Below are 144179 nucleotides of genomic sequence, written 5' to 3'. Positions count from 1 at the left end.
CCAGTTAAGTACACGCAAGATATTCCCAAAGAATTTATGCCCTCGTGTCGATGTGCTTCCTGTTTACTATCCTTTCATGCTGCGCTGTTAAATTGCGCTGCAGCGTCATATTCTCATCCATCGGCCGCCAAGGTTTACAATATTGCCTTTTCCGTCGATGCCTAAGTAATATCACTTTGTGACCAATTTGCGTGACTCCTTGGCAGTTCGTCGTTTTTTGGCTCTTAGAGTGTCGTATTTACAGAAATGCTCTACATCAAAGGGCATCGATTCGATCCTACTCGCAAAGTGGAAGTCAGTACTATGATCATGGACCCATTCCTTCACTTCAAGATGGGAGCCGGTATCGACACGCATTCTATGAGGGGCTTCTAATGCAGACATATTTAAAGACGCAGGAAATCAAGTAAAGCTGCATATAGCTACTACAATTCAGTGCACTATATTTGTGGCGATAAAAACGTATAGAATTCTGTTAAGCGTGGGAGCAATCGGAGGGACAACTATGCCAAGGCCTTGCTACACACCGATATCTTACCTGTATACTGCAACGTGGTTTGCTGCGGAGACCTCCGTGATGCGTGGAATCAGTATCGGAAGAAGGGGCTCGTGTTTTACGAAGATGGTAACACGACGCTTTCAACACAGCCCATCTAGAAGACATCTTTTTAGACCACCAAAAGCGTTGTCAGTACTCGACGTGTTGCCTTCAGAGAATCTCCTCCCATGTTGCCCTTCCCCATGATAGAAGAATTTGGCTCTGTAAATTTTCTAGGTTAACTCGATTATGCACGAGGACTGACTAACCTGACCTTCGTCTTCCTCAACGAGTTTTAATTTAACGGCCTCGCTCTCCCTTCCCAACATAGAAAAGGTGGTTCTGTAAAATTGTCCGACACGTATATGTCGCCAAATGTGCAGTCTTTGACTGTTTTAAAATTATAGCAACATTTACATACTAGCCAACTAGGGCATGTCTGGCTGCGTGAAAACGAATCGAAACGCTCATGTAGCAGCAGGATTATACAGCAACTACGTAGCGATCTAAAACCTCGATAAAAAATATAGCCTCGAAGCTCTCTACTGACAAACTTTTGAAATGCATACCACATTTGTCTTTGTCTCACCTGAAATTAGGGACAGCTCCCTAATTAACAGCAATTGTCATGAGAATATGACATGGAATCCCATAAAACGAGTCGTTTTGTGGTTGTTGTTGTTGTTTCCTTCATTTCCAGGAGAGGCGTGGTGCAAACCTCAACGCTAGACTGCCCTGTGCAAGTCTGTTCATATCTTTATAACGACTGCAACCTGCAAATTCACTTGCACTTTCATTACCAAATTATCCTTGAAACCTTAAGAGTTTCATATCGACCAATCCCTTTTTCAGTTACGTTGTGCCTAAATTTCTTCTCACCGCGATTCGATTCAACAACTCTTCATTCGTTGTCCTATCTATCCATCAAATCTTCAACAGCCTCATGAGCACTACATTTTCAATTCTCTTCTTGTCTGTAGTTTTTATCGTCCACATTTAACTTTCATATAAAGTTATACTCCAGACAAATTTGTTCTAAATATATTTTAATCTGCCAGGAAGTTTCATATTTTATTGCACTGAAATTTATGAGACCCTTCGATTCTCACCTTTTCTAGTTTTACCACTATTCATAATTTACTTCTGTGCTACAGACGTAAGTTTATAGAACTTCTGGTATGATTTTTTTTAGTAATTTAATTGAAAGCTTTGTTGCTTTTGTAAAAATAAAATTGGTTCTTTTTGTCGCGACAGAATAAATTACTATTAATCACACCAGATTTGTCGGAGAACAGCAGCAACATGTGTAATTGATCCAGCTTTAAGAAATTCTATTACCTTTTAGCGGAAAATTCGTGCGGTACTCTCCGACGTTAGAAAAGTCGTGGTGTTCCGTTCGGAGCAGGAGGCGGCTGTCCTTTCTCATTCGCGATATCGAAAATTACTAAAAAATGAACAGAATTTTTTTTTCGGAGGAAGATCGCGCGGAGAAAACAGACAGAAGTTACATGAAAGAAACCTAAGGGACCAACTGATTGGATTTGTACGAACATATAAACGGAACTGAAAGAACTTGGAATAAATACTATAACGATGTCGTCACGACAGCCTCCTGTTCCGACAGAACACACGCTGGATCATAAGCTGCATAAATCTTTTAAACAGAAAAGATGATCACAAGTATAATTAATGAAAATAAGGTTGAGAGATTTTCTTTGAAATTAAATAAACTTCAAGGCTTCAAGTATTATATTATGAAACGGAAACTTACATTAACATGGCCACCCAATGTGGCGGTGGAGCGAATTTTCATGATATACATTCTCGCTTGTTTGTGGCTACATATATTTTTTAATCACTTAAACTCTTGAAGTTACAATAAAATGATTATATCAGTATGGAGCACAATACTTTTGCGTCCGACTCGCAACACATTCACAGAACAGCTAGAGAGCGGCGCGGCTCCCTACAGAAGTAAAAAATTGGCAATTGTTATTTTGAAACATAGGTGCATCGTTTTTTTACTGATTGATAGCAGCGTATAACAGTTTATAGCTATCGTGATATTCTGCGCTTTTCAGGAGCGCGGCAAAGATATCTGGTTACAACATTCATTGGTATATGTTAAAAGCTCGCACATACTGACGCGAATACAGAAAAAAAAACTTTTACATGTTAAAAATCGCAGTGATAAAGGCTGTAATGTCACAATGCCTCCCATGTGAGGCATGATGATTCCGGAAGGATCATCAGGACTCACATGTAGTTTCAAGACATTACTGTGTTTTATCATCTGTTTACTTTCGTTCTAACATAAAATTGGAATGAGTTTGTCATCTAGTTATTTTATGCTTCCAGTACAGTTATGAAAACAAATAGTCTTTCAGTGTCTTTTGTGCACTTTGGCACTTCTCTCAGTTCATTGTAAGGTGTCCTTGCACTGTTATCTTAATTGCTGTTACTGTGAAACAAAATATGAGAAAAAACAATCTTAAGTCTAACACACACAAAGATAAATGAATAATACTCTATATAGAAAACAAAACATGTCAGTAGACAAACATACACAGATACATTGAAATAATTACTTAAACAGTCCTCTAAAATTGTCTGTGACCTGTTTGGTCTCGTAATGTTTTTTATCCGTTTCATTAGATTCTTTTAGAATGTCGTTGTTAATCAGGACGTTTCACTTGACACTACACTGTTCACTTTTGTCACGCGCTCACTTATCCGGAGTCTGCAACGTCTATTCTCGTTCGGTAAGCGGCGTCGTCCGAGAGGTCACGACCCTGGGTAGGGTCTTTTTTGTGTTCGCTCGTGTTGCCTCTCTAGTGTCTCGCATCAAGCGTCATGTCGTTTACATGCAAATAAACAGAAAGAAACCTGTGTTAGGTTCGTGCTATAATGTAGACTTACAGGTAAAGGATTTATAGGATTCTGGACAGGATTGATAACCTTCCCTTCCAGTTAACGTTTCAGTGCTCAGTAATGCCTTGTCTTTATTTAACTATCTATCGCAAAACATCCGACGTGACTGATTAAATGGAAATTAATTTGAAGCTAAGACTTCTCTTTTTACAGAATAAATAAAGTTCATAATTAAGTTTCACTGTGATAGCTTTTCTAAGGTCAATGACACGCCTCCACAGCGCGCGCGTCGGTTGTGTTTCAAATGTTAATTGTTGAGTCCAATTGCAAGCAGCTCCGCGCTGTTGCCGGTTACTAGTCCAGTGCAACACGCGCTCGTGTATGCTCGTATGAAGTTTAACGTGTGTCACTCGCGCTCTGCTAAAATGAGAACACGCGGAAAACACACGTCTAGAGTCCTTTCTCCATCGTCGATCGGCGTATCGAAAACTTGGGTAGAAAATACCACCGTCTGTTTCGAGGATTTCACACGACAGTCCCTGCGACCTGCCATGCTGCTTACACACAGGTAAGTGAAGCCAACGTTTTACATATAGTTTGCAAAATGCTTTGCTGTGATCGCTGTCACTACCTGCACTTGCGTGTACACATGTCACTGCACACGTATTTTGTACACTTCATCACTCGCATTTTGTTTAGAACGTCTTAGAGTGTCTGCAAATTCACATCCCCCATCTCACATTGTGATTTCAAAGTTCACAGTTAAAGTTACTCACAGGTAAATACACTCCTGGAAATGGAAAAAAGAACACATTGACACCGGTGTGTCAGACCCACCATACTTGCTCCGGACACTGCGAGAGGGCTGTACAAGCAATGATCACACGCACGGCACAGCGGACACACCAGGAACCGCGGTGTTGGCCGTCGAATGGCGCTAGCTGCGCAGCATTTGTGCACCGCCGCCGTCAGTGTCAGCCAGTTTGCCGTGGCATACGGAGCTCCATCGCAGTCTTTAACACTGGTAGCATGCCGCGACAGCGTGGACGTGAACCGTATGTGCAGTTGACGGACTTTGAGCGAGGGCGTATAGTGGGCATGCGGGAGGCCGGGTGGACGTACCGCCGAATTGCTCAACACGTGGGGCGTGAGGTCTCCACAGTACATCGATGTTGTCGCCAGTGGTCGGCGGAAGGTGCACGTGCCCGTCGACCTGGGACCGGACTGCAGCGACGCACGGATGCACGCCAAGACTGTAGGATCCTACGCAGTGCCGTAGGGGACCGCACCGCCACTTCCCAGCAAATTAGGGACACTGTTGCTCCTGGGGTATCGGCGAGGACCATTCGCAACCGTCTCCATGAAGCTGGGCTACGGTCCCGCACACTGTTAGGCCGTCTTCCGCTCACGCCCCAACATCGTGCAGCCCGCCTCCAGTGGTGTCGCGACAGGCGTGAATGGAGGGACGATTGGAGACGTGTCGTCTTCAGCGATGAGAGTCGCTTCTGCCTTGGTGCCAATGATGGTCGTTTGCGTGTTTGGCGCCATGCAGGTGAGCGCCACAATCAGGACTGCATACGACTGAGGCACACAGGGCCAACACCCGGCATCATGGTGTGGGGAGCGATCTCCTACACTGGCCGTACACCACTGGTGATCGTCGAGGGGACACTGAATAGTGCACGGTACATCCAAACCGTCATTGAACCCATTGTTCTACCATTCCTAGACCGGCAAGGGAACTTGCTGTTCCAACAGGACAATGCACGTCCGCATGTATCCCGTGCCACCCAACGTGCTCTAGAAGGTGTAAGTCAACTACCCTGGCCAGCAAGATCTCCGGATCTGTCCCCCATTGAGCATGTTTGGGACTGGATGAAGTGTCGTCTCACGCGGTCTGCACGTCCAGCACGAACGCTGGTCCAACTGAGGCGCCAGGTGGAAATGGCATGGCAAGCTGTTCCACAGGACTACATCCAGCATCTCTACGATCGTCTCCATGGGAGAATAGCAGCCTGCATTGCTGCGAAAGGTGGATATACACTGTACTAGTGCCGACATTGTGCATGCTCCGTTGCCTGTGTCTATGTGCCTGTGGTTCTGTCAGTGTGATCATGTGATGTATCTGACCCCAGGAATGTGTCAATAAAGTTTCCCCTTCCTGGGACAATGAATTCACGGTGTTCTTATTTCAATTTCCAGGAGTGTACATTACAAGATTAAACAATGTCCATAAATTACATACATACATACATACATTTCTTAAGTTTGCTTACAGTCACAAAATTCTGTTAACCTTTTCAGTCACGCCACGCCGGATTAGCATATTGAATACCACTACTTGTGCATCAAGGCACGATTATTTCGTTTATTCTCTCTCCCTTTTACAAAGGTAAATTTTTTTTAAAAACAAATCTTTCAAGCAGCTTGTTATTTCGTTTCTCTTCAAAATTTTGTGTCACTGTTTATGTAGAGCACAGATTGAACAAATTCTGTCTCTCCTGGTCGAGCATACTCATGCATTTCTCTCCGGAAGATTCATGCTTCATAAAGTTACTGGCTGCTAGTACTACTCGCGGAATGTATTATAATCTCTCAACATTGCTACTCGCGATACGCGATTAGAACAAAACTTTCGCTAACGGATCTCTCCCACAAATTTCGTTTCCACTTCAACCGTCTAAAGAGCACTCAGATGAGCCTGTCAAATTCTAATCCTCACTTTTTTTTAATGGGATAGGATGGGGAAGTGGAAGAGGAGAGGATCAAATATGAACATAAATACACTATAGACATATACAAATTCTAGCACAACTACACTAGGATATTTTTGTGACCTTAGATGCATGACATGCGTCACGTGTGCTTCAAGTGGCTATTCTTTAATCTAATACCAGATCTTAGTTTTATTATTATAGTGTGAGTCATATCTGGTGACAGCTTTCTAGTTTCTCACGCTTCCTTCTGGGCGATTGTCGGGCTTGGCTGTGAAATAGCTAATTACTTTAGTGCATCTTACATGTTTAAAGAAGAAACGTTTACCATCAGGAATACTTCAGACTTGTCAGTACGACGTAGTACGATGTTTCCATGTAGTGGCACTCTCGACTACATGACCTAACAGCTGTTGTAAAACAGAATAAAGGAAATGCTTTGTTGCTTAGCTATTAAATCTTTATGAGGCTTACTGTTCGTAGATGATACTTTGATTCTGAGATTGAATCACCTGAAAACTATCAAATACTACGTGATACTCTCTCTCTCTGTTATTTACTGCTTTTGACAGTTCAAACACTTGGCTACACAAATCTGTTTAATTCTGAAGATCGCGCTAACAAAAGGTATAGTTCATGGCGGTGTTACAATAACGCATAGTTTACACGCAATAGGCTGTACTCTGTACACTTAAAGACTAACATTCCATCTTGAGGGCTGAAAAAGAAATTGCTTAACCTAATATTTCACATACATATATATTCATTGGAGTTGGAAGGTGGCAATCTGCTACTTCCTTCCGTATCTCCTTTCACCAACAACGCCATTTCTCAATGCCAACAGCCAACTTGGACTGCTTACACCTATGACTAACTTAAAACTAACTGAGAATCTGTCCTCTCAAATGGAATGTGCTTTGTTTTTCGTACGCCATAATAAATCAAATCTTCAATTACCTCCATAGTTTTTCGCCAAAGTGTGAGTACTCGTATTGGTGTGTTTGAATACCGAAGTGTTTCACAGGTTAAACCTTAGGCTAATGTTCCTTTGCTTGTTACTTTGCCTCGTTATACTTCTTGAGATCCTGGTGGTGATACAATCCTTTAGTTCTGGCCGGCCGAAGTGGCCGTGCGGTTAAAGGCGCTGCAGTCTGGAACCGCAAGACCGCTACGGTCGCAGGTTCGAATCCTGCCTCGGGCATGGATGTTTGTGATGTCCTTAGGTTAGTTAGGTTTAACTAGTTCTAAGTTCTAGGGGACTAATGACCTCAGCAGTTGAGTCCCATAGTGCTCAGAGCCATTTGAACCTTTAATTCTGCCAGATGCTGGATCCGCTATTAGATAACATCCTGTATGTGGTTTTCTAATTACTACAAATGGTCCGTCGTACAATAGTCTCCATTTCCGATTTCTTTTCAACAACTTCGATGGCTTAAAATGTGTCCGTAAAAGCACCTTTTCATTAATATCATATGTAAGAGCCTTAGATACTTTCTTGTCATAAGACTTCTTGCGTAGATTCGCCTGTACAGCTAAGGATACCAATGCTTGCCTAAGTTTTGCATCTAAATCTAATTCTGGTTCTACAATTTTAGGTATGGGATCTAACCATTCATTTCTTTCCCGATGACTCGTCATTAATTCCGCAGGTGTAAATCCAGTTGAGAAGTGTGGAAGATTGTTGACAATCTGCTCGAATGAAGATACAAAGTCAATCCAACGGGTTTGTCGATTAGGTATGTAGGTTCGAATGAATCTATTGAACTCGTTGAAGATACGTTCGGTGGGATTAGATTGCGGTCTGAAACGAGATATAAGTATTTGTTTGATGCCATGTCTGGCAAGAAAATTGCGCCATTGTCTGCCAGTGAAATTCGATGCATTATCTGATAGAATGGCCTCCGGCTTGCCAAATCGAGGAAAATAGTCTTGTTCGATTCGACGGATGATCGGAAGTGCACGGGATGATTTCACTGCATAAAGTCTCACATGTTTTGTGAAAAGATGCATCAATGCGAATAGGTATTTCACCCCTTCCCTCCCTTGCGGCAGGGGGCCGGCGAGATCAAGGGCCAGAACTTGATTTGGTCTCTCAGTAATAATTGGATTCAGAGGAATTAGGTTCGAATGGTTGAAGGGTTTTGCCTTCTGGCAGATAAGACATGTACTTAACAACTTGTGGATTCGATGGTGCAAGTTTGGTACATAGCAATACGCAGAAATCTTTCGTTTGCATTTTTCAGGTCCATGATGACCCCAGGAAAGATGTGTGTACCAGATAAGGTGTTCAACGTATGCGTGTGGTATACACACACACCATCTACCAGAGAGGAGAGAAGTTCGACGGAATAAAACATCGTTGTGTAGTTTATAAAATTTGGACAAGTGGTGATCGGGTTTTGTTAGAAGAAGTTGTTTGACCTTACGCCATTTGGGATCTGTTTCTTGGAGTATACGCATCTGCTTGCAGAGCTGAAGGAAATACTTTCTATGTAGTGGGTCTTTCATTAGAAGAATTCGGTAGTTAGACATCTGCTCGATAAGTTCACTGGACTCGGGAAGTCCTTGCGGCATGCGTGACAAAGCATCCGCGATAATGTTGTTTTTACCCTTGATGTATACTATTTCGAAATCATACTCTTGCAAGAAGAGACTCCATCGTGTGAGACGAGGATGAAGAAGTTTACACGAGAGCAAGAAACTAAGAGCTTGGTGATCAGAAAAGACCTTAATTTTCCGTCCATGGATGTAGTAATTGAACCTTTTAAAGGACCATACAATGGCCAGAGCCTCCAACTCTGTCACCGAGTATGACCTCTCACATTCTGTGAGAACTTTCACGTCTCTCTGAAAAAAAAACTATTGCTGTTGCTGACTGCCCTTTCGTTAATTGTTGCTTTTATAAAAATTGTTTTTGCTCCTTCTGGTTTATTTAATTATTTTTAATTATTATTAACGTAACAACGCATATATGGAAAGAGTGACGTGAAATTCTTTTAACAATGCTCTGCTTTTAATTGCTTTATCATCGTTACCTTTTTTTTAGCAAAATAAAATGATGGAAGTATTATTGTTCTGAATCTGGCCTACAATTTAAAGAACGATTTTTTAGTAACTGCAACTCATGCTAAGTATCATTATATCTTTCCTACTTCGTAATTATTCAAAGTTGAAATTAATGTCCTATGATCACTGATGTTACAGTTCGTACGATCGTTCACAAATACAAGTCTGCAGTGGATTTTATTTCTTACTAAAATGCTATTTCATACCACGGCTAGCCCAAGAACATGAGACTCTCATTAAAGAAAATTACGTATTCACTATAAAATTTAGCCAGATCAGAACGGAGCACAGCAAGTTTCCTATCAGATTCTTTAGGTACATAAAATTATTTGCACTGAAAATTATATCCTATCAGCAGCCCGCGTCAACCTGCAACACATCATAAAATCTGCTGATCTTCACTGCCAACCTGGGAGCTAAAAGAAATAATATTATTTTTTACTATTATTTTACCGCTTCCTTGCGGTATACTCGACTATATTGTAAGTCGTTTAAATACGCCGCGGCAGCGGCTCTTCTTTCTCCACACAGCTCAGCTCCACAGATAATATTTTTATATGGCTGAAAAATATCTTAACAGGATGGGATAATAGGCAGGCACACTTTAACATTTAAGTAATACAAGTTTTCATTTAAACAACTCTATTTAAACATTTAAATATCTTAATAATTACAGACCTGTGTACATTCACGCGCAATGGCGTCCAATTCACAATCTCGACAAAAGAATGCTACCTTCGCGCTCTCTACGACAACAACAGGAGATCTTTATCTCGCAGCTTTCAGATTAAGAAGACAAAGACATTGCTTTACATCATGCCTTATATACAAATTCATTTGGTGATCTTTGTACAACATTTATCTTCTGTGTCGGTCTTATTACTCGCCGACACAGACGTTCTCAAAAATAAAAAATAAAGAAAATAATACATAATTTTACATAATGACACAATATGACACCTCTAATATTTTAATTATTACATAATATATTGTCTTTGTTTATTACAAGACGTTACACTGCCCCCTGGCAGCATTTGACTAACGATGAAAATGTTCGGCAATATGCTGCCACTAACGTCTGTCTTGTTTATGGTTTATTACTTTGGTTGGAACATTCACTTTACACTACTCAGTTCTTTTACACTGTAGGTTTAATTACACTTCGTATACTGTTCTTACACTTTGCGAGGTGACCGTCAACCTAGTCCCAGGGTCATTACATTTATTTGGCTCCCCCATTCGGGCTACGTGCGATCAGAAAACCTGGGAAAACTGCGCCGGAGCCATGGTCATCTCACGAAAAGTTTAGACTCTATTCAATGTCCACATATAACAAAGGCTATTTGTGATAGCATGCTACACTTTTAGTCTCTTTGTTATCAATATACTACTTGTATTCTGGATTGTTATGAAAGTCACTTATTACACATTTTTACAATAGTATAATGAACCGTCTTTGCACTTACTCGCGACAGTTGGTTTAAAATGTCTAGCATTCGTGCGAGTACCTTTCATTAACATGACGCAAACATATTAGATCGATACATCACTAAATCCATGAATATTGTGAGTTCGTGTTGGATAACAACAAAAAAAATGTTTATCACGTCATTGCGTGTCCATTAAACACCATTCATGTTAGCACATTATACATATAGTTAATAGTTCATTTGAATGACAACAATGTGGTATGGAGCTGGCGGCGCGAAGCAATTGTTGAGTAGCGTCGTCTGGAACGCCGCGTACCGACGGCCGCTGGGTTCGACGACCGGCTCTCAATAACAGTGAGGTCGTGCTAGCGTGGCGCCCAAGCAGTCGCGAACCGCGCTGAACCATTCGCTGTTGTCGGCGAGTGGCAGTGGTTTACCGCAACCGGCTGGATGGCGGCACGGCACTCGTCTCTGCTTCTCCGCATGGCTCCCCGTCGTGGCGCATGAAACAAACATTCCACAACGGTGTACTGTCTTTAAGGACACAGATTACTAGCTGTGGAAGAAGAGGCAATTTGTTAAAAGCGTTTATTGTTCAGTAAGCCGTCGCTTCACTGGTATGCACAGGATGTTTTGGCGTGATAACAGGTTTTTTGTGGCATCGTGACACTGGTATTCAGAGTTCGTCACACGCACATTGTACTACACGTTTTCACTCACTTCCACGGTTGATGCACTGCCAGAGCGTCTTTCAACACGCGAAAATGGTTCGTTACACTCATACTTCATGTCTCCGTTGAGCGATGTTTGTGTAAATCGTCTCCGAACGGATCATTAACTACTGTTTTTATACACTGTCTATTGTTCGTTGAGCGCTGCACTAGGACAGTCTATCACTCAACACTAGATTTATCGACGTATATATTGGTGCAGATACAACAGTCATTTTCTGTCCCTACTACACACAATATTCCGTCCTGTCCTTAAGTGTTTATGCACACAGTTTATTTTTTAACACCTTTTAACTGTTCTTTGCATAGTCACTCTGATTTACATAGCATTTATTTGTTTTCACTTTATCACAACATACTCTTCATATTGTTGCTAGGCGTATTTGGCCCTTTTGTAAATTTTTTTTTTAACGGTGTGTGAATTTTTTTTTTTTTTTTTTTTAATACATATTTTTTTTTTCTTAGTGTAGCTTGCCTGATTATCACCCATCTATCAAACAGATTTTACCATGTGCATGACAGCTTGACTCGGGCATATTGTTCAATAAATACTTCGTTCAGCAATAACATTATTTTTAATGATTTTTCCTATATGACTACAGTGTAGGTTCTGCATTGTCTGACTTAACTCGCGTATCGCGTAATGAATATTCAAGGTCGTGTACCAAGTACACAGGCTTCAATTGAAGCATTGCTACATACAGAACGGAGTTTCCACGGAACGGGCTCGTTTTTAATTAGGTTCTGCTCCAGTGTCGTTCTCAAATCACTACTGGCAGCCAACATCACATTACATCATTGTTGCATATTGCAAAGTCAATGTCTGGCTAGTAAAGACTCTCTCTCTCAGGGTTTCTTATCCTAATACAATTACAGCAATTCCCTTACTCTATAAGATTGCATCATTGATTGCACTTACACACTACACATAGAAAATGGTTCAATAAATTAATCCTTTATACAACAAGAAAATTGTTCATTTTTTTTAATAAGCACATAATATCTTAATGACTAATTGTCTGTAAACAAAATCTGTCCTGTGTAAGCTATTGCTCACTTTCTGATTCCACTTCCTCCCAACTTCATTACACACAAATTTCTTTCTAAATACTAACACACTTATATTCTAAAACACAATTAAAATCTTTTTACACCTATTACTCTTTATATATTATGTGTCACTGAATAAATAACTTCACGTCTTTACGTGGATATAATCCTTTGATCTTCCCCGTATGGGGATGTGCTAACAAATAGCTACTAATTCCCTCCTCGACCAAGGGATGGAGTAGGTTGCGCGACAGTATGTATTATGGGGTATCACCTCTATGTGATAGTGGTACCCTTTGACTATTCCTGGACGGTCGGTAAATACCATAGTATATTCCGATAGCAGCTGCGTCAACTGTTGCTTTTGCGTATCATTTAAACCTTCCGATTCGTGCACTTTAGTCTGAAATGCCTCAACATTTGTTTCGAAATTTTGATCCTCTAAGTTCGGGTAATAGAGGTCTGTTGCATGTGAAAAATCATCGATGTGTAGTACCCAAGGGTTCCTACCTTTGATATCGATTCGATTACAGTACGGCACAAGTACCTCCTTCGATTTCATCATAGATAATTCAATCCTTCTACCCCTATTAATTATGCTTAGTTTCCCCACGGAGAGGTCGATCAATGCGTCCCTCTCACGGAGAAAATCTACTCCCAGAATGCAGGCCACCTTCAATCCTTTAACCACGAGGAACGAGCTCACTATGGCTTCGCCCTCCTTATAAATCTCCACCTGCACCTGGTACTTAACTGATTGGCTCTGTGCACTAATGGCTCCAGACACCTTACAATTATTAACCGGGAAGGTCGGAATACTATGTCCCTTTCCCAGTGCTTTAAATAGCTCCATACTCATCACACTTACTGAGGCACCTGTGTCGATAATTATGTTTACTGCAACATCATTGATTCTAGCTTCAATAATAGCTTGCACATTTTCGTTATTATCCTTCTTACATTCGTGCGGTTCGTTCAGCAGATCTTTATCCATACTGACACCTTCGTTGTATCGCAGCATGCGTATCCCAGGTCTATTACTGTTATTACTCGAGTTGCTCTCACTCCATCCCTCGGCCGTCGATGGAGAGCATATCGAGGCCGATTCTAGTTTGTTGGATTAGTTACTTGGGAGGTACTTGGACGGCTATTGTCCGCGACCTCCACTATATGTACGTTCTGATTTGTAGGCCGCCACGGCTGCGCAATAGGCGCGTTTTGCGGTGGTGGTCTATTGTTGTCATACCGGTCACTAGCCTGTCGCTCTGGGCTTCTACACTGATTCTGTTGCCAATTTCGATTACTATCATTATAATTACTCTGCCACTGACCTCGCGCATTTTTCCAGCGGTTGGTCCCTGATATTCCGGATTCGTATCTGTCGTCAAATCGACGCTTTTTGTTATAATTTGGTTGTCCATACCCGTTTTGGCCTCTACCGTTACTACCATTTTGCGATTGTTCTTGTCGCTTGCTACCACCCCCACCATTTCTATGGTTGTGGTTCTGTGCACTACTGTTTCTGTCGTGATTACATCCCGACCCATTATTCCGCAAATGGTCGCACGCCGATTTTACATCTTCCTGTATCAAATCTATGGAATCTAGGACCGACAGGAAGTTTTCCATGTCGCTTTCTGGTACATGTATTAACTTCTCCTTGATCTGAATTGGTAAATGGGATTTGAGTAGTCTTATTATGTCTCTCGGTGATATAGGCTCGTCCCAGTAGCGTGTTTTGTTTATATATTTTTCAAAGTACCGCCTCAAATTCCCAAGACGGGGTGAGTACGGTTCGGGATTATATACCTCTTTTCTTAGTCGCTCTTGTATACAAGGCGACCAATATTTCGATAAAAATGCCCTTTCAAACTGTTCGTATGTCTTGCAGCTGTCTGCTACTTCTGTAGCCCACAGTGCTGCGTCACCTTGAATGTACGACATTACGTATTGTATTTTCTGTGTTTCGTTCCATACACTGGGTAAAATATTTTTAAAACTTTTTATAAATACCACTGGGTGTACTGATTTCCTTTCAGTAGTAAATGTTTGAAATTGTCTATTTTTAATTAAACTTTCTTCCACTAATATTTTTGAACTACATGGGTTTGCTGCTGGGACATATGCTGTGTGCTCCGTACCGGAGCTACAGCTCTTCGCATTATCGACTACAGATTCCCCATTGTTGTATCGCATATAAGTTTGTGCGTTGCCAAAACCATGGGCTGTTGGCGACAGAGGTTCCTGTTCCACTTGTTTCCTGGTTTGTGCTAAACCCTTCTCCAGATCGGATATCCGTTTGTTAACATTCACTTGCCACTGCGGAATATCCTCACTGAGTATTTGTTTAATGGTTTGCACATCGTTCTGTACCTGACTATTTACGGCGGTACTGAACGATTCTGAATCTCTATTTGCTATTGCTGCTTCTACTTTAGAATTAATATTCGTGTCAATCTCAGTCTCCTTCACTTCTAGCCATGAGTTAAATTCTGTTTCAATTTTATTTGCCTGTTCATTCCACTTCTGCTCTACAAGCTGTGTGGAATCTATTTCTAGCTTTTCTACTCTGTTGGCTAAGACACCTATTTCATCTACCATGTTAGTGTTTGCTACTTGCAGGTGGGTGACCTGTTCAGTCAGCTCCTGCACGGCCTTAGGTATCGACTCGTAATTCTTTTTCATATCTGCTATCTCTTTTTTCATACTTTCTATCGATTGCACAAGTTGCTGGTCTCGCTCAGCTTGCTGGCGATCTCGCTCGGCTTGCTGGCGATCTCGTTCAGCTTGTTGGCGATCTCGCTCAACTTGCTGTTGCGCAAATTTTGCCTGGTAATCTAGCACACGCTCTAATATAGTCTGAATTGAATACCCACCAGGCAGATTACCACTCTCTGGTTCCTGCTTTTCTGGTGGTGGTACAATTTCTTTATCTACATCAACTTGATGACTAGTGGGCGGTGGCACTACTTCCTGTGGCCCTGCCCCCACATTTTCGCCTGTTATATCTTCAAAGAGAGTACTAGTACTACTTGAGGCACCCGGTTCCACATTTCCTTCACTAGCTAATTGTTGTTCTTCAGTATCCATATTGCTTGGACGTTGACTACGCAACTTAACCATATTCCTAAATTGCTTACTAAAATACAAAATCTAACAGTTTTTCCCCTTGCACACAAAATACATCACTTTATATACACTACACTGCACACTAAAAATTACTATCTACATCAACTTTGTCCTGTCACAAATACTAACATCAAACTACATACAGTATGCACACCACTAGCGATATGAGATTACTTCACTGGAGCTCAACTTCTACAAACAGGACAACTACACTGTAGTCTTACCTTTAGTTTCTATTATCTCGGGGTCCGGCTGCCCCCGGATTACGTAGTCGTTAGAGCTTCTCAGTACAATCAGGATCGTCTTCTCAAACTCGCTTGCAGTAGTACGTTTTGTCATGTAAGAGTGTTTGAACATTCATTAATACATAGCATAGATCATGATATACATACATTTAACACTAAATACATATACATATACACCTACATAACAATAGACACTGAAAGAAAATACATAAAATTTTATAATTGTGGCCACTGCAAATTCGGGCCCCGCGTTTTTGGGCGCCAGTTTCACGTCTCTCTGAAAAAAAAACTATTGCTGTTGCTGACTGCCCTTTCGTTAATTGTTGCTTTTATAAAAATTGTTTTTGCTCCTTCTGGTTTATTTAATTATTTTTAATTATTATTAACGTAACAACGCATATATGGAAAGAGTGACGTGAAATTCTTTTAACAATGCTCTGCTTTTAATTGCTTTATCATCGTTACCTTTTTTTTAGCAAAATAAAATGATGGAAGTATTATTGTTCTGAATCTGGCCTACAATTTAAAGAACGATTTTTTAGTAACTGCAACTCATGCTAAGTATCATTATATCTTTCCTACTTCGTAATTATTCAAAGTTGAAATTAATGTCCTATGATCACTGATGTTACAGTTCGTACGATCGTTCACAAATACAAGTCTGCAGTGGATTTTATTTCTTACTAAAATGCTATTTCATACCACGGCTAGCCCAAGAACATGAGACTCTCATTAAAGAAAATTACGTATTCACTATAAAATTTAGCCAGATCAGAACGGAGCACAGCAAGTTTCCTATCAGATTCTTTAGGTACATAAAATTATTTGCACTGAAAATTATATCCTATCAGCAGCCCGCGTCAACCTGCAACACATCATAAAATCTGCTGATCTTCACTGCCAACCTGGGAGCTAAAAGAAATAATATTATTTTTTACTATTATTTTACCGCTTCCTTGCGGTATACTCGACTATATTGTAAGTCGTTTAAATACGCCGCGGCAGCGGCTCTTCTTTCTCCACACAGCTCAGCTCCACAGATAATATTTTTATATGGCTGAAAAATATCTTAACAGGATGGGATAATAGGCAGGCACACTTTAACATTTAAGTAATACAAGTTTTCATTTAAACAACTCTATTTAAACATTTAAATATCTTAATAATTACAGACCTGTGTACATTCACGCGCAATGGCGTCCAATTCACAATCTCGACAAAAGAATGCTACCTTCGCGCTCTCTACGACAACAACAGGAGATCTTTATCTCGCAGCTTTCAGATTAAGAAGACAAAGACATTGCTTTACATCATGCCTTATATACAAATTCATTTGGTGATCTTTGTACAACATTTATCTTCTGTGTCGGTCTTATTACTCGCCGACACAGACGTTCTCAAAAATAAAAAATAAAGAAAATAATACATAATTTTACATAATGACACAATATGACACCTCTAATATTTTAATTATTACATAATATATTGTCTTTGTTTATTACAAGACGTTACAGAACCCTACTTGCAAAGCTGATAACTCTTATCTCTTCTTTTCCATCAATTACTTCTATTTGAAACAAACAAGAACCAAGCCCCTGAAATGAAGCATCTGACGAAATACAGAATTCTTTATCCATGTCTGGATGGAACAAAATATTGCTGTTAAGAAGTGCTTGTTTAATGCGATCAAAATCTGCCTGACACTCTGGCGTCCAATGCCAGTGAGTATTTTTCTTTAGAAGATCATGCAATGCTTGACTGTTCATCGACTGGACCGAAATAAACTTTCTGAAAAAGGAAGTCATTCCGAGGAAGCCTTTCAACTGGCGTTTAGAAGAGGGCACAGGAAAGTTTTTAATAGCTGCTAGTTTGTCTGGATCTGGGGTAATTCCTTGTGATGATACAAAATGTCCTAAAAATTTAATCTCGCTTTTACCAAATTTAGACTTATGTAGATTAGCTGTGACTCCATAGTCAACAAACCTCTGGAAAACTTGGCTTATTATGTCTAAACGTTCTTCCCAAGATTTCGTAGCAATCAGTAAGTCATCAACATACACTGTTACTCGATCCAACAGTTCAGGTCCTAATACATGATCAAGTGCAGCTATGAATACGCCTGAACTCACATTCAAACCAAATGGAACTACTTTGAATTGGTATGATCTACCTGCAAATATAAACGCTGTATATTTTCGAGACTGTGATGTCATCTTGACCTGCCAGTAGCTCGATCTCAAGTCTACCGATGTGAGGAATTTTACTCCATGAAACCTTTGTAATTGTTCATCCATAGCCTCAGGTCGAGTTCTTACTGGAATAATTATTTTATTTATGTTTCTTGCATCCAAAACTATACGTACACTACCATCCTGCTTCAAAACTGGCAATAACGGACTACTGTAAGGTGAGTCTGACGGTTCAATGATCTCCCACTTAAGCATTTTACGTATTTCATTTTTCACAGCCTCGCGCCTTGCATACGGGACAGAGTACGTTGTCTTGCAAAAAGTAGAATGGGGAGCGACCTTTATGTCATATTCGTAGTCACGTATTACTCCAGGTTTCGAAGAAAAGACATGAAGATATCTCATAAGTAAGTGCAGTAAATCTTGCCTTTGTGTGTAATCAAGTTCACTTGATTCGCTTACTTTATTCAAAATCTCTTCTCTAGTCAGAAGTCCGTCATCAGTATCAAAATCCGTCCAACTGTTACCCTGTCTTGTCATGTGTGCTTGGTTCAAAAACATTCGCTGTACCAGTCTGCGTACCTTAACTTTGTGCTCAGTGTTGACTCTTTTGACCTTGCCGCGCAACAATTGCAGCGTTACCTCCTGTTCACCTACTCGGATTGTACAGATACCCTTTTCCATATCAATCACTGCCTTATTCTTCCTCAGGAACTCCATTCCTAATAAGCATGACACTGACAAATTCTTAACTACTAGAAATACACACATGAAAGAAGTAGAATTAATCCTTATCGGTACCTGAGCTTGCAAATTGACTCGCTGTGATAAAGATCCTACCGCTCCTGTTACTGAACAACCTTGTACTGGTAACGTTAAAATTTTCATCCCTGCAGAAACTTTCTTAAACATACATAGTGATAAAGCATTTACGTTTGCACCAGTATCAATAATAGCATCTATTGGTGTATTGGCTATGTAAATTTTAGTCATTGCTTGTACTTCGTCTTCCCACACGTCATTCAAGTCTGTCTCAATATTTTCCTGCAACAAATCGTCTCTCAAGTCAGTGTCGCGATCATAACGTAATACGTTAAGTCGCTCAAGGTCGAGTTTGCCCCCATTATGTCCCGCAGAATCCCCAAGGAGGCGAAAAGGTGCTGCCTTTAGTTTTCCGCTTTCTTGTGATGCGACTGATTTGATTCTTCTGTCACATCACTTGACCATTCTCGCTGGTTTTTTACCCATTGTGTGTGTTGATTTGTATCAAACCCTTGTTGGTACTGCACTTGGTTACCAGGCTGAAAAATCGGTACATTACTTGCCTGCGTAAAATATACCGGTGGATTGTATTGTTTTCTTGGTTTATTGTTATTGTATCTAAAGTCCTGTTGTGGTGGCGTGTACTGTTGTTGTTGCATGAATGGTTGTTGCTGAGGCGTGTATTTCTGTTGTTGCTGGTGTTGTGGCTGCCCATAGGGTTGTGGTGGAGGTAGCTGACCTCCGCAATTTTGATTGTTGCAACGTTTACCCTTGTATTTGTTCCCATTCTGGTAGAAGTTACTACCGTTATTGTTTGATTGATATGGGGCATTCCCGTAATACTGTTGTTGCGTGTTGTATATTGGATTGTACCGTTGGTTGCCGTAATGCTTGTTTTTATGTTTACCATTACGGTAACCATTGTTTCGGCTTCTATTGCGGTTATTGTACTGTTTGTTTCCGTATTGTGTTTCGTGTGAACCATTTCCATTACTACCGTTTCCATTCGAATACGTGCCTGCGTTGTTGTTCTTACGGTTAGCATTCGCACGCGCGTCTTCGTGTATAAGATCGAGCGAATCAAGGACGGATAAAAATGCGTCCTGATCTTCCTCTGACACGTTCACTAATTTTTCGCGTATGGAAATGGATAGTTTTGACTTAAGGATCATAATAACATCTTTTGTTGTTATGGGAGTGTCCCAATATTGTATCTTTCTCAAGTACTTTTCAAAGTTCAAATGGTTCAAATGGCTCTGAGCACTATGGGACTCAACTGCTGAGGTTATTAGTCCCCTAGAACTTAGAACTAGTTAAACCTAACTAACCTAAGGACATCACAAACATCCATGCCCGAGGCAGGATTCGAACCTGCGACCGTAGCGGTCTTGCGGTTCCAGACTGCAGCGCCTTTAACCGCACGGCCACTTCGGCCGGCCTTTTCAAAGTACCGGCGAAGTCCGCCACTGTTCGAATGGAAAGGTTCGGCGTTGTAGACCTCTTTGCGTAGGCGTTGCTGAACACCTGCGCTCCAAAATTTGCTTAAAATGTTCTTCTCAAACTCGCTAAATGTTTTGCACTTATCAACCATCTCGGTTCCCCATATAGCACTTTCTCCTTATCCGGTAATGAATTGTATTCTCTGTTTGTCATTCCAGGCAGCTGGAAAGACTCCTGAAAAGTTCTTTAGGAAAACGACTGGATGAATATTTCGCTTTTCCGGTTGGAATGGTTGAAAAACTCTGTTTTTCAATACACTCTCCTCTTTCATGAGGGTTGTGAGTGTCAATTGTTCAGTGTTGTTGTTGTGTGAATCGTTAAATTCATTTTTCGGTCGCGGAATGTACTGTGGTGTGTTGAGTTGTTGTGTTGTCTGGTATTGATGTTCATCTGGCTCAGAAGGTAGTGAGTGTTACCCGTCACTCTGGTTATCATACTGTAGTGTTTGAATTTGCTGTTTCAGGTCGGATATCTCATCTGTTACTTGCTTCCGCCATCCGGCAAATCCCGGGTAAATACTCGTCTAATTTGGCCTAGTTCAGTACAAACAGTGTCTCCTGAACTGCCGGGTGCAGATAATATGTCTAAGGTTGCGGATTTAACAACATCTTTCAAGTCACGTGTAACCTTCTCCTCAACAAGCTTCTCTTGTACATCAATCCATTCTTTGTAATGTTCGGTAAGTGCTTTAGTGTGCGAAGCAACACTACTGTTAACTCTTTCCTCAATAGTTCGGTCCGAAATGTCATTCGCCATTGCACTTACTTTTGTTTCTACAGTGGCTACCGCTGTCGCTAACTCGTCTACCTGTCGTGCAACTGTTTTATACGCAAGTTTTACCGAATCGGTTTCTTTGCGACACGCTTCGATTTGAGTTGTGAGATTCTGACCAATGTTATCAATTTTGTTATTCAGAGTGCTTATCTGTGTTGTCAAAGTGGATACTTGCGCCGTGACGTCACCCTTAACCGAATCCATCTGTGCTGTGAGAGAGCCTACTTGCGTAGTGAGGGTACCTACTTTCGCATCAATGGTGGTATTTACGTCATTCCTAACTGAGTCAATCTGTGTTGTCATATCCGTTTTCAACTCTGATAAAAACTTGTCTCTGTCTTTCTCACGTTGTTCGCGATCACGTTCGCGCTGTTCCCTCTCCTGTCTGTCTAGTATCAATTCCTGTAACATTTTGACAATATCAATTGATACCGTTATCGGGGAGGTGGGTGTTTCCTGCTGAGTGTCGTCCACGTTAACTACCTCTTGTCTGTCGTCTGTCCTGGCCGTCGTTCCGCGTGAGCGGAGTCGGTAATGCTTGTTAACAGTGCCGTCGCTTTCGTCTGCAGAGTTCGCGCTCGATTGTCCGTCCGCCATAAGGAAATTCAACTATTGCCAACTTAAAATGGGTACTGCCAACTGAAATTCTGATTGTCAATTATTCTTGCCGCGCAAGTTAAAGTCGCGGCGCGTTCGTCAAATGTCTGATGTTGCGTGGGTAATAACTGACACACGTCTGTAGCAAAAAGACAAGATGGAGTCAACGCCGTTGAAACAATTGATTGCCAACGCTGTTACACAGAAAAGACTGAAATGGCATCCATCTTGAACTTACACGAGAATACTAACTACAGTATAAAACAAATAGTCCAAGCAAAAGGTTACAGAAAATGTTCAAATATTTACGTAGAAAAAAAAGTGGTTTTTTACTTTAAGCTACAGAAAGAATAGAGTGAGGTCGAATTTGAAGGTCAAATGAGCTACTCTTTAGACAGAACTATGGCAAACGAAAATTTGGTACTCACTCGGCGTTGTCTTCAACACTGCAAATCTGCGTCTTATTAAATCCCAAGATATTTGTGTAAATACCGCGTCCTTCAATATTGCGTATATTTATTGCTCATCCGTAATTTTATGCAGCATTGGGTTCCAAAGAGCGATACATGAAATAAGACAATCATATATTAGTACCGTGACACTTTCAATATTTTAGTCGAAGCCCCTGTTCGGGCGCCAGATCTGGTATGATTTTTTTTTTTAGTAATTTAATTGAAAGCTTAATTGGTTCTTTTTGTCGTGACAGAATAAATTACTATTAATCACACCAGATTTGTCGGAGAACAGCAGCAACATGTGTAATTGATCCAGCTTTAAGAAATTCTATTACCTTTTAGCGGAAAATTCGTGCGGTACTCTCCGACGTTAGAAAAGTCGTGGTGTTCCGTTCGTAGCAGGAGGCGGCTGTCCTTTCTCATTCGCGATATCGAAAATTACTAAAAAAATGAACAGAATTTTTTTTTTCGGAGGAAGATCGCGCGGAGAAAACAGACAGAAGTTACATGAAAGAAACCTAAGGGACCAACTAATTGGATTTGTACGAACATATAAACGGAACTGAAAGAACTTGGAATAAATACTATAACGATGTCGTCACGACAGCCTCCTGTTCCGGCAGAACACACGCTGGATCATAAGCTGCATAAATCTTTTAAACAGAAAAGATGATCACAAGTATAATTAATGAAAATAAGGTTGAGAGATTTTCTTTGAAATTAAATAAACTTCAAGGCTTCAAGTATTATATTATGAAACGGAAACTTACATTAACATGGCCACCCAATGTGGCGGTGGAGCGAATTTTCATGATATACATTCTCGCTTGTTTGTGGCTACATATATTTTTTAATCACTTAAACTCTTGAACTTACAATAAAATGATTATATCAGTATGGAGCACAATACTTTTGCGTCCGACTCGCAACACATTCACAGAACAGCTAGAGAGCGGCGCGGCTCCCTACAGAAGTAAAAAATTGGCAATTGTTATTTTGAAACATAGGTGCATCGTTTTTTTACTGATCGATAGCAGCGTATAACAGTTTATAGCTATCGTGATATTCTGCGCTTTTCAGGAGCGCGGCAAAGATATCTGGTTACAACATTCATTGGTATATGTTAAAAGCTCGCACATACTGACGCGAATACAGAAAAAAAACTTTTACATGTTAAAAATCGCATTGATAAAGGCTGTAATGTCACAAACTTTTTTCTCACAATCAGTCCTATATTTGACGACAGTACAATTGTTTTCGCAAAGAATGGCATCTTTGTCTGTCTTACCTTTGTCTGCTTCTTATATCCGCTTTTGTAGTGTCCGACGTCTTGGATATTGAGGTGTCTAGTAATGATACAGTAAATTAGAACACTCTGAATAAGTAATATCTTATTAATTATAACAACACTTGTCGTTGTTCGTGATGCTCGGCTGTAGCTATGAAAATGCACACGTAGACTTGCGGTCCGAACAAAATAAATGAGCCACCATTACTGAGTGGCGAAGTGATACAAGTTCACTACAGTCGCTAGAAAGCACAAGTTCGTAGACACTTGTTGACACAGTCCTGATAGCGTTGGCGCGTAGGCACATTTCACAGGAGCGGAAGTCCCTTCACTCCACGACGGTTGATGCAGTCTGTGTCACGACGAGTAGGCAGCACAACGATATTACTCCGACAGGAACTTTCTGGAAGTGGGCAGGATCCGACCTCGAACAGAGGTGCCCTCATCGCCTCTGGCGAAGCTATTTCCGGACAGGGACGCGGCGGTGGCGCCTTGAAACTACGGGAGGCACGGCTCCTTCCCCACATCTCATTGGCGCCTCGTGGTACCACTTTGCAGTACAGTATCGCTGCGGTGGTCGATACTTCTTGTGCCGCTCTCGATACTCGACGATACCGCACATGACTCCCCTCACAGACATCCGCCCCGACGTTGGATATGGAGGTGGAATACGATAGCATGAGGCAGGACGGAACGCCGAAGCAACTGCAGACGTAGGTACCGAAACTTCAGTCGGCGCTAAGCACGCAACTACAACCCGTTATCCGGCCTGTAATATGGCTGGAAACGAGGACTGGGAAACCAACCACAGGGTATTAGGCGCAGAAGTAGCCGATGCGACAGATGGCCCCCTGGAAACGACGTCTGGGCCCTCTGTAGCTTCCGGCCTGGCGACCGGGCGCTACCCTGTTGCTGCCTACGGCGTCGGGTCGACGTCCATGGGCGTTTACTGCTATGGAGAAGATCGTACTGCCGGAGGCGTCGTCTGCTTCTGTGACGGTGGCTGCTGCATACCCTGCCCGTATACTAAATCCCTGAACAAAACGAGGGTGACAGAATCTGCCAAGTGGACTGGTTGAAGTGTCGAGACAACATGTTATTCCGCCTTTTACGCAACGACAAAAACTCAGCACAATAGGCTGTAGGGCGGCAGGACTGGACCAAAGTAACACATCAGGCAGTCACCATCGACAGTTGCACAGAATATTTTATTTGGTGCCTTTAAACAAGAGAAATGACAAATAAAACCATCACATCTTTAAAACTACCACACATCTTTAAAAATTACAATTCAGGTGAAAATAAATTAGTTCAATTTTAAACAATCATAAAACACGGCACATATGACCTATTACACATTTACTGAAATGAGTTACATTTTATATACTCTAAATAGTAGCCGGCCGTTGTGGCCGAGCGGTTCTAGGCGCTTTAGTCCGGAACCGCGCTGCTGATACGGACTGTGAAAGCTGCCTAGCACTACCTATACTCAAACATATCGATTGTACAGGGCCTTGTTTGCCAGACGCAAAACACTAGCCTTTGCAGCACGGGCACTGAAAGCAGAGCACGAAGGACTTCCGTGATTCTGCTCGTTGCGCCATGGTCTGATGATGCGACTAGCTTGCGCATGACCTATGACAACAGGTATTGCAGGTGCTTGAAAATCATTCTCAGTTACGTCGACAATGTTCTGTGACTATATTATTCACAGTACGATACTGAAGAAAGTGTTTGGATGCTGTAGTATCGTAGCTAGAATACAGGAATCAGACACGTGCTGAGTAATCGCACCTCATATCACAATGTCTCTGTAATTAACCCACATGAACACTGAATGTGACATTGTCTAGTAAGGCTACGATGTTCTGTTATCCATTCTTTGTTACTGTCTTAGCTGCTGTGTTAAGTTCTAATGAGCAATCGTTTCATGCCCTTGTCATTTAAAATTATTTGACAGTTAGTCAACAAACTCGTTGTAGGGGACCTCATGAGTTTGATACATTTCAGCCTACGGTGAAGATAAAATGATAAATACGCTGGTTATCTGTTGTACCGTAGGCATTGCAATGCGTCGTCAACCGCGCAACACGATCGGCCCAGTCTTCGCTTTGTCCCTGAGACTCCCTAAATTTAGACGCTTGAATCGTTTGCTGGGTTGTTTCCAATTGAACGGGGTCGGATGGCGGCCATGGTGCTGCTATAGTTCGTTGTAGTGCTTCAAATATTTTTCAGTCATTTGTCCCTGCAATTGTTTAGCTTGCATTAAAGACACTTACAGAAGAGGCATCGTGAACACACTACATAACAACACAACAAACAGAAAAATAGCTCTGCGGCAAGTGAGGGTTATTTACACAACATGCCACAGTGAGCTAACTCCGACCTGCACCCTTGGCGGAAATTTACTTGTTGTGTCCTTCTTCTTGGACACAGAGGTGATTAGTAATAATACAATTAATTATAACACTCCGAAAAATTAATTATTAATTATAACAAAACTTATCGTTGTTCGCCAGGCTCGGCTGTACCTATGAAACTGCATACGTGGACTTGCTGTTCAGGACACACTAAATGAGCCACTGTTACTGAGTGGCGAGTTGGTACAGGTTTGAATAGCTGTATTGTGGCTTCACTACAGACACTAGGGTAGGCCGGGACACGATTCGCAGTCTTCGCCAAAATGCGATGACTTCTCTAGGAGGAACCTGGGACCCACGAAAACTAGCGCAGTCAGGACAGAGGTAGGCTCGCCAAACCTGCCACTTCAACAACCGCATCGTTTTGTATGCTGAATGGCGCTCGCGCCAGAAAATCTTTGCACCAGCAATGCTGGCCAGTTGCTCTCTAAGATGCACATACGGTCCGCCGGACACCGCAACCAACCACCGTCAGACTGGATCACTTCCATCTTACTCCCCTACTCTTTCCTCCTACGACAGAGCCCAAAGACACACTACTCACTGGGCGGCAGCTACCGACATCGCAGGACGGCTCGTCCTCGTCCCCCCCCCCCCCAACAAAACTCATCAATTAGTATTAGCAGGTTCATCTTGAATTATGTGTAACCTTTGCTCATGGTCGGATACCTCGTCCATCACCCGCAGTGTAAATGGAGTGGGGAGCTCAAGAATGTCCCAAGGACCCACAAAACGTGGCACAAACTTACACTATACGCTACCTCCTTTGTGAAGAGCTCCAAGGTTGCGAACGTAGACCATGTCCCTACCTTGAAATTGGTAGGTTGCCGCCCACAGTTGTATGGCGCTGCTTCCCTTCTAAAGGACCATGCAATGTTCCTTCTCACCCCCCCCCCCCCCCCATCAATTATCTCTAAGAAACCTGGGAGTCGCCTGATCAGAAGACTAGCCTGCAATTTCCCCAATTCGGATAGTGGCGAATTTACAGGTAGAGCAACATTAGGACGCCAGTAAAGCTTGATGAGCCTCGTGTCTCACTGTGTTAAAAGAAAATTCAATCATGAGAGGCCACAGTCTCATTCCGACTGCACCACTAAGTAGTAAGTAATAAATGGAGCTTCGAAGTTCTTACTAACCCCCTCTGCGGAAGACAGTTGAGGGTAATTGGGAGTGCTAGTTACATGATGGATCCCATGCCTGAAACAGAACCTACGGAATTCCCGAGACACGAAGTATGGGGCGTTACCGCTGACAAGAGTGACAGGAGGATCAAATAGCGAGATCATTTTATTAATGTTTAGAAGTGATGTCCAAAAGTTATCCCCTCCTCGGCATCAACCATACAAAACATCAGAAGGCGTCCACTGCAGGGTAAATGTAACGGTGGAAGGAAGGTGGCCTAGATAGTCAATGAAAACGCGCTCCATCAGACGTTCGGCAGGGGTGGAATGTAGCATGCCGCTCTTTCCGGCCCGATCTTGGTTTTGCCAACTTATATTCTAGACACTGCCCAACCATCCTCCTTCGATTATTACAGAGCGAGGGTCAGGTCACATGTTGATTGATACTATGTATGGTTTTATAAATGTCTTCGTTTCCACCTAACAGCGACTGATGGTAATTTTTAAAGACGGAGGAAATGAGATTCTACGGTAAACAAACTGTCCACTGACAATATCCCTTGGTTTGTAAACGCCAAATTCCCTTTTTAAGCTGGTACCCGCAGACTTTCCCCACAGATTGAAGGCGCTGTGTAATTTGTGACAACTCCAGATCGGAACCTAATTTCTGACCAAGGTCACCAAACAACTCAGGTACCTCAGCCAAGACTTATTAATAGTGCCTTCCTGAGCGGACACCGGCGGAAGTGAAATTTCCTCATCGTCAGACTTAAACATACCGCTTAGCGCGTCAGGCGACGACGTTTTCGCTGTACCTTTTGTGCTTCACTGAGGACTTGAATACAGAAATGCACAACGCCTATCTCGCAATAAGCCCTGTCTTACGGTGTCACACTAGAACCTATGTGAGAGCCTGGTTGTTAGTTCACGAACTAAACTGACGGTCCTCTAGCTAGAACTGGAACTTTTCAAGCCCGAACAGGACAACGGGGGCCTCAAGCTCGTAGGTCGAATACTTGGCCTCTGCAGACTTTAAAGTGCGTGACGTGGAAACAATATGGCGACGTTCTCTGTCCTGCTCCGGCAGCAACACTGCTGCTATTCCCGAATTTGAAGCATAAATTGGTAAATAGAGGGTGTCAAAATTCGAGACGGGCAATACCATGGAGTTCCTGAGAGAGCTCTTCAGGGAGTGAAAGGCAGCTAGCTAACTTTCGATTAGTCTGAATTCTCACCCTTTCCTACGCAGTAAATTCAATGGAGCCGCGAAACCGGCGTAATTATGTACGAACTTACGAAAACATTTTATTACACTTAAAAACCGAGCTATTCTCTGTTTGGTTCTAGGAGAACAAAAATTGCGAATAATCTGAGTCAGAAAATGACCCCCCCCCCAAGCCGTAACTAAGTGATCCAGAAAGGAGATCTCGGATCGCACTAATTTAAGTTCACAGTTAACCCCACCTCGCCGAACCTTACCAGTACTTGGAGGAGGTGCTCCAGATGTGCGAGAAGAGTCTTTCTGCAAATTACGACGTCATCCAGATAGTTATAAACGAAATGGAACTTGATATCACCTAAAACAGACTCGAGCGAAAGGGAAAGGACTGCCTCTCTAGTGGACAATCAGAAAGGCACACAGTTAAATTCATACAGTTCCAGTCTGTAAGAAACACCGTCACGGCTTTCAGTTTCTCCGTCAGGGGAATTTGATTACAGGCTTGGTTGAGCTCCAGGACGGTAAGATATGTTGCCCTGACAAACCATGTGAAACAATGGAGCAGATCAATCAAGGGAGTAACACCTTCTCATTCAAAACGCGATAATCAGCAGCGGATCTAAACCCTTCTCCATTGGGCTTTTTCGCAACGAAAATGGAGGAAGCTTAGGGTGAAATGGATGGTACGATGACACGTTCGGCCATCATTTCTCTACTTCCGGCGCCAAGCTGTAGGGAGATTGCGTACTGGGAATCGGATCCGTCAGTGTTATCGGATATTCGATCCTATTCGTTATAATTAATTTGTCAATAAGTTCATGAGAGTATTGCCGCAACACCGCCCACACTTGCCGTCCTCCTCGACCGAGAGAGGTCCAAATCTATCTTCCCATACTCGGCCGCCACCAAATAGACCGTTGACTTACAGGCACCGACAAAACGTAAATCTTCTGGAGGGCGAGAACTTAAAATGAAAGTGCCCTTGACCATGATCCTAGACTAGGCCGATCTTACTGATAAAATCACAGCCTAGCAGGAAATCGACAAGAATCGTGCATTGGGCCGAGGACGGCGAGCTGCCGCCCGCTAACCGCGTGACAGCTGGTCAAAACGGGTTGTAATTACTCAAACTTCGCACCTCAATAAGGACTACGAACTACCTAAATGAAGAGGACCATACACGGGTTCATGATTAATACGCGTGCCAGCATAAGAGAGGGGATGAAAAGTAGTGGCGCTTAGGTGGGTACAAGCGCTGGACCTCAGCGTATGTTTCTGGTGTCAGCTGTTTTGCGCCGATTTAGAATTTCGGTAACATCAGCGGGCAACACATAACCCGGCTGCCCACAATAGAAACATTCCCTTACCGCGAGTGACATTATTAGTAACTATAATCCCGTCATCCGAAGTACGTCTGGCTACCCTAACATGCCCATGTGTAGCATCCGCTTGAGCAACCACAATGACGTCAGAAACCAGTCGCTCTAAGTCTTGATTCATGGTAGGCGTTTCAGAAAACAAAACCTGGGAGTGATCCTCTTGAGCGATGCCCTGAACAACGGCAGCCATCACCTCTGTATCTGAAAGTTGCACATCGAACGCAACGGCGACATACGCACTTCCCCATATAATCGATATTGAACTTCCCAAAATTTTGTACACGAAACAAATATCGGTCAATTAACTCGTTCCTGACCGATCAGGCAGTCTTTGCTGAAGGATCACCCTTACGGACCAGGACACTGCTCACCACTTCAGTTAAAGAACCCTTCCTTACAGTTGTGGTTGTGGTCTTCAGTCCTGAGACTGGTTTGATGCAGCCCTCCATTCTACTCTATCCTGTGCAAGCTTATTCATCTCCCAGTACTTACTGCAACCTACATCCTTCCGAATCTGCTTAGTGTATTCATCTCTTGGTCTCCCTCTACGATTTTTACCCTCCACACTGCCCACCAATGCTAAATTTGTGATCCCTTGATGCCTCAGAACATGTCCTACCAACCGGTCCCTTCTTCTTGTCAAGTTGTGCCACATATTCCTCTTCTCCCAAGTTCTATTCAATATCTCCTCATTAGTTATGTGATCTACCGTCTAGAACCACATTTCGAAAGCTTCTATTCTCTTGTTGTCCAAACTATTTATCGTCTATGTTTCAATTCCATACATGGCTACACTCCATGCAAATACTTTCAGAAACGACTTCCTGACACTTAAATCTATACTCGATGTTAACAAACATCTCTTCTTCAGGAACGCTTTCCTTGCCATTGCCAGTCTACATTTTATATCTTCTCTACTTCCATCATCATCAGTTATTTTGCTCCCCAAATAGCAAAACTCCTTTACTACTTTAAGTGTCTTATTTCCTAATCTCATTCCCTCAGCATCAACCGACGTAATTCGACTACTATCCTCGTTTTGCTTTTGTTGATGCTCATCTTATATCCTCCTTTCAAAACACTGTCAATTCTGTTCAACTGCTCTTCCAAGTCCTTTGCTGTCTCTGACAGAATTACAATGTCATCGGTGAACCTCAAAGTGTTTATTTCTTCTCCATGGATTTTAATACCTACTCCGAATTTTTCTTTTGTTTCCTTTACTGCCTGCTCAATATACAGATTGAATAACATCGGGGAGAGACTACAACCCTGTCTCACTAGCTTCCCAACCACTGCTTCTCTTTCATGCCCCTCGACTCTTATAACTGCCATCTGGTTTCTGTACAAATTAAATATAGCCTATCGCTCCCTGTATTTTACCCCTGCCACTTTTAGAATTTGAAAGAGAGCATTCGAGTCAACATTGTCAAAAGCTTTCTTTAAGTCTACAAATGCTAGAAACGTAGGTTTGCCTTTCCTTAATCTTTCTTCTAAAATATGTCGTAAGGTCTGTATTACCTCACGTGTTCCAATATTTCTACAGTATCCAAACTGATCTTCCCCGACGTCGGCTTCAATCAGTTTTTTCCATTGTCTGTAAAGAATTGGCGTTAGTATTTTGTAGCTGTGACTTAATAAACTGATAGTTCGGTAATTTTCACATCTGTCAACACCTGCTTTCTTTGGGATTGGAATTATTATATTCCTCAAGAAGTCTGAGGGTATTTCGCTTGTCTCATACATCTTACTCACCAGTTTTGTCAGGACTGGCTCTCCCAAGGCCGTCAGTAGTTCTAATGGAATGTTGTCTACTCCCGTGGCCTTGTTTCGTGTCAGGTCTTTCAGTGCTTTGTGAAACTCTTCACGCAGTATCGTATCTCCCATTTCATCTTCATCTACATCCTCTTCCATTTCCACAATATTGTCCTCAAGTACATCGCCCTAGTATTGACCCTCTATATACTCCTTCCACCTCTTTGCTTTCCCTTCTTTGCTTAGAACTGGGTTTCCATCTGAGCTCTTGATATTCATGCAAGTGGTTCTCTTTTCTCCAAGGGTCTCTTTAATTTTCCTGTAGGCAGTATCTATCTTACCCCTAGTGAGATATGCCTCTACATCCTTACATTTGTCCTCTAGCCATCTGTGCTTAGCCATTTTGCACTTCCTGTAGATCTCATTTTTTAGACGTTTGTATTCCTTTTTGCCTGCTTCATTTACTGCATTTATTCGAGGTCTCCACTCCAACAAACATGGCAGGAACTTTCATTCCTGCAGAAGATACCTAAAGCAATAATCAAGTGCGAACAGTTTCGAAACAATACAAAATGTTACACAGAAAAGAAATAAGGCAGAAACACAAACGATTTTCAATGAAAGGATGGTTAGATTGGAATGTAATCAAGCTTAGTTACCAGAATGGTACAGGAAACAAGGACGCGTATGTAGTTAGAGGATACTAACAGTCAGGTCCTACAGGAAAGGCTGGGGAAAACCTTGAACACCATCGCCTATAAAATTTTAGTAATTAACAAGATATTAATTAATACTTGTGCTTTTAAAGTGATTAATCATCATTACTTTCAGAGAACATGGTGCTTTTCTATTTAAAAGTAACAAAATACTAAAAATTAGTGCCCCCGGCGACAACAAGGCAAGCGAGACTAACTTCACCGCCACAAGATGTACAGCAAACACTCTATCAAACAATGAAAGAGTAAAACAAAACTAACGCTTTTGGCTCAGCTCTGAAAGATATCATAGAGTGGGTATAAACACGGGAATAACTAGGAATCAAAGACTATTTATACTCTAAATGTAAAATAAGTATTTTGGGTATCATAAAATATTACACCTATTTAGTTAAGGAGTAAGGAAGAAGATACATTGTTGGCTGCAAGCACCACCCCACTTCCACAGGTTAAAGTGGATCCTGTTTTCTTAAGTTCAAAAAAATTGCTCTGAGCACTATGGGACTTAACATCTATGGTCATCAGTCCCCTAGAACTTAGAACTACTTAAACCTAACTAACCTAAGGACAGCACACAACACCCAGCCATCACGAGGCAGAGAAAATCCCTGACCCCGCCGGGAATCGAACCCGGGAACCCGGGCGTGGGAAGCGAGAACGCTACCGCACGACCACGAGATGCGGGCTTTCTTAAGTTCAACACAGTGGCAAGATGAAATCTAAAAGTAAAACTGAGCGCCAGATCGCAAGGTTTTAAAATCAAAATCACAAGAAAATAACAGTTTGAACTTTCATTTAAAATCGGGCACCCAAAATCTTTCAGAAATATTCTCTAAACAGATAAGCTCTTTCGGGAAGGAGACGAGCACATGCCATAGGCCCCTTCAAATAGTGTATAATGCGGGAAAGCAGCACAGCAGATATTCCCGCCATTTGACTGTTAATTGTTCATTTCTTCTACATTCATGATTTCGGCTCTGTAGTCATTCTCAAATGCATGTTGAGCTCAAAATTAATAAAGCATACACGGTGAAATATGTATGACCTGTCTGTGACATGTCATCGTAGAAAATACATATTTCGACGATAAGATGTCACAAACAGACCATATATATTTTAAAACATATGCTTTATTAATATCCAGTTCAGCATGAACTTGAGAGTGACTACAAAGCCGAAATCATGGTTGTTTAAAATAAAAGAACAATTAACAGTGAAATGGCGGAAATTTCTTTCGAAAAATTTCTGTGACAAGAGGTCCTGCACGAAGGAAAGTTATAACGCGCAGACACCTGAAACAAGTTTCTGGCGAATATTTCACATGACGTGGCTCAGTCTTGGACCGGAAAACCAAAAAAGGCGTTGATCCAGTATTCCACGATGAAGGCGTTTCGAGCCACTAGGGCAGCTCCCCGAAACACACTGACTTCTCCAGGAGGAATCCCGAAACCACGCGAACTAGCACAGCCAGGACAAGGGTAGCCTCGATGAACACATAACTTTAACAACCGCATCGTGCCTTATGGTGAACGCCGGCTCACGACCCTCACACCGGAAAATAGGTGCGCCAACAGTACGGGCAACAGCCTCCAAGAAGCACGCAGTCCTCGCCAAACACCGCCAGACTCGCCACCTCCATCTCACTCTTGCCATTCCTTCCTCCTACCACAGAACCGGCAAAAAAAGAGCCCAACTCGCTGGGCTCAGGTGGTGATTAAAATTTCGTGAAAATATATAGCCGCAACAGAAAACTCCTGTGTTTTCATTATTGCCACCCGTCATCACATATCATATTCATAACACTTTCTCCCCTATTTCGGGATAATACAAAATGAGCTGCCCCTCTCTGGATTTTTAAAAATCTGTCATCCAACCTATCTGTTAAGGATCTCAGATTAGACAGCAATACTCTAGCAGGGGAAGGAAAAGCTTAATGTAGACAGTCTTTCTAGTAGAGCTGTTGTATTTTCTAAATGTTTAGCGTTCTGCCAGTAAGAAGACAGTTTTTGGTTTGCGTTCCCCACAACATTGTCTGTGGCATCGTTCCAATTGAAGTTGTCCGTAATCGTAGTCCCGTAAGTAATTAGGTAAATTCACAGCTTCTAGATTTGTATGACTTATCATGTAACAGTTTAACGGATTCCTTGAAGTACTCATTGGATGACCCCACACTTTCACCAATTTAGAACCTATAACAACGTTTCGCATAATACAGTATTCCTTATCGCAGTCATTCTCAATTGGTTTTGATCTTTTAACAACTTTACTAGACTGTAAATGACAGCACCACCCACAAAAAAATCCAAGAGGGCCGCTAAGATTGTCTCCTAAATCGTGTTTATTGATTAGGAACAGCTGAGGGCCTATAATACCAGGTTTTGTAAATATTCACAGAGACTAGCAATGTCATCATGGAATGTTGGTATCCTCTCATCCAACTTCTGAGCTTTTCTCTAATTACTTCAGTGGTTCTTCGGTGTACAGTTTGTACACCAGAGAGACTGCATCTCTGCCTTAGGCTCTTTGTAGTCCGAGCGCGTCTCCCGGAGACTTCTACTCCCACTTTTCCGTCTTTGTACCTTTACACACTGTATATTGCACATCTCTCTCTACAGCGAAGGATTTCCTGCAGCTACGTATTATATGAAAAATAAAGTTTTGAGAACGAGACGTGCTGGTCATTAGTTATTGTTTTGTTTCTTCTGTGTAAGGAAGTTCACGTGTAGGCTTGTGCTGTGAATAGCATGTGTTAACTGTTGGTCCGCATTATTATACTGTTATTTTCTCTTGGAGATAGGCGCACTTCGATATGCCTGTCTCCACATATACTATTTATTTCCGTTTTAATAGTTCTGATATGCAAAAACATATCCCATGATCATGAGACCACTGATATATAGCAATGATTCATGACACTGGCCAGTGGGTTAATCAGAATTCGATGCGCTCGTTTTCAACTGGAAAACTTTTTCTGTTTTGGGTCCGCCGTTCAATTAATAGTCACTATTGTTACCTTTCGGTAAAAGAGACCTATTAAAACATTAAGCGTCGGCTCGTAGGCTTCTAGGTTACTTCAGAAAATTCATTGCTTTTTAGTGTATCTGTGCCCTTCAGGTGCAGTTGAAAAACGCACAGGAGGAGCTAGATAGGATGAGGAGGGAGAAGGGGGTTGGGGAATGGGAGCTGGCTGTTGGCAAGAGATCTGCTAGGAGAAGGAGATTTTCAGATAGTTTTACTATTGGTGTTTGTAATAGATATGACCAACTGTCAGAGTCTAGTGGAGAGGAATCTCTAGTAGCTGTAGATGTAGGAAGTATGCAGCAGACCTCAGCAGTTACGGTGGCTAGGACAGTTGCAAAGTCTAAGAGAAAGAAGAAGGTTCTGCTGTTAGGTAGTTCTCATGGTAGAGGTGTAGGCCAGCAGTTGCAGGAAGTTTTGGGGAGTGAGTACCAGGTCACCAGCATTGTGAAGCCTAATGCAGGATTGGCTCAGGTGACTTTTAACATAGGGGGGTTATGTAGGGATTTTACTAAAGAGGATCAGGTAGTGATTGTGGGTGGGGCTGGTAATAGTATTGATAGGGATGGGGAGTATGACATAGATGGTGACCTGGAAAAGATAGCCACTCAGACTGGCAACACGAATGTGCATTTCGTGGAACTGTTTCAGCGTCACGATCGGCCTCATCTTAATACAGCCATCAGGCGTAATAACATGAGACTTGGGGGTGCGCTGATGACGGAAGGCATGAGTCACATTTCAGTGGTGTCGGTGGAGTCTATCGGCAGGACGGGTTTCACTAGACATGGCCTACACCTCAACAGGTATGGGAAGGGGAGGTTGGCAAAACTTATAGGTGACAGCATAGGTGGGGGTGGTGGGATCACTCATGGGAAAATTCCGGTAGTTGTGGGTGTTAGAGCTGTACCTTTTTTAGATTGAAGTCAGCTGATAGGTATTCCTGCTTAAGGGAAGTCTCTCTAACAAAGAAACCACTTTCTACAACGCTTGGGTATCCGATTAATGAGGGAATTAGTATATTTCATCAAAATATACAAGGTATTAGAGATAAAGTTAGTGAACTGCTTATAGATGTTGACTCTGAAATTATTGGTATATCTGAACACTTCTTAAATAAGGAGATAATTCAGAGGCTTCCTTTACCAGGATACAGGTTGGCTGGCAGCTTTTCTAGGAGCTCTTTGCGGTGTGGGGGAGTAGCCATGTATGTGAAAAACGGTATCCCATTTGAGTCAATTGATGTTTCAAAGTACTGCACTGAAAAGGTGTTTGAATGTTGTGCAGGTGTGGTTAAATTTAGTGGAGCTAAACTTCTTACTGTTGTTATTTATAGATCCCCAGACTCCGATTTCACAACATTTTTGCTAAAGCTAGAGGAGGTTCTTGGTTCACTTTATAGGAAATACAAAAAGTTAGTTATATGTGGTGACTTCAATATTAATTGTATAAGTGATTGTGCAAGGAAAAGGATGCTGGTGGACCTCCTTAATTCATATAATCTTATGCAAACCGTATTCTTTCCAACGAGAGTGCAAGGGAACAGTAGAACAACCATAGACAATATTTTTGTTCATTCGTCATTATTAGAAGGGCATTCTGTTAGCAAAAAGGTGAATGGCCTTTCAGATCATGATGCACAAATTTTAAGTCTAAAAGATTTTTGTGCTGCAACACATGCTAAATATAGTTACCAACTTTTTAGGAAAGCTGATCCTGTTGCTGTACAGAGTTTTTTAAACCTTATCAAGGAACAAGAGTGGCAAGATGTTTATAGTGCTGATACAGTAGACGATAAATATAATGCTTTCCTCAAGACTTTTCTCGTGCTCTTTGAAAGTTGCTTTCCGTTAGAACGTTCAGAACAGGGTACTAGCACAAACAGGCAGCCTGGGTGGCTGACTAAAGGGATAAGAATATCTTGTAGAACAAAGTGGCAATTATATCAAAACGTTAGAAACAGTCACAATCTAAATGCAGCAGCCCATTACAAACAGTATTGTAAGGTGCTTAAAAATGTTATTAGGAAGGCAAAAAGTATGTGGTATGCAGATAGAATAGCTAAGTCTCAGGATAAAATTAAAACCATATGGTCAGTCGTAAAGGAAGTGGCTGGTCTGCAGAGACAGGTCGAGAATATAGAATCAGTGCGTAGTGGGGATGTCCGTGTTACTGATAAGTCGCATATATGTACAGTACTTAATAATCACTTTCTGAATATAGCAGGTGAACTAAATAGAAACCTAGCCCCAACAGGGAATCATATAGCACTCTTAGAAAAAAGTGTTCCGAGACTGTTACCTGAAATGCTCCTCCATGATACTGACAAGAGGGAGATTGAGTTAATAATTAAATCACTAAAGACCAAGAACTCTCATGGATATGACGGGGTATCTAGCAGAATACTGAAGTATTGTTCCACGTATGTTAGCTCAGTACTTAGCCATATCTGTAACTTTTCCTTTAGGAGTGGTCGGTTTCCTGACCGATTAAAGTACTCGGTAGTGAAGCCACTTTATAAAAAGGGAGACAGGGATAATGTTGACAATTATAGACCTATTTCTATGCCATCGGTGTTTGCTAAAGTTATCGAGAAGGTTGTATATACAAGGTTACTGCAGCATTTAAATTCACATAATTTGCTGTCAAATGTACAGTTTGGTTTTAGAAATGGCTTAACAACTGAAAATGCTATAGTCTCTTTTCTCTGTGAGGTTTTGGAAGGATTAAATAAGAGGTTGCGAACGTTAGGTGTTTTCTTTGATTTAACGAAGGCTTTTGACTGTGTTGACCACAAAATATTACTGCAGAAGTTGGAACATTATGGAGTAAGGGGAGTAGCTTACAATTGGTTCGCCTCCTACTTTAAGAACAGAAAGCAGAAGGTAATCCTCCGCAATATTGAGAGTGGTAATGATGTTCAGTCCCAATGGGGCACTGTTAAATGGGGCGTTCCCCAAGGGTCGGTGCTGGGGCCACTGCTGTTTCTTATTTATATAAATGATATGCCTTCTAGTATTACAGGTGATTCAAAAATATTTCTGTTTGCTGATGACACCACCTTGGTAGTGAAGGATCTTGTGTGTAATATTGAAACATTATCAAATAATGTAGTTCATGATATAAGTTCGTGGCTTGTGGAAAATAATTTGATGCTAAATCACAGTAAGACTCAGTTTTTACAGTTTCTAACTCACAATTCAACAAGAACTGAGATTTTAATCAGACAGAATGGGCATGTTATAAGCGAGACGGAACAGTTCAAGTTCCTAGGCGTATGGATAGATAGTAAGCTGTTGTGGAAAGCCCATGTTCAGGATCTTGTTCAGAAACTAAATGCTGCTTTATTTACCATTAGAACAGTATCTGAAATAAGTGACATTTCAAGACGAAAAGTAGTCTACTTCGCATATTTTCATACGCTAATGTCATATGGTATTATTTTTGGGGTAATTCTTGTGATTCAAAAAGGGTATTTTTGGCTCAAAAACGGGCTGTTCGAGCTATGTGTGGTGTAAGTTCGAAAACCTCTTGTCGACCCCTATTCAATAGTCTGGGAATTTTGACATTGCCCTCACAGTATGTATTTTCTTTAATGTCGTTTGTTGTTAGCAATATTAGCTTATTCCCAAGAGTTAGCAGCTTTCACTCAGTTAATACTAGGCAGAAATCAAATCTGCATGTGGAATGCACTTCCTTGACTCTTGTGCAGAAAGGAGTGCAGTATTCTGCTGCATCCATTTTCAATAAGCTACCACAAGAACTCAAAAACCTTAGCAGTAGCCCTAACACTTTTAAGTCTAAACTGAAGAGTTTCCTCATGGCTCACTCCTTCTATTCTGTCGAGGAGCTCCTGGAAGAGCTAAAAAATTAAGCAAATTCCAGTATTACATTCTTGATTTTCTTTCTTTAAACTAACGACTTGTCGCCTGAATATGTTTCTTATATTTAATTTCATTCTGTTTCTACAATCGTGTTATAATTTCATGTATTGACTCGTTCCATGACCATGGAGACTTCTCCTAAATGTGGTCCCACGGAACAATAAATAAATAAATAAATAAATAAATAAATAAATAGCATCCCTCACGGTAATGGAGGAAAGTAACACGAGAGCAGCTTGTGTTGATGACAACGTCATTCCGACCTAAGGGCTGCACACTGCCACGAACCATGACAGTCTATCACTCTGTCCGTTCTTGAAGATCTTGTCGGATACTGGATGGGAAACTTTATACCTCTTCATTCTTAAAGATGACGATCATTCCATCAACTACATTTCTCCAAAGATATGTTGTCACGAACATATTAAGACTACTATGTCCTTGTGATTACAGCAGTTTTCCTCTTCGTTCGTACAATTAGCGCTGGTTGACACCAAATTATCATAGTTCCTGTTGATTTCCGAAAGGGCAGGCTGTCTTTGCATCTGCTCACTGTTCTTACAAACATCGATTCGGTTTGCGATGTACGTTTAATAAGTTAATGGAACACATTTTTTTTTCTGAAAGCTGGTTGGTTTTGTTCCTATACAGCATATTATTCTCCGCTGTTTTGGCTACAAACCTTATTTTTCAAAACAGTCTCCGTTCAATTCTACGGCCTCGCACCACCTTATTGCGAGGGCGTGTATGCCCGAGTTCTACCACTCTACTGGTCGACGTCGGAGTCAGTGTCCTGCTGCATCAATCACCTCCCCGTCATCTACGTACTGCTTACCGCGGAGTGCGTCCTTCATTGGGCCAAGCAGATGCATGTCAGAACGTGCGAGATCCGAGCTCTAGGGTGGAAGAGGAAGAACAGTGAAATGAAATTTTGTGAGCTCTTCTTGGGTGCATTGCGTTGTGTAAAGCCTTGTGTTGTCATGGAGAAGGAGTAGTTCGTTTTTGTGGCAACAAATATGATGAAGTCGTTTCCTCAGTTTCCTGGGGGTAGCACTATGTGCTACATAGTTGATCGTTGCACCAGGAACGAGGATATCAAACAGAACAATCCCTTCAGAGTCGTTTTGAACTTTTTCTTCGAAGGAGAGACGGTGTTGCGACACTCCATGGATTGCTGTTTTGTCTCCTAATAGAAGTGATGAACCAATGCCTGATCATGTGTGAGGATATTAGACAGAAAATTTTTACGGTCAGCCTCTTAACGAGAGCAGTTCCGCACAGGTGGTCCTTCTTTATTCGGTTTCTGATAGACGGCAAGGAACCCAGTGGCCACGCAGCTCTGAATATCCCGAATGGTAGACGAGTGTGTCAGCAGTACCAACAGAGACGCACAGTTGTGCAGCGAGGTGTTTGATAGTGATCCGTCGATCACCTCGGATGAGAGTGTCTGCACGTTCCGACACTGCAGGAGTCACAGCTGCGTGCTGTATGCCGGCACGCGGGAGACCGGACAGGTTCGCCCGACCTCCTTACGATGATGACAGACGCCTCGCCCACCGACTTACCGTGCTTTTGTTCGGTACCAGGTCTCCGTTGACATTCTGCAAGTGCCTATGACTGTCTGCGATGCTCTGTTCTACCGCCAAAAGAAATTCACAGACAACTCCTTGCTTGGAATGCACCTCCGCTACACACGTCATTTTGAAAGCTACGTACAGCGCCGCCACCTATCGAACTTCATGAAACTACAGGGACTGATATAGGAACTTCATGAAACTACAGGGGCTGAAGCAGGAATATTCCACAATTTCCCGCAGCAAATTGAGCTTTTTTCAACCGAAATTGGCCTTAAAAAATAATGTGTTGAATTATTTATTGGACACTCCTCGTAACTTTCATGTAATACTTCCTATCCTTAATGAGTGAGCTGCGGCATTAGCAGCGTCACTGAAGCGTACCGCCAGCAGCGACCTTCTTTTGAACAGGAAACACTCACTTTGGTCAGTTGACTTCAGACGTCCTTCGGCCAGCATCCTACAGCCTTAGTCTCCTTGTGACTAACGGACAGTGACCCTCTACCCCAGGCTGTATCAGTCCTTGGAATATATTGTACACGGAGAAATCGATTCAACATCCGATTTACTTAATTTTATCCATTACTGTCAGTGGTTACGAAAGTTAAAAAGTCGGTCAAGAAGGCTAGGAGAGTATTCTTACTAGAAAGAGCAGATAAGCAGTTGTTAGCATCCCACTTAGTAAATGAATCAACTTCATTTACTTCCGGTACGACGGACGTGGAAGAATTATGGGCAAATTTCAAACATATTCTAAATCACGCATTGGACAAGTATGTGCCGAAAAAGTGGGTTACGGCCGGAAAAGACCCACCGTGGTTTAACAGTGCAATTCGGAGAATGCTCAAGAAGCAGAGACAGTTGCACTCGCGGTACAAGAAAGATCGGGAGAATGAGGACAGGCAAGAGTTAGTAGAGATTCGTGCTGCTGTAAAGAGAGCGATGCGCGAAGCATACAGCCACTACCACTGTCATACATTAGCAAAAGATCTTGCTGAAAACCCAAGGAAATTCTAGTCTTAGGTAAAATCGGTAAGCGAGTGGAAGGCTTTCATCCAGTCACTCACTGATCAGTCTGGCATGGCAACGGAAGACAGCAAAACGAAAGCTGCAATTTTAAATTTAGCACTTGAGAAATCTTTCACGCAGGAGGATCGTACAAACATACCGCCGTTTGAGTCTCGTACAGATTCCCGTATGGAGGACATAGTGATAGACATCCCTGGGGTTGTGAAGCAGCTGAATGGGCTGAAAATAAATAAATCGCCAGGTCCTGATGGGATTCCAATTCGGTTTTACTGAGAGTAATCTACTGCATCGGCTCCTTACTTAGCTTGCGTTTATCGCGAATCTCTTGCCCAACGTAAAGTCCCGAGCGAGTGGAAAAAAGCGCAGGTGACGCCTGTATATAAGAAGGGTAGAAGGACGGATCCTCAAAATTACAGACCAATATGCTTAACATCGGTTTGTTGCATGATTCTCGAACATATTCTCAGTTCGAATATAACGAATTTCCTTGAGACAGAGAAGTTGCTGTCCATGCATCAGCACGGCTTTAGAAAGCATCACTCCTGCGAAACGCAACTGGCCCTTTTTTCACATTATATCTTGCGAACCATGGATGAAGGGTATCAGACGGATGCCATATTCCTCGACTTCCGGAAAGCGTTTGACTCGGTGCCCCACTGCAGACTCCTAAGGTACGAGCATATGGGATTGGTTCCCAAGTATGTGAGTGACTCTAAGACTTCTTAAGTAATAGAACCCAGTACGTTTTCCTCGATGTGAGTGTTCATCGGAGGTGAGGGTATCATATGGAGCGCCCCAGGGAAGTGTGGTAGGTCCGCTGTTGTTTTCTATCTACATAAATGATCTTTTGAATAGGGTGGATAGCAATGTGCGGCTGTTTGCTGATGATGCTGTGGTGTACGGGAAGGTGTCGTCGTTGAGTGACTACAAGATGACTTGGACAGGATTTGTGATTGGTGTAAAGAATGGAAGCTAACTCTAAATATAGATAAATGTAAATTAATGCAGATGAATAGGAAAAAGAAACCTGTAATGTTTGAATACTCCGTTAGTAGTGTAGCGCTTGACACAGTCACGTCGTTTAAATGTTTGGGAATAACATTGCAGAGCGATATGAAGTAGGACAAGAATGTAATGGTAGTTGTGGGGAAGGCGGATAATCGTTTTCTGGTCTTTCGTAGAATTTTGGGAAGATGTGGTTCATCTGTAAAGGAGACCGCTTATAAAACACTAATACGACCTATTCTTGAGTACTGCTCGAGCGTTTGGGATCCTTATCAGGTCGGATTTGGGGAGGACATAGAATCAATTCAGAGGCGGGCTGCTAGATTTGTTACTGGTAGGTTTGATCATCACGCTAGTGTTACGGAAATGCTTCAGGAACTCGGGTGCGAGTCTCGAGAGGAAAGGAGGCGTTCTTTTCATGAATCGCTACTGAGGAAATTTAGAGAACCAGCATTTGAGGCTGACTGCAGTACATTTTTACTGCCGCCAACTTACATTTCGCGGAAAGACCACAAAGATAAGATAAGAGAGATTAAGGTTCGTACAGAGGCATATAGGCAGTCATTTTTCCCTCGTTCTGTTTGGGAGTGGAACAGGGAGAGAAGATGCTAGTTGTGGTACGAGGTACCCTCCGCCAAGCACCGTATGGTGGATTGCGGAGTATGTACGTAGATGTAGATGTAGATGTGCTTCTGTGACTGTATCACTTTAGTAAAATAAAAATGGTTTGCTTTTCTTCATATGATAAATTTCAGGTTACTGTTCATACACACCACAGCACAAACACTGCATTAAGTGAAGTAATGATTACATTACGTATTGCCTCGTTAACGGTGAGCACATGATATTGACCCTAGTAGAATTCAGCACATTGCTTCAACGAAGGCTGAAACTCTCGGAAACTGCAGTGAAGTGATTATAAAGCTACTTGAGAGACACTAATGTGTCCTTCGTTCTGGAAGCAGGATCACCTACACGAGCTATAGTGGTCAGTACTGGGACCACTACTATTATCGTTTATTGTCAATGACACCTCGTCTGTTGTCTCCTCCTGTAAATATCACTTCTGTGTTAGCTTTATTCAAGATCAAGACCTAAAGAAACGAATACGACCATCATGCAGACGCACAAAATGACAGGATTTCAAGTAAATGAGATGAAGAGACTGTTTAGTATCCCATCGACAGAAAAATTACCTCCTATTTGTCTCGATGGAATCAAATTTCCAAGTCAGGAAACAGTGAAGAACTTGGTTGTGTGGGTGAGCACCTCAACCGGTCAGAAAATGCCCTTTCCACATACACGAAGGATTTCACATGCCTCTATGCACCTCGTAAATTCCCGTATGCATTCCCATGATTTTTGACTGTGCATTTTCCCCACCGCTGCGCCATGCTGTCTGAACCAGAGGAGAGAGGAGAGGAGAAAGCTGCAAATGCGTTGAATTTACAAGCCGAGGAAGTTAGTCTGCACGCCATTCGATTTCATATTTCATGTTGCTCAACGACATCCATCACGAACAAAACGAATTCTCAGTATTATTTAATTATTTTCGGCGTGCTGCAGACATAATATAATTTTTAACTGCTTCGAACTGTCGGCGTAGGAAAATACGCAGAAATTTCACAGATTTTCAAACTCAGATCGCCACGTTATTGTGAGTGATTTAAGTTTCATAATCGACAAAGTTCTTTCACATACTTACCCTTAATAAAATATTTTATCACGATTGCAACCTCGTTTTGAAGACGTGGAAACTCCCAAAGGGAAACAATGTAGTGCTCCTGGACAGTTTTAACGTGAAAGAGTTTGCCTTTTAAACTGGAACTGCATTTGAGATCAGTTAGTCTCACTTGCACGAGCATGGCCGCGGTTTCAACTGGAACGCCAAACGGTCTCGGAAAGAGGTCGAACACTATTGAATGATTGTCAGTGTCCACAAAACGCTTAGGAAACTAGCCCTGTAATCCTTTCTAGGTCACCAAGAATTCTTCAAACGCCACATTTTCTTTCATGCCAGTGAGATTTTGAAAATGGACGGTATATTTTCGGCTGATTTCTCTCTTTCACAATGCAATTTTCTTTTTAAATGCTTCTCCGTCAGATCAGAAATACGTTGTCTCTCAGCTTTCAGTCTCTTACTGTGGGCAGTGCTCTGTCAAGGCCACATAAAATGCGAAGTCTGCGGTCCATTCCGGATGTTCTAATTTTCGATCCTCCTCTTCTTCTATCATCATAATTTCCAAAATAGCGCATTTTAAACTGAACAATCTTTCCAGGCATGCCCTTTCAGTTATTCAACTTACTTTGCAGTAATATATAAACTCGCAGTAATATATAAATTCTCCATACTCTTCACTAAATTCCATCGAAAACTGTTGTAACGGGCAGTAGAACAATACGTGCGACTCACGAATCCTACCACCAATTTGATCACGTGCTTCAAACCTGCAGGTCTAGCATAAATACCTTCTTGATGTACAGGACAATGGATCAGATATGTCGCTCGTTGTAATTTTTTGTTCTTTCATCGTCATCTAAGTCTTTAAGATCCTTTTACATCCTGTTGTCATGTCGTTCCATAGCAAATGGCAAATTTGCGCTACCAATCGATTATTTGACTGCATTATCGCATAATAGATACTGAGAACTCTTGGCCTTTTCTTCTGTCATTCGCATTCATTTTCCAAATATTGTGACTATAGACGCTAGACTGCCCCGTCTTGTGCAAACAGCCACTGGACCTACGAGCTTCCTTCGAACAAATAGCGGAAGGTAAACGTGTCTGACACCACCAGACCGTCGAACTGAAGAAAGACGTGGCAACCACAAAATGTCGCACCACCATGCTAACTGTCGCCCTGTACCGCATACTTCCGAGAAAGACCGAGCAAAGCCGAGACAGACTGAGCCTCGACACGCACGCGGCCTGCACATCGCACTCCAGAGCAGTTTGGCATGCCGTGGCCGATCCTATTCTACACGACTCGAGCTGACATAAATTTTAGGTTTCGTTAAATAAGTGACATCCGACCATTTCTCCATGTCAATGTCTCATTGGCATACTTAGTGTATGGGAGCCACTTGTGTGGTCGAAACCAGCCTATGTCTGCTTCCTCTGCTAGTTACCTCACATCAGACATCAAGTACATAACATCTCATCATAATCGCAGCGCAATGTCTCTCTTACATAATATCCTAACTGCGTTCATCCACAAAACAACATTCGCAAACTCCTTTGTTGTTGTTGTGTACCTTTAAAACAAGCTACCCTGTGCACGCTCTATTCAGTGCTCTGCTGCATCTCAGAAAAAGCCGATGCACTTCCTTCTGTCAGTCTCGTAACTAAGCCATAAAAAATTTATGCACATGGTCAATTTTCTCTCTACCATTTACACTTCTTTCATGCCACCTTATTTCCCCTTCTCTTCAAACATTGTGTTTCTACCACATCAATCTTTCTCTACTTCTCCCGCCACATCTCCCACGTCCATTGCCCTCAATTTAAATTTACTTGACTGTAATCTGCCTTCTTTGTTGTGCATTTTATGAACTAACGTACATAATGTCCCAGGAGAAATAGTCAGTATTCAGGGCTGTGACAGGGACCATTATTTCAAGCAAAACGCCGCATGTGGACATATGCCCTGTACCGAATACTTTCCGAGACTGAACATATTTAATGTAGATTGTTATTTGTTTTCCGTATTATTCAGTTCATTTTCAGTTTAGCACATGTACACAAATAAACAGTTAGTAAACATTACAACATGCGTTTTACAAAGTATCAGTTGAAAAATACGTACTTTTAACCCATTCACCTGTAACAATTATCGTACACGTCACATTTCAGCCGTGGCACCGTTCACGATAAATGTTCGAATATCCCGCCGTGCATTTGTGCTTTCGTGGGAGAACATGTTGTGTTGCTTGTTGAGTGCCTAATGAGGGCAGCAACGTCCATAATGGGACCAAACTGTTCTTCTCGCGTATTCACTTTTAGTTTGTATAGGTCTGACTTCATTCAACCCCATTTACAAAAATATACTGGCTTAAGGTTTGGCGGTCTTGGTGACCAGTTAGTTGTGCTACAACACGATCAATTCAGCGATCAGGGCGGGTGCGGCTGAGATTTTACTCACACGTCTGGTTAAATGTGGAGAGATCCCGTCATGCTGGAAGTACATTGCAGTTCGCGTGGCCAAACGAATGTACTCTAGTTGTACAACAGAAGAGGTTTTCAAACAATGCAAGTAATTCTTCTGCGTTATGAGTTGAGTAAGACCCATACTTGTACCATTAGCCCAAAAACAAATGTACATCTAACGTGTTCCATTTCGGAACACATTCGGAACAGGGTATATGTCCCTATGAGGTTTTTTCGTTTCAGTTCATATTTGTGAGTATTGGCCATTCCTCCTAAGACTCCCTGCACACTCTGATTTTTCCTACAATTGCTACTACTTGATTTCCACTATTTATGTTACAATTACTTCTCTTACGTTCCATATTAAATGTAAGTATTTTTGCACCATGTGTGACGGTGACCATACTGTGAAATGTGCTGAACACCTCGTTAGACGAAAGGCGGGTCCAATGGCCCAAATTTTATATGATAGATAAATTTATACTTGAACTAAAATAAGTATTTAATAACGTAGATAGTCTTTTAAGGGAAAGGAGACTGCCGACTTGCTTTCGTAAGGATTTATGTGCTAACTAAACTAAGAATTTGCGTCTCGGCTGGGTAAGCCGTTTAAGCATGTCGTAAGTGTACATATCAGTTATCGGTAACTTAAATGTAAGGAATTCCTTTTCGGAACTATTTTTTGAAGTATTAACTGTTCTAATTGCCAATAACTATTTAATATAGAGCAACGGCACTAATGTGCTCTATATATGGTTGATGAAGTAACTGTAACAGGTTAAAATGAAAATAATATGATGTATACATTGTGATTTTAACGGTGGTGCAAAAAAAAACTATGTACATCAACGGGAACTACACCGCCGTCATAGGAACTTCCCTTCACGCCACTATCCAAATAAGATACTCTCGTTGTGTTTGCTCTCTCGACAAAAAATACACATTCAGAATGTGTCACGGTAGCCCCAACGAATGTATCATGTATTCTTTCATTGCTGTTTGTCAGTGTGCACACCTCGTTAACTATGTTCGTTAAAGAAGAATGAAGTATTGAACTTGGCGAGAAGGTTGCTTTATGAGGATACATTGTTTGCCGCACTCTATTCTTTCTTTACACGAGGTATTGTAAAATTGTACGCATTCCTGGATGTCTAGGGACTTGAGTGCTCCCTCTTTGAAATGTAAATCATTCCCTTCTGCGTAAACGCTAAAAATTCAGACGCCTCAAAAATAACATCAGCGCAATTTGCATACACAAGTTCATTATGCCGACTGGCCCCAGTTCCGCCTGCTGAGCTCTTACATTTCTAACACACATTCATCCTGGAAATTCAGGGACTTTTGTAATACATCCATGCGCCTGCTCAGAAAGCTCTGGTGATATACATGGCACGAGGAAAAAATTCACATTTTCTTGATTTCACATGGCAGCGCGTTGTCACTTACGTCATTCGAAGCGTAGATTCTGAATATCCCGTAGTCCAGGGCATTAAGCCACGATACGAAAATATGAAGGACATGAAAACAAAACTAACCGACTTTTAAAAGATCCCCAACAATTTCCTTGGCATATTATGAACGACGTCTTAAAATGGACCCTAGTGTTGTAAATAGTACTAGAAATTTATTTACTTCACTACAACAAATATACTCGTATACTATCGTTATACACTAACTTCGTCATCAACAGCAACTTGACCTTCACTTCAGAATACAGTCGCCTTGCCTCAGTATCCATTTTTCAGCCACAAGGATTCATGTTGCCCCAGGTGTTTCTCATGTTATCCGCGCCTTTTTCATCCCATTTTCTCACCTCTTCGAAACACCAAGGAACTTCATTAGTGCTCTCATCTTCCACCCCTTTGTCTACACTTTCTTTGGCCTCTATTTCATTTTTAGTAATCAGCACTGCGTATTCCAGTCCAGAACGGCCACTGACCAGTTTATTCCTAATTCTTTTTCTCTTCGCAATTCCCAGCAAGGACCTCTCCGTTGATCGATGAGATATCCCCCACTTATAAATTGTTTTCGCTTTTAAAAATAGAAGTGTCATACCTGGAATACAAGTAGACCCAAATTGACGTGTTAGGTTTGAAATTAAAACATCGGTTGCGTAAACTTAACACTAGCTCTTCTCACATGATTTCCTGAAATCTATAGAACATGCACTACTTTTGCTTTCCAAAAGCGCATTTAGCTCAGTAGTACAGCAGTGCTTATTAATGAAAGTATGATCATATGAGGAACCTCATGACTGGATTGGTTATTTCTGGTAGAGATAATGCACGATGTAACTGTGGGTGGAAAGTCACCGACAGGTGTAGAACTAACTTGCAGAGTATTCCAGAAAAGTGCGCAGGAACCGTTGGTGTCCACGTCGTATACTAAGGACCCGCCAGAAAATATTAACAGCAACTGGAGCATTTACGTGGTCGTGCGGTAGCGTTCTCGCTTTCCGCGCCCGGGTTCCCGGGTTCGATTCCCGGCGGGGTCAGGGATTTTCTCTGCCTGGTGATGACTGGGTGTTGTGTGATGTTCTTAGGTTAGTTAGGTTTAAGTAGTTCTAAGTTCTAGGGGACTGATGACTATAGATATTAAGTCCCATAGTGCTCAGAGCCATTTGAACTCTTTTTTTTTTTTTTTTTTTTTTTTTTTTTTGCATGAACGTGACTTCTCTGCAGTTCACTTTTAGGTGCCTGGCAGAGGGTCATCGAACCACTTTCACATTGTTTCTCTAATGTTCCACTCTCCTACAGCGCGCGGGAAAAACCAACACTTGAATTTTCCATGCGAGCTCTGATTTCTCGTACTGTGTTACAATCATCATTTCTCCGTACGTAGATGGACGTCAAAATATTTTCGCAGTCTGAGAACAACGTTGGAAATTGAAATGTGGTGAAAACATTTCGCCGCAACGAAAAACGCCTTTGTTTTAATGTTTGTCACCCCAGCTCGCCTATCATATACTCGAAACTCTCCCACCTATTTCGCGATAATACAAAACAAGCTGCCCTTCTTTGAACTTTTTCAATATTCTCAATGAATCCGGTGCGTCTCACAGATCGCACAGTAATACTCTAGCAGAGTAACGACAAGCGTAGTCTAGGCAGTCTAGTTAGTAACCCTACTGCATCTTCTGATCTGCCTTCCTCACAACGTTATTTACATGATCGATCCCATTTAAGTTGTTAGTAATTGTAATTCCTTAGTATTTAACTGAATTGAAAGGTTTTTGATCTGCGTCATTTATCGCGTGGATTCCTTTTAAAACCCATGTGGATGACTCCACACTTTTCATTATTAATGGACACTTGCCACACTTCGCCCCATACAGATGTCTGTCTAAATCATTTCGCAATTGGTTGTGATCTTCTTACGACTTTACTTGACGGTAACTGACAGCACCATCTGCAACAGTCCAAGAAGGCTGCTCAGATTGTCTCCTAAATAGTTTACAGAGATGAGAACTAGCAGAAGTGCCTGCAACGTTTCCTTGCGGAGTGCCAGATATCACTTCTGTTTCACTCGATGACTCTCCGTCATTTACTAGAAACTGTGATCAAGGGGGCAGGAAATCACGAATGCAGTCGCGCAACTGAGACGATACTCCACTGGGTCGTAATTTAATTAGAAATCTCGTTTGGGTAAAGGTGTCGGAAGCCATCTGGAAATCTAGAAATATGGAATCAATTTGAGATTCCCTGTCGACAGCATTCGTAACTTCGTGGGAATAAAGAGCTAGTGTGTTTCAAAAGAAGAATCCGTGCTCAATGTGTGTCAACATCGTTTTCCTCGAGGTAACTCACAGTGTTCGATAACAGTACATGTTCCAAAATCCTAGTGGAAATCGACGTCACCGATATGGTTCTGTAACTCATCGTATTACTACTACCTCCTTTCTTGAGTGTCGGTGTCACCTGTGTAAGTTTCTGTAACAGATCTTTCGTCGATCTAGCGGCTATATATGATTTTTAAGTGCGAAGCTGTTGTATCGGCATATTCTGAAAGGAATCTAATTGGTGTAGAATCTGGACCGGAGAACTTGCGTTAATTGTTTTAATTTGCTTCGATACAAGGAGGATATCTACACCTAAGTGACTCGTGTTGGCAGAAGTTCTAGAGTCCAATCCTGGAATATTTACTTCGTCTTGTTTGGAATTTTGCAAAACTCTGTTTAACAAGTCCACTCTACTGACACTGTCATCGGTAACATTGCCTTCATTACTGCACAATGAAGGTATTGATTATGTGTTTCCGATAGTGTACTTCATATACGACCAGGATTTCTTCGAATTTTCTGCTTTTGGAAATGGTTCAGGTACTTTTAATGATGCATTATTTGAAGAAACAGCTGGAAAAATATTCAGTCAGATCTTGATTGGATTTCAAAGTTGTGGAAAAAATGAGAACTAAGTTTAAACGTCCAGAAATGTAAAATTGTACAAATAACACAAAACAGAAAAGGCCTATGACTGAAATAGCAACGAATGACAACTGAAATCAGTCACCTAACACAAATCCCTGGATCTGTCGGTTTGGATTAACAATAGAATTTAACATAGACTGAGTCGCTGGTAAACCGTACTCCAGGATGCAGCAAATGAGATGGCTTATAAAACTTTCGTGCTTATCGTCCTCGAATGTTGTTCAAGTGGTTGGTAATCCATGTCAGACAGGACTAGTATGGGAGCATGAATGGTCGCCTGTTTTAAGGGAGTGCATCGGAGAAACACTGGAAGTCCTCAACTAACAGAGGTTTGAGGATAGAAGCGAATATTAAGTGGATAATCTAGGAATATAAGTACAACAGTCCATATGCATCGATTCCGTTCTGAAGGCGAAGACAAGAACAGACAAATTACACCGTGCAAGGAAGTGCAGTGACGGAAATAAAATTACAACACCTTCAATGACAAAGTCATTTTGTTGCCAATTGAGATGACGGAGAGTACATCGTTGTAAGGGTATACAAAAAGAAACTCAAATTAAATAAAACACACTTGACACAGTAACGGGTCCTCAAACAACCGCGTCAATATACCGTTTACCCCCTCTGCAAACGATCATAAAAGTTTCGAAAGGCATCCTGCGGTAGACTGCCCTAAGAATCTTGCGCTTTTTGTTGCAATTCGACAATGTTTCTTGTTGGTTCTAGAGAATGAGTGAGTTCCCAGTTCGTCATACCCCAGACGCGTACAGTTGGCTATATATGTCGTGATAGTGCTGGCCAGAGCAGTTGTTGTAAGCCATTAAAAACACATTGGGTCACAACAGCCGTATGTGGACGTGCGTTGTCCTGCTGAAAAAGCACATAGCTTCCTGTCGACGAAATGGCAGTAGCACGAGGATAATAACATGTGAAATGTAGCGAGACTGGTTGCTTTCTTCTGCAAAAACACCGGATGTGACAGCTAGTTGTAATTAATGGTCCCCTACACGGTGAAGCCTAGAATGGGACTTGTGTGCCGCAAGTTAGATCGCTCTGGAATAGGCTGCTCACCAGATCTACGCCATACGCGTGTATGTCTATCACTCGCATACAGCCATGTACTCATATCGTACTCTCACCACCGAAGACAACACAGCACTATTCCACCATCACGTCGAATCTTTCACAACCGGTGATGTCGTGGAGTCAGTAGTAGCCGGGCCAGATGGAGACGTGATGTTAATTGTGCTTCAAGCAGACGGTTCCTGATGGTTCCTGAAGACACAGCAGGGGGAACATGTGCCCAGGTGATATTTCGTCGACCATCATAGCTCGCATAATGTGTCTGTACTACAAGGAAGTCCAGAACCTGATCTACGGTTGGAAATGTTGCACAAACTGCTATTTAAAGTAGCGACACGAAGTCGACACACAGTGCCCAACTCGTGCAGCAGTCCGTCGATGCGTCTCCAGCTTCTTGCACACCGGCAATGGGGCACGTTCAGATGGCTGAAGCTGTTCGACAGGAACTGTGGCACAGTTCGGAGGCGTTGCAGCAAATAACAATGCATGAGGTTCGTGTTGTTTGAAGGGCTATTTTAAATTAATTGTGAAAAGTTTTTACTGACCGCGAGAACGCGCTTGACATTGTGACTGTAGCAGTTCTCCTTGGAGAGTGAATTTAGTAACCGGATCATGCAACGATTTTAACTTTCTGTGGTTGGGCAGTCAGCTAGTTCGGAGGCATATAGTAATCAACAGAAATTTTGTTAAATGCATGTGCTATTGTTGGCCAGAATTACGGCTTGTATTTAAAGTTATTTTGTTGTTGTTGTTGTGGTCTTCAGCCCTGAGACTGGTTTGATGCAGCTCTCCATGCTACTCTATCCTGTGCAAGCTTCTTCATCTCCAAGTACCTACTGCAACCTACATCCTTCTGAATCTGCTTAGTGTATTCATCTCTTTGTCTCCCTCTACGATTTTTACCCTCCATGCTGCCCTCCAATACCAAATAGGTGACCCCTTGATGCCTCAGAACATGTCCTACCAACCGATCCCTTCTTCTAGTCAAGTTGTGCCAGAAACTTCTCTTCTCCCCAATCCTATTCCGTACTTCCTCATTAGTTATGTGATCTACCCATCTAATCTTCAGCATTCTTCTGTAGCACCACATTTCAAAAGCTTCTATTCTCTTCTTGTCCAAACTATTTATCGTCCATGTTTCACTTCCATACATGGCTACATTCCATACAAATACTTTCAGAAACGTCTTCCTCACACTGAAATCTATACTCGATGTTAACAAATTTCTCTTCTTCAGAAATGCTTTCCTTGCCATTGCCAGTCTACGTTTTATATCCTCTCTACTTCGACCATCATCAGTTATTTTGCTCCCCAAATGGCAAAACCCCTTTACTACTTTAAGTGTCTCATTTCCTAATCTAATTCCCTCAGCATCACCCGACTTAATTCGACTACATTCCATTATCCTCGATTTGCTTTTGTTGATGTTCATCTTATACCCTCCTTTCAAGACACTGTCCATTCCGTTCAGCTGCTCTTCCAAGTCCTTTGCTGTCTCCGACAGAATTACAATGTCATCGGCGAACCTCAAAGTTTTTATTTCTTCTCCATGGATTTTAATATCTACTCCGAATTTTATTCTTCTTGAAGTCTGAGGGTATTTCGCCAGTCTCATACATCTTGCTTACCAGATAGTAGAATTCTGTCAGGAATGGCTCTCCCAAGGCTGTCAGTAGTTCTAATGGAATGTTGTCTACTCCCAGGGCCTTGTTTCGACTCAGGTCTTTCAGTGCTCTGTCAAACTCTTCACGCAGTATCATATCTCCCATTTTATCTTCATCTACATCCTCTTCCATTTCCATAATATTGTCGTTAAGTACATCGCCCTTGTATAGACCCTCTATATACTCCTTCCACATTTCTGCTTTCCCATCTTTGCTTAGAACTGGGTTTCCATCTGAGCTCTTGATATTCATACAAGTGGTTCTCTTTTCTCCAAGGGTATCTTTAATTTTCCTGTAGGCAGTATCTATCTTACCCCTAGTGAGGTAAGCCTCTATATCCTTACATTTGTCCTCCAGCCATCCCTGCTTAGCCATTTTGCACTTCCTGTCGATCTCATTTTTGAGATGTTTGTATTCCTTTTTGCCTGCTTCATTTACTGCATTTTTATATTTTCTCCTTTCATCAATTAAATTCAATATTTCTTCTGTTACCGAAGGATTTCTACTAGCCCTCGTCTTTTTACCTACTTGATCCTCTGCTGCCTTCACGACTTCATCCCTCAAAGGTACCCATTCTTCTTCTACTGTATTGCTTTCCCCCATTCCTTTCAATTGTTCCCTTATGCTGTCCCTGAAACTCTGTACAACCTCCGGTTCTTTCAATTTATCCAGTTCTCATCTCCTTAAATTGCCACTTTTTTGTAGTTTCTTCAGTTTTAATCTACTGTTCATAACCAACAGATTGTGGTCAGAGTCCACATCTGCCCCTGGAAATGTCTTACAATTTAAAACCTGGTTCCTAAATCTCTATCTTACCATTATATAATCTATCTGAAACCTGTTAGTATATCCAGGCTTCTTCCATGTATACAGCCTTCTTTCATGATTCTTGAACCAAGTGTTAGCTATGATTAAGTTATGCTCTGTGCAAAATTCTACCAGGCGGCTTCCTCTTTCATTTCTTAGACCCATTCCATATTCACCTACTATGTTTCCTTCTCTCCCTTTTCCTACTGACGAATGCCAGTCACCTATCACTGTTAAATTTTCGTCTCCCTTCACTATCTGAATAATTTCTTTTATTTCATCATACATTTCTTCAATTTCTTCGTCATCTGCAGAGCTAGTTGGCATAAAAACTTGTACTACTGTCGTAGGCGTGGGCTTCGTATCTATCTTGGCCACAATAATGAGTTCACTATGCTGTTTGTAGTAGCTTACCCGCATTCCTATATTCGTATTCATTATTAAACCTACTCCTGCATTACCCCTATTTGATTTTGTAATATAACCCTGTAGTCACCTGACCAGAAGTCTTGCTCCTCCTGCCACCGAACTTCACTAATTCCCACTATATCTAACTTCAACCTATCCATTTCCCTTTTCTAACCTACCCGCCCGATTAAGGGATCTGACATTCCACGCTCCGATACGTAGAACGCCAGTTTTCTTTCTCCTGATAAGGGGGACTATTTTACCTCCGGAATATTTTACCCAAGAGGACGCCATCATCATTTAACCCTACAGTAAAGCTGCATGCCCTCGGGAAAAATTACGGCTGTAGTTTCCCCTTGCTTTCAGCCGTTCGCAGTACCAGTACAGCAAGGCCGTTTTGGTTAGTGTTGCAAGGCCAGATCAGTTAATCATCCAGACTGTTGCCCCTGCAACTACTGAAAAGGATGCTGCCCCTCTTCAGGAACCACAAACAAAAGTTATTTATAAGAAACAAATGGTGTCCGATGAATATTATTTCGATTTCTTTTGAGTCTTTGACTTTCAAGAGAACATATATCTGAATTTCGATGGACATAACATTTTTATTCATCCGAAGGTAACTGATTTGAGTTTGTGCATGTTGAGTATTGCCGCAGGATTTTCGGACATTGATTTGTGGATGTATCCGGGCGAACCTCGTATCTCGGCCATTTCATCGGAAGAATTATTAACTTTTTGTTATATTTGTGCGAATCTACGTATGCGGCATGGACATCCATAAGTCAATTGAGTACTGTAATAGCAATTGTATAAGCTCCGAGGATTCTACGTCTGAAAGAAAACTCAAGATCAGCATGTTATTTACTGGAGTTGCAACTGACCGACTGATGAGATCTTTGGTGACCAGCGCTACGACTTGCAGCATTTCTCTGAAATTCTGTGAGCTAACTTGTGTAAGAGGGAGGTAATGCGCGTTTTAAAGGTAGGGATTTTAACCCATCCATTTTGTACACAGTGTTATTTACGTGCCGGATACACCTGGCAACTGCCGCCGGCGCGCACTGTGATAGCGTCTACTACATTCAGGCGTATATGCGGATCGCAATGTTTTGCAGTACTAGTGATTCGTTTGTCGCCGTCATCGGCGATCAGATGGCGCTCAGGAGATCTGCCTTTGCACCCACTGCCTTGACTCTGCAGGCAGTAATTGTGCTAAGGCTAGAGGTGGAGAGTGTCTGCAATTTTCATTCAAGCATATAAAGTGTGTATAGAGTGGCAAGTATTTCTCTTTACAGTAATTAAATTATTATTAAAAAGTTTTACTTAAATGTTTGTATTATTAATTAATTAATTAGATGTTCTTTTTACTTAGTGTATGCTCATTTAATTATTCGATGATACAGAGAGTTCAGAGTATTATGACGAGCTCACAGAATTTCAGTGAATTACTGCAAGTCGTAGCGCTGGTCTCCGAAGATCTCATCAGTCGGTCAGTTGCAACTCCACTAAGTAACATGCTGTCTGTAGTATACACAAATAAAAACTTCAGTATCCACAAACATGTAATAAGGCCAATAGGAAAGTAGCATGTCCAGTCAATAAGAACATCAGCTTATAAAAGTTCTGTTAGAAAAGCGCGATAAAAATTTACACTAGGTCTCCACATAAGATAAAAATTATTTCATGTCTAACTTTTCAGTAAAACCTTAAAGTTATTCTTACTTGATCACTGTTCAAATGGTTCAAATGGCTCTGAGCACTATGGGACTTAACTGCTGTGGTTATCAGTCCCCTAGAACTTATAACTACTTAAACCTAACTAACCTAAGGACATCACACACATCCATGCCAGAGGCAGAATTCGAACCTGCGACCGGAGCGGTCAGGCGGTTCCAGACTGAAGCGCCTAGACCGCACGGCCACACCGGCCGGCGATAACTGTTCTTATTCAGTAGCAGAATCATTACAACACGTGAGATTCAAAACTAAAACAAAAAATTGAAAAATATCTTCTTCAATTAGTGCAAGCTGTCTTGTAGATTAAGTCAATCGGAAACTCACTGATCGGAAAGTATGCACTTCTATTTACGAGGTGCAACAATAAAGTAATGAGACTTATTTTCTTTGCAAGATGTGGCAACCCTGCAGGCTTGTAGGAGCACAATATCTTTGACCTTGGTCTATAAGGTGCTTCTAGTCCGAGCGGCACATCGATCCAACTGCTCCGTCGTGAGTTGTGCTGTAATAAGTTAACAAGTGTTTGTGTCTCTCGTCAAGGAAATGGAACCGCATAATGTTGAACAACGGTATGCAATTTCTTTTTGCGTTAAATTGGGTGAAAACACGACGACAACTTACGGAAAGCTTCAGAAGGCTTTTGGAGAGGAGGTTATGTCAAGAGCTCAAGTTCTTTGTTGGCATAAAATGTTTAGTGAAGGCAGAAAGAACGTTGAAGATGAAGACTGCAGTGGACGACCATCAACCTCATGGATGGATGCGTGAACTCGTAGATTTGATAAAAGATTATCTGTGAAAATGATTCCAGAAGAACTGAACATCAGTCGCGAAACGGTTTGTCTAATAATAACTGAAGATCTTGAAATGAGAAAGATTTGTGCAACAATTGTCCTCAAAAATTTCACACCAAAACAGCGAGAAACACGAAAAAATGTGGCAGCCATCTGTTACAGCAAACGGAAATCAATCCAGAACTGTTGAGCCATGTTATCACTGGTGATGAAAGTTGTTTTTTTTTTTTTTTTTTTTCAATCCAGAGACAAAACGTCAAAGTTCGCAATGGTGCTCAAAGGGATCGCCCAGACCAAATAAAGCTCACATGTCGAAGTCAAAAGTGAAATGCATGCTTGTGTGCTTCTTTGATTCCAAGGGAATTGTTCATAAAGAGTGGGTGCCTCCTGGATAAACAGTTAACCAATATTACTACAAAGAAATTTTAGAAAGACTTCGTAAAAAAGTCCTTCGTGTCCATGCCAACATTTTGATAATTGGATTCTGCATCATGATAATGCGCCATCCTATAATGCTTTGTCAGTACAGCAATTTTAAATCTCAAAACAAATTTCAGTACCACCACAGCCACGTTATTCACCAGATATCGCTGCATGGGACTTTTTTCTATTTCCAAGAGTCAAAACGGTGGTCAAGGGACACGATTTTCAAACAACACAAGATGTCCAAAAAGCTGTGACGAGGGTCTTGGAGGATATTATAGAAGATGAGTTCCAGAAATGTTACCATCAGTGGCAGAAGCACTGAAAGAAGTGTGTGCAATCAGAAGGGAACTACTTTGAAGGAGAAAACACTAAAATTGACTAAAACGGTAAGCAACATTTCTTTCACATCAGCCTCATTACTTTATTGTCGCACCTCGTACATAACATCGAATGTTGTAGAAGATACTTCTATTGAACTAATAAGAAAGTACCGCACCCTACTAGAAAACGCGAAAGTTGGTAAAAAATAATGGAGGTTCACGAGGACACGAACCAGCAACATAGAACCTAATATCTCAACTTTTTAAAGGCACATTTGCATGGTGAGCCTTTACTATGATATTTAATACTCATTACTGTAATTCATTGTATTGTCTCGATCCAGGTACAACCTAGCTAAAATTAAAACTTTTGTAACGCTGTAATTATAAGTAACGAAATAAAGAAATAATTTGAGCCATATATATAGTCCATGGCTGTATAAATATTGTATGCAGCCGCTGGAAACATTTGAAGATTCTTGATCGTCAGATAATTGGTGGAATAAGAGGCACCTTTTGTTTTCTAGGTCTTGTCCAGATCGTACGTATTTTGGCACACCGCCATTAATACTAAGTTATTTTATTAATACATTCACGAGCTGCAACCAAACGGCACTCGTAATAGCATAATGCAAGTCTCAATATAAGTGTCGTAATTTAATTGTGTTTTATATCAGAATATACTGTTATTACTAACCTATTTATGTTTTATTTTGTATCTTTAGTCATTGTAAGATTGTTGGGTGTCTTGGCATTGCAAAAGGTTCCGTACTTCTAAGCAAAAAGACGTCCAGCTCGATAAACTGTCGTCTTCGGGTGCTCTCTTATAACGAAGTCCGATTTTAGTGAAAACACAGAATAAACACAGTTAAAAATACATGAACGGGCCTTTATAAAAAAAGCCATGGTCAAGCGCCAAGAGTTTATGTGATATTTAATATTCATTACTGTAATTCATTGTACTGTCTCGATCCAGGTACGACCAAGCTAAAATTAAAACTTTTGTAACGCTGCTCATTACGCTACATAGACCGTCCATAATGCCTTAACATATTTTGATTTTTATTTTATCGTAGACATGTTATTAACTGGCATTCAGTTATAACAAATTATACCAAGAACAATGTATTTTTTATGGATCCTCAACGTGCCGTTGCCACGAAACTGTTCACTTTCATGATACACAAGCTATAATAATTACTTAACCACCAATATGACGTTTCCTGTCATTTTATTACAAAAAATCATAAAATTAACGACGGGTTTTCCAGAGATCCTCAATTTCCTGGTAGTTGAAAACAGCTTATACACACATGGGCTGCAACTTAAAGCCAATATGGCATCCCGCGACTCTTAAATTAAAGAGAGATGGCGTACAACTTACGGGTCCTAAGAGAAATACGAGCCTCGCAAGAAACCTGTGACGTCACACTAATCGCCTTGTCTGCCACACTTCGCGTACGCTCGGTTCCGTGCAGAGCCCACGGGAAATCAATGTGTAATTTAAAAGGTAATCCACTGAAGGTCTTAACTTAGTCGTGTGCTATAGAGAGCTTGCATGCATTTGGACGCACAGTCAAGAATTATTAAACTCGTCTGGAATAGTTACTCTCTCTTCGCCGCAGGCGCTGCTGGCGCTCGTAACACGTAAAGTGTCACGTACTGTAACGTACGCATCACAACCTGTATTCCGAATGGAGTGCATGTGACGTCGGTGACGTTCTTCCATCTCCTTGGGCTACGTTCAAACGTTCAGAATATCTGACGTGCTAGATATTACTCTGCACATTTGGGAAGACTCTCCAACGTTTCTTTTCTACGCTATGACGTAAAAGGACAACACGCTCAGCTTTTGAGTACTCAGTCCAAGTGCCCATGGCTTAAGCGGTCTGACTCAATGCTATTTCTTCACTTCTTCCAGTCTACAGTGTTTAGCATCGAGAGGCATAATAATTACCTATGTCACAGGAGGCTATCAGTCCTACTTCCAACAAACGGAACAGAACTTAATTTGTCCCTGTAGCACAGAAATGGACATTTAAAAAAATGGTTCAAATGGCTCTAGGCACTATGTGACATAACATATGAGGTCATCAGACTTAGAACTACTTAAACCTAAATAACCTAAGCACATCACACACATCCATGCCCGAGGCAGGATTCGAACCTGCGACCGTAGCAGCATCGCGGTTCAAACCTGAAGCGTCTTGAACCACTCGGCCACAGTAGCCGGCCAAATAGAGATAAATTAGTACTCCACAGTGCAGTTGCCTGCCTCATAACCACTATAAACTATTAAAGTGTGTAATGTGGAATTACGAAAGGTACAATAAATGCTTAAAATTCTTATCTACCAAGTCTGTAGATGACAGTAAACAAAACTGTCTATATTAGCTTCTTAGACCTGCATCATTTTAGTAACGCTCTGAATATCCTTCATATTTTCCTTTTCAAAGTGTAATAAAATCGCATTTACTGTTTCGTTTCAAATTAATATCCTTTTGTGGCAATTCACTGTAGGCCAAAAATGAGACCCGTAGAGTAGATACAGTGTCCTGTCACCCATATCAATCTCTCAATTTGAAAAGCAAATACCGAAAAAGGAATGACAAAGGGTATAAATAATGACATTTGGTTACAATTCTCATTACGCTAGCAACTGTGATTAATGCAGCGCGGAAATCGTAAATTACTCCTAGTTCTTTCATATTGCTGTGTGGAAATAAATCAAGAAGACAGAGTTAATTCAATCAGCACCACCGCTCTCCCGCTGGAACATTCGTTGCGGACAGATAGCGCACACAGAGTACTCCAGCAATACTTTGCAGCTTGTGTCTTGCGTACTGTATAGCTTAATCATCTTGAAAGCGTAATTCTTCTTCATTTACTTTCTTGTATTTAGGAATGGATTTTAGCTTTAAAAGAGCAACCCGTTAGATGAAACGAGGAGCTGCAGCCTAAAACAAAGTAGCGCTGAGCTCTGAGAGCGACACCTCTACTTTGAAAGGTACTTCCGAATGATTGTTACGTATCTACGGGGACGAAAGATACTTTTCTTGGGTTCCTATTTTATAGATCGCTCACATTTCTTGTATTTACTTGGCTCTGTCTCCGCTATGTTCACCGAGTGAGATAACGGACTGAGGTGGTGCACTGACATGCGAGAAGAGAGAGATGTAAATGTTCGTTCAGTCGTCCAGCCTTACATTTGTTCTAAATCACTGAATTCAAATAACAGAATGGTTCTTTTAAAAAAGAAGCAGTCAGTTTCCTTTCTCATCTTTCTCCTATCGGACGTAGTGCTTCATCCATAATGACCACGTGCTCATTTTCATTTACTTTAGGAAAAATGATCTAGAGAGAATTTCTGTATGGTGCGAAAAGTGGCAATTAGCACTAAACAAAGACAAGTGTGAGGTCATCCACATGGGTACTAAAAGAAATTCGATGAATTTTGAGTATGCGATAAATTCATAAATCTAAGGGCTGTCAATTCGACTAAATACCTAGGAATTACAGTTACGAGCAACTTACATTGGAAAGACCACATAGATAATTTTGTGACGAAGGCGAAACAAAGACTGCGCTTTGTTGGCAGAACACTTAGAAGATGCGACAAACCCACTAAAGGGCCAGCCTACATTACACTTGTCCGTCTTCTGCTTGAATACTGCTGCGCGGTATGGGATCCTTACCAGGTAGGATTGACGGAGGACATCGAAAAATTGCAAAGAAGGGCAACTCGTTTCGTGTTATCGCGCAATATTGGTCAGAGTGTCGCTGATATGATACGCGAGTTGGGGTGGCAGTCATTGAAACAAAGGCGGTTTTCTTTGCGGCGAGATCTATTTACGAAATTTCAATCACCAACATTCTCTTCCGAATGAGTAAATACTTTGTTGACACCCACCCACGTAGGGAGAAATGATCATCATAACAAAATAAGATAATTCAGAGCTCCTACGGAATGATTTAGATATTCCTTTTTCCCACGTGCCATTCGAGAGTGGAATGGCAGAGAAGTAGTGTGAAAATGATTCGATGAATCCTCTGCCAGGAACTTAAGTGTGAATTGCAGAGAAACCATGTAGATGTAAATGTAGAACCGGATCAGTTTACTAATGTGATGACTACCTTATAATTTCTCAAAACCCTATAGTCCATCAGTAGACATGTAGTTGTTTCTTTATTACAGATTTGGACGTTCACTATCTTTCTGTACCAGTGCAGCATACTTACGGTGTCAACTGCACATTATTTCATTGAATGCTTTATAAACAACCGATTTCGGATGTCTATTGATTCTGACGTTTCTGTGGTTGGCCTTGGGGAAACTGTTTTTTTTTATTAGTCCGTGGTAAGTCTGTTTCTTTTTTTGGCATCATGTTAAATAGAGCTTATTACACAAGACATTGGATAGAATTTCGTGAAACATTCAGTATAATGACCAGATGAAATAAAATCTACTCTTCCAAATCAATGACTCTACACTTCGATTACATCATCCCACAAAAGTATCTATCATGACCGTTTGACGCTAGCCGTGGTATCTTCGTGAATCCTAAGAGCTGTGATACTTAGGTATCGATTGTAAACAAATAAACTCACAAGACAAAATATTAGTCATCCCCCCTAACGAAGCATAATAGTCTCTTGGCCGGCCGCGGTGACCGGACGGTTCTAGGAGCTTCGGTCCGGAACCGCGTTGCTGCTACGGTCGCAGGTTCGAATACTGCCTCGGGCATGGATGTGTGTCATGTCCTTAGGTTAGTTAGGTTTAAGTAGTTCTAAGTCTAGGGGACTGATGACCTCAGATGTTAAGTTCCATAGTGCTTAGAGCCATTTGAACCATTTGGTCTCATGGCAGTACTTACAACTGGCAGTAGGTAGTCATGTGGGCCTCCAAGTCCAAAGTAAGTAAGTTCAGTCAAGTAGTGTGCACGTGCCAGTTCGTTGTATGCAAGCAGCGTAGTAATTTAGTTGCCGTGGAGACGTGACGGAACTGAGAGAAAGATGGTATCGTCTTTGGATGTGCCCATGACCATGTCTTCAAATGAAGTTTCCCAATTTGTTGCTGTGTCAAGTGATACTGACCAACGTGTCTACAAAGAATGATGTACCACTCGCAGTCATGTAACACACCTTAAGAACACTATTCGAGAAAGATCCCAACCGACAGGATCGGAGGCGTGTGTCACGCTTTGTCAATGATAATCGATTTGAAAAGCGACGGGAATTGCTACTGTCTGTGAGTGCAGGTCCACCTCAATAAATTACGAATAAAAACTGCAAATAGAAATGCGTGTAATGTACTTCGTAAAGGCCATTGCTCATAGCGGTTATCAGTAATTAGATTCGTTGATGACACTGTTGTCCTGAGCGAAGGTGAAGAAGAAATACAAGATTTGTTAAATGGAATGAAAAGTTAATGAACGCTCAAGATGGACTGAAAGCAAATCGAAGAAAGACGAAAGTAACGATGAGAAGCAAAAATAACATGAGTAATAAACTGTTATGCTATCATGGAAGCAAAATAACACTTAGCTGACGAAGTGAGAAGAACATATAAAACAGACCAATGCAAGGTGTTCCTGGCCGCAAAGCAGTTTATCAAACATCGGTCCTAATTTGAGGAAGAAATTTCTGAGGATGTTTTGTTTGAAGCACAGCATCGTATCATCGTATGAAGAGAATCATGGGTTGTGGTAGAGCCAGAAAAGAAGAGAGCAGAAGGGTCTGTGATGTGCTACTATAGAAGGATGTTCAAAATTACTGGAATGATAAAACATGATGTTTGCGTAGATCCTTCAATATCCCTATTCCTATATGTTATAATACATCCAAAGAAGACTAGCTGAAAAGATTTCAAGTATCTGTCGTTGACTGACCGGGTATTAAGGTGAATATAAGGTGAATGTATCATTATATGTCCACAGTCACTAAAATTACAGAGGAACAACGAAAAATTGCACAGTGATCACAGAAATTGTTGTTAACCAACGCAATAGCTCTTAACCAGCTTCGCATATGATCTCATTTCCTTTCATAAGGTCGCATCATCAGATGGTTATCTACCTGTTGTTAGAACGTAATTTGAGATCACTCTCGGATTGAGGGCCAAGAGAATATTTCGGTGTGAGTACAATTTGATGGAACTTACCACATGGAATCGACTTTGCTTCATTGCTGATGGATATGGTAATCAACAAGTCTGAATATGTACAGAATCCCAAAATTGGCTCGATATAGTGTCATCTTCAGAGAATGCAATGGAATGGTGATCTCAAGGGACATTTCGTTTCACCTCCAACACCTGGCAGTCAAAGAGTCGGTTCCCGGGTTCGATTCCCGGCGGGGTCAGGGATTTTCTCTGCCTCGTGATGACTGGGTGTTGTGTGATGTCCTTAGGTTAGTTAGGGTTAAGTAGTTCTAAGTTCTAGGGGACCGATGACCATAGATGTTAAGTCCCATAGTGCTCAGAGCCATTTGAACCATTTGAGTCAAAGAGTCACTATACCTCAGTAATATCGTTCCTGGTACCCCAAGATGAAGACAACAGGCTGTTTGGCACTTAGCGTCAGGCTTCAGAGAGAAGTACTAGTTTATAGATGTTTGTGACATAACAGTGTGGACAGCTAATGACTCGCTCATCGAGAGAATGATTCGTTGTTAAATTAGTTTACCTGTGAGAGGTAGTCACACATCACACGTATGCCCAACGCAATAGTAATTTCTTTCAGATCTGCTTTTAGGATGTTGTTTGTAAATTTTTACACTTGAAATGTTCTGTCTTTCTTGTACAGAATACTGTACGAGAAGTAACCTTGGTATTGCCAATGGCCTTGTCAAAGAGAGTGGATGAGCGGGCAGAGATTCGGGGTATGATCTTGTGTTTGGAGTATGACAGCGCGCATAAAAGTGGAAACTATGTGTCTATAAAGTGACTTAATGAAACGAGCTTAAATTTTTTTACAAAAGTAACAGCTGTACTGACAACAAAATAAACTGATGATAATTCATACTTACTTCAAAGTTTGCTGACAGAATTTGTACTAGGGCCTTACAATTCATAAGCACTCTGATTCCAGTCAGGTCATCCAAATGCTCTCACGGTCTCAGGGAATGCCTCAGCTTCTGGACAAGTCCACTCCAAATCTTCTACACCCCGCAAAGGATCGCTAGCGATGCTCTGATGCTGTATCCTTTCAGAGGAAGGTACTGCAGCATCGAACATAAATTTACCGAAGCCTCACATTGCTATTAACATAATTATTTTTGCATGCACTTAGGTGAAGAATAGAAACTGTAGTCTCAGTCTCAGTTTATCACATACCTAAACGATCCATTTTAATGGCGCAAGTTTAAGAATTCCAACACCCAGTGACGGCTATTGTTGCGATTCTGTCTTTGTATTGAGTACTGGGGGATCGTAACTTTTTCACTAAATTCGAATATCTTTTATATATGCAGACTGAAGCTATACATGAAAATTTGTACCTAGGCCAGGATTTGAAGCCGGGGCTCCTGCTCATTAGGCAGATGCGCTAACCGTAATGCCACCCAGGCACAGTGGCTTTGCACTGCACTCACTATCATAGCACGCCTCCCTCCTCGAGCCAAATTCCCATTCACGCCCCAGCCCCCTTGGTATTCCCATTAAACTCGAACAGCTGCATTGGAATAGCACCTCAACATCGAATCCAACAGTGGCTGCCTGCAGTCCAGGCTTAGGTACCTAAATCAAACGAAACCGTATGGTTCCACAAAACTTTTTAAGCCTCAAATATCTATGATGTATATATGCAGATTGAAGCGACGGATGAATATTTGTACTAACTCTTGGATTCGAACATCGGTCTCCAAATCTGTGGAGTTGTGCAAAGCCACTGTGCCAGGAATGCGTAGTGATTAGCATGTGTCAATATACATGTATGGAACAATGAATGATACATTACTGCAAAGAGACCATCTGATACAGTACGGTACAGTATTGTAGAACACTCAGTATAATGTCGTTTATGGAGAACTTAACTACACTTCTCGGACAATCACTATATACACACAAAGAAAACAAATAACACGCAGATGACTACTCATCAAGAGTGAAGAGTGTCGGTGAGATCCGTCGGAGCTGGTCCTAGCTCGGCGAGAAACCGGCTATACTGCTGCTGCCCTGGCCTTATAAAGCTGGAGTACTCCAACTTCCCTGTGTCTGTGATGCGACGTCTGCAGAAAAAGGTTCGCATTAGTCTCTAGCAAGTTCTGTTTATTTCGAAGAATTGTTTCCCTCTTGGTTGCGCCTGCAAGTGCTTGTGTATGTTTTATGGTACGCAGGGGTGTCTTGAGTGTAGTCTGCTTGGCAGGGGCCGTCTGTGGTACACATAACAGTGTTGTACAGTACTAAAATTAAAAATAAATATGAAGGCTTCACGTCTAGCTGAGGGCTGAGGAAGAGGTCTTTAGAGACGGAGCACGTTTCCGGATTACGAAGGATAGCGAAGGGCGTGGTCCGTACTCATTCGAAGGAATCATCATAGCGTTCACTTATGGAAATCACGGAAAATCTACTTATCGATAGCCGGACGGGATTCGAGCTATCGTCCTTCCGAATGCGAGGGCAGTGCCCTTTATCACTGCCCTAGATTCTTGGTTTGTGCGCAACTTGAATTTCGTCTACAACCGTCTCAGTGTGCCCGTCGAGGGGCATGAGCGCAGTATGAAGAAGGCGTGCGTACAGCGCTTCTGGCGGCGTCAAATCTTCAGTGCATTTTCAAACAGAAAAAAACTTCGTAAATCGGGATACGTATCCATCAGAAAAGCGTCAATTCACCGTCACGGGACACCGCTTATACAAACACAATAAGAGTTTCTCATTCAGTTAGCGCCGCATTTGAAATACCAAAATAGGCAAAATTGCCTTTTCCTGAGAAACAAAAAAATGGTTCAAATGGCTCTGAGCACTATGGGACTCAACTGCTGAGGTCATTAGTCCCCTAGAACTTAGAACTAGTTAAACCTAACTAACCTAAGGACATCACAAACATCCATGCCCGAGGCAGGATTCGAACCTGCGACCGTAGCGGTCTTGCGGTTCCAGACTGCAGCGCCTTTAACCGCACGGCCACTTCGGCCGGCTCCTGAGAAACAAAATTGTTTTATCCAGCTTTCATTTGGTATATATTTCAGCTGTGAAAGCTGCCACAATAGCAAAGCTTTCGAAAGGAGGAAAGCCGTCATGATTTCTAGCTTTCTTTGATGCTATCAACATTTAGAAAACTTAGAATAGGCTGGATTTTGACAAGCCACGACGAAGCCTCCAGTTCGAAGAGAGATAAAGAGTAAAATGTATATGTGCACAATTGCAAGTCACTGTTCCAGTGATACTCGTATGTATATCAGACATTCTGATACCTCCCACCTGTGGAAGCAATAAAATTTAAAAGTGTCCTAGGAGTATTCCGCAGTAGCATGCTTGAATAAAATCTTTTCGGTTTTCCAGCCACGTCACATAGGGCTTTCGGCAGCTCCCTGGCCTTCATCATACTGACATGGCTCGAATACCGAGAAGATTTTATTCAGCAACATTATATTTTTGCAGGAACTACTGTATAAATTAAGAGACGTAGGAATATAGTTTTAATGACCACCTCAGTAAATTACAGTTACGTAATTATTTGCTCGTTTTACAGCTAAAAGTTGCTTTAAACTTTCGTTTAAATCCTATTAAGCAATATTAGGGTAATTAATCCCTGAAGACTGCCTATTATTTTGCTTGAGTAGCTACGCTCCCTGCCACATAGCCATGGACTTTGATACTTCCTGTAGAGTAATGAAGGGAGGAAGCAAGTAATTTACGTGAATTTTGCCGCACTCTCGTCCATTGTGTGTGCGATGTCAACCATTCGGGACAAGTTACGAGCTTCATCAATGCCCTGTATTCTGTAGCAAAACCGTTAGGTCCCTGTGCATGGTTCGACTACAAGGAGACGTAGTGCACGTCACATGAACGCCCTTTAGACAAGAGATCTGATTAAATGTTACTCTGAATCTATAACGACTTTGTTTCTCTTTCTGTTGTCGGAAGAACTATAGGATGTAGGAGTGCATGACAAGGGTTAATATATGGAACGCAGCTCTCATTAAAATGGTGATTTGTTATAGTAATCAATGAAGCACATGAAACACATGAACTGATATTAAACGAATGGTAATATTATACAGTCACGCACTTGCACGATGCTTAAATGAAATTATAATAGGTAACCAGTATGAATGACTTCAGAAGCAGGGATATGAAAACTACGAGATGACACAAAAAGGAGAATAAACCTGAGATTAGAAAAATCGCACCCAGAACAGTGACTAAACAGACAATTCCTTCTACATCACCATTGACCTACACAGGTGAAATAGAAGTGAATAGAAGAATAGAGCCTTCCCACTCAAAATCTTAAACCCCGTAAATATCATTACATTTGAACAACATGCAAATTGGGATTCATTATGTAGAAAACCACTTACTTTACTATCTCCACCAATGTTGTGTAAAAATGTCTACAGCAGCCTCATTCTGCTTTGCTAAAGCCTCAGTGAATGCAATTTACCATCAATCAGAGCTTCGACCATCCGGACACAGTTCCTGACCAATTCACGTTTCCAGCTTGTCGTGTGCTGCAATGCGGCGTCCCTCATCCATTAATCCCCTACTCGCAAATTAATGAATCCGTAGGAGCTTGTAAGATATTAGTGCATCCGCACTCAAAAAACGTCAAGGAATCGTTGCGCTCTTACATAAAAAAATTATTACATTAGAGTGATGTCTGTTTTGTTGGACATGTCTGACAAAACGGACACCACTCAGATATATACAATCCTAAAAGAATTTTATTATTTTCCCTTCTAGGAATCCGTGGCCTAGAGGTAGCGTCTTTGACGAGTAATCAAAATGTTCTCGTTCCCAGGATAGAAACACGCCACAAGATAAATTTTCATTAATAATGAGCTTTGGCGGCCGGAGGCTTCCCGGAATAAGAAGTCACCCTCGTTCCGCCAACGACCTTGTCAATCCGGGCGGAAGAGCGGACAGAGGGTCAGGGCACTCTGCTGTCCTTGGCGTGGGAAACTGCACGCAAAGACGAAAGAACCAACAATGATCAACGGCATAAGAATGCAGAAGGAAATGGAAACCTCTACATTAAAAACACATAACGTGTATCCACAGTACATGTGGCCTGTAATTGAAAAAGTGTCATGATAAACTCTCCATTGGCAAAAGATTACGGAATAGTCCCCCATTCGGATTTTCGGTAGGGGACTGCCAACGGCGAGGTTACCACTGGAAAAAGACTTAATAACCAACGAAAGGATACCGTTTTACGAGTCGGGACATGGAATGTCAGAAGCTTGAACGTGGTAGGGAAGCTAAAATAGTAGGGGTCAGTGAAGTGAAATGGAAAAAAGACAAGGATTTCTGGTCAGATAAGTATAGGCTAATATCAACAGCGGCAAAAAATGGAATAACTGGAGTAGGATTCGTTATGTACAGGAATGTAGGGCAGAGTGTGTGTTACTGTGAACAGTTCAGTTATAGGGTTGTTCGTATCAGAATCGTCAGAAAACCAGCACCCACAACATAGTTCAGGTGTACATGCCGACGTCCCAAGCTGAAAATGAAGATATAGAGAAAGTATATGAAGATATTTAAAGGATAATACAGTACTTAAAGGGAGTTTAAAATCTAATAGTCATGGGGGACCAGAATCCAGCAGTAGGGGAAGGATCAGAAGAAATTGTTACAGGAGAATATGGGCTTGGGACAAGGAACGAGCAAGGACAAAGACTAATCGGGTTCTGTAATAAATTTCAGCTAGTAACAGCGACTGCTCTTTTCAAGAACCACAAAAGGATGGGAAGATTTCAGTTAGATTACATCATCGTAAGACAGAGATTCCGAAATCATATACTGGATTGTATGACGTACCCATGAGTAGATATAGACTCAGATCACAATATACTAGTGATGAAGAGCTATACAGAATATGCAGGAAGTTTAAGAAAATATTCAGGAAGAGTCAAAACGCAAAGAGGTGGGATTCATAACTATTATGGAATGACAAGATACGCTTGAAGGTCTCTAAGGCTATAGGTACAGCAATAAGGAATAATTCTGTAGGCAGTACAATTGAAAAAGAGCTGACGCCTCTAAAAAGGACAATCACAGAAGTTGGAAAGAAAAACATTGGTACAAAGAAAGTAACTGCAAAGAAGCCATGCGCAACATAAGAAATACTTCAGTTGATAGATGAATGAAGGAAGTACAAAAACGTTCAAGAAAATTCAGGAATAAAGAAATAGAAATCACTGAGGAATGACATAAATAGAAAGTGCAGGGAAGCTAAGACGAAATGGCTGCATGAAAAATGTGAAGAAATCGAAGAAGAAATTACTGTCGGAAGGACTGACTCAGCATATAGGAAAGCCAAAACAACCTTCGATGAAATTAAAAACAAGGGTGGTAACATTAAGAGTGCAACAGGAATTCCACTGTGGGTAGGTGGAAACAGTACTATGAAGGCCTTTAAGAGGGTGAAGATTTGTCCGATGTGATACAAGAAGAAACAGGAGTCAATTTAGAAGAGATAGGGGATACAGTATTAGAAACAGAATTTAAAAGAGCTTTGGAGGACTTAAGCTCAAATACGTACAGTACGTAAAGGGACATGAAAATCTAATAATTATGGGTGACCAGAATCGAGCAGTAGGGGAAGGATCAGAAGAAATGATTACAGGAGAATAGGGGCTTGGGACAAGGAATGAGTGAGGAGAAATACTAATCGAGTTCTGTAATAAATTGCAGCTAGTAATAGCGCGTACTCTGTTCAAGAACCACAAGAGGAGAAGGTATACTCGGCAAAAGTTGGGTGATACAGTAAGATTTCAGTTAGTTTATATCAGTACGATATTTAGTTTTACAGTATCTACGTCTTGCCACTACCTTAACGTCTACTTGCCGTAACATCGAAGTGATTCCACACATTTGAGGATGCATTCCATTGCTTAAGCCATCTGTTTTGCTTATGATAGTACAGCATAACGTCACCTGGAGCGTGTAAGCACTGTCTGGCTTAATATAGATCTGTGGGCTGTGACACTACTTCTCTTCTAGGTGTTTACAGATTCATTCCGACTATTCCAGCATGTTAGCCCCTGGTCCATATGCAGTACAAGCTGCTCAGTGGTATAGCAGGTAGCGTAGCCTACTACTGTAACAGAGTTTTTAACATCATGTTTAGCATTTCAATGGTATTAAATCGTATCTTTAAAAGTGTTTCCTACGATTAATCGGAGTCACGTAAATTAAATTTTCTGTTGATATGCCCATTAAAGAAATTGTAGCACGAAATAAGCTAACTTGGTCCAGGTAATATTTTACATTTGTGAAGTCAGATAGCGTTACCAGTTTATTTCATTGGTCTAAACATCATTCGATGCATATCCGGGCTTACTTTAATTTTTAATTCTTTTTCCAAACTTAGCAAGAACCTGAGAGCATATTAAAACTCTGGTAGGAGAAACCAAGGCACTTTGGCCATAGGAGCACAATGACCTGGTGGAACTATGTTGTTAAGCTGCCTTTAGATTGCGCCACCAACCACGGGTACTGGTGTCAACAAAAAAATGGCTCTGAGCACTATGGGACTTAACTTCTTAGGTCATCAGTCCCCTAGAACTTAGAACTACTTGAACCTAACTAACCTAAGGACATCACACACATCAATGCCCGAGGCAGGATTCGAACCTGCGATCGTGGCGGTCTCGCGGTCCAGACTATAGCGCCTAGAACCGCTCAGCCACTCCGGCCGGCTGGTGTCAACAATATCGTCCTCTTTCCGCAAATGTGTCTGTCCAAATAGATTGTCGAGTGAGCAAGGACACAGATTTTTATCTTTTCTTGTTAATGAAAGTAAATTTTGTTTCCTCAGGATATTTAGTAGTACACTCGAAGGCAGCACTCTTACTAAACTAGTAACTGCAATGATTAAAATCCGTAGATTAACAATTATCTTCACACTGCATACAGGGTATAAGGGCAGGTCCGACTACATGACCCACCTTTCCATCTGTTGTCTGTAGGTAAGTATTGTTATTAACTATAATAGGACCAACTGGACCATATACAATGTGATTTTTCCTTCAACAAATTTTATCTAGCATTGATTTTAAACCGGTAACGTCTATACGACGTTTATTCAACTAAACCGATTACAATAAATTTGAAATTATTACTTATTTGACATTGCAGAGCATATAAGAGGGATGTTCAATAACTAATACAACACATCTTTTTCTCGGCCAATATTGAATAAAAATGGGGAATTCTGGGACATTGTGGAATATTCCCGCTTCAGTACCTATTGTTTTGTGAAGCTCCGATACGTGGCTGCGCTGTACGCAGCCTTCAAAATGGCGTCTTTAACAGACATGCCTCTGTCGGCAGTGGTGTCACGCTCGAGAATTATAGATGGGTACACCGAATCACTACTGAAGAAGTAGTGAAGCGAATTCGGGAACAAACAAAGTTTTGGGACTACTTTACTGAAAGAAGAGATCGGCTGTTTGCACACATCAGTGAACAAGAAATTGTCGGTTTCGTCACGGAAGGAAATGTGTGTGAGAGGAGGAGGTGGTTAAAGTTGTAGAGGGAGACCAAAGCTTGAGTACAATTAGCAGGTTTAGATGGATGTACGTTGCAGTAGTCGTGCGAAAATGAAGGGCCTTTCACAGGGCAGGCTAGAGTGGAGAACCGAAGATCACAACAACCTTGTGCTGTTTCATTCCGTGTCCTGCAGATGTGGTCAATTTCTAGAGAGGGACAAGCACTTTCAATCAAGCCAAAAGAACAGCTCTATTTGGGAAATCTGATGAACTAGGTAACTTTAGAGGAACATACAATTGAGCGTAATAGAGAAGTTTGTGCTCATAACTTGGGCCTCTGATAGAGGTCATATCTACATTCACTGACAAATTCCTGTAACAAAAAATGGTTCAAATGGCCCTGAGCACTATGGGACTTAACTACTGTGGTCATTAGTCCCCTAGAACTTAGAACTACTTAAACCGAACTAACCTAAGGACATCACACACATCCATGTCCGAGGCAGGATTCGAACCTGCGACCGTAGCAGTCGCGCGGTTCCGGACTGCGCGCCTAGAACCGCTAGACCACCGCGGCCGGCGATTCCTGTAACAGAAGGCTGTCGTCTGAAATGTGGTACTACGAGCAGAGAAATTAGAAGTACCTAGATTAATGGAAGCAGTACGATTTTAAAATAAAATCATCACAGTCTAAATCATTTCCGAACTGATCGAAGGTGCAATGATAAAGCGTACGAAAACTGTTTCTTACTACTTTTCGGAAAGTTTGCGAACAGTTTTGAAATGGAACAGATAAGAATCTTGCTTCTCCATTTCATACGCTTACCTCAGAGCAGTGGTCGTCACACTGCGGCCCGCAATTACCAGCCGTATTTTGTAACACGGTGCGTCTAGCAACAGCCGATACCAAAAAGGTCAACTAACTTTACGAGTGTCTTAAGAGCGTAGTTTTCCTGCTGTACAAGGAAAAAAATAGTTACAGAGATACTAATATTTTAAGATGGGCTTGATTTTAATCAACCAGGCGAATTCGACTGTGAGCTAAATAAGGTAGGCTGCTTACGTCAGGCGCAGAGAGGTAAGCAGCGCTTCCACTGGAGTGTCAGAGGATGTGAGAGAGGGAATAAATTATTATTAATTCGTCAGGTAGTTACATGTTCCTTAGAGCATCTGAACGTCGCTTTAATGAAACGATGTGGAACGAGTCAGATTACTTGATAGGTATACGTGGTTACTGTTAACGTCAAAAAACATATTTTTTTAGTCCTCCTCTTCCAACTGCAAGAAGAATTAGGTTCTTTTTACTGGTTAACAAGTTTTAAATAAAAATTCGTTAATGTAATAGTTGGAGCAGTCCAAGGGAAATGATTTTAGATTATGCTTAAAATCTGCTTTGCTACCTGTCAGCTATTTTATGATATTGGACACATGTTCAAAAAATTTTTGGCATTGCATATTGAACTCCTCTCCGAGCCACTCACAGCGCTAATAATGGGTAATAAACTTCATTTACTCCTATGGGCTTGAACTTATGGACATCACTATTCTGAATTGTCACGGGTTTACGCAGCAAACATGTGTATCGGTTGTAAGTAATGCGTTACCCCTGAAAATTATTTAAAAAAAGCGGCGCACCACGAAGAATTGATCCGAATTGGACGGAAATCAATGACATATATGTGCAGACGAACAAATGATGAAACTTTGAGAGAAATGGATGATTTATTCAATATAAAGAGCTTAGAAATTTCAAATAGTCATTAATGTATTGGTCCATCCCTGGGCCCTATGGAAAAAAGCTATTTGGCACTGTTTGACAGACTGGATGTCTTCCTGAGGGATATTCTGTAAAATTCTTTCCAGCTGCCGCGTTAAGTCGTCAATATCCCGAGCTGGCGGGAGCGTCTTGCCTATAATGCTCCATTCTCCACAGAAGGGAGATCCGGCGAATTTTCTAGCCAAGTTAGGGTTCGACAAACACGAAGACAAGCAGTAGAGACTCTCGTCGTATGCGGGCGGGCATAATGTTGCTGATATGTAAGCCCAAGGTGGCTTGCCATGAATGGAAACAAAATGGGCGTAAAATATCGTCGACGTACCGCTGTGCTGCAAAGGTGCCGCGGATGACAACCAATGGGATCCTGCTATGAAGTGAAATAGTACTCAGCACATAACTCCTGGTTGTCGGGCGTATGGCGGATGATAGGTTGGTGTCTCACAGCTGTCCAGGGAGTCTACAGGCATGTATTCGCTGGTCATCAGGGCTCAATTTGAAGCGGGACGTATCACTGAAGACAATCCTACCCCAATCAGTAAGATTCCAGGCAGAGGTGTCTGGAGACGCGCCACATAGCCGTGGGATACCAGACTGACTGTCATCTATCATACCGTCCGATGCCAAGGTTCAAATGGTTCAAATGGCTCTGAACACTATGGGACTTAACTGCTGTGGTCAGCAGTCCCCTAGCACTTAGAACTACTTAAATCTAAATAACCTAAGGACATCACACACATCCATGCCCGAGGCAGGATTCGAACCTGCGACCGTAGCGGTCAGGCGGTTTCAGACTGTACCGCCTAGAACCGCACGGCCACTGCGGCCGGCGATAACTGTTCTTATTCAGTAGCAGAATCATTACAACACGTGAGATGCCAAGGAGTAATGGTGTGGGGCGTCTATTCATTTCATACCAGGACACCATTGGTTGTACTCCGCAGCTTCCTTACAGCACAGCGATACGTAGACAATGTTCTACGCTTCGTTTTGTTTCCCTTAATGGCAATCCATCCTCGATTTACATTTCACCAAGATAATGCTCGCCCGAATATTGCGACAGATTTGTCTGCCTGTCTTCGTGTTTGGCAATCTCTAACTTGGCTCGAAAGTTCTCCGGACCTCTCCCCAACTTAGAACGTATTGAGCATTATGGATACAGCCCTTTAACCAGCTCGGGATTTTGACGATCAAAAGTGCCAACTGGATGGAATCTGTCAGGATCTCTCTCTCGCAGGAGGACATCCAGCATCTCTGTCAACCAATGCCAAACCGAATAATTGATTGCTTAAGGGCCAGAGTTGGACCAACGCGATAGTCGCTTGCTCAATTTCTGAAGCTCCTTTTTTCTCATATATCATGAATTTTTTACGAAATTATTGTATTCGTTTGTTTGTCTGTGCCTATATGCACATCTACCGACTTTCGCCGTCCCATTCGGATAGTTCCTTCGTTTGAGAGTATGCAAAATGTGTCAGGAGATTGATTCGTTTGTTTCCAAGACTACCTATTATACGATGAGCAAAAATAGCTGAACTTAGCTGTTTGAGCAGTTGAGTAATATGCTTCGTATATCTTATAGTACTGACAACTCCTGTGCGTGCGCGACTCGTACTGTTCGGCTGATATGGTAAAAATTGTGGTCCAGAAATTATGTGTATTCGTTATCGCGTGTTATATTCACCGTCATCTTCAAATGTAGTACATGTTGTAGCAAGGAATATGAAATGAAATTGTTGTTGTTGTTTTGGTCTTCAGCCCAAAGACTGGTTTGATCAAATGTGGTACGCGCCTGTAGCAAGGAATATGAAATGAAATTGTTGTTGTTGTTTTGGTCTTCAGTCCAAAGACTGGTTTGATACAGCTCTCCATGCTACTCTATCCTGTGCAAGCCGCTTCATTTAAGAGTAAGTACTGCAGCCCATTTCCCTTTGAACTGCTTACTGTATTCGTCTCTTAGTTTCCCTCTATGATTTGCTTCCCCCCTCGCCAACGCTTCCCAACTTTTAAATTGGTGATCCCTTGCTGCCTCAGAATGTGTCCTACAACCTATCTCTTCTTTTAGTCAGGTTGTACCACAAATTTCTCTTCTCCCGAATTCTACACAGTACCTCCACATTAGCCACGTGACCTACCCATCCAATCTTCACCATTCTTCTGTAGCACCACATTTCGAAAGCTTCTATTCTCTTCTTGGCTAAGCCGTTTATCGTACATGTTTCACTTCCATACATGGCTACACTCCATACAAATACTTTCAGAAACTACTTCCTGACACTTAAATCTATAATCGATGTTAACAAATTTCTCTTCTTCAGAATCGCTTTCCTTGCCATTGCCAGTCTACATTTTACATCCTCCCCACTTCGACTACCATTAGTTATTTAGCTCCCCAAATGGCAAAACGCATTTACTACTTTAAGTCTCACGTTTCCTAATCTGATTCCCTCAGCATCATTTGATTTAAGTCGGCTACATTCCATTATCCTCGTTTTGCTTTTGTTAATATTCATCTTATATCATCCTTTCAAGACACTGTCCATTCCGTTCAGCTGCTCTTCCAGGTCTTTTGCTGTATCTGACAGAATTACATATGTTCTCCTCAGACCTAAAGGTTTTTATTTCTTCTCCCTGGATTTTAATTCCTACTCCATATTTTTCTTTGGTTTCCTTCACTGCTTGTTCAATGTAAAGATTGAATAACTTGGGGATAGGTTACAACCCTGCCGCACTCTCTTCTCAACCACTGCTTCCCTTTCGTACCCCTCGACTCATAACTGCCATCTGGTACCTGTACAAACTGTGAATATCCTTTCGCTCCCTGTATTTTACTCTTGTGACCTTTATAGTTTGAAAGAGTATTCCAGTCAACTTTGTCAAAAGCTTTCTCTAAGTCCACAAACGCTATAAAAATTGGTTTGCCTTTCCTTAACATATCTTGTGTGAGAAGTCGTAGGGTCAGTATTGTCTAGCGTGTTCCTACATTCCTCCGGAATCCAAACTGATCTTTCCGGAGGTCGGATTCTACCAGTTTTTCTATACGCCTGTAAAGGATTCGTGTCAGTATTTTACGGCCGATACCTATTAAACTAATAGAGCGGTAAATGTCACACGTGTCAGCACTTGCTTTCTTTGGAATTGAGATTATTATATTCTACTGGAAGTCTGAGAGTTTTGTCATAGCTGTCTTAAGCCTATCAATAACTCTAACGGAATGTTATGTTTTCCCATTGTCTTGTTTCGACTTAGGTCATTTAGTGCTTTGGCAATTTCTCCGCGAAATATCATATCTCTCTTCCCATCTTCCTTTACATCATCTTCGATTTCCATAATATTGCCCTCAAGTCTATCTCCCCTGTATAGACCCTTTATATACATTTCTGCTTTCCCTTCTTTGCTTAGGACTCTTTTCTCCATCAGAGCTCTTGATATTTATACAGATGGTTCTCTTTTCTCCTAAGGTCTCTTATTTTCCTTTAGTTAGTATCCATCTTACACCTAGTGATATACGCTTCTACATCATTACATTTGTCCTGTAGCCATTCCTGCTTTGCGATTTCTACCTGTCGATCTCACATTTTAGACATTTGTATTCCCTTTCACCTGCTGCATTTATAGCATTTATATTTTCTCCTTTCATAGATTAAATTCAATAGCTCTTGGGTCACCCACGGATTTCTACTAGTCCTCATCTTTTTACCTACTTGATCCTCTGCTGCCTCCACTTTTTCATTTCTCAAAGCTTCCCATTCTTCTTCTACTGTATTTCTTTCCCCTGTTCTTGTCAATGGGTCCGTAATGCTCCTTCTGAAACTCTCTATACCCGTTGGTTCTTTCATCCTATTTAGGTCCTATCTCCTTAAATTCCTGCCATTTTGCAGTTTCTTCTGTTTTAATCTGCAGTTCACAACCAATAAATTGTGGTCAGAGTCTCACCTGCCCCTTGCAATGTCTTACAATTTAAAATCTGGTTCCTAAATCTCTGTCTAACCATTACATAGGCCAACGAACTTTTTTAAAGCTATTTTTACTTCAATAGATGATCTTTATAGATTTTTATAAGCTGAATCTAAATCTAGCCTTAGGTTTTTTGTGACACCCGTAGTTTTTGAACAATACTCTTTTTATCATATAATATAAAAATCCTATGGTATTCAGTAAATGCGCAAATTAATGAAACGCTTTGTTACAACATAAGCATCGTTTGTATTTACAGTAAACTACTTAAAACAATGATATGTGTTAATAGAGGTTTCACTTGTCAGCTGGAATTGGTTTGTACTTTCTTTCTCTTTTTTGTTTGAAGCATCTTGTGTAGCTTTTTGTACGATGAGTCGCTTGCTGAACTTCTCGACCAACAGTAGTCCCCATCATGTTGGTGCTCTAACGGCCTTGGTAGCGTTTTTCCATCTCTTTAATGTCCTGGTGAAAACGCTCTCCTAGCTCCTCACTAGCATCTCCCATACATATATTCCGGGAAGTAATCAAGGTGACTGTTCAAAAAGTGAACTTTCAGGCTCATTAAACATCCTAAAGTTTTAAACTTCTTTAACAATGTACCTATAATAGAAATAGAAACATATTCTGTGTCTTTCTCATCTCATAAGAACTTTGTAACGACTTGCTTGAATGATACACATGCTTCTTTCTCATTTAAGGTCATTCTGGATTCAAAGTTAACATCTAATGTCAGGTCCCACAAAGACGCCTTCTTTTAGTTTAGTTTCTGAAAGGTGTGGAAACGTTTGGCAGAGATATTTAAAACATTGTCCATCTTTAGGCAAAGCCTTTACAAACTGTTTCATTAGGCCTAACTCTATATGTAGAGGTGGTAGGAGTACGTTTTCTGGATCTAAAAGGTTTTTGAGTAGAATGTTCTTCTCACCAGGTTTTAAAGACTCTGTCACAGGCCAGTTCTTTCTGGACCAGTGTTGATCCCTAGCCCTACTGTCCCACTCACAGAAGAAACATGAAAATTTGGCAAAGCCACGTGGCTGTTCAAGGAGCATGCATGTTACTTTTACATTACCACATATCATCCAACCATGAGCTGAATAGCCTATTTTATGTAGCACTATCTCTAGGTTTTCATAACTTTCTTTCATATGTACAAGTAGTCCAACAGGTATACATGCATACATGATACCATTGTGTAACAAAACAGCCTTTAAAATAGTTTTGGATGAATCAATAAACAGCCTCTAGCCTTCCTTTTTGTATTCAATACCAAACTCATTCATCAGACTGCGAATGTCTGAACACTACACTAAATCACCTTCTTCTTGAAAAACCTTGGAAAATTGCTGCTCTGTCTTTCTATACATGTTTATGCTAGTTCCAACAGCCAATAAGTTCTTTTCTTTTAATCTAGAGCCAAACAATTCAGCCTTTCCTTTCGTTAAGCCCAGATCCCTAACCAAATCGCTAAGCTCGGTCTCAGTAAACAATTTGGGCTCTAGACTTCCTGTATTACAATGGAATTCATCATCATCTGGTTCATATAAATCAGATTGTACATCAGAAAATACTTCTGTTGGAATAGAATTTATATCATCTCGTTGTTCAGGAACCATCAAATCTGCACCATGCCCTACTGGTCAGATGGCGGACAGAAGGTTAGGGTAGCTTATTACCTTCTTCTTTGTCGAATTATTACTAGTAATAGCAACACTGCAAAAGTAGCAATCATTGGAATAATTTCTTGGCTCCATCCATATCATAGCAACAGCAAATCAAAAGCTTATTTCTCCTTTTTGAATCATTTTCTCAGGTCTTCAACACACACATAACATACCTTTTGGCGCGCGCAACATTTTTCTTGATCAACAAGTTTAGATCCAAAGTATGATAGATAAATATGTTTCACAATGTCTGTAATGTTTCCTTGGTGTTTTACAATCACAACTTCGTCACAAATATAACAAAAACTGTCAGCAGAGTTTCTACAACCACGATTAGACATTGTCTGAGCAGATGTACAGGAAACGGGAAAGTGACGTTAGGTTGACAGTAAACAAAACACCATCTGTTAACACAAAAATAGACTCCACCTTTCTTTGCCAGCAAATGTTTTTCAGCAGTGCTACCAACGTCATCTACATTCATTACATATCCTTTTTAAATTATTTTAACTACATAAAAGCTGATAAATTCTTTAAAAATTCGTTTAATTTAACAAATTTAACTATAAAATGTGAAGAGATAGTGGGAGTTGTTGTTGTTGTGGTCTTCAGTCCTGAGACTAGTTTGATGCAGCTCTCCATGCTACTCTATCCTGTGCAAGCTGCTTCATCTCCCAGTACGTACTGCAGCCTACATCCTTCTGAATCTGCTTAGTGCATTCATCTCTAGGTCTCCCTCTACGACTTTTACCCTCCACGCTGCCCTCCAATACTAAATTGGTGATCCCTTGATGTCTCAGAACATGTCCTACCAACCAATCCCTTCTTCTAGTGAAGTTGTGCCACAAACTCTTCTTCTCCCCGATTCTATTCAATACCTCCTCATTAGTTATGCGATCTACCCATCTAATCTACAGCATTCCTCTGTAGCACCACATTTCGAAAGCTTCTATTCTCTTCTTGTCCAAACTATTTATCGTCCATGTTTCACTTCCATACATGGCTACACTCCATACAAATACTTTCAGAAACGACTTCCTGACACTTAAATCTATACACGATGCTAACAAATTTATCTTCTTCAGAAACGCTTTCCTTGCCATTGCCAGTCTACATTATATATCCTCTCTACTTCGACCATCATCAGTTATTTTGCTCCACAAATAGCGAAACTCCTTTACTACTTTAAGTGTCTCATTTCCTAACATCATTCCCTCAGCATCACCCGATTTAATTTGACTACATTCCATTATCCTCGTTTTGCTTTTGTTGATGTTCATCTTATACACTCCTTTCAAGACACCGTCCATTCCGTTCAACTGCTCTTCCAAGTCCTTTGCTGTCTCTGACAGAATTACAATGTCATCGGCGAACCTCAAAGATTTTATTTATTCTCCATGAATTTTAATACCTACTCCGAATTTTTCTTTTGTTTCCTTCACTGCTTGCTCAATATACTGATTGAATAACATCAGCTGGCCTCAGTGTCCCAGCGGTTCTAGGCGCTACAGTCTGGAACCGCGCGGCCGCTACGGACTCAGGTTTGAATCCTGCCTCGCGCATGGATGTGTGTAATGTCCTTAGGTTAGTTAGGTTTAAATAGTTCTAGGTTCTAGGGGACTGATGACCTCAGCAGTTAAGTCCCATAATGCTCAGACCCATTTTTTTAATAACATCGGGGAGAGGCTACAACTCTGTCTCACTCCCTTCCCAACCAGTGCTTCGCTTTCATGTCCCTCGACTCTTATAACTGCCATCTCGTTTCTCTACAAATTTTAAATAGCCTTTCTCTCCCTGTGTTTTAACGCTGCCGCCTTCAGAATTTGAAAGAGAGGATTCCAGTCAACATTGTCAAATGCTTTCTCTAAGTCTACAAATGCTAGAAACGTAGGTTTGCCTTTTCTTAATCTAGCTTCTAAGATAGGTCGTAGGGTCAGTATTTCCTCACGTGTTCCAATATTTCTACGGAATCCAAACTGATCTTCCCAGAGGTCGGCTTCTACCACTTTTTCCATTCGTCTGTAAAGAATTCGCGTTACTATTTTGCAGCCGTGACTTGTTGTCTACTCCCGGGAATGTTGTCTCCTCCCGGGGCCTTGTTTCGACTTAGGTCTTTCAGTGCTCAGTCAAACTCTTCACGCAGTATCATATCTCCCATGTTATCTTCATCTACATCCTCTTCCATTTCCATAATATTGCCCTAAAGTACATCGCCCTTGTATAGACACTCTATATACACCTTCCACATTTCTGCTTTCCCTTCTTTGCTTAGAACTGGGTTTCCATCTGAGCTCTTGATATTCATGCAAGTGGTTATCTTTTCTCCAAAGGTCTCTTCAATTTTCCTGTAGGCAGTATCTATCTTACCCCTAGCTATATGTGCCTCTGCACCCTTACATTTGCCCTCTAGCCATCCCTGCTTAGCCGTTTTGCACTTCCAGTCGATTTCATTTTTGAGACGTTTCTATTCCTTTTTGCCTGCTTCATTTACTGCATTTTTATGTTTTCTTCTTTCATCAATTAAATTCAATATTTCTTCTGTTACCCAAGGATTTCTACTAGCTCTCGTCTTTTTACCTACTTGATCCTCTGCTGCCTTCACTACTTCATCCCTCAAAGCTACCCATTCCTCTTCTACTGTATTTCTTTCCCCCATTCTTGTCAGTTGTTCCCTTATGCTCTCCCTGAAACTCTGTACAACCTCTGGTTTAATCAGTTTATCCAGGTCCCATCTCCTTAAATTCCCACCTTTTTCCATTTTTTTCAGTTTTAAACTACAGATCATAACCAATAGATTGTGGTCAGAGTCCACATCTGCCCCTGGAAATGTCTTACAATTTAAAACCCGGTTCCTAAATCTCTGTCTTACCATTATATAATCTATCTGAAACCTGTCAGTATCTCCACGATTCTTCCATGTATACAACCTTCTTTTATGATTCTTGAACCAAGTGGTAGCTATGACTAAGTTATGCTCTGTGCAAAATTCTACCATGCTGCTTCCTCTTTCATTTCTTACCCCCAATCCATATTCACCTACTACGTTTCCTTCCCTTCCTTTTCCTACTATCGAATTCGAGTCATCCATGACTATTAAATTTTCGTCTCCTTTCACTATCTTAATAATTTCTTTTATCTCATCATACATTTCTTCAATTTCATCGTCATCTGCAGAGGTAGATGGTATTTAAACTTGTACTACTGTAGTAGACATGGGCTTCGTCTCTCTCTTAACTACAACAATGCGTTCACTATGCTGTTTGTAGTACCTTACCCGCACTCCGATTTTTTGAGTTCATTATTAAACCTACTCCTGCATTACCCCTATTTAATTTTGTATTTACAACCCTGTATTCACATGACCAAAGTCTTGTTCCTCCTGCCACCGAACTTCACTAATTCCCACTATGTCTAACTTTAACCTATCCATTTCCCTTTTTAAATTTTCTAACCTAGCTGCCTGATTAAGGGTTCTGACATTCCACGCTCCATCCGTAGAATGCCAGTTTTCTTTCTCCTGATAACGACGTCCTCCTGAGTAGTCCCCACCCGGAGATCCGAATGGGGGACAATTTTACGTCCGGGATATTTTACCCAAGAGGTGGGCGATACAGTTTTTTAAGTATCATATTTGGTTTTCCTACCCTAAAAAATATAAGAATAAGGTATTTTCAGCAAAATCATTTTTCATCGTTAGCCTGTGTTATATAATCAGTATGAAAGAGCTCCAATGTCTCCAGGTCTCTTCCACGTATAGAACCTTCTCTCATGATTCTTAAACCAAGTGTTAGCTCTGTGCAAAATTCTACCAAAAGGCTTCCTCTTTCATTCCCTTCCCCCAGTCTATGTTCACCCACTACTTTTACTTCTCGTCCTTTTCCTGCTGTCGAGTTCCTGTCCACCATGACTATTTAATTTTCGTCTCCCTTAACAATCTGAATAATTTCTTTTATTTCATCATACATTTCCTCAATCTCCTCCTTATTCGCGGGGCTAGTTGGCATATGAACTTGTACAAAAGTGGTGGATGTGGGATTCGTGCCTATCTTGGCTTCAATAATGCGTTCACTGTGCAGTTTATAGCAGTTTATCCCAGTTCCTATTTTTCTTACTCATTATTAAACCTACTCCCGCTGAAATAAATTAAGGCTGTTGTTATAACAGCCATAAATTAAATTAAGCCTGTTGTAATACATCACAATGTGTAGAAAAATATGACATTCAAAACGTTCAGCAAACGTTTGTAATCGTTTCTCATATTGCATCATGCATTTAAATAGAAGTACAATTGCTGTTATTATTCAAATAATCATCCTCTAACAGAGACAATATAACAACACTTCTTCAGGCAGTTATATTTTCACAACTTTGTGATCGCTGAGGGTTGCAGCAGTCTGAAAGGAGAAAATTCGACAATGTTCTACATGGCTCCCACTTTTAACGATTAGTACTTGGGGGCCAGAGGTCTACTTATCCCTCCCTTACTGTAGCTAGTCATTTGGGCTCTCGTAGCGTACTAGTTTATGTAGGTTACCAATTAATAATAGGATCTCTATAGATGCGGCCTGTGCTGCCACTCCACAACGTAAGTATTGCCTCTCGAGCAAGAAGTTTGACGACCATTGGTTCAGAGCATGAAAAATATATTAAAATATCATGGTAGGAGTGACTGTCACCAGGGACCCTTTTCAAAATGTGAGGCTCCATTGTTACCTCCAATTGGAATCGCCTGTTTTCGCCACAAATTCAACTTATGCCATGACTGAATTCAGATCTGACAGATGAAATACTTCGCATGTAATTGATATAAAACCCTTGATTGTGCCTGCAACCGTAATTGAAATATTCTCGGATCTCTACGTTCTGACAATATTGTTTGCTAAAATAATCATTTTACTGTTTCAGATTGAGGTATAATAGGTCTAATTTACAGGAAAAGTTTTAATCCAAAGCGTTTGCTACGAGTATCTTGATGAAATACTTGTTTACCAAAGCAATGAAATTTTACGCATTACCTTCTTCGTTTTGAATACTAGAAAGTTGTGGAAGTGATCGTTTGTTCACTATAATGCAAAATTGCTGCTTATGACTGCTCTGTCGCGTCATACTCTTTGGTATTACGTGTTGAGTATAGGAATTATACGAGAACTGCGTATTCTGAACGTTGAGGGCGATACTTCTAACTTATTTTTGAAATTTACAAGCACTTTATTATTCCCGTCTAATTTGTAGTACTCGTTTTCCTATTGCGTATACGATTCGTCGGTTAAAATAATTTTCATTATCATAAAATATGTACGGTAAAACGGAGCGTTTGGCCACTATTTTTATCTTGATTTTTCCGGCTTGTATTTTAAATGTTTCCATTGATATTTTTGTTTAGAAACATTAGTGCATTGTTTCAGTATCTTAACAGCTTAGTCACTGAGCCTTCTGACTGTTAGTTGATAAAAAAATACATAACACTAATACGAAGTGCGCCAATCCTACCCTAGCCAAGAGTCAAGGTGACCCGGCATGAGGGACAAGCTGACCCATACGATTTAATTTAATTAGTTTCGATTTTGGTCATTTACCAGCAATAACTACATTGGTTTTTTAAACTGAAAAATCTACCACCTACAATACTCACACTTTATTTTAATACAATTGCTACAGCTTTACCGCATAAACTGCAAACATTAATTGTGTTATCATTGCTATAATAACAGTTTGACAGATAATATGCTCAAAATTTTTATCAGTCTTAGTCTGAATGCCCCATAGGATCTTCACAGTTCAAACATTCATAGAAAAGTCCTTTCAGGTCATTTTTAAAGCTTCACAGATGTGTCTACCGCTTACAGCTTGTTCATTGTGTCATCACCTTGGTTGTTCTGAAGAGACCGCCAGTTTCAATCTTGTCAAAACACCATTCATGTTGCCAAAAAACAAGCCTGTCTTTTGTTTGTTGTTATTAATGCATCGTACCGAACTATATGCGAGAGCAGTACGAATGAAGAGTCTCGGGCATCGTTTCGGTGATCCTTAAAACCAGTCAGGTTCCACCGTTACAAAGTTGGTTTAAAATTGCGACATTTTACATTGACTGCAGAGGTGCAGGCAAGTTGCCTGACGTCCGTTGATATATGTTAGTAGCTAGGAGAGTAATTTTCAAGCATGTTTTCCTGTTCGGTTCAACAAGCGCAAAAATGAATTTTTCCTGTCTATGTATTTAAAGACTCTTTGAATAAAAAAAGCATTCGGAAAATTACTAGCGAAGGTATTTTGCTGTTTGGCCTATTTTCATTATATTTGATGTTACAAACGGTGGGTCTTAAATAGTGCTTGGATAGCCCATTTGCAAATAAATATGTAAAAAACGAAAAAGAAAAGAGAAAGAAAAGAAAAGTTGGTGGAGCACTTGCCCGCGAAAGGCAAAGATCCCGGTTTCAGGTCCCGATCGGGCACACAGTTGTATTATGCGAGGAGGCTCCATATCAGAGCATACTCCAATGCAGGGAGAAACATTCATTTTGGCTATTTGGTGTTATTATTAAAACAGCGAAAATATTAAGGAAAATACTACCAAACAAGCAATATTTGCCTATAATCTTTCAGCGAAGCCAAATGTATCCCCTAATTTGGTTGCCGTTTTAGGAGATTCTATATCTTTGGAGCTGTAGCAGTACCTCTCTAAAGGTTTTCTAGGAACGTAAAGCTCATTGTTCACTTATCTAATGCTCATTCATGCTTCTTTTCTTCTCTCACTGGTAATCAAATAGTTACTTAAGAAACGTTGCCTCTTTCAGTCTTCATTTCATAGTTGCTAACTATCCTAAAAACAAAACGACTGAACGACGGTGAGTGAAAACATGACTTAATCGAAGATGCATAAAAATACGAAGGGCGTCCGGTAAATAACGCAACACCTGTTCTATCTGAAAGCAGGTTGGTTTTTTCAACGCGACACGCCACCTTATTGAGAGCACCTCCATGTTCACCCACTCTAAAGGTCGACGTCGGAGCCGACGTCTTGCTGTATCACAACCTCCTCACCCGCCAGGTACTGCTTGCATTGGATTGCTTCCTTCGTTGGGCCAAACAGATGGAAGTCGGAATGTGCGACATTCGAACTGTACGGTTGATGAGGGAGGAAGAACAGTCCACTCCTTTCAGTACCCCAACTGGCGGGCTAGTGTGTCAGCACTACCAACACACACGTCCAGTTGAGCAGCGAGGTGTACGACTGCCATCTGTCGATCACCTCGAATGAGAGTATCCGAATGTTCCTACATAACAGAAGTCACAGCTATGTGCGGCCGGCTGGGACGCGGGAGATGGGACAGGTTCGCGAGACATTGTTGCGATGAGAAAGACGCCTCGCCCAAAGATTTACAGTGTTTTTCTTCACTATTGGGTTTCCGTAGATATTCTGTAAGCGCCTATGAATATCTGAGATGCTCTGCTTTGAACACATCTCCGTTTCGCCATTTGAAGGCTACGTATAGCGCCGCCATCTATCGGAATTCCATGAAACTATGGGGGCTGAAGCGGCAGTAATCCACGATGTCTCAAAAGAAATTCTGCATACTTTTAACTGAAATTGGCCAAGAAAAAAAGTGTTACATTAATTATTGAACGTCCCTTGTACCTGAAATCGATACCATATCACATGACATTCGCAGCTGTTCATTATTATCTTGGACATAAAAAAGTAACTGGGTCGATTTAGAATGTCAGTATACATACGGATATCAGTTTTGACACTATAATTTTCCTCCCCACCCCCTGCCACGCCTTCACTGTTGTGTCCACACTACCCTCCATCTCTACACCCTTCATCTTCTTTCCCAAGGTGGCTTCCATCAACTCCCCCTACTGGATGATGCCCTCTCTCCCTCCATTTATCCCTCCTGTCAACTCTGATCCCCACCCCCCTCCTTTCCTCTGTCCTTCTCGCTGGGCTACCTCTTCCCCCCGCCCACCTTCCATCATCTTTTCTCCCCACTTAACCTCTCCTTACCTCCCTTCTCCCCCCCTCCCGCGAGTCCTTTCGTATTCTCCCTAATCTGCCTTCCCCACTCCCTGTCGCGTCTGTCCAGCACCCCGCCCCCCCCCCCTATTATGGGTACTCGTCCTCCATCGGCTCCTTTCTCCTCTTCCCGCCACTTCTTTCTCTTTCTTTCCTCTCCTTCCCCCATTTCCTTTCCCGTCATCTGTCCAGGTGCCCCCCCCCCCCATCTGCCCTCGGCTGTGGTATATCAAATTTGTGAAAATTTTTTAGTGCAGTGTTCAAGTGAATGTTCAGTGTTGTTTCGTCTTTGCAAAGTGTTGCGAACAGAAACCGTGCTGTCGCAGAGTGTGAATTTTATGTCTTTTGCGAACAGACACCAGACTGTCACCGTGTTTTTTAATTGTCTATATTTTACCTGTCTGCTTCATATGTATTTTATTAGCATCATGATCCCTTTGTTCTATGTTTTAACTTCCACGATATTTTCGCTATGTTACCCTTTAAGTCTCTGATTTCATCCCCTGTTTTATTATTTATTATCTTCATCTTTTTAAAACAAAGTCTGTATGCTGAAGAGCGGCGTACTAAGCTGATGCCAGCCCGCCCCCTTCGGGGGGAATCGAAATACACTCCTGGAAATGGAAAAAAGAACACATTGACACCGGTGTGTCAGACCCACCATACTTGCTCCGGACACTGCGAGAGGGCTGTACAAGCAATGATCTCACGCACGACACAGCGGACACACCAGGAACCGCGGTGTTGGCCGTCGAATGGCGCTAGCTGCGCAGCATTTGTGCACCGCCGCCGTCAGTGTCAGCCAGTTTGCCGTGGCATACGGAGCTCCATCGCAGTCTTTAACACTGGTAGCATGCCGCGACAGCGTGGACGTGAACCGTATGTGCAGTTGACGGACTTTGAGCGAGGGCGTATAGTGGGCATGCGGGAGGCCGGGTGGACGTACCGCCGAATTGCTCAACACGTGGGGCGTGAGGTCTCCACAGTACATCGATGTTGTCGCCAGTGGTCGGCGGAAGGTGCACGTGCCCGTCGACCTGGGACCGGACCGCAGCGACGCACGGATGCACGCCAAGACCGTAGGATCCTACGCAGTGCCGTAGGGGACCGCACCGCCACTTCCCAGCAAATTAGGGACACTGTTGCTCCTGGGGTATCGGCGAGGACAATTCGCAACCGTCTCCATGAAGCTGGGCTACGGTCCTGCACACCGTTAGGCCGTCTTCCGCTCACGCCCCAACATCGTGCAGCCCGCCTCCAGTGGTGTCGCGACAGGCGTGAATGGAGGGACGAATGGAGACGTGTCGTCTTCAGCGATGAGAGTCGCTTCTGCCTTGGTGCCAATGATGGTCGTATGCGTGTTTGGCGCCGTGCAGGTGAGCGCCACAATCAGGACTGCATACGACCGAGGCACACCGGGCCAACACCCGGCATCATGGTGCGGGGAGCGATTTCCTACACTGGCCGTACACCACTGGTGATCGTCGAGGGGACACTGAATAGTGCACGGTACATCCAAACCGTCATCGAACCCATCGTTCTACCATTCCTAGACCGGCAAGGGAACTTGCTGTTCCAACAGGACAATGCACGTCCGCATGTATCCCGTGCCACCCAACGTGCTCTAGAAGGTGTAAGTCAACTACCCTGGCCAGCAAGATCTCCGGATCTGTCCCCCATTGAGCATGTTTGGGACTGGATGAAGCGTCGTCTCACGCGGTCTGCACGTCCAGCACGAACGCTGGTCCAACTGAGGCGCCAGGTGGAAATGGCATGGCAAGCCGTTCCACAGGACTACATCCAGCATCTCTACGATCGTCTCCATGGGAGAATAGCAGCCTGCATTGCTGCGAAAGGTGGATATACACTGTACTAGTGCCGACATTGTGCATGCTCTGTTGCCTGTGTCTATGTGCCTGTGGTTCTGTCAGTGTGATCATGTGATGTATCTGACCCCAGGAATGTGACAATAAAGTTTCCCCTTCCTGGGACAATGAATTCACGGTGTTCTTATTTCAATTTCCAGGAGTGTATATAAAAATATATAATTTTCCCTTTGAAGTAACTATGTAGCCTAAATACTGTACTGTAATGCAGGTAATTTACTTCCCTTTAAGGCCGGTAATAAATTCGTTTCGCTCTTCTTTTTCTCTCTTCTTGCCTTTTTTTCAGAAAGAAGAAAAAAAAAGTTACAGATCGCTCTGTCTAAATGTAACAAAATAGGACAGAATCTTGAAATCTGATTGTGGCACATCTGGAGATGTATTTTGCGTTTTCTCTTTCAGTAACATCATTAGAGTCGAAAAGTTAGTTACATCCACATATGGCAGGTCGTTATGTTTATCAACTAGTGCATGTGAGGTGAAGTCCCTGCGAGGAAATTAGCGGTGTTTGGTTTTCCTTTCTCTGTGTCGTTTTTCCACGACCTGTAGAAGAGCAGGTATTCAAAGACAATGAGTTACTGCACACCTGCAAAATATGTGCTAGAAGCTACCCTTTTCTTTGACAGTTAATCAAAAGTACTATGTCAGGTTCCATCGGAATCGTGAGAGAACTGTTAACGATATCACATTGGTCGTAAAAGGCGGAATAACGTGGTTTCCTTAAGCGTGACCACTGAGCAGATGAGAGCGTCCGTCCTCCTCTCCCGCTGAGCTTCAAAACCCGACGACAACATGTTTTGTCTAGGATACGTGATACAGATCTACATGGTACTTGAGTATACGTTAAATGCGACGAACATAAATGACATTTTTTCAAAGTCAAGGAATACACTAATTTCATGCCATTTATGAAGGTGCCCTGGACGTGAAAAAAGTCGGTACGTGGTTCTTGATAGGGTGTGCGATGATGACGGGGGCAATGCATGATCTGCAACTTGCTCCCATGATAACCACAAGGGGTTCTTGTGGTAAGACGTTCCATTCCTCCACAATCGCGGTTGACAATTGCTGGATTGTCTTGGTGCGCGTGGACGTCCTGCAATAGGACTCCCCGAAGCATCAAACACTTGCTCTATGGAATGTATGTCGAGGGAACGGCCGGGCCAATCCATTCGCCGAATATCCTGCCTTTACAAGAAATCCTCTATCTGCACTGTTCGAAACGTTCACGCATTGACAGCCACAAGAATGAAGTCAGCGCCGAATGCACCTCTGAGAAGACACACAAAGGGGAGGCGTGCAGTGGCACAATAACGGTGACTGGTGAGTCTACCATGACCAGAGGTTTGGAAGTCAGTCCACTAACGCAACATTATGATTCCACACACCATAACACTCGGACCACTGAAACGGTCTTGTTGGACAACGCTCCGCTAGTCTTCATATGGCGAGAGGATCTTATAATACACCCAGGATCACTATCGTCGTTTTGGTGGTGTCGCGTAATCCCCACCAGACACCCCTTTTACTTTATATGCAATTTATATGGAATAATATTTTAATTAATTTTATATTGCTTATTGTTGCGAGCACGACAGACAAAATAGCATTCTCAATATTAGTTTCTGCAGTTGAAAATATTTTAAATGGCTCTGAGCACTATGGGACTCAACTTCTGAAGTCATTAGTCCCCTAGAACTTAGAACTAGTTAAACCTAACTAACCTAAAGACATCACAAATATCCATGCCCGAGGCAGGATTCGAACCTGCGACCGTAGCGGTCTTGCGGTTCCAGACTGCAGCGCCTTTAACCGCACGGCCACTTCGGCCGGCTAAAATATTTTAACTTTATGCACATTGACCTATTATGTGGGGATACGCACAACACTGAGAGATTTCCTGCTGTGGACGTACGATCTTTAATTTGCAAACTATTTTTATATAGCACTGATCTGGCTTGTCATATATTGGTATCATTACTGTAACTAGTTATGAAAAAATATGCCCTTCACTACTGCCGTCTCTTGAATGCACTGAAAATTATTCTTATTACCTGTACGGAAGTTACAGTACGTTATGTTCGCTAAACGTAAAAGCTGCAGTGGATTTTTTTAAATATATGAACACTATTAACTGCAACGACTAACACGAGAGCATGAAACAAAAAAAAATGAAATTTGATTTTTATGTTATGAGCCAGAACAGGTTTTGCACAGAACTCTTTGATCACACACAAATAAAATTTTATCAGTTATGAATTATTTACGTAACTGATAACATAATAGCAGCTGCCAATATCCACCTGAAAATGAGTTAATAAAATCCACAATATCCCTCTGAAGTCTCCAGGAAGCTGAAAGAGATAATTTTAATGTAACGTTACCTGTCCCCTATATTGCGGGAAAACTGATTTCATACAATTGAATTTGAATTTGCTGCGGCAGCCGTTCCCGTGATTGCTGCACGGCTCTGTGTCATGAAAAATTCCTAATATGGTGAAAAGGCTAACAATGTGGAATGAATTATTACAGGTAATAATTTTAACAATTTTTATATTCAAAAAATCAATATAAATTGAAAGTACACACCTTTTACAAATATCGGCCTCCAATGGCGCCTTTCTCGATCAAATGACAAACGAAGCCTACCTAAGCATTCAAGCGAGCGTCACAGGCTCTTACAACTTTAACAGCTACAAGAAGACAGAGGCAGTAATGTTTTAACCTCCACTATTTATAGTCAATTTAATATGCACCTTTGTAATTATTTCTGCTTAGATACATACATTCGCCGACTACAGACGTTATTTGTGATATATAAATACATAAACATTGCACAAACATAAAAATGAATAACTGTTATTTCCTTTTATACATAATCTACAACCATTCATATAGTAATGAAATAATAATAATAATAATACAGATAAATGTTTATTATCATTTTTATATTATAACGATTTTGTAAATGTCTTGCCATGAGACGTCACATTGGTCTAGGGGTTATAGTGTAGAGAGGCAAAATTCCATGTGCGTACTGAGCACCAATTCTTTGAACACGGTACACACAACGATCAACGTTGTTGTGACATTGTACTCCTTCCGTATGCGCTGTCTTTTCAGGGGTGCATTCGACACTTATTTCATTTTTATGGACGACAATACGCGTCGCGTAGAACTGCACAGGTGGAGGAACTCTTGGAGTGAGACGAATCGACTGGCTTGTCCTTTCCGCCGACTAAAGTCCTATCAATAACGTGAGGAATGCGTTATGGAGGCGTATTGCAGCGCGTCCACTTGCACCAATGACCATCCAACAGTTATCAGCCTCGCTGTTGGAAGAGTGGAACGTCCTACCCCAAGAATTCAGTCTCGTGGCCAGAATCGAATCACGTTGCCGAGCATACGTTGCCGTCCATGGTGATCACACATCCCATTAAGAACCATGTCCCACCCTTTGTAACGTCCAGGGGACCATCATAAATCGTGGTGACTGCTATGTAATTATTCTGTTTGAATAAAAGTGTCATTTCTGCTTGCCTTATTGCGTACTTGTTACACTTACTTTTTGTAGGTCCAAGTTTCATTGAGCTACGTCACTTGTCAGTGGCACATCATGTAAAATTTATTTTCGTCCGCACGTTTTCCTCAGCAGTACTGTCTGCCAGGCCTGAATTACCTGCCAACACAGGTCTGACAGATTTCTGTTTCTTGACTGCGAAATAGTATTCACAGTAGTCACTAAATTTAAGACATTTAATATCGTCCACTCCCCGTGAGAAGAAGAAAAAGCAGCATGTGGACAGCTGTCACTCACAAGGTTCAAAAACAAACACATGACGAATTCTGAAGTCTGCCTCTAGGTTACATCGAAGCGACAGAATCTTACGCGAGATTTTAATTTCAGTACATTTTTTTATGCGCAAATCAATAGATGCGACCAAGGTCCACCGATCTGGTCTCTGTCACGTCGTATTTCATCTCCATCTGCATAAAAATTTGGAATCGCTTCCTGGATACATATAAAAAATTTAGATCACAGTTTGTCACTGGAATGTATCGTGTCTGTTGTCTAACGCAAGTGTTCCACGAGAGAGAGGGGCTGCATTCGTTGTGTGTGTGTGTGTGTGTTTGTGTGTGTGCGTGTGCTGTGCGCGCGCTTCTTTATATGCACGTGTGAGAGAGGGCAAAAACAGAGATAGACTAAGCCGAGAGAGATGGAGAGGGTGGAGGGACGGGAGGTAGAGACCGAGACACACAAAAAAGAAGAATGGCGAGGAGGCAGATGCTCCTGTCTTTTGTTAGAGCTATGAAACTGCGCTTCTTGCCTCCCATAAATCCCATGAGAATGAGATTCCGCACCCAGTTCTAAAGCGAACCAGTAACAGCAGGAGCGTAAAGCGATATAGGGTTCGTAGAATTTTTCTAACGACTCAGCGATGTTTGATGAATATAAGCTGTAATTTTATCTTTCCACAAAATTATCATATTTCAGCACAGGAATTTATTCCGAAATTAGAATAAAAATTTTGAGAGCTCGTGGCCTGATATCTAGAAGGCTACTTACCAGCACAAACTCTTTAAAAGAGAACGCGACGCTGGTTTCTGACTGTTCTATCAACACTGGGCACCGAAACATCCTGAAGACGATCACAGGAGAGGGGTCGAAACGTTGATTATTTTAGAAGGAAATAACCACCCAGAAGATTTTAACTTTAGTCACCTAGGAAGCTTTCCGCCAGACGATCGTTTCCTTCGTGAAGTTTCAAAGTCCTTCTGAAACCCTATGACGAAAAGTTTCGTTATCTGATCTGTTGGCGTACAAGCCCGACAGTGGTCACTGGAATAGCTGAACGGGGTAGTACATTCCACGATACCGTCTGGCTTACCTCCTAGCTTACCAGTTGGTAAGGCATGTAGAGCACAGATGTGTGGAGGAAGTTATTTGGCAACGGCAGTAAAATTCTACTACAGATGTAGGCGACACCGTACAATCAACCCGAGAGCATTAACTGGCAACGGTAATAACATTTAACGATTCGTTATCTAATACTTGGAAGTAAATGATATTCTATTGTAATTCGGTATGGAATCATGAAATGCCTAATTCGACATAGTTAGTTGCGTTTGTTAATTTAACATTAAAACGGGTTATTTCAAAGCCATTAGTTTCACATGATTGTATACCAAAAAAAAAGTTCAAATGTGTGTGAAATCTTATGGGACTTAACTGCTAAGGTCATCAGTCCCTAAGCTTACACACTACTTAACCTAAATCATCCTAAGTACAAACACACACACACACCCATGCCCGACGGAGGACTCGAACCTCCGCCGGGACCAGCCTCACAGTCCATGACTTCAGCGCCTAATCCCGCGTGGCGATTGTATACCATTCGCTTAAGTTCAGAAAAAGCAGTTTTTGTCCTGAAGTATATGACTCTGTAACAGACAAATAAATGTGTAATATTGTGTTCGTTTCTGTTTCTGTCAGTCAACGATTTGAAAGTAGGTACAGGTTGAAGCCAAGTGCTCTCATTTAGCCTCGAAAGCGGTTAGAGAGCGGCAACTAACGTCCTCCCCTGGCAAAAAAGATGGGAAGTAAGGGGTTTAATCGACGTCCCTTTATCCGACCTGCTCGTAGAGTGTAACACGCAGTGCGTTAGTGAGACAGGGAGATGAGACACAGCTGGATTGGATCCGCACAGCAGATTAACCATTGTGGGCTGCTACACAGGTCAGCTTCAGTGTGGTTTTTCTGTGGTTTCCCAACCTACTTTAAGGAAATATTGGTGTGGTTTCCAAACTCTGCCTCAGAGACTACGACAGACAGACAGTTAAAGTACAGTACAACACAAAACAAATCTAACAGTCGTGGCCTCTGGAAGTACATCCAGGCACAGAAGTAAATAACAAACTAAAAGTTAAGAAAAACTTGAGAAACGGCGTTTCACGTACTGCACACACTAAACTCTGAGGGGGAGAAGACGAAGAGGAAGAAGAATCGGCATCGCTCTGTCCACTCTGTTGATCAGAACCTTCAGCCCATCACTTCACTATCAGTTTAGTAAAGGTGCTCTGCTTGTTACCTGAATATGCCTCAGTATGTTGTCGAAAAGTTTAACGAAGCGACGTAGGATGAATGAAAGGGAGTTCATAATTCAGTGGTCGTCAAAGTAATATGAAAATTTATCTAAAGTGTTGTGTAGTTCACTGGCCGGATGGAGTAAATACATTTATGTACTGAATATATTTATGACATATTCACAATAGGATTAGGTACCAACAGTTAAAACGGACGAATAGAACAATAACAGCTATGAGTCCCAGATAAACGACAGAGTGATATACAATAGGGAGTAAAATGAATAACAAACTTTTAACTTCAATAGTATTTATAGAACGCTGTTTACAGACTCTCCTCTGTAGTTGATGTTCAGTATTTCTAACAATTAACAGTTACAGACTTAAAATAATGGAAGAGAACATTTTTAAAGTAGCCTTGGCCTGTCCATCAGTTATCGCTGGTCGTAGAATTTCATCACAATTCACGGGAACATGAATGCAGGGAAGAGATTGGTGTTAGAAAAGGGCAGCGTGTTAGACCTTTTTCAAGTTGTGAACAACACTATCCAAAAAGGAAGTACCATAAGTAACACCTCTAAATCAGTTTCATTGAACCGATAACGTTTTGACGCCGTTTTGATCAACTCTCTAATGGGTTTACACGAGCAGCAAGGGTGCAATTTTTTTTCTCATCTACCTTCTGACTCATTTTATGCGGCCCGTCACTTCATCCTCTACTATGTCAACATTTTCGTTTCAGAGCGGTACCCTATGTCCCCATTTATTTGTTACGTGTACTCCCATAGTTTTCGTCTACAGCTCTCCCTAATACCGCGGAAGCTATTCCCTGACTTCTTAACACATGAATTATCATCCTGCTCCTACACCTTGTCAGTGGCCGGCCGCTGTGGCCGAGTGGTTCTAGGCGCTTCAGTCCGGAACCACGCAGCCGCTACGGTCGCAGGTTCGAATCCTGTCTTGGGCATGGATGTGTGTGATGCCCTTAGGTTAGGTAGGTTTAAGTACGAGGGTCAGTCAAAAAGTAATGCCTCCTATTTTTTTTCTACGTTTAATTGTCAGGAAATTTAAATGCAATTACATAGGTTGAAAACCACAACATTGAGGATCATTTTGTCATTTTTCAATGTAATCTCCGCCCATCTCTACAGTTTTGGTCCATCTTTGAACAAGGACATGTATCCCAGCACGGTAAAAATCACAGCTCTGCTTCCTAAGCCATTGACGCACGGATGCTTTGACGGCCTCCTCATCTTCAAAATGAATCCCACGATGAGCTTCTTTTAGTGGCCCGAACAGATGGAAGTCTGATGGTGCCAGGTCAGGGCTGTATGGGGGATGAGGCAAAACTTCCCATCCAATTTTGACAATCTCGTCAGAGGTGTGACGACTGGTGTGTGGTCTTGCATTGTGATGCAAAAGAAGAACATCTGCCATTGATTTTGTTGGGCGAACTCGCTGAAGACGTGCTTTAAGTTTTTTGAGGGTTGTGACGTATTGAACAGAATTTATTGTGCATCCCTGCTCCAAAAAATCAACCAGAATCACACCCTCTGTATCCCAGAAAACTGTTGCCATAACTTTCCCTGCCGATCGCACAGTTTTGAATTTTTTCTTCCTCGGCGAGCTTGTGTGACGCCACTCCATTGACTGCCTCTTTGATTCGGGTTCAAAAAAATGCACCCATGTTTCGTCCCCGGTCACAATTTTTTTCAGAAACTCATCTCCCTCCAAACGGAAGCGCTGCAAGTGTTGGGAGGCTATTGTTTTCCTTGCCTCTTTATTCTGATCGGTTAACATTCTTGGAACCCACCGTGCACAAACTTTTGAGTACCCCAATTGTTTAATAATCGTGATCACACTGCCTTTACTAAGAGAAATAATGCGACACACTTCATCTGCAGTCACCCGATGGTCACCACGAATGATGTCATCAACTTGCTGAATGTTGTGTGGAGTCACTGCACTCACCGGCCTGCCGCTCCGCTTTTCGTTAGTCAACGGTGTTTGCCCTTCAGCTTCCTTACAACGACGAACCCATCGTCTAACAGTGCTGACATCCACTGTCACAACACCATACACCTTCTTCAGTCTTTCATGAATGCGTATGGGCGTTTCACCTTCTGCATTCAAGAATTCAATCACACAACGCTGTCTCAAACGAACATCGATGTCGGCCATCTTACAAACTTCTGCTGTGCTGCCACCTGTTGACACAGAAAGTTACTACTGCAGTGGATTGCAGAAGAAGGTTTGAGGAATGGCGCCAAATTCAAATTTTTCACTTAACTTAATTTATTTAAGTAGAAAAAAAATGGGAGGCATTACTTTTTGACCGACCCTCGTAATTCTACGTCTAGGGGACTGATGACCTCAGATGTTAAGTCCGATAGTACTTAGAGCGATTTGAACCATCTAGTCAGTGATTTCCACTTTGTCCTTTCCACACCAATTTTACGGATGAGCATTACATTTCTTGTCTCATTAGTCTATGTAATACACTCTAACACAAAGAAAACGACGCACCGCAGATAAATTATCCGAATGGGACGGAAATCCATAGCTGTTATGTACATGTACTGGCAAACAAATAATTAAAATTTCAGAAAAATTGTATGATTTAACCAAGAGAAAGTGCATAAATAGAACACTTGTTCCATTTCTGGCCCTTATGCAAGTAGTTTCCTGACACCCTTGCTGAAATCTTTCACTTCGTTCAGAATATGATCTTCAGTTACAATGTCAAGTTCAGTGGTGATCACAGTAACGCATTTTTACTTCATTTTATTTAACAGGTCACTTATACTGAGAATAACAGTGCCATCACTGAATTTTATCTTTGATAGATTTTATACTTGAATTTAGTCCCACTCTTGATTATTTAGTTCGTCATTGGTTTCTCGGTATAAGTCAGAGCGTCTGAATGCTTGACTTGTCCTTTTTTTAATTAGAGCAGTGTACATTATTTGTGTGAACGAAACACACACAACACTGGTGCAATATTCTACAGTATTTGTTACACGAAACGGTTTTTGGCTCTCTTCTTTATCCTGCTTTTGGCCCTCCCTTCAAGAATGTAATAAATATTGCACAGTTCCATAAATAGCAAAAGTCTCTCTGGATATAGCCAAAAAGCTTAAATGCATTAATGTAAAAACATGCTTTTATATGCAAAATACTGCCCAATGGTAAAACCAGCACTCCAGCTTTGGAAAAGAGTGGAATACACCAAATTACTTGTAACTACGGAAAATTCTATGTAGGTCAGTCTGGCAGGGCAATATGTACCCGTGTAGGGAACACCACAGAAGCTAAAGACTTATAGAAAAGGAGAATCTACTTTTGCAGATCACCTGCTTAAAGGAGGCCATAGTTCCAACGTGAAACATGAAGTATTACATGACACCCACAAAGGCAAGAAATGAAGTATTTGAAATAACTGATATTAATAAGCACATACCCATGAACGCAAGCTTACTGCTAAATGACCAGACACAGTTCCCTCACTCACCGCTTCCAACTGCTAATACTTACCATCATCCCATTCAGGCCATGTCGTAAATTACCCCTCTTAATCACATGCCCCATTTCCTTTAAATCAGTTACTACAATTTCTGTCGTCGTGTTAAAAAAATTACTTTGTATAATCACAATTGCTTCAACAACCTGCTTATTATCACTATTACATCTTGTCTACTTGTAAATTAGGGTCTATTAAAGACAAATTTATTTTGTTCAGCCACATCTTTAGCAAATGTCATGAAAGTTTATTGTTCAATTATATTCTTCTATGCACACCTGTTCTAACTTATTTATAGTTCGTTTATTAATGTGTCACTTATTTTATCTTAGTTAACTAATCTTACATCGTATTTCAACTAAAATAATCCCACTCGCTTTATTCCTAATTCTAACTATAGTATTTTTCATCTCTAGAAAAGGAGAAATTTGTGGTAAGGACTATGGGACCAAACTGCTGAGGTCATCGGTCCCTAGGCTTTCGCACTAAGTAATCTAACTTAAACTAACTTACGCTAAGGACAACACACACACGCCCATTCTCGAGGGAGGACTCGTACCTCTGACGGCGGTAGCCGCGCGAACCGTGACAAGACGCCTCAGCCCGCACGGCTACCCCGGGCGGCAGAAAACGAGATAGTCTGTACATGTACTACTCTAAAAATTGTGATCCAACAAAATTTCACTGCATACTTATCTTTGTACCTACGATGGCGTAAGATATGAAAACCGGTTCGAATAACAAATAACAAATATTGTAGAATATTGCACCAGTGTTGTGTGTGATTAATTCATAATGTATAAAATATTCTACCAAGTAACGACGGAAAAGTCAGTCAGTAGATTACCTCTTTTTCTATGTGGCTTGCATCTACTTTTTATGAAAATTTCAAAATTATTACAGACTTTTACGTTCTCGATAGTTTTTATAGGTCGACATGTACTTTTCCGCCCTCGGTAGCTAAGTGGTCAGCTCGACAAAAGTCAGTCCTAAGGGCCCGGGTTCGATTCCCGGCTGGGTCGTAGATTTTCGCCGCTGAGGGACTGGGTGTTGTGTTGTCCTAATCATCATCATTTCATCCCCATCGACGCACAAGTCGCCGAAGTGGTGTCGCATCGAAAGACTTGCACTCGGCGAACGGTCTGCCCGACGGGAGGCCCTAGTCACACGACATTTATTTTATTTTGTAATATGAAAATGTTGAATATACGCATATACCTGTTTATTACGCAAAATGTGCCAGAAATAACAATTCATTAGCAGAATGAGATTTTCACTCTGCAGCGGAGTGTGCGCTGATATCAAACTTCCTGGCAGTTTAAAACTGTGTGCCGGACCGAGACTCGAGTTCGAGTCTCGGTCCGGCACACAGTATTAATCTGCCAGGAAGTTTCAACTCATTAGCATTTCCCGAAATTACACAGTGGAGTGTGCGCTAATGTGAGACTTCCTTCATTAAGGGAAATCTGTGCCCGACAGGGGCCCGAACCTGGCCTTCAGCATGACTCAAGACCAACCCCCGCTTCATCCAATGCCTCTCTCTCTCTCTCTTCGATAGCCGAATGGTCAGCGTGACGGACTGCCTTCCTAAGGGCCAGGTTTCGATTCTCGGCTGGACCGGGGATTTTCTCCTCTCAGGGACTGGGTATTCTGTTGTCTTCATCATCATTTCATCCCTATCCGGCGCGCAGGTCACCCAATGTGGCGTCGAATGTAATAAGGCTTGCACCAAGGCGGCCGGACCTGCCCCGTAAGGGGCCTCCCTGCCAATGACGCCAAACGCTCATTTCCATTCTCTTTCTCTCTCTCTCTCTCTCTCTCTCCTAGCTTTCAAATCTCACGGAAAACTTCAGTGCATATCTTGCAGGACGAACAGTTCTGGAAGAAGGATATTTTGGAGAAATGATTTAGGCACAGCCTAGGGCATCATCTCCAAAACAAAGTTTTCAGTATGAAACGAATTACCTTGTACTTGGAACTTGCTGACACATCAATACTGCATGCTTGACTGGGACTCAAATTCAGAACCTTAGGTTTTGCGGGCAATTTTCTAACCTACTGTGCTATCAAGGCACGTAGTAGAGAGAGTAAGCTACGGAGATAAATCTGTGATGATGGGTAGCGGGTCGTTATTTAGTAGTGCAGTTAGTAATAGCATTTCCCTTGAAACGCAGAACCAGGTTCAATCTATAGGGAAGTTTCAGTTTGGCATATAGCTTGGAAACGAGTAGCAATATTCAACAGAAATTTTTGAACGCTCCTGTTCGAGGGTATCGTAGCCTATCTGGAGACAGAAGAACCCATTTCTCCAGGCAAAGACATTCCTGGCAACAAGGAATCTGGACGGACTGCATGTTCATACATGTGACGTTGACATGTTGGTCCAACGGTAGCAGTACAATAAGGTAGCTTACAATATTTATAACTCAACAGGATATGCAGATCTGCAGATATCAACAAATCAAGCTTGCTCAATGTATTAAGCGGTTACTGAACTTTCCCACCTCCCTTTCCCCCCCACACCCCCAAAAAAACTTTAGTACATTATTTAATAAGGTAATATCGCAAAGCTGTTTATTGAAAGCTGCTTTCTTGCATGTTTCCCTTTAGATATCATTGCTTGCTGCATATAAAATCTGTATTTCCGTTTTGAAGGTAATGTTAGGTATTTTGATAATTAATGGATTAATGGCAGCTGTACATGAGAAATTTTGCTAAGATTGTTCAGTTTGTTCAGTCCATTAACAGGTTACTCAATCCCGCCCCCCATGAACAAAACTGTACCTTGTTGCTTATTAAGATAATTTGGTAAAGCTGTTTATTGAAAGGTGCAGTCTTTCTTGTCTCCCTTTAAATATTAATATTTGCTGTTTATAAAAAACTGTACTTCTGATTCCAATGTAATGACAGTTGCTTTTTATAATTAATGGCAACTGTAAATAAGAAATTATCCTAAACTTCAGCGCATATAACTGACGGTAACTGTGCATTAAGTGATTACTGATTTTAATTCGGTAAAACTTTTTATTGGAGGCAGTTGTCTTACTGTCTCACTTTAAATATTACTGTATGCTGTTTGGAAAAAAAAACCTGTTCTTGTTTGTGCTTTCAATGCGAGGACCGGTGCTTTGGTAATTAGTAGCAGCTATGTCTGAGACATTCAGCTAACTTTTCTGTGAATTTGTGAACTTCCCCCTGCAGCTGAATATTCAGTCAGCATTGGTTATTTGTTGAGGGTCTATATCCTGATATCTCTTTGGAGGTAATTAATTAAAATCTTGGTAAGTTTTTAAATAGTATTTGTTTGGTTTCGTTCCTAATGAAATTTGGTATTTGCTCTTCACTCATTGAACGACGTAGGAAGCACGTGGAGACTCCAGTCCTTCAATCTGGGGACAAAGTATGAATATACCCACACCAGTTTCGTCTATCAAATACTAAGCCAGAGTGTAGTTGTTTTGTCCCCTGGAATGATTTAACAGCGTTCTTAGTACTCCTTCACCGGCGTCAATCGTAAATTGTATTTGGTTCATATGATTAATTGTTGTTGTTGTTGTGGTCTTCAGTCCTGAGACTGGTTTGATACAGCTCTCCATGCTACTCTATCCTGTGCAAGCTTCTTCATCTCCCAGTACCTACTGCAGCCTACATCCTTCTGAATCTGCTTGTGTATTCATCTCTAGGTCTCCCTCTATGATTTTTGCCCTCCACGCTGCCCTCCAATACTAAATTGGTGATCCCTCGATGTCTCAGAACATGTCCTACCAACCGATCTCTTCTTCCAGTCACGTTGTGCCACAATCTCCTCTTCTCCCCAATTCTATTCAATACCTCCTCATTAGTTATGTGATCTACCCATCTAATCTTCAGCATTCTTCTGTAGCACCACATTTCTAAAGCTTCTATTCTCTTCTTGTCTAAACTACTTATCGTCCATGTTTCACTTCCATACATGGCTACACTCCACACAAATACTTTCAGAAACGACTTCCTGACATTTAAATCTATACTCGATGTTAACAAATTTTTCTTCTTCAGAAACGCTTTCCTTGCCATTGCCAGTCTACATTATATATCCTCTCTACTTCGACCATCGTCAGTTATTTTGCTCCCCAAATAGCAAAACTCTTTTACTACTTTAAGTGTATTTCCTAATCTAATTCCCTCAGCATCACCCGACCCTATTCGACTACATTCCATTATCCTCGTTTTGCTTTTGTTGATGTTCATCTTACATCCTCCTTTTAAGACACTGTCCTTTCCGTTCAACTGCTCTTCCAAGTCCTTTGCTGTCTCTGACAGAATTACAATGTCATCGGCGAACCTCAAAGTTTTTATTTCTTCTCCATGGATTTTAATACCTACCCCGAACTTTTATTTTGTTTCCTTTATTGCTTGCTCAATATACAGATTGAACAACATCGGTGATAGGCTACAACCCTGTCTCACTCCCTTCCCAACCACTGCTTCCCTTTCATACCCCTCGACTCTTATAACTGCCATCCGGTTTCTGTACAAATTGTAAATAGCTTTTCGCTCCCTGTATTTTACCCCTGCCACCTTCATAATTTGAAATTGAGTATTCCAATCAACATTGTCAAAAGCTTTCTCTAAGTCTACAAATGCTAGAAACGTAGGTTTCCCTTTCCTTAATCTTTCTTCTAAGATAAGTCGTAGGGTCAGTATTGCCTCACGTGTTCCAATATTTCTACGGAATCCAAACTGATCTTCCCCGAGGTCGGATTCTATCAATTTTTCCATTCGTCTGTAAAGAATTCGCGTAAGTATTTTGCAGCTGTGACTTATTAAACTGATAGTTCGGTAATTTTCACATCTATCAACACCTGCTTTCTTTGGGATTGGAATTATTATATTCTTCTTGAGGTCTGAGGGTATTTCGCCTGTCTCATACATCTTGCTCACCATTTGGTAGAGTTTTGTCAGGACTGGCTCTCCCAAGGCTGTCAGTAGATCTAATGGAATGTTGTCTACTCCGGGGGCCTTGTTTCGACTCAGGTCTTTCAGTGCTCTGTCAAACTCTTCACGCAGTATCTTATCTCCCATTTCATCTTCATCCTCTTCCATTTCCATAATATTGTCCTCAAGTACGTCTCCCTTGTATAGACCCTCTATATACTCCTTCCACCTTTCTGCTTTCCCTTCTGTGCTTAGAACCGGTTTTCCATCAAAGCTCTTGATATTCACGCAAGTGGTTCTCCTTTCTCCAAAGGTCTCTTTATTTTTCCTGTAAGCAGTATCTATTTCTCCCCTAGTGAGATAAGCCTCTACATCCTTACATTTGTCCTCTAGCCATCCCTGCTTAGCCATTTTGCACTTCCTGTCGTACTCATTTTTGAGACGTTTGTATTCCTTTTTGCCTGCTTCATTTACTGCATTTTTTTTCTCCTTTCATCAATTAAATTCAAAATTTCTTCTGTTACCCAGGGGTTTCTACTAGCCCTCGTCTTTTTACCTATTTGATCCTCTGCTGCCTTCACTATTTCATCCCTCAAAGCTACCCATTCTTCTTCTACTGTATTTCTTTCCCCCATTCCTGTCAATTGTTCCCTTATGCTCTCCCTGAAACTCTGTACAACCTCTGGTTCTTTCAGTTTATCCAGGTCCCATCTCCTTAATTTCCGACCTTTTTGCAGTTTCTTCAGTTTTAGTCTACAGTTCATAACCAATAGATTGTGGTCAGAGTCCACATCTGGTGGTTCCTAAATCTCTGTCTTACCATTATATAATCTATCTGATACCTTTGAGTATCTCCAGGGTTCTTCCATGTATACAACCTTCTTTCATGATTCTTGAACCAAGTGTTAGCTATGATTAAGTTATGCTCTGTGCAAAACTCTACAAGACGGCCTCCTCTTTTATTTCTTAGCCCCAGTCCATATTCACCTACTATGTTTCCTTCTCTCCCCTTTCCTACTGACGAATTCCAGTCATCCATGACTATTAAATTTTCGTCTCCCTTCACTAGCTGAATAATTTCTTTTATCTTATCATACATTTCATCAATTTCTTCGTCATCTGCAGAGCTAGTTGGCATATAAACTTGTACTACTGTAGTAGGCGTTGGCTTTGTGTCTATCTTGGCCACAATAATGCGTTCACTGTGCTGTTTGTAGTAGCTTACCCGTACTCCTATTTTTTTATTCATTATTAAACCTACACCTGCATTACCCCTATTTTCTTTTGTATTTATAACCGTATATTCACCTGACGAAAAGTCTTGTTCCTCCTGCCACCGATCTTCACTAATTTCCACTATATCTAACTTTAACCTATCCATTTCCCTTTTTAAATTTTCTAACCTACCTGCCCGATTAAGGGATCTGACATTCGACACTCCGATCCGTAGAATGCCAGTTTTCTTTCTCCTGATAACGACATCCTCTTGAGTAGTCCCCGCCCGGAGATCCGAATGGGGGACTATTTTACCTCCGGAATATTTTACCCAAGAGGACGCCATCATCATTTAATCACACAGTAAAGCTACATGCCCTCGGGATAAATAACTGCTGTAGTTTCCCCTTGCTTTCAGCCGTTCGCAGTACCAGAACAGCAAGGCCATTTTGGTTAGTGTTACAAGGCCAGATCAGTCAATCATCCAGACTGTTGCCCCTGCAACTACTGAAAATGCTGCTGCCCCTCTTCAGGAAGCACACGTTTGTCTGGCCTCTCAACTGATACCCCTCCGTTGTGGTTGCACCTACGGTACGCCTATCTGTATCGTTGAGGCACGCAAGCCTCCCCACCAACGGCAAGGTCCATGGTTCATGGGGGGAGGATGATTAATTATGCGCTATTTTACGTGTTACCATTGCCAGCGTGGAAGCCAGACCCAGCCAAGGGGTAGTGTACCCTAAGAAGGATCTACTGTATTAATTACGAACTAGGCCACAATCTGGCGAGGGTGCAAATCCTGAAATGGCTGCTTGTTTACGCGGCGCTCTCGGGAAGCCCGTGGACCTCAACCTCGCCTCCACTCTAGAGACTTCTTAAAGGATAATCAGCCTATGCGTAAACACTCCGTAGTATCCAAGCACAGGCCATACACTGGGCGAATTGCCCTGGGGATTTAAAATCGGATATCCCTTAAGCCCTACGAAAGGGCCACCGTCTATAGCTTGATTAATCAGTCCAATACACTACCGATTGATTGAAGCCTTCTCACGTTCCAGTGTAAGACAGAGGGACCGCATAGGTCAAACAGAATGTCAAATTAAACACCATTCAGCCATCTAGTTCCAAAACTTATTTTATTTGGCTACCAGTTACGGCGAGTTACGACGCCTTCTTCAGGCCCATGACCGGCGTATAGGAAGATTCTACGTCGGTCAGGAGCCTGAAGATTGCGTAGTAAACCGCCGAAATTGGTAGCCAAATAAAATAAGTTTGGAAACTAGACGTCTGAATGGTATTTAATTTGACATTCTGTATCGAACAGCCGAGTCCCTGAATCATCTCTGAAAAGATGGACATACAGAGGCATAGGTGATAATCTGCGGCACCAGGAGAATGTGGATTAAACTGAGGGGCCAGTGAATGTGACGTCCTACAGTGCCTTTGACAGACTACCAAACTCTATCATGCATCTACAAAAAAGGGATTAATGAGCTTTCTGTAGAGCAGCTTGAGCAGGTTGAATTTGAGTTATGATTAACCGTTTGGTTTGAATTTTATGGCCGGCCTGGGTGGACGAGCGGTTCTAGGCGCTACAGTCTGGAACCGCGCGACCGCTACGGTCGCAGGTTCGAATCCTGCCTCGGGCATAGATGTGTGTGATGTCCTTAGGTTAGTTAGGTTTAAGTAGTTCTAAGTTCTAGGGGACTGATGACCTCAGAAGTTAAGTCCCATAGTGCTCAGAGCCATTTGAATCATTTTTTGAATTTTATGCCGATGCATTTTGCATTTCACAAGCAATTATTTTGGAGCTTCTTTATCCATTAATGCGTAGAGTTTTAAATAAGGTCTTCTCTGAAGTTCTGCAGAATTTAAGAGTCCCTTCGTGATTTAAGACAGCGCATTATTCAACTCATGTTGTCAACCGGCATCAGGCACACGTTGGAGCACAATCGTTTTTGGCGCATACATACCAGCACGAGACCTTGCCTACGTATGTGGATAAGATCTGCGTCACTGCGTTAGCATTGGGCCTGCAAGTAGGAGACAGTGATGTGGTTACAGATTTAGTGATAGCAGACAGTTTGTGCGGTCATGTCCCGTATAAAACGGGGGCCGCGACCGCACATCTGACACCACTGGACAGCGGCGGGGAAAGGGACTTCCTGTTAGGGGCTGCTCCCACATTAGAGCGGTGCGAAATCTCAGGCTTCCTTATGTGAGTGCCGATTTAAATAATGAAACTGTACGCTGTCTTTTGGATTCTGAGAGTTCTGTATCCCTACTTCATTATAGTTGGCACATTGAGTTTAGGAACTTACATAGATGGTCGCCTCTTTGTTCCCAATCTCAGAGATGTCGTGTGCTTAATGGACAATAGTTACTTCCGGTAGGGTAGTTTAAGGGCAAGTTAGGCATACTGAATTTTATTTGACCAATCAGCTTTGTTGTCACTTACCTCGACGCTCAGCCGCGATCGAGCATACCAGCTTATTTCTTGATTATCAGGCCAAAGATGGCGGACTTGTGAAATCATCATGGCAGACTTTCACATTTCGCCGCGCGGGATTAGCCGAGCGGTCTAAAGTCATGAAGGGTGCGGCTGTTCCCGCGGAGGTTCGAATCCTCCCTCGGGCATGGGTGTGTGTCTGTTTGTCCTTAGGATAATTTAGGTTACGTAGTGTGTAAGCTTAGGGACTGATGACCTTAGCAGTTTAGTCCAATAAGATTTCACACACATTTGAACATTTCACATTTCGTATAGAAATTAATAGTAGACAGATAATTCATGATATCTCAAAAAGAAACATATACATTACCATTATTTGCACGACGTTTCTGATGGTGTAATCTTTAAAGTTTAGTATCTGATGATAAATTATACAAGTAATACCCAGCAACGAATTTCCAAAATCCAAACGGTTCATTCGATTTTGTCGATCGACGTGTCTTTAGAAAGCTATTAGTGTAAACCGGAATTGGTATGAAGTAGAAGCATCTAACTTGAATAGTACATGAGTTATGGGAGGTCAAAGTGGCCGATTATTATCGATCGTGTGAGTCCATAAGTACTTCACAGTTACAAGAAAAAACGGAAGCAGCATGCTTATAAATATATTTATTTGTCTGTGTCTTTGTTTATATCCCATATATACTACCCATAAGAAATTGGTCAAATATTTACTGTGTTTTAGAAAGTACAGAGACATTAGGCTACTGGCCTATTCCTGTTGTATTCATTTCATATATGTTTATTTAATTCGTTTATGTATTTAATAATGTGTGTTAGAGCGTGTTTAAGGGCCAGCCATAGGAATATTTATTTAATTTTAAGTTATTTAAATGTAAATCCAGTATTTCTAATGTGTTTCAAAATGTTTGTGAGTGTGCGTTGGCTTGAAGACATGGTGCGAGCGCTCCAGCCAATCACAACACTCGTGAATGGGGAGAATGGATGGAAGCGGGAGAAGAGTTCTGGGCAGCACGGCACAGGACGCGGGGAGTGTGGCACGGTATGGCGTGATAGACACAGAGTCACGAGAGATACTTGGAGAGTGTGGAGCAGTTTGCGCATGGTTGCAGGTGATAGCAATACTTCGAAGTGCTGACTTGTGAACTTGAGAGATTTCGGTGGTTTCTACAGTGAAGACGTAGTATGCGTTTAGAAGTGAATATCTGACGAGCAATTTTGTTGCTCATAAGTGATTACGTGAAGTAGGAATCGATTGTTTCCCTGTTATTCAACGTATGTTTTATTGAATTGCTGGACCATTGTCACCAATAACTGTTTGCAGAAATATACCGCATTCCCAAAAGTGCTTCTACTATCATACTCATCATTTAAAGTCGTTAAGATATTACATACAGATTTTATTTAGTTGCTATCTTTCATTTATAAACTAAATGTTACATTCAAAATTTCTACGTTACATCCGCAATTGCTGAGTGATAGGAATCTTCGTCCATTCGATTCATGTGTCTGTTCATATTGTATACTGTAGACTCAGCAGTATTTATCTTGTAATGCAGCAACACCGTATCCCAGCCCTTAGGCAGCGAAACCAGTCAAAACTTTTAATATTTCAACACTGAGTCTCTGGGTACGTAGTTGAGGGCCACATCACTCTTTACATTCTTTTATTTGAAAGCTCGCAACCTGGTCAGGCTAAACAACAGTTGAGCGTGTTATCCCAGTTCGCTGACGTCTTTACTAACAAGTTAGAGCTCATCAATAACCTTCAATATAAGACTCGCTTCGTTGACGATATTCCTCTTTGTTAGGCACCTTATAGATTATCTTGATGTAAGTTGAAGATTTTGAGGGGACTGATTAATAACATGCTCTGGGGTGAGATTATTAGAATTTCATCTTCTCACTTGGCTTCACCCATTTTTCTTGTTCCTAAAGAACAGAGTGGCGATTGTAGACCTGTTGTTGATTATAGGGCACTAAACCAGAAGGTAGTCTATGAATGAGTTCTGTTGCCTGACCTTCAATATTGTTTTATCTGGTCAAAAGGGTAGGGGCGGCGGTACTTTCAAGATTTGTTTGCCTTTGGTGTTGGTTCCCGCTGTTTTTAGGTATTTCCATACTTCTGTGGGCGGAGGTCATCTAGGTTTTCGAAAGACCTCGGCAAAAATGAGACAGCGTTTGGTTTGGCCGGCTTTTTGTAAAGATACACGTTGGTTATTGGGGGAGTGTCAGCTGTGGAAACAAGCGAAACCTACTTCTAACTCACTCAAAAATCTCCTGGAGTCTATTTGTGAGAGCAGGCCCATGGATTGCCTCTTCGTGTGCTCTGTAGGATCCGTGCTATGTACCCAGAGGTGTCGGGACGGGGGCGGGTCCGATAGATCTTGGTGACGGTGGATACGATTTTCCGGTTTTAGCTGGTTAATTGCCAGCTGTGAGCTATGTAGGATCTCCCCCACGTACCCTGAGATGTGGGGGACGGGAAGGGGGGACCAATGCATCTTGGTGATGGTTGGTAGGTTTTTGCCATTTTAGCTGGTTAATTCCCAACTGTGCGTTATGTAGGACCCCTCCCACGCACCCTGAGGTGTTGGTGGGGGAAGGGGGGGGGCGACCGTTACATCCTGGTGATGATGAATAGGTTTTTCCCGTTTTAGCTGGTTAATTCCCAACCGTGGGGTCACTAGTGGACAATCTGTACATTGTCTTACCAATATCTTTGCGATCTTGGGCCACCGAGAACCCTAGTGAGTGATAATACATCGGCATTTACCTCTGGAGAATTCTGGTTTGTTTTTTTTTCGCCCTGGTGGTACACTTATAAGCAACAAACAACCGTCTTTGGCTCTATGGCTCTGAGCACTATGGGACTTATTATCGGTGGTCATCAGTCCCGTAGAACTTAGAACTACTTAAACCTAACTAACCTAAGGACATCACACACATCCATGCCCGAGGCAGGATTCGAACCTGCGACCGTAGCAGTCGCGCGGTTCCGGACTGAGCGCCTAGAACCGCGAGACCACCACGGCCGGCCAACCGTCTTTCTGCCTGTTATTTCCCATTTAGTGGTAACTGTTGAAATGTGTGTGAAATCGTATGGGACTTAACTGCTAACGTCATCAGTCCCTAAGCTTACACACTGTTGTTGTTGTTGTGGTCTTCAGTCCTGGGACTGGTTTGATGCAGCTCTCCATGCTTCTCTATCCTGTGCAAGCTTCTTCATCTCCCAGTACCTACTGCAGCCTACATCCTTCTGAATATGCTTAGTGTATTCATCTCTTGGTCTCCCTCTACGATTTTTACCCTCCACGCTGCCCTCCAATACTAAATCGGTGATCCCTTCTTCTAGTCAAGTTGTGCCACAAGTTCCTCTTCTCCCCAATTCTATTCACATTTCGAAAGCTTCTATTCTATTCTTGTCTAAACTATTTATCGTCCATGTTTCACTTCCATACATGGCTACACTCCATACAAATACTTTCAGTAAAGACTTCCTGCACTTAAATCTCTACTCGATGTTAGCAAATTTCTCTTCTTCAGAAACGCTTTCCTTGCCATTGCCAGTCTACATTTTATATCCTCTCTACTTCTACCATCATCAGTTATTTTGCTCCCCAAATAGCAAAACTCCTTTACTACTTTAAGTGTCTCATTTCCTAATCTAATTCCCTCAGCATCACCCGACTTAATTCGACTACATTCCATTATCCTCGTTTTGCTTTTGTTGATGTTCATCTTATATCCTCCTTTCAAGACACTGTCCTTTCCGTTCAACTGCTCTTCCAAGTCCTTTGCTGTCTCTGACAGAATTACAATGTCATCGGCGAACCTCAAAGTTTTTATTTCTTCTCCATGGATTTTAATACCTACTCCGAACTTATCTTTTGTTTCCTTTATTGCTTGCTCAATATAAAGATTGAATAACATCGGTGATAGGCTACAACCCTGTCTCACTCCCTTCCCAAACACTGCTTCCCTTTCATACCCCCAGACTCTTATAACTGCCATCTGCTTTGTGTACAAATTGTAAATAGCCGTTCGCTCCCTGTATTTTACCCCTGCCACCTTCAGACTACACACTACTTAACCTAAATTATGCTAAGGACAAACACACACACCCATGCCCGAGGGAGGACTTGAACCTCCGCCGAGACCAACAACACAGTCCATGACGGCAGCGCCTTTAGACCGCACGGCTAACCCCGCGCGGCTTAGAGGCATCTCATCTTGTCTAGAAATCCTGGACATTGCTGCTTAATAAGGTTATTTGTTAAAACAATTCTCTGAGGAATCCGAAGACCACCTCGATAATATTTCATGCCAAGTCCCAAGAACGTCGTGATCTTTCTATCCTGTGGTTAAATTTGGCCCTTGACACTGCTCAACATTAAGCCACTGAGGCCACTCCATTTATTACTGTTACAGACCGTCCTAACATTGTTTGAAGCTGACAGCTACTTGGAGTTGTTTCGACCAGTTCAACGCTAGCAGAGGCGTCCCAGTCTCTTGGGGTTTTAAGGAGTGGAAGAACGGCCCGTCCTGCCAAAGCTAAGTGATCTGCCTATGCCCTTCGCCCCACCTCCTCTTCTTTGACCTTCTGGTGGGTTTTGAGTTACCGTCACACGTAATCAGTTCCCCTGTTACAAGGATATTTGCTATTACTGTTTGCCGGCTGGAGTGGCCGTGCGGTTCTAGGCGCCACAGTCTGGAGGTGAGAGACCGCTACGGTCGCAGGTTCGAATTCTGCCTCGGGCATAAATGTGTGTGATGTCCTTAGGTTAGTTAGGTTTAATTAGTTCTAAGTTCTCGGCGACTGATGACCTCAGAAGTTAAGTCGCATAGTGCTCAGAGCCTTTTTTTTCTTTTTTTTTTTTTTTTTTTGCTATTACTGTTTACTGCTGCCTTGACTGTATCCATGCCCCATTTTCGAAATTTAGTTGTTGTTGCTTACGAGAAAGGTGTACTTGGTTTCAATGTGTAAAAAGAGGTTTTATAATTAATGGCAACAGTGTATGTGATAATATCCAAAATTTATTTTATGAAATTGTCTGTTATTTCCCATTTAGTGGTAACTGACATTATCTATAAATCCTAGACATTGCTGCTTAATAAGATTATTTGTTAAAACAGTTTATTGTTGGCTGTTATCTTTCTGACCACCTTTTAAAAAGAGTTATTTGTTGCTTATGAAAACTTCTACTTGGTTTCAGTTATGAACGGGTAGTGTTAACAGGCACGGGACTCCACTGTCTATCGCCGGGTTCCAGCGTGGGTTCTCTGTTGGGCGTGAGGTAGAGGATAGTGGGGTGTGTCCAGGGATGGCTCCTGACGATGGAATAACAACATCTGTTGGTCGACTGCAATACATGGGTAGGGGGCCCACTGAGAGAGGTTTTCTTCCATTCATAACATTCTCGGCGGCGACGGAGGTGACCAGCGGACTTTCAAACGCGCGTCGCCTGCGGCGACTGCAGCTGTGCTGGCGATAACTGGAATGTGCTGCCTCGGTGGCGGCGGCGTTGCTGGGCTGTACTGCGGCCGCTGGAACGACGCGCCGCGTGCCTCTGTTGTGGTGGCTACTGGGGGGCGTGGCAGCGGGAGAGGCCAGTGCCCTGTCTCAGCGACCATCCCCGGCTGCGGCTGTCTGGCGTCGGCGGGCCACAGTCTCCGGCTCCTGCCCAGTCGCGACGTTTGTCGAGGGAGCGTCCCAGGACGATGAAGACAGTTTATTACCACAGCGCGTCCCAAGCGATAGCTCCCATGAGAGGCGTCTGCCTGTTGACGACGTTTGACGGTAGTTACGGCGGCGGTGTAACTGTGGCGCCTCCTGGCCACGACCTGCATTACACTGGTGACTATTACGATGATTGCAATGACAGTGACGTCTCCGAACTGCTGGCGGTGCTAAGCGACACGGGCTCTGTGTCACTCCAACGCCTCACGACTGACAAAGTTGACGACATAACTGCCGGTCTTTAAATAAAGCTTTCTGCTGCTAATGTCTGCCGTTCTTCTTCCGCCGTAGGTCGGTGGAATATTCTGGTATAGCTCAGCAGGCGTAACTGGACGGTGACACAGTGTTCGCCCTAGAGTTGCTTAACTTGGAGCTCCACCGACCCATTTACGCCACAGTATCATAGCATTGAACTGCGCTACAGAAAGTGACATACAAACGGCTTCTGGCTCTCAATATTGCTTCATATCTTAACTAACTTCATTACTATTAAGCTCCTACGTTTAACTAACTTAATCGCTCCCCTTATTCGGTCCTCCACACAGTGTATGAAAAGAGGTTTTATAATTAGTGGCAGCTGTGTCTGAGAACTTAGGGATGTTAAGTGTCTGTTATTGTCCGTTTAGTGGTCACTGGTCTAGAAATCCTAGATCTTGCTGCCTAATAAGGTTATTTGTTAAATCTGTTTACTGGAGGCTGCGGTCTTCCGGTTAAGCGTGCTCAGTACATTAAGTGGTTACTGATCTCCCCCCCCCCCCCCCCCCCCCGCCTCCCTACAAACAAAAACCTGTTTCTATTTGTTTACTAACGTAATTTCTTAAGGCTGTTTGTTGATAGTTGCTGTCTTGTCGTCCACTCTTTAAACGTCGAAGCTGCTGCTTATAAAAATCTGTACTTCAGATTCAGTATAATGACAGCTGTTTTTATAATTAATGGTAGCTGTATATGTGAGATTCTCCTAAATTTTGGTGTATTTAGCTGACAGCAACTTTGCATTAAGTGATTACCGACTTAGTTCGATAAAACTGTTTATTGGAGGTTGTTTTTCACGTGTATATCTTTAAATATTATCGGCTACTCTTTGTCGGCTACTGTTTGTAAAAAAGAACTGTATTTGGTTTCAGTGTAATGACAGGTGTTTTGGTAATTAATATCAGCTGTATTTGAGACATTCAGCTGCCTTATCTGTGAACTTTCAGCTGCAGCTGACTATTCAGTCAGCGTTGGTTGTTCTTTGAGGGTATGTACCCTGATATCTATTTGATGGCAATTAATTAAAATAGTGGTAAGTTTTTAAATAGTATTTGTTTGTTATTTTTATTACTAAAATTGTTTTTTGTTCTAAAGCTGTCTCATGCTGCAGCAACCATATGGGGACTTCAGTTCTTCTATTTGGGGACACCTCCGGAACGTTCTCACTTCAGTTTCACCTATAAAAACCAGTAGTAATGCCTGTTGAGCATGATAGTGACCCAGCGTTAGGGCGTAACTTGCAGTACAAAACGTTTTTCATCTTCTGCTTACAATGCTAATATTTCTCGCCATATAGTGGAGTCTTCATGACACTTCGATGAAATAGTATACTGGAAAATAGCAATATACATTCATATACGTATAAACTGAGTGTTTCAAATTCACCCAAACACTACAGTGGCTCAAAGCAAGGATGCTAATTCTATTTTGCAAGATAAAATTTTTATCATCTTATCAATTGACAGCAAGTGCCATAATTTGACAGTGGGTGTTAGCTACTGGATCTCAAAACTGTATTGTAACGCCAGTAGATGACAATGTTTGAGTGCAAAAGGCATCATGTACTGAGGGTGTCACATACTGGTGTCGTAGCTACTGTGGGTGTCAGCTACTGCGATGTCACCTACGCCCTGACACTGTAACGTCTTGCCTGAAACTATAAAAGCTTATGCTGAGATTACAACGACCTGACGTGAGAGTGTAATAAGTTTCCCCATAGCTATAACAAGTTGCCAAAAAACAACAAGTCACCCTGAAACCGTAGCTACTTTTCCTGAAATTAACAGGTTCCCCCAAAATTGCAACAACTGTAACAGCTTTGCCTAAAACTGTATCAGTTAGCCCAGAAACTTCAATAACTTGCCCCAAACCTGTAATACCTTGCTTCGGACCTGTAACAAGTTGATCCAAAACTTTAACAAATTACCGCCATTATCTCCTAGGAAATAATGGGTGAGACAATAATGGTCAGTTTTGGTGCACCTTTTTTCAGCTCTGGTGCAAGTAGGTAGTTTTCTGTGTTCCTGTGGGAAAAAATAAGTTTCTGGGATACAGACCTGTCATCTCTCTCTTGTTCTCCCACTGCATTTGTTTCAGCTGTGTAGTTTCTAAAAACTTCGTGTTTTTTAGTTCTCCTTGTACGTTAAAAATTAAGCAATAAAAATCTCGCCGAAACAACTATTGCCTTGAAACTTCCCGTCGTATCATAAATGGGTGGCGGCTCGAGACTCGAATTTGTGATATTTGGCTTTCACAGGTAGGTGCTCACCGACTGAGCTACCAAAGCACAACTCAGAACTCGTCTTCATAGGTTTACTTCCACCAGTTTTCCGCATGGTTTTATATGTTGTAATAATGACATCAGCGATAGCAGATGTGTTGTTTACCATCACTTTGGATTGTGATGTCACTGCCCCTGCACGTAGGCTACCCACACTAGTTCTTGCAATTGATATCTGTGGTGTCACAAGGCACAATACTGCATTTAATTGCAAAGTGGATCTGAGTTGGTGTAAATATACGAGTTAAATCGAAATTTGTGCCGCGACCGACAATGTAAGGGAAAAATGAATTAAAGTTTGCGTTGGGGAGGACATTCAGCTTAGGTAGTTCGTGTAGCAACACTGACCGTCGTAGTGCGATGGTGTAATGGCTAACATCTCTGCTTATTGAGCAGGAAGACACGGCTTCGAGTCCTAGCCACAGTACAAATTATAATTCATTTCTTCTGTTTCGATCATTACCGAAGATAATGAAAAGAGACTTAAATGTCTCAGGGAAACACATAATTATAAGAATATGCGAGGTATTGGTTTAATGAATCATGCCTATATAATGGTGACACAAATTCTTTTACAGAAGACGGAACTGATAGTAGCCGACCTTAGGGCAATTAAATTTGGGTTCAGTAGAAATATGTGAACACGTGAGACAATGCTGCCACTGTGACTTACAAGATAGGTTAAAAAATCAAAGCTACGTTTACAGTATCTGCAGATTTATAACATCTGTAGATTTTGATGGTAGCAATAATGAAATGTAGAAGAGAAAGTTCATTCACCACCTGCACAGAAACCAGACTTCTGTGATAACAGTTGAAGGACTTGAAAGAGAAGCAGTAGTTGATAAGGAGTGTGACACGATTGTAGCGTGTCCCAAATATTATTCAGTCTGTGTTTTGAGTAAACAGTACAGAAAACCAAGGATAAATTTTTGAAGCAGTGTAAGTACTGGGACAAGAGTTAAAGCCTTCCGGTTTGCTGGTGACTTAATTCTGTCAAACACAGTAAAGATCTTAGATGAGCAGCTCAATAGAGTGGGCAGTGTCTTGGAAAGAAGCTGAATTTTTAATGTCAACAAATAGTAAACAACAGTAATGGATGTAGTTCAGTTACATATTAGAAGAGGTTAGCTATCGCCATGTTCTGATATTCGTATGTTGTGAGGGGGACATAAATGCGCTATCGGGTTTACCTGGCCTGATTTTGCCCCCTCAGTCTAGACGCCTATTACACACTGCTGCAAAACATTTGGTATTTAAAAATGTTACAGGTTTATAGTTTTTTGTAAGCTTGTTAACTGCAATATAAATTAACTTAGCTGTGAATTTGGTTATATCAATTGAGCTAGGCGAGACGAAGGATAGCTTTGAAATTCAGTTGTTATTCAGTAAATCACAGCTGTTGTAAAGACACTACTTATCTCAGTCAACTGGAGCTGACAACCAAATTTACAAACAGCAGTTCACGAATAAATGATCAGTTAGTTCCACAAGATGTATCATTACACTTACCACCTGTACAGTCTCACGCGATGGACTCATCAAGTAAACAGCATCCTAATACTTGCCGCCCGAAAGTCTATCACACAAACTCTACCGGAATAGTGTCCCGGGATAGAGTTCCTCGTCGTTTTGAGGCAAAACACAAAGTCCTCTCTTACCTGGTAACCCGAGGCAAGCTTACAACACCTTGCATCAACTAGTTCCTTTATGTTGCTTCTAATTGTCTGCCGCTGTCGTCTCTTACACACCATGCATCTCTGTCGAACTGTTGTGCATTATATTAAAGTTTTACACAATTTTTTAACCAATTGGTTGACATCAATTACAAGAGTTTCGTAATAAATATCTCTCAAACGGTAATCAAAATGACATCAGACACTACATGTTTAAAATTAATATCTACTCACGGAGTATTACGTTAACATGAATATTTTGTTTCTAATGTAAGACATAAAGAAACTGTACTTTATTAATGTCAAGAACTGGTACTGAAGTTTAGAAAGTAATTAAGATCTAGTTTTGCGTGCTATAGTGTGTGCATTAAACGTCTGTAAATACAAATTTTGTGGAAACACCATGTCAGTCACACTTGGCGAGAGTTACACGTTGAGACGAACCGGAGCCCTGCTGGCTAATCCCAGATTATCTCGCTCTGTGGACATTCCGAACGTGGCGTTTCTGGTCCTTTTATAGGTAAAATAAAACTATATGGTTCCAGAGACATTTGCAAGTCTCGAACATCTATGACGTATATATGCAGGCGGAAGAGACGGTCCTGGCCTTGATACAAATTTTCTGACCAGCCAGTTTTGCGCAATTGTAATTCCGAACGGAGCCTTTCCCAATGGTACAGCTTCCTTTGAAGTTAGAAAAGCCACAGCTAAAGTATCTGTGGTTGTAAATACCACGCTGAAGACACCGGTCGCGAAGTCCACGGTCTGAAAGTCCACGACACTTATCAGCTATATAACTGTGCTTAAGCTCCTGCAACACTCGTAACGGCATACCGGAGTGCATCCGGTACAATGGCATCAGTTTCAGGTTTTTGAATTGCAGTCACCGAGGTCTCATTCACACCTAACGATGTCAACACCTGCAAAATTTGTGAAGGGCCTGCCACAAATGTTTTCTAGGCTGCGGTTTAACATTCTTTCTCTTAAATGCTTTATATTCAATATTCCTCGCGGATATACTGCAACATACTGAAACCCACTCTCAGTGGCATCCAGCGATCACTTTCGTGGCTTGAAACCTCTGTCCAATCTACACGTAATCTCATTCTCCATACTGTAATTATCTGTCGGCTCAAACTAGGTTGTAGTAGTTATTTGGAGATGAAGAGGCTTCCACAGGCTAGAGCAGCGTGGAAAGCTGCAATAAACCAGTCTTCTGACAGAAGACCTCAACAATAATACACTCCTGGAAATGGAAAAAAGAACACATTGACACCGGTGTGTCAGACCCACCATACTTGCTCCGGACACTGCGAGAGGGCTGTACAAGCAATGATCACACGCACGGCACAGCGGACACACCAGGAACCGCGGTGTTGGCCGTCGAATGGCGCTAGCTGCGCAGCGTTTGTGCACCGCCGCCGTCAGTGTCAGCCAGTTTGCCGTGGCATACGGAGCTCCATCGCAGTCTTTAACACTGGTAGCATGCCGCGACAGCGTGGACGTGAACCGTATGTGCAGTTGACGGACTTTGAGCGAGGGCGTATAGTGGGCATGCGGGAGGCCGGGTGGACGTACCGCCGAATTGCTCAACACGTGGGGCGTGAGGTCTCCACAGTACATCGATGTTGTCGCCAGTGGTCGGCGGAAGGTGCACGTGCCCGTCGACCTGGGACGGGACCGCAGCGACGCACGGATGCACGCCAAGACCGTAGGATCCTACGCAGTGCCGTAGGGGACCGCACCGCCACTTCCCAGCAAATTAGGGACACTGTTACTCCTGGGGTATCGGCGAGGACCATTCGCAACCGTCTCCATGAAGCTGGGCTACGGTCCCGCACACCGTTAGGCCGTCTTCCGCTCACGCCCCAATATCGTGCAGCCCGCCTCCAGTGGTGTCGCGACAGGCGTGAATGGAGGGACGAATGGAGACGTGTCGTCTTCAGCGATAAGAGTCGCTTCTGCCTTGGTGCCAATGATGGTCGTATGCGTGTTTGGCGCCGTGCAGGTGAGCGCCACAATCAGGACTGCATACGACCGAGGCACACAGGGCCAACACCCGGCATCATGGTGTGGGGAGCAATCTCCTACACTGGCCGTACACCACTGGTGATCGTCGAGGGGACACTGAATAGTGCACGGTACATCCAAACCGTCATCGAACCCATCGTTCTACCATTCCTAGACCGGCAAGGGAACTTGCTGTTCCAACAGGACAATGCACGTCCGCATGTATCCCGTGCCACCCAACGTGCTCTAGAGGGTGTAAGTCAACTACCCTGGCCAGAAAGATCTCCGGATCTGTCCCCCATTGAGCATGTTTGGGACTGGATGAAGCGTCGTCTCACGCGGTCTGCACGTCCAGCACGAACGCTGGTCCAACTGAGGCGCCAGGTGGAAATGGCATGGCAAGCCGTTCCACAGGACTACATCCAGCATCTCTACGATCGTCTCCATGGGAGAATAGCAGCCTGCATTGCTGCGAAAGGTGGATATACACTGTACTAGTGCCGACATTGTGCATGCTCTGTTGCCTGTGTCTATGTGCCTGTGGTTCTGTCAGTGTGATCATGTGATGTATCTGACCCCAGGAATGTGTCAATAAAGTTTCCCCTTCCTGGGACAATGAATTCACGGTGTTCTTATTTCAATTTCCAGGAGTGTAGTTACGTGAATGTATGTGGGAGAAAGTACTATGGTGCTTGGTTCCTCTTGGATAATTCACAGAATTTTACGAGTGATCTGGGCTGAAATTACCTCAGGTCCATACAATGAGCTATTTATCTCCCTGAACCTCTTCCTTCCAAGGCCCGGATCGTTGTGAGAGTGGGGTGGTGCAGTGGTTCAAGCAGTGTACTCACACAGAGGACGATCGCGATACGAATCCCCACACTCCCGTCTTGATTGAGATCTTCCCGTTTCCTTAAACCACTTGCTTGGATAGTTCGTGTGGAAAAATAAAACTGATTTCATTCCCCTTTCTTCCTTAATCCGAGTTCTTCTCTAAATATAATTTCGTCGTGGGTGAAGAGAAGTTAATTTCTTCCCGGAGCGTTTCTCGAATAAATCCTGGGCCGTGTTTGTCCATTCTCGTCAACGCGGCTCCCCGTCCCCTGTTATCATTGAGAAGTCAAACCAAAATACTTTACCTCCTCATTACCGATTCACCATAGACACTAAAAATCGCGCTGCAACGCTCCTTACATACCTCGAGAAACTGTACATCTACATCTACATCTACATCCATACTCCGCAAGCCACCTGACGGTGTGTGGCGGAGGGTACCTTGAATACCTCTATCGGTTCTCCCTTCTATTCCAGTCTCGTATTGTTCGCGGAAAGAAGGACTGTCGGTAAGCCTCTGTGTGGGCACTAATCTCTCTGATTTTATCCTCATGGTCTCTTCGCGAGATATACGTAGGATATAACAATATTCTGCTTGACTCCTCGGTGAAGGTATGTTATCGAAACTTCAACAAAAGCCCGTACCGAGCAACTGAGCGGCTCTCCTGCAGAGTCTTCCACTGGAGTTTGTCTATCAACTCCGTAACGCTTTCGCGATTGCTAAATCATCCTGTAACGAAGCGCGCTGCTCTCCGTTGGATCTTCTCTATCTCTTCTATCGACCCACATCTGGTAAGGATACCACACTGCTGAGCAGTATTCAAGCAGTGGGCGAACAAGTGTACTGTAACCTACTTCCTTTGTTTTTGGATTGCATTCCCGTTTCCTCTCTGCTTCCATATGTTCCCCTTGAAATTCAACTCATCACAGAACTTCAGAGGAAGCACGCATAGACTCTGTTCATGTCGATACTTCCCAAGTAACAACATTCTAGGCCAAATATATATAGCCTAATCGTATTTTTAAACGCCCTTGATACGCAGTGCCTCATTTACGCGTGCAGCATGTTTGTTGTTCTTGGAGTGTAGTAATGTTGTGTTTCAGGGAGGATGATTGCTTCTCTATTGCTAAGCTATATGGTAACACAGTGTAGCACTGTTATTTGCACCTCATATTAATGTATTAAGGAGACTAAAAATTACTAGTTTGTAGAGCCACATTCGCTTCATTCCTGTAGTTGAGAGCCACAGTCGCGTATGAGTAGCGTCATTAAAATGGCGTGCTTCCTCTTAAGTTCTGTGATGCGTTAAATTTCATGGGGAACATGTGGAAGCAGAGAGGAGACGGGAATGCTAGCAAACGCCAGGGGCGCGGCGGGCTGCACGCCGCACCCCCTTGTTTAGCAACATGACCTCGTTAGCGAGAAATTTTTTTCTTGTCCCTGAAATGCAAACAGTTCGTCACAGAAAAAAAATTGTTAGTATTACAACGTGGCGATGTTCTACAAAATTTTATGTGGTTACACGAACCTTGCAAAGCAAAAATGCATTTTTTCTTCCGCGACAGTGCAAAAAGTGCACCTGTCGTATTATCACTCCGTATGTATAAACAGTGAACTCTCTCTCTCCCCCTCTCTCCCTCTCTCTCTCTCTCTCTCTCTCTCTCTCTGTAACTATCTACAGGGTGACAGTTACTGAACTAGATGAAAAAGAAGTAAATTAGTTACAAACTACACACTTTATTCGATATGTAAATGCCACTACTGATTTTAGGATTTAGGTTATCACGTGTTCGGTACGCCTCCCATCATTGGCGATGATGTGGCGCCGACGAATAGCGAAATTCTTCATGAGCTTCTAAAGTGCCGGAACATTGATGCTGTCGATGACCTCCTAAATGGCTGTTTTCACCCCAGCAAAGGTTTTGGAATTCTTGCTGTACACCTTTTCTGTAATACAGACCCACAAAAAGGAGTGGCATGTGTTCATATTCAGAGTATATGGTGGCCAATCAAGGCCCATGCCAGTGGCCTCTGGCTACCTCAAGTCCAGAATGCGGTCCCCAAAGTGCTCCTCCAGGACATCAAACACACTCTTTCTTCGATGGGATCGAAGTTTGCCTTGCATGAACCACATCTTGTTAAAATCCGGGTCATTTTGGATAATGGGCATGAAATCATCTTGCAAAACCTTCACGTACCGTTCGGCATTCACCGTACCATCAAGGAATATCGCACCGATTATTCCGCGACTGGACGTTGCACAGCACACAGTCACCCGTTGAGAGTGAAGAGACTTCTAGATCTGTATCAACATATGCCTCTATCTTGCTCTTATTCTCTTTGATTCATGTGCTGTTAGAAACATTTTTTCGTACGCTAATTGTAGGAACTTCTCTTCCAAAAAAGATCCCAGAAGACTGCAGCTGCCTTCCTGTCTTTAGAAAGACATAGTTCAAAAATAAAAATTAAGATGATATTTATGGCCAGTTGAGGAAGGGAGTCGGTGGTACGTAGCGAATATATTCATGAGAAATAATTCACTAAATGTGGTATTTGCTTGTATTACCCACCATTAATCATCCTATTTAATACACTAATTGAATCAAATATTACTAAAAGCGGATAACTGCTCAAGAATGGAAAATGCTGATTTTGTTGGCATCGGTTTTATGAGACATAGAGGCATCGATTGGGCCTAAAACAGGGCTCCTCCATTCCCTTGCCGCTTGTAGAGAGCGAATTTAATTCGACAGTTGTTTCTAATAGGCGCAACACCAGAAGTTGTCATGTTTTAAAAATAAATGTGCGGCAGGCCTCAAATAATGCTAAGCTAATCGGTTGACTCTGAAGAACTATTCAGCAGAGAATGTTAATATGAGCAGCTCAGAGTTTGAAATTTCAAATAATGATAAAAAACAAGAAAATTAAAGGAAGTTAACCTTTTTAGTATGCTGCCGGCCGCGTGGCCGAGCGGTTCTAGGCGCTTCAGTCTGGAACCGCGCGACCGCTACGGTCGCAGGTTCCAATCCTGCCTCGGGCATTGGTGTGTGTGATGTCCATAGGTTCGGGGACTGATGACCTCAGATGTTAAGTCCCATAGTGCTCAGAGCCATTTTTTTTAGTATGCTATGAGCTTTTAATTTTGAAATACAAAAAATGAAAATATATGAAGGTCTGTTTTAGTGTTATCATGAGGGCCAAGGTAAGAAATGTCCTAATGAAGTGTGCATCTTGCTATATTATTTCGATGAGAACTTTAACCCTAACAATATAAGAGGACTCCGCGTGTTCAGGAACGCATTCAGTAGCCAAAATCACAATGATACTGCTATGACAACGGTACTGTTCTTAAGAGACTGGAACATATTTGACAAAATCAACCACTTTTTCCTCACTAGAGGCCTAGGTGCCATGAAAAGAAACTAACGTCCGACCGAATGTCTAATCCAGATCAGTATATGTCACTTTTGACCGAATCCAGTCCCCATGGTTGCTCTCAAGTTTATGCTGCAAAAACAAGTGAAATAGTGGTTTTTAAAATAAAGTTAATCTCTTTATACAAAAAGGTCGTAATTTCAATTGGAACAGTGGGAATAGGCACTATAAAACAGGACAGAGTATCAATTCATCCCCAATAGTTTCTGTACTATGAGTACTGTTCAGAAAAGAAGGGGCGAATAGTCATCAAGCCCTCTATCGGAGGAGTCGAAGTTCATAACTTCATGTTATTGAAAGCCAGGACATACGAGGGCTATTCCGAAAGTAAGGTCCGATAGGTCGCGAAATGGAAACCACGGTAAAAATCAAAAATGTTTTATTTGCAACAGTTAGATACACCTTGCAGCTACTTATCTCCATAGTCGCCGAGCCGACTTAGACGTGTATCGTAGCGTTGTACCAACTTTCCCATACCCTCGCTATAGAAGGCAGCCGCCAGTGCTCTCCGCCAATTCTCTACGCTGGCCTATGGCTCGTTGTCTTGTGCCGAAATGTTATCTTCATAACCAGCGGTTCATGTGACCAGAGCTGAAACTCAGAGGGAGACAATTACGGGCTGTATTGTGGGTACTCTCACATTTCCATTTGAAAACGATGCAGGAGCATCTTCATTGCCCCTGCAGAATGCGGCTGAGAATTGTCTTGAAGACGAAACAGCACGACAGTTATGTAATGTTAGCTGCATAGCTTCAGGGGAAATTTCTCACCAGGCCCCCGTACTTGGCGGCAGACACTATTTTCTAGACATCTTTACGCACTCACTGCGAGCTCAGAAATGAGAAGAGCGACGTGATGCTAACTGGGGTTATACTAGAGACACTACCCAACACATCTGTGCAAAGCTTTATCGGATTTTCATAGTCGTTTCCATTTCGTGACCGATCGGACCTTACTTTCGGAATAGCCCTCGTATTTTCCCAACACGAACATGGTACTTCCTCAGACACGGGTACAAGATGGTGTAGTTCCCCCATAAATAAAAAGAAGAAACATGATATTGTGAAACTATTGAAGTATATTATAGATACACAGTATCAAGCCTTTTATGATCAGCTGAAGACGCGACTTACCCCAGAAGTGGATAAAAATGACTGAAATGAACGAATCGTATTTTGTGTCATGTTTCGTATTCATTCTTGTTTTGTGAACCTTTACTATTAAGTTAATAATAAACGTATTCAGTAGTTTAGGTTCAAAAGCATTTAAAAACATTAACTTATTAGTTATCATTTAAATGTACTCATAACATGGTTATGTTCGCTGATAGTGTATGTTTCTGTGTAATAGTAAGCTCAAGACTGATATATTTACTTTATATTGCTTTTATTGCTCTCGAAATGCTGCCATTGATTAACTATTAAGTTCTTACTTTCATATTATTTAAATAAGCAAATTAAGTATATTTGCTTCCTCGTTTATTGCTATAGGGGGACAACGTTGTGGAATGTTTTCTCTTCCTCCTGAATAATTTTTCACTCATGAGTTGTGCCCTTTTAGAAATAAAGAGTTTCAATTGTAAACGTCCAGAGCGGCTAGTCTCCTCACTAAACTGTCCCCACGTATTCTTTCGCCCCACGATGTGCGACATCGAAAGCACATTTAATTGAATAAACCGTAATGTTGAAAAGAAAGACGGGAGAGTTGCGTCGAAAGCCTTGGGGCGGTAAAAATGGTATCAATCTTGGCCGTTGGGCGGATGTATGTCTAGAGCGCCGACAACATGGCGCCAAAAGTGCTGACTCCAATGCACTTCCGCTGCGTTCGGCACTGTATGGCCGCGTCTTGCCAACTGGAAGATGTTCGCCCTTGGCTTGGCTAGGGAAGACTCAGAGGTGATTCTTTTCAGGTCACATCTGCTTCAGTTGACATCCAGAATCAGGCGTTTAACAGAAAAATCTGAACAGCGAGGCTATGAAGCCGCCAGGATCCCGTTTTTGCGCTCTCAGTTCTCAGCCCTCAGTGTTCAGCGTCAGCGCAATTGTGCGGCCGTTCTCGGCCAGTCTCCATCACTGACCTGCCAGGGGGTGCCGACATGTGAGCAAGTTTCCAAGAGGTCAGTCCATCTCCTCTTTACCCTCCGTTGCTGGATGCTCCATCATTTCTACTCTGCTTAGTCCATGAAGTGACCAAGTGCGGTAGATAAACGTGCTGCGTATATGTTTTCTGTATTGTGTGTGTATTTGTGTGTGTGTGTGTGTGTGTGTGTGTGTGTGTGTGTGTGTGAGAGAGAGAGAGAGAGAGAGAGAGAGAGAGAGAGAGAGACAGAGAGAGATAGATAGAAAGAGATCCACTGTTTAGTTCTAGTTAATTTCAGTGCAGCGTTTGCCCACAGCTAGGTATTAAGTGAAATATACTGAACACTGTTCTGGTAGGCCAACAATGTACTCATCACTAAACTCCTTAATATTTACCCGTACATGTTTTTCACTGATAATATATCCTACCTTAGTTTTTGCGATGGCTTGCATACGTGCCGGAGCATTTTAAAAGCTGACATTTGCTGAAGAAAATTCTTTTGCAGTACCAATTCCTAATGGCCTAAAGGCCGAAATTACAATTGTGACATAAATGACTTCTCCAAAAAACTGTGAAAATGATGTCCTTTTAAGAACATATATTTTTATCGTGCTGATTAACGACGACAGGAAGGAGATTCCTTATTTCTTGCAAGACACGATAAATAGGAAATTCTTTATCGGGAAAATTACAGAACACTTAGTGTCTCCAGCAAGTAGGCACCAACGTCCGAATCTCTTGTGCAAGAGATAAGTTATTTAATCGTTGTCGTTTCGAATGAACTGATTTCACGTGTACGGCAACAGCTTCACGAAAGCCTGTCTTTCCCGACCAGATACCACCACCAAATCGTCCCCTCACCCCACCATACTATATAATACGTTTTACCAGAATGTCAGTAAGATTCTATATATGGCAGTCACATTAATGTAACTGTCTGTATAGTCTAAAGAACTACCTTTTGCCACGCGGACCGCTGCGAGACGTGCAGGAAGTGAGTCAGTGAGGTTCTGGAAGGCACCGACAAGCATGTGATGCCATGCAGACACCAATGCCGTGGCCAGCTGTGCTAGTTTTTTTCTGTTTAGGTTCCATGGCGCCAACAGTCCGATGGAGGTTGTCCCACAGACTGTCGATCAGATCGAAATCCGGGGAAGCCGCCCGGGTTGGCCGAGTGGTTCTAGGCGCTACAGTCTGGAGCCGCGCGACCGCTACGACCGCAGGTTCGAATCCTGCCTCGGGCATGGGTGTGTGTGATGTCTTTAGGTTGGTTAGGTTTAAGTAGTTCTAAGTTCTAGGGGACTGATGACCTCAGAAGTTAAGTGCCATGGTGCTCAGAGCCATTTGAACCATTTTTTTGAAATCCGAGGAGTTTGGTGGCCGGGGTAGTACGGTAGCACGTCCTGGAGCTCTTCTAACCACGAACGTACACTGCCAGCTGCGTGAAAACGCTGCATTGTCCTGCTGGTAGATGCCATCGTGCCGAGGAAAAATCAACTCCAAGTAGAGATCAAGTAGAGATGGACGTGCTTCGCAAGGATTGATGCATAATTGAATTGCTCCTTTGTGCCTTCCAGAATTGCGAAGTGCCACGAACATATTCTCCAGACCATAACGCACTTTCCTCCAAGATGTATCACGCCGTACATTCCAACGGCCATTTGTCAGATAAACAAAACGTGATTCATCCGAGAAGACCACCTGTCACCACTCAGTGAAAGTCGAGTTGCGTACTGGCCTTCAAATTCAAGTCTACGTCGCCGATGAACAGCTGATGGCATTGGTGCATGAACCAGGCGCCTACTACGCGGCCCTTACGCAGCAAAGTTCATAGAAGGGTCGTTGAGGAGGTCATCGATAGCCCGTCTCGGGCCACAGTTGCCACGGCGCTGGTTTTGTATAGTGCTATTTTGCCATGCACGATATACTTTCTCGGCTGCATGCAAACTGTTTACGGACTTAGCCGTTTCTGAAATGCTTCTACCACTGGGCCGAAATCCAATGATCATTCCGTTTTGGACGTCATATAAATCGCTCCGGTTTGCCGTCACGACAACGACTGCACAGTTTGCCCCCGTCCCCCAGACCCTGTTCAAGTACCCACCACTGCTAGTGCTGCCACCTACCGTCTGTGAGCCATTATTATACGCTGACGTCGATCACCTTAATGTGACTGAACCGCGTGTTAAAACAAGTGGCTACCTTTTGTGTAAAATTTAAGAAACCGCAGAGCCATAGAATTTCTGTTGCAACGTATATAGTAACAGAAATTAACATTCCCTCTAATATGCTGTGAGATTAAGTGGTTGGCGCAGAAGAAGTCATTGCAGGCGCTAACTTGTTGGAATATTGACAACTGTCCATACCTCTCCCTCCCATTCCCACTCTCCGACCCCCCCACCCACCCCCTCCCCCTCCCCCCAAGAAAAGCACTCATTACTGTTGTCTTCCAGTTCTGTTCAAAACTCCCAAAGCAGTAATATTGCTCTTTTGTGTCACTTAATCACAGTTAACAAGGAAACGATGGGAATGGGGCAGCATAGCAGTAACTACTGGTAACATTAGTTTGCTGATGCTATTGGCAGAAATCTTGGGGAAACACGTCTCTTGTTTGTAGCTGAAAACAGAGAAAAATCTTACTTTAAGGAATGAGTAAAAGAACTATGACCACAACTACTACTTGTATTGATATTGCTTCTCCTGCAATAAGTCTCTAGTTTCTCCTTCTTTGTCGTCCAATAAGTGCTACTGAATTCTAAAATAATATAACCACTTCCATTAACGTTTGTAATACAAATTTTTATCCTCTGTGATTAGCGATCACTGATTTATGATGCACAAAATACTCTCATTTCTCTACACACTGATTCCGCTTAATTTCCTCAGTTATTAACGATTTTTCCCTTTTATCAAGAATGGTGAATGATTAAAAATCTTTGTCTTCCCTGACTTTGTATTTTTTCATATATTTTATGGTGCTTTTATTACCATAAGAGCACCGATCACAAACCTGGTGATCTGACCCAATTCACTACCAAGGAACCCCTTGTCTGCGAGGTCACAAGGTCAACACTTAGGAAGACTCATTTGAAAGTGTTATGTTAACACTTATGCAGTCAAAGTAATAGTTGCTAATGACACACCATATGCATCAGGAGGGAGACAGAAAATAGGTGCCCAGCAGATGAAGAGATCAACCTTCTCTGGGATGTATGTCTCTTCACGAAATGGACATCATCGACATTCAAGAAATGTTCAAAGTAAAACATTAACTTGCAACATGAACACCGGATGAAAAAAGGCGCGTCACAGTGATCATAAAGTTTCGCACAATCAACATCAAGGACGAACTCTTTCTAAGTTACAAACCGTGCAGGACGTTCAGTTAGGTATCCACTATTTAAGAATGCGCATACAATCATATTGGTGTTACATGGTGTTGAGAACAGATGGAATGTGATGGCATGCAACCAAACACGAGACAGTCTGCTGTGGAGCTTATATTGAAACTGGCTATCCTTTAAGGCGTAACTGCAGATAGTACGATAATATGTTTTACAGACACGGAAAAAATTAACATCCAAGGATGAATTGGTCCAGTGATTACAAGTGGTATAAACTGCAACGTCACACACTTTCCAGCAGGGATAATCGTCGACAGGCAAAGCGCTATAATCAGGGTAGGCGTCCCTTTCAGAGCAAGATAGAGGATAAATTCTTTGTTTACTCTGGGCGAGCTCAGGGTGGCGTTAGACTTGAGTTCACCCCAAGATTTATCGGTCCATGTTCCACTGTTAAGGTTCTAGGGCCAATTAATTTTCTGGTCAAGGATTTAACCATGGGCAACATCCTCAGAGACCACCTTAATTAAGTTAAGCCGGTTAGTTCACGTTCCCCCTTTTCTCGGAGGTGGGGGATAATTGGTTTAATGAGAGGGAGCGGGGAGAGCTTGAGCCGACATGGCACTCCACGGGCGCTACTAACTACTTGGGTTGCCAATATCGATCTGATCATGTGTCGCGAGCTAGGGTCTTTGGTCAAGGAGGGTGTTGGTTTGTCGCGGGCTGGTACAGTCAGTTGTCTGGAGTGCACGTGACCGGCAAGTTGTTGCTTTTCAGGGCCTCCACCTGTCCGGTAAGGGCATCGAGAAGCCGCGAGTGGTTAAATAGGTCGCAGGCAAGCCCTGCCGGCTCGTTTAAGGATTGGTAGCGACGAGTTGCGGGAAGATTAGCCGACATTGCATGCAAGCTGGTTGCCAAGTTGCCAGACTACTCTGTAAGCCTAAATTTCACGGCAGCTCGAAGACCGCTCTTACGGATTGGAGGCTGTAACACCACGACACGGAATCCAGCAAGTCTAGGCTCCTTCACATCTTAGAGGAGTTAAATGTTGTTGTCTTATTGTTTGGGTACTTGATATTGCTAGGCGACGTCTGTGTTGATGTGACATTGGATCTGTTAAATTAACGCGAGTGAGTGTGTCTATCATCATCGGTCAGTGTAACCGATTGCAATTTGTTGTTTCGGGCCATATTCTGTGCAATTGTACGAGTGTTCTCTGCTATAAATTGAATCGACGATATTGCATTTGTAACATAATGTGTGTCGGAGGCAAAGTACGTCAATTTTCATGAGTAGTTCTTATACGTTCAGAAAAATGCTGTAAGACACATAATGTTCATGCTATCTTTTCAAAATGGAATAATACAATACGTTAAACTTCACTTACAGACCTGGGCAGAAAACTGTTAGAAGGTACAACACTTCCCTCAACCTCTTCTTTAGTTACAGAAGTACGTAAAAGGACGTGACGTAAATTATATCTCATTGTCACTCAAAATAGGATAGTAGAGACGTTCGATTACAAAAATTTTCTCACTCGCGTGATCATAGCCTCCTCTTTGTTGGATCCTACTGAGAATAAATCACTGTTGATTATACCAAGGGAAATAACCCTTCGTACATTGGTACTACTTAAAGTAACATATATTCTGCATTGTCAAAACAAACTGTAGAATCGTATTCTCAACGTTGGATTCCGAAGTACCCTAATGAATCTCTGCAGTGTATTCATATTTAACGTTCCAGTTTCAAAAAACTGTAGAAAGGGAACCACAGCTCAGAATGGCGTCCAATGTGAACACTATATTACTGAGACAACTGAAAACGTCATCGGACAAAAAAAGTTAACGAAAGTATCTTAATGTAAATGAAATCCGTTACAAATGACAGGCCAGTCACAATACGACTTCTATGGTTTGAGCTGCACATAGCACCATTCGTACAGTTCAATGTGCGTCACTGCACGGATTTGGCAGTTGTGGAACTGTTAGCTAGTTAAGTCCATCCACCAAGGCAATGTCATACAACATCGCATCGGAAAAATCGGTTTTTATTCCTCCTGAGTCCAAAAACCGTATGAAAAGGAAAATGACATCAAATTTTAACTGCCCTGGGGCCATAGACCTCATAAACAGCAAAATGATATTGCTTTCTAACTGTCGTGAGACTGGTGCAAGACATGTACAATACGCTGTACAACGTTTGAAATCGAGAAACAGTATGTTTCGCAACAGGTTGGAGTTTCTCGAGGATCAAGTTCAGCTATGTTCGTAGCTGGACTACTGATCACAACATCGTTCAGATAACCCCACGCCTAGAAGTCACACGGATTAAGATCAAGTGATGTGGACGGTGAGACTGTAGGAAAATGACGTCCCATAACTCTAGCATTTCCAAAATTGCAGCAGCCGCTTCAATGGCTGTGTAATGTGTGGAGGAGCACCATCTTGCATAAAAATAATCCTAAACACACATTCACGGCGTTGAAGGAGTGGAATGACTTTGGTGCGCTGAAGATGCTCATGGCGTGTACCAATGATGGTACAGGTAAGAAGACCTGCGGGACTCCTCATATCGAAAAAGTACAGCCTTACGACGAGCGATGCCGTCATCCAGCACCACATTGCCCCTTTTCAGAACGAAGTAGTGCTGGTTAATATGCGTGCGGATTTTCCGTTGCCCATATTCTGCAGTTCTGCATATTGACATGTCCCTGGGAATAGGACTCCGTCAGTCCATAGAAATATAGAGGTTCGAACGATTAGAGCGACTAATATAGTTAAAGGTAGGAGTTTTCCAGTAATGAAGTCAGTTAGAATGTGAAGGGATATTTGCAAACAGAAGTAGTATGTGTGTTACATTCTGTTATGTAGCTCAGTGGTACGGCACCGTGACGCAAGAAGGTCGACAGAGCACCGAGTTAAGCAACACGAAGGAGAACACTGTATCACCACTGAGCAAAGGATGTGACAAAAAAGCAGCTCGCCATACGCCAGGGTGTCAACGTCGATGGCGGTAAGCCGGTCAATCAAGCTAGCCGACCAACAGCAGAATATTCTGCTGACCTACCAAGGAGGAAGAAAGCCGTATTTAAGGATCGGCAGTCAGCTCATCATCATGGGTCATCGTCAGGCATTCAAGTGACGCAGAGCCTGTGTTACTTAGTGCTGCCACCAGTGCGGAGCGGTCACTGTCACCGGAGACATCGTAATAGTCCCCGTGGTACTTCAGGTCGCCACCTGGCAGGCACCAGAGTGACGCCGCCGCCATAGTCATCATCACTGTAGTCGGACTCCTTCAGCATGCAGCGGCCTGTAATAGGAGACATCACCTCGGACGCACTATGGTAACACACTGTCTCCATCGTCCTAGGACGCTGGCTCTACAACCATTGTGACCGCGGCCAGAGCCGGGGACCCTGGCCCGCTGACTTAAGACAGCCACCGCCGGAGATGGTCGCCGAGGCAGGTCACTGATCTGTCCCACTGCCGCCGCCGCCACACCCCCCAGCAGCGAACGTGACAGAGCCCCGCGGCGCCTGGTTCCAGCCGGTGACCCAACAAGGTCATAGTGTCGTTGCCGACGCTGTGGAGTCCAGTCACGACAGTACAGCTACAGACGCAGCAGCTGGCGCACACGTGAGCGTCCGCCGTCCACCTTCGTCGTCGCCTAGAATATTATGGCGGAAGCAAACCCCGCCTAAAAGGCCAACAACCATCGTATTACAGCTGATTAATAAATGTTGATACTCTGTCAACAGGAGCCAACCATGGACCTACCCCCACCATCCTCTGCCTCACGCCCAACAGAGAACCCACGTTCGAATCCGACATTGAACAGCGGAGTCCCGTGCCTGTTTACAGAATATTCCATGGCCATTCATTGTCAACTTCCATACGAGCAAGAAAATCCAGAGCGAAAGTTTCTAATGCTGACTGGTCAGCAAGAAGCAGCTCCTGACAATGGGTGATTTTCTATAGATACGAATGCAGGAAGTTTTATAGGATTTTATGCACCATGCTCGCAGGCGTTTCCAACGTTTCGAAACGTCAACGTCCATTGCATGTTTGCACAGCACAGCTCGTCCCATCCTTCAGAGCTGTGCCTACATTAACAGACGTCGGATCGACTGTCTACCTGCCACACTGCACTTAAAAAGCTCTTGTCTTCTCAAATTTTGTAATAATTTTCTCCAGACCCTTAGCAGACATCAGACAAATGCCTTTTTTCACATTCTTGTGTGTAAAGAACTTCTGCAGGGCTGCTGGCGCACAGTCTGCCTTCTCATAAGAAAGCTTTACCAGCAGCGTGCGATTCTTCATGGAGACAAAACCATGCTGGGCGTATCGGACGCTAAGTGATGAACAGCCACGTGCCGCGAGTCTTTTAGTGTGCGTACTGTAACGCTTGCAACGCCATCTATTGGTCAGATTTTCGTAAATGTTTCCATGACTTTCCCCCTGCATCAATAATATGCTGTTCAAATTTGACGTGATTCTGAACAGTGGTTCCCTTCCTAAAGCGTTCTGATACTGGACCTCTAATTTTTGACACCCTGTGCTTTGGGTATGAGACTTATTACGGGCTGTAAGGACGCGGCCTCTCTCGTTTCAAATGTTGGACCTTCTCTGACGTGTTTTGGTATTAGTTCCTGGCCAATACTCCTAGTAAATAAAATACAGAATTATTTTCTGTTTTTCGATCACTGTTTTTATTTCAACATGACCGATTTCGGGTAGTGTCGCTCATCTTCTCTTGTTGCTTACGAGTAACCGCTCTTCAACGATCTGCGTTCACAGTCGTATAATAAAAACAGATGGCAGTGAACTGGTAGTTCCATTAACACAGGATACTCTAACTCATCAACAAAAGCAAAACGAGGATAATGGAATGTAGTCGAGTTACGTCGGGTGATGCTGAGGGTATTAGATTAGGAAATGAGGCAGAAATGAGACACTTAAAGTAGTAAAGGAGTTTTGCTATTTGGGGAGCAAAATAACTGATGATGGTCGAAGTAGAGTGGATATAAAATGCAGACTGGAAATGGGAAGGAAAGCGTTTCTGAAGAAGAGAAATTTGTTAACATCGAGTATAGATTTAAGTATCAGGAAGTCGTTTCTGAAAGTATTTGTATGAAAGTGAAACATGGACGATAAATAGTTTAGACAAGAAGAGAATAGAACCTTTCGAAATGTGGTGCTACAGAAGAATGCTGAAGATTAGATGGATAGATCACATAACTAATGAGGAGGTGTTGAATAGGATTGGGGAGAAGAGAAGTTTGTGGCACAACTTGACTAGAAGGGATCGGTTGGTAGGACATGTTCTGAGGCATCAAGGGATCAATCACCAATTTAGTACTGGAGGGCAGCGTAGAGGGAGACCAAGAGATGAATACACCAAGCAGATTCAGAAGGATGTAGGTTGTAGTAGGTACTGGGAGATGAAGAAGCTTGCACAGGATAGAGTAGCATGGAGAGCTGCATCAAACCAGTCTCAGGACTGAAGACCCCAACAACAACAACACTCTGTAACTACGACATCTGATATGAAGTTTGGTGACGTTGCCTGAAACCGGTATTTCGAAATAAAAATAACTATAGAGAGACATAAAATATGCTTAATTTGTACAAGTAAAAATGGCGAATAGCTCCGTGTGACACCAGTTTCGTTTAACTCTTCTGAGATTTCGATATGGTCATCCCTGCAATTGTTGAAAAGAAATGCCAGTGCCCGTGCACTTATGTCTGCCCCAGTGACCACTTAAAACTCATTAAATTCGACGACGAGAAGCAGAATGCTGCTGTCAGGAGTCACCAATCACTAAGGGGCAACATATTTTTCGAGAACTGAGTTGGGTTACTTCGACAACATGTCTGGCCAGTCCGGAATGACGTGTTTTATTACTTTCCCCAGTTGATGTTCAATAACCTTAGACAACATGTAATAGGTAGTCGCTATCGAAAAGTCCGGAAGTGAATCAGTGTGAAACTGCTGACCTCGTGGTCATCGAAGTATCACTACTGTCCCAATTATGGATAACAATGAGCATCTGCACTTCACCTTAGTCTCCCTTTGAAACGAATCTTGAAAATCTATTTGGTAGGAACAGAGTTACGATGAAACTCTTTGACCTGTTTTCTGCAGCTGGGGGACAGTACGCCCGAAAAGGGTCAACAACGACTTAGAACCTGTTGTGATGCGAGCCGGCAACCATTATTTTCTGAGGAGCCAAATATCATGTCCTTGTTATTAATGGTAAATGGTTTGAAGGTGGTAAAAGGGATCATTCGTTGTAGAAATCTGGACAGGCAAGCAAAACATTAGTTGACATAAGTGCGTATTACATAAATGTATTTTATTCAACTTTTTTCTGAAGAACTACTACACCCTTGACAATTTGTGGCAGACGTGGCTAGCTACACTGAAATGTCAAAGAAACTGGTATAGGCATGCGTATTCAAATACAGAGATATGTAAACAGGCAGAATAAGGCGCTGCGGTCTGCAACGCCTACATAAGACAACAAGTGTCTGACGCAGTTGTTAGATCGGTTACTGCTGCTACAATGGCAGGTTGTCAAGTTTTAAGTGAGTTTGAACGTGGTGTTACGGTAGGCGCACGAACGGTGGGACACAGCATCTCCGAGGTAGCGATGAAATTGATATTTTTCTGTACATCCATTCACGAGTCTACCGTAACGTCAAATCTGTGACAACGCTGCGGCCGGAAAAAGATCCTGCACGAATGGGACGAACGATGACTGAAGATAATCGTTCAACGTGACAGAAGTGCAACCCTTCGGCAAACTGCTGCAGATATCATTGCTGGGTCATCAACAAGTGTCAAAGTGCGAACCATTCAACGAGATATTATCGATATGGGCTTTCGGAGCCGAAAACCCACTCATGTACTCTTGACAACTGCACGACACAAAGCTTTACGCCTCGCCTGGGCCCGTCAAAAACCGACATTGGACTGCTGATGACTGGATACATGTTGCCTGGTAAGAGAGTCTCGTTTCAAATTGTTTCTAGCGGGTGGACGTGTAGTGATATGGAAACTACCTCATGAATCCATGGGCCCTGCATTTCAGCAGGGGACTGTTCATGCTGCTGGAGACTCTGTAATGATGAGGGGTGTATATAGTTGGAGTGATATGGGACCCCTAAGTCGTGTAGGTACGATTCTGACAGATGACACGTACGAAAGCATCCTGTCTGATCACCTGTATCCATTCATGTCCATTGTACATTCCCACGGACTTGGGTAATTAAAGCAGGACAATGCGACACGCCAAACGTCCAGAGTAGCTACAGAATAGTTCCAGAAACACTTTTCTGAGTTTAAACACTTCCGCTGGAAACCAGACTTGCCAGATATGAACATTATTGAGCATGTGGGATGCCTTGCAATGCGCTAGTCAGAAGAAATCTCCATCTCCTCGTACTCTTAGGATTTATGGACAGTTTTGCAGGATTCATGGTGTTAATACGCTCCAGCACTACTTCAGACATTAGTCCAATCCATGCCACGTCGTGTTGCGGCACTTTTGCGTGCTCGCAGGGGCCCTACACGATAATAGGCAGGTGTACCAGGTTCTTTGGCTCTTCAGTTTATAAGCAGGGGCCCAAGACAGGCATGAGTCTGTTTACACTGAATGTTTTCCAATACAGAAAGCTATCAATAACCTGGCGTAACGTTCGGCACCAGCCAGCGACACGGACTAATCTCAAACGTACTAATCTCATCCAGGTGATCGCCGCTTGTAACACCGTCCTGGCGGTCTTAATTGATCGGCGGGCCGGAGGTTCTTAATTGGTCAGGTCAGTATCGATATGCTACGGTCCCCCCGAGTGGCCGCTCGGTTTGAGGCGCCTTCTCATAGATTGCGCGGCCGCTCTCGTCGGAGGTTCGAATCCTCCCTCAGGCATGTGTGTGTGTGTGTGTGTGTGTGTGTGAGTGTTGTTCTTAGCATAAGTTAGTTTGAGTTAGTTTAAGTAGTGTGTAAGTCTAGGAACCGATGACCTTCGCTGTTTGGTCCCTTAGGTATTCACGCACATTTGAACATTTCCATGAGGTACGATACTACAGAAACAAGGTGGAATTTGCAGCCAAGAAACGAACAACGAAATCATCCGAAAGCTCTGATTGTCGCTTAGCGTGTAATTCACCATTTCGGGTCTCTGTCGGGAATGCTTATACAGGATGCTCCGAACCACTTCTCGAAACGAGAGCACGGTGTCAGCTCACTGCTGAGAATGGACTACTTCTAAGACCATCGATTGACCCAGTGAGTCTGACTTCCTCGTTTAGTACGCGGAAGCATGGTTCCAGTCCGGCCTTCACTTTAACACTGATCTGTTTCACCACTATGCACTGAATGGCGAACGAATGAAAAGCACACAATAATTTATTTTGATTTAGAATGAGGATAATTCTTACAAAGTAGAACGGTCTAGGCAAGCGGTAGATTAAAGAAATATTCTGCTGGGGAGGCATTATGTTCGTTGCTATTAATAACCCAAAGCATTAGAGGGAATAACGAAAATACTTACACCACGATTTCTGCACATGCAGAGACAAAAAGTGAGTTTCGCACATATTATAAATCTGAGGAACCCCTTACGATAATATATTTCATTTAATCCCGTAAAGTAGTTGCGGTATGGCGAAAGCGGTAGCCACACCAATATTGCGAACTCCGATTCCGTTACAAACAGAAATGTGCTTTAGTTACCAAGTGCGTTAGAAACCATGTGTTTTTTCCATTCCTCGTCTATAGACTACTGGAGCTATAACTGCGACATAGACCCCTACACAGTGAAAATACTGGAGAGTCATTGTGATTCATAACGAGTATAAGGTCTCTCACGATGGCGTTACAGATGTGCTCAATAGGATGGACATCAGGCGTCACAAACAAACGCCGAACGTTTGTTAAAACATTCTAATACGCGTGGAAATTGTGGAGTAATGGCTGGTCTCTGGGGTATTTTAAGAAAACAGTCGGACGCTATACGAGGGTTCGAACTTCAGTTCTGGCAATTATTCATTTACAATTTTTTTTTTCATCAGTCTTCTGACTGATTTGATGCGGCCTGCCACGAGTTCCTCTCCTGTGCTAACCTCTTCATCTCAGAGAAGCCCTTGCAACCTACGTCCTTAATTATTTGCTGGATATTTTCCAATCTGTGTCTTCCTCGACTGCACTTCCTAATTATTTCATTCCTCAGCGCCTTGTATTTCTCTATTCCTGAGTTTCCCGGAACATTTTTGTACTTCCTCCTTTCATCGATCAATTGAAGTATTTCTTCTGTTACCCATGGTTTCTTCCCAGTTACCTTCTTTGTACCTATGTTTTCCTTCCCAACTTCTGTGATGGCCCTTTTTAGATATGTCCATTCCTCTTCACTGTACTGCCTACTGAGCTATTCCTTATCGCTATATCTACAGCTTTAGAGAACTCCAACCGTATCTCGTCATTCCTTACTACTTCCGCATCGCACTTTTTGCGTATCGTATTTATTCTTCCAGACTCACGTCTTAAACTTCAGCCTACTCTTCATCACTGAGTCTATGTCTGCTCCTGGTTATACCTTACAATCCAGTATCTGATTTCGCAATCTCTGCCTGACCATGACATAATGTAACTGAAATCTCCCCGTATCACCTCGCGTTTTCCAAGTATACCTCCTCCTCTTGTGATTCTTGAACAGAGTATTAGCTATTACTAGCTGAAACTTGTTACAGAGCTCAATTATACTTTCTCCTCTCTCATCCCTTGTCCTAAGCCCATATTCTCCTGTAACCTTTTCTTCTACTCCTTCCCCTACAACTGTATCCAGTCTCCCATGACTATTAGATTTTCATTCCCCTTTACATACTGTATTATCCTTTCAATATCCTCATACACTTTCTCTATCTCTTTATCTTCAGCTTGCGACGTCGGTGTTGGTTTGCTGTAGATTCTGATAAGAACAACCCTGTGACTGAACTCTTCACAGTAACACACTCTCTCCCCTACCTTCCTGGGTTCAAATGGCTCTGAGCACTATGGGGCTTAACATCTGTGGCCATCAGTCCCCTAGAACTTAGAACTACTTAAACCTAACTAACCTAAGGACATCACACACATCCATGCCCGAGGCAGGATTCGAACCTGCGACCGTAGCAGTCCCCCGGTTCCGGACTGAGCGCCTAGAACCGCTAGACCACCGCGGCCGGCCCTACCTTCCTATTCATAACGAATCCTACTCCCATTATATCATTTTCTGCTGCTGTTGATATTACCCTGTACTCATCTGACCAGAAATCCTTGTCTTCTTTCCACTTCACTTCACTGACCACTACTATATCTAGATGGAGCCTTTGCATTTCCCTTCTCAGATTTTCTAGTTTCCCTACCACGTTCAAGCTTCTGACATTCCAAGTCCTGACTCGTAGACCGTTATCCTTTCGTTGATTCATTCTTTTTCTCATGGTAACTTCCCCCTTGGCCGTCCCGTCCCGGAGATCCGATTGGAGGACTATTCCGGAATCTTTTGCCAATGGAGAGATTATCATGACACTTCTTCAAAAACAGGCTACATGTCCTGTGGATACACGTTACGTGTCGGTAATGCAGTGATTTCCATAGTCTTCTACATCCTCATGCCGTTGATCATTGCTGATTCTTCCGTCCTTAGGGGCAGTTTCTCATCTCTAGAACAAGAGAGTGCCCTGAACCTCTGTCCGCTCCTCCGCCCTCTTTGACGAGGCCGTTGGCAGAATGAGGGTGACTTCTTATGCCGGAAGTCTTCAGCCGCCAATGTTTATTATTAATCAATATTTAAGCAGTGGCGGGATTCGAACTGGAGACCGAAGACGTTTTTGATTATGAATCAAAGACCTTATCCTAAGACCACGGATATTACAAATAATGCAAACTTTTATTGCCCATCAGAGTAGTTGCCACCACTGTGTATAGCCAGTTGCCGGCGATATGAATGTTGTAGGATACCCTTAGCAGCGTGTGTTGTGTTCATAGTACGAATGGAACGCTCTATTGCCCTGCGAATCTCTGTAACACTTCTGAAGCGAATGCCATGAAGTGCCTTCTCCAGATTAGGAATCCAGACCTACTCACAAGGACTTACATGCGGGGATTGTGGTGGGTGCTGCAGCACTTTCCTACCGCATCGATGGAACAAATCAACCACAGCTTGTGCCATATACGCCCAATCATTGTACTGCAAAATCGTTGATGGGTCCTCTAAATGTGTTGACGCTTCTTTCTCTGAGTTGCTCGTAGGCTGTGTTCCAAATATCATTTTGACTCAGAATAGCTATTATTAAAGTTAGTCCGACAACACAGACATTTTATTTTGCTGTCTAAAAGTTAAGTTTCATTACTATTTTTTTACCAATGGTGTAGAACCAGTCTCATTTCTATTTATTTATTTATTTATGCATTTATTTTACCTGGCAAGATTAGGGCCTTCAGGCCCTCTCTTACATCTAACCAGGCACACGCACATTGAACGAATTTCAGTTTGTGCAGAACATTATGGACTTACCACGTGTTATACAGTATTAATGTTAAAGAAAAAAATAGAGATTATAACAGTAGTACATTATAATTACAACAATCAAAAAAATAATTATAACAATCGAGAATAATAATAATAATAGTAATAGTAATAGTAATGACTATGTATATGAAAGTAAACATATTTTTCTTTTATGAATGTTAGTCCTATTGCTAGTTGGGAATTTTCTCGTTATGTTCTTGCGGCTTGTGAGTTATTCACATCAAGCAGAGACATAAGAAGGTAGAATTGGGTGAAAGAGATATAGAAGAGGTAAGTAGGTTATAGGAAGAGAAATAGAATGGTAAAATTCGAAGCTATGATGGAGAGGAGAAAGAAAGAGATGAGAGGGGCACAACAATAATGGCTATACCGTCCCTAATATGTAAGTTTTGAGATCCCTCTTGAATGTTGAGTGGTTCTGCATAAGACGCAGATCACAGGGGAGCGCGTTCCATAGTCGTATGGCTGAGATGGAGAATCACACGGAGAAAGATTTTGTCTTATGTAAAGGTACAGCCAAGATGCTAGACGTATCCGACGTGGTATTGCGGTTGTGGAATGATGATAGGTGTTTAATGTGAGAAGATAAGTATTGGGGGCACAAGTGACTAAGAAATCGATGAAGTAAGCACATCGTGTGGAGATCGCGTACCTTATGTGGGCGTATACAACCTAGCTGGGAGTATGAAGGACTGATATGATCATACAACCGTATATTGCATACTTATCTAACGCAAGCATTCATCACTAGCTAGAGGCATCTCGAATTTTCGCCATTTGTGCCGTGTTGAACTACATAACAGTAGTAAAGATTAGGCAAGACCAGTGTTTGGACCAATTTTTGTTTAACATGGGTTGGAAATATTTTTCTAAATTTTTGGATTGCATGTAGGGGGGAGAGCGATTTCCAGCAAGCTGTGACTGTTTGTTCTTCCCAGTTTAGGTGTTCATCCAAGATTATTCCAAGGTCTTTTACTGTTTTTTGGTATGGTAGTTGGGTACCATTGAGGAGTATTTGAGGGACTCTTTTACGAAAGTACCGGCGGATTAACTTTGGATGAGATATAAGAATGACCTGGGATTTCTTGGGGTTTCGTTTCAGTCCTAGGTTCTGTGCCCATCGAGAAACAGAGCAAAGATCTGCGTTCATACTCGCTACTGCGCCAGAAATGTTCTTGGGGCTCGCACTTACGTACAGTTCGATGTCGTCGGCATATAGATGGTAGTTGCAGGAGTGAATCACTGAAGAAATATCATTAATGTACAGTGAGAAGAGTAATGGACCAAGGACGGAGACTTGGGGAACTCCAGAGCACACGTTTTTCCATGATGATTTTTCCGACCCACAAATGACTTGTTGACTTCTGTTTTTGAGGTAGCTGTCAAACCAGTGTATTGCGCTGTTTGAGAAATTCAGCTGTTTCATTTTAATTAGTAATATATCAAAGTCAACTGTATCAAAAGCCTTGCTAAAGTCAAGCAGTGTTGGGATGGTAGATTCATGTCTGTCCATAGCATGTTTAATGTCATCAGTTTCTTTGATTAATGCAGTTGCTGTACTATGGTGCTTTCGGAAGCCTGACTGATATTTATCATGGGTGTATGAGTTTTGAGATAATCTGTCAGCTGTTCATGGACGATGTATTCTAGGGCTATAGATATTGCAGGTAGTATGCTGATCGGCCGGTAGTCACCTGGCGACTTTGGGTTGTCAGTCTTGGGTATAGGTTGAATTAAACTTTGCTTCCACTCAATAGGATATGTACTACTGACAAGAGACAGGTGAAGATGTCTGTGATAACTGGAATAATAGTGTCTACAACGTTCTTAATCATGCCAATGATCACTCCATCATTTCCTACTGCCTCAGAAGAGATGATCATAATTACCTTTTGTACTGTGCCTGTAGTGACATGTTTTAGGAAAAACTTATCTCTCGAGAGACTGATATCTTGGGGCTGGTAATTTGTCGCTGCGTGACAGTTTACAGCTCTTGAGAAGAAATCGTTTAATTCTTCTGCAGACGCTTGATAAACAGCGTCAGATCTTCGCTTCCCTATACCGAAACTGCGTAGCTTTTTCCACAGTGCAGCAGGTTTCGATATGCCGCATACTACAGAGCGGGCATGTCTGATTTTGGCATTCCTCACGCTTTGCTTGGTTCTGTTTCGGAGTTTCCTGTAAGCTTCATACGCCTCAGGAGAGTTGGGTTACGCTTGAAGACCCTATGTGCAGCATCACGTTTATTCCTTAACTGGCGTAATTCAGTGGTGAGCCACGGAGCGGCAGCTCTCTTTACCGTGACAGTGCGTTGAGGAGCATGTTTGTCATACAGTGCAATAATTTTGCGACATAATTCCCAAATTTTTCCGTCTAAAGTCGGTTCATTGCTTGGGATACCACAAGTCTGCTTTTAGCCATGACGTCATCGACATCATCATGGTTGCAGGACCGTAGCTCGGCGTTTGAGCTTACGCATATCCGTTTAGCACTACCATCGCCCACTATTAGCTGGCTAGGGCACTATATGCTTGTC

The sequence above is a fragment of the Schistocerca nitens genome, chromosome 2 (genome assembly GCF_023898315.1).
Source record: "Schistocerca nitens isolate TAMUIC-IGC-003100 chromosome 2, iqSchNite1.1, whole genome shotgun sequence".
In the NCBI taxonomy this organism is placed as follows: Eukaryota; Metazoa; Arthropoda; class Insecta; order Orthoptera; family Acrididae; genus Schistocerca; species Schistocerca nitens.
This window is presented reverse-complemented; position numbering follows the sequence as displayed.